Source organism: Rosa chinensis, chromosome 4 (genome assembly GCF_002994745.2).
Source record: "Rosa chinensis cultivar Old Blush chromosome 4, RchiOBHm-V2, whole genome shotgun sequence".
Taxonomy (NCBI): Eukaryota; Viridiplantae; Streptophyta; class Magnoliopsida; order Rosales; family Rosaceae; genus Rosa; species Rosa chinensis.
Genome location: NC_037091.1, coordinates 48138365 through 48281177, shown reverse-complemented (window position 1 = coordinate 48281177; position 142813 = coordinate 48138365). Strand labels below are relative to the sequence as shown.

General features: G+C 39.5%; 4 protein-coding genes, 1 long non-coding RNA gene, 4 other non-coding genes and 4 pseudogenes across 12 annotated transcripts; 5 read left to right on the top strand and 8 right to left on the bottom strand.

The window, feature by feature from the left end:
* The first annotated feature begins 22806 nt into the window (after positions 1–22806).
* On the top strand, positions 22807–24729 carry LOC112195749 (translationally-controlled tumor protein homolog). Its single transcript, XM_024335939.2, has 5 exons — positions 22807–22962; positions 23586–23659; positions 23878–24006; positions 24116–24273; positions 24385–24729. The coding sequence occupies exons 1-5, from the start codon at positions 22935–22937 to the stop codon at positions 24500–24502; spliced, it is 507 nt and encodes a 168-aa protein (XP_024191707.1). The 5' UTR covers positions 22807–22934; the 3' UTR covers positions 24503–24729.
* A 10616-nt stretch (positions 24730–35345) lies between these two features.
* LOC112201266 lies at positions 35346–35452 on the bottom strand (annotated as a pseudogene).
* A 1191-nt stretch (positions 35453–36643) lies between these two features.
* LOC112201251 lies at positions 36644–36757 on the bottom strand (annotated as a pseudogene).
* A 21301-nt stretch (positions 36758–58058) lies between these two features.
* On the top strand, positions 58059–58631 carry LOC112199455 (putative disease resistance protein RGA1). Its single transcript, XM_024340473.1, has one exon. It carries the CDS (start codon positions 58059–58061, stop codon positions 58629–58631), a length of 573 nt encoding a protein of 190 aa, XP_024196241.1.
* Positions 58632–79176: 20545 nt separating this feature from the next.
* LOC112196363 lies at positions 79177–124563 on the top strand (annotated as a pseudogene).
* On the top strand, positions 87388–88547 carry LOC112199453 (probable carboxylesterase 18). The gene has a single exon (XM_024340472.2). The coding sequence runs from the start codon at positions 87616–87618 to the stop codon at positions 88540–88542; it is 927 nt and encodes a 308-aa protein (XP_024196240.2). The 5' UTR covers positions 87388–87615; the 3' UTR covers positions 88543–88547.
* Positions 89980–90145, bottom strand: LOC112201250 (annotated as a pseudogene).
* LOC112201258 lies at positions 92615–92732 on the bottom strand. The gene has a single exon (XR_002936702.1). It is a non-coding gene; the product is annotated as a U5 spliceosomal RNA (small nuclear RNA).
* Positions 96840–105339, top strand: LOC112199452 (putative disease resistance protein RGA3). 4 transcript variants are annotated; one of them, XM_024340471.2, is made up of 9 exons: positions 96840–98121; positions 98888–99164; positions 99279–101591; positions 102450–102677; positions 103483–103605; positions 103779–103828; positions 104008–104103; positions 104473–104635; positions 104720–105339. In XM_024340471.2, exons 1-4 carry the CDS (start codon positions 96982–96984, stop codon positions 102479–102481), a joined length of 3762 nt encoding a protein of 1253 aa, XP_024196239.2. In that variant the 5' UTR covers positions 96840–96981; the 3' UTR covers positions 102482–102677; positions 103483–103605; positions 103779–103828; positions 104008–104103; positions 104473–104635; positions 104720–105339. The 4 variants fall into 4 exon arrangements, with proteins under 4 accessions (XP_024196239.2, XP_040373887.1, XP_040373889.1 ...); XM_040517953.1 differs by lacking the exon at positions 103483–103605 and having other exon boundaries at positions 98888–101591; positions 104720–105338; XM_040517955.1 differs by lacking the exons at positions 103779–103828; positions 104008–104103; positions 104473–104635; positions 104720–105339 and having other exon boundaries at positions 98888–101591; positions 103540–103596.
* On the bottom strand, positions 105959–106079 carry LOC112201267. Its single transcript, XR_002936709.1, has one exon. It is a non-coding gene; the product is annotated as a U5 spliceosomal RNA (small nuclear RNA).
* Positions 108408–108607, bottom strand: LOC112201247. Its single transcript, XR_002936699.1, has one exon. It is a non-coding gene; the product is annotated as a U2 spliceosomal RNA (small nuclear RNA).
* On the bottom strand, positions 116233–116722 carry LOC121052611. Its single transcript, XR_005809623.1, has 3 exons — positions 116685–116722; positions 116488–116531; positions 116233–116364 (listed from the first exon to the last, which is right to left on the bottom strand). It is a non-coding gene; the product is annotated as an uncharacterized LOC121052611 (long non-coding RNA).
* A 2302-nt stretch (positions 124564–126865) lies between the features above and the next one.
* Positions 126866–127060, bottom strand: LOC112201238. The gene has a single exon (XR_002936690.1). It is a non-coding gene; the product is annotated as a U2 spliceosomal RNA (small nuclear RNA).
* Positions 127061–142813: the final 15753 nt, after the last annotated feature.

Here is a 142813-nt window from a genome sequence, read left to right as displayed (position 1 = left end):
GATAATGACTGGATTAGTGCTATGCAGGAAGAATTAAATCAATTCACTAGGAATGATGTGTGGTACTTGGTACCAAGACCTAGAAACGGTAATGTAATAGGCACTAAGTGGATCTTCAGAAATAAAAGTGATGAAAAAGGGAATGTAATCAGAAACAAAGCTAGGTTAGTGGCACAGGGTTATTCATAGGTTGAAGGTCTTGATTTTGATGAAACTTTTGCCCCTGTTGCAAGATTAGAATCAATGAGATTACTTTTTTTTGTTGCTTGTCACCTAAGGTTCAAACTGTTTCAAATGGATGTCAAAATTGCCTTTCTGAATAGGGTGTTGCAGGAAGAAGTCCATGTGGAACAACCTCAAGGTTTCAAAGATCCACATAATCTGAATCATGTTTATAGACTCAAGAAAGCCTTGTATGGATTGAAGCAGGCTCCACAAGCCTGGTATGAAAGGCTTTCCACTCATCTGGTGGGAAAATGGTACCCAAGAGGATCAATTGATAAAACATTATTTGTAAAACATGTGACAAATGATCTTATCATAGCTCAGGTGTATGTTGATGACATTGTCTTTGGCTCTACATCTAAATATCTTGTCAATGAATTTCAATCTGTCATGGAAAGTGAATTTGAAATGAGCATGTGTGGTGAGCTAACCTTTTTCCTTGGACTGCAAATAAAGCAACTTGATTCAAGTATTTTTCTCTCTCAAACCAAATATGCTGAGAATCTCATCAAGAAATTTGGCCTTGAATCCAAGAAAGTGGTTAACAATCCCATGAGCACCACTGCAAAGCTGAGCGAGGATCTAAATGGAAAATCAATCGATTCCACTTTCTATAGAAGCATGATTGGAAGCTTGTTGTATCTAACTGCCAGTCGACCTGATATTTCATACAGTGTGGGAGTGTGTGCTCGATTTCAAGCAAATCCCAAAGAATCACACTTGGAAGCTGTCAAAAGAATCATCCGATATATCTCAGGTACAATTAACTGTGGCATTTTCTATATCTTTGACACTAACGTGGAAATTGCAGGGTATTCTGATGCTGACTGGGGAGGAAACTTAAAGGATAGAAAAAACACTTCTGGAGGCTGTTTCTTCATCGGGAACAATCTTGTTGCTTGGCACAGCAAGAAACAAAATTGCATTTCTCTATCTACTGCTGAAGCTGAATATGTCGCTGCTGGGAGCTGCTGCACTCAAATGCTCTGGATGAAACAAATGCTCAAGGATTATGGTATTCCTCAAGGTAAGTTGTCCATGTTTTGTGACAACACAAGTGCTATTAACATCACCAAAAATCCTGTTCAACACTCTAGAACTAAGCACTTAGATCTACGATATCATTTCATTCGGGATTTAGTAGAACAAGATTTACTTGAGTTAAGCTTTGTGCCCACTGAAAATCAACTTGCTGATTTGTTCACTAAGCCTCTTGACACTGCTAGGTTTGAGATGTTGAGAAATGCATTAGGAATATGTTCTAAGCATTAAGGCACAAGAATGATTGTCCACTGTTGATTGAGAAAATTGTGATCCTAGTATCCTTTGACCACAGTCACTAGTGAAATGCACATATATTCAGCTATGTATCCTTTATTGCCATGCCTTATTCTGGACAAATAAATTGTGTACTCATATTTAGTCACTGAATCATGTAACTTTGCTATGCACTTCACCTATAGCTTTATGTGGTGGCACGTTTCGTGTTCCTTGTCAAGGGAGAATCTGTGAAGTAGGAGTCTTGCTTAATATGCTTAGATGGTTCATTCCCTCTTCTCAAAGTAATCAGGTCCTTGTTGTGGTGAACTTTCAAGGATTTGTAAGAAACGAGAATGGATATATGTATCCCTTTACTCAAAGTAATCAGGTCTTGGTTGTGGTGAACTTTCCAAGATTTGCAAGAAACAAGTTGGTAGGTGACTTTTGTACGTAAATTGTGAAAATTCAAACAACAACTCGAGACCCTCTTCTTGGAGCATCCTTGTTATGCTTAGTACCCTAAGATCATCTGGTCTGGGAGTTACTGAGACCGGTCTTGTTACATGAGTTCTTGTTTACAAAATAAAGAAGTCTATGACACAACTAAAATAAGTATCTGGGACCAATGTTTCCTACTTCTCCTAGGAGATCTCCTGAACTCAGTCTATATGTGAAGTTCTTGTTCTTCACTTCTTCTCCCTATCACTGAACATGTTTCTAAACCCCATGTACTGCTCATACTCACTTTGTTCACCAATTTACTCTTTCATGTTTATAATGACTACCAATTCTATTTGTTGATGGAATACACCGTGGATGATACCTTGACATATGTTCCTTTTATTAATTGATTAGTGTTCTTTGGGTTTCCACTATGCTATATTTTCTCTTTTCGATATGACAACTACATTCATTGCCTTGATACTTAGCCAAGGAAACGATTGTGTGTTTTAATTGCTGATTATGGGAATCTATTGTCCCTTCGTTTCTTTCTTTGATTACCATCTGGTTCCATTTACCTTCCTTACTGCTTAAGCCTAAGTTGAGGGGGAGACGTTACTTACATGCGGGTATCTCGGTAACATATATTGTCATAATTGCTCTTCTTGGAAACGATATCTCCAACCAATATGTCTCTTGATTTTCTCTAACCCTACTGGTTTGCTATATATAACCTATGATCTCTCTTTCGGATTTCACTCTGGTTTGTCTAAGTTACTAGGGTTGTTCACATATTGTTTCTCTCACCATGGTTCGCACGAAACAAACTACTCGTCTTGGTGGACATCGACGCCTTCCTCCTCCAGAGGAGGGCCTTCAGGCCGCTGCCAGAGCAAGCATTCTCCATCCCGGCATGCCCCATGAATGAAGTCGGAGTCCTCCTCTTCGCCCATCTTCTTCTGGTGTACCTTCTGATGTTCCTCATCCTCTTGTTTCTTTGGATAGTCTCCTTGACCAGATCCTGGTGGTTGATTGGCGGATTGCATGCCTCACTACCGACATGGACGACATGCACTCTCTTTTGGTTCGTACTCATCATGCCCTGACCAACCTCACCAAGGAGATCCGGAACATGCAGTGCCACCCTCTTGGGTTTGACGCTCCCGGTCCATCCACTGTAGTCCAGGAGGCAGCCGCACCAGAGGAGAGCACGGATTCAATGGACAGCAAGGAGTATCAGGACACTGTGATCAAGCTTATGGAGGAGTTCGATGTGCCTTCCCATTCAAAGGGGGAGAAGTAAACAATTTTTTTTTTTTGTTATTTCTGTTTCTGCATTTTAATTTCTGTTGGACAATATTTGTTTTTGCTTTTGGGGTTGTAAGTGCATAAGCACAAACTATTTGGGATGCTTATTATTATTATATCATGTGAAATTTATTTTTTGGCAACTTGGATCTGGAAAAGGATGGAAACTGATTCCTAATCCCAGAAGCAAATCTTTGCTATCTGTTGTTATCAGTAAAATCTAACATGCGGGGGTTCAAACGTGAAAAAGTCCAGTGTTGAATGGGAATGCCCAAAGGGGGAGATTGTAAGTACATTGGACTATCCCTATTCAACACATGACTTTCCCAAAACCACAAGGAAATCAGAAAATACAAAGCACTAGGAGAGTATCTCTCCTACTTGTTCGGAGGCTTAAAGAAAATCAAAGAAGTCTGCAAGATCAGATCATCAAGAGGAAATCAAGGAGGATCACTGTCACTGATCTTGAGTATAAGTGGTATTCATTTCATATCATGCTAGATGATTTAAATTGATATGCATCTCGATTAAAGTGATTTGGTATACACATTTGCATTAAAGATTTTTGACATGCATGGCAGATAAATAGGAAGTGTTGATTTTAGTTTTAACATCTTTCCATATTTATCTTATTGTTAATTAAGAAAAGATTTGATTGAGGGGAAGTTTTCCTCCCTTATAAAAGGTTTCGAAACTGAAGTTAGGTGTAGGTTTTTCATGCATAAAATCGTCCTCTCTTGAACTGCTCGTTTTTGTCTCTGAAAAAAACTCTCTCTGCTTGTTTCATGTATTCTATTGCATAATCTCTCACGTTCATAATTCATTCTCAAGATCAGTGAGACGTTGAGGTCAAGGACGATTGGTTGATTGGCTCTTGTTCAAAGAGTGATGATTAAGTAAAAGTTAGATCAGTTATAAATCAAGTTAGAATTTGTTGCTAAGTGAATGTGTTTGTTATGAACAACACTACTTGTATACTGTAAACTCATTTGATTCATATTGGAATGATTTTTCGTGTTGGCTACGTTAAAAGCCACGCAGTAAAGTTTCCTCAGTGGAGAGGTTTATACTGTGTTAGCAATTTCTATGTCCTCTTTGATATAGTGATTTCATTGTTAAGCTATTCTATTGATTATAGTACAATATTGTTCTGTTTGGTATTTTCATAAATTTATACACACCTTGTAAACATAAGCATATAGATTGTGAAACAAATCATAAATTTCACTAATTATTCGTATCAATCAATACACATACTTATCAATATGCAACACGCATTTTTACTATTTACTCACCCAGATGAAAAGTATGCGAGCATTGAAGCTTCACGACCGTCCGACCACAGCCGCTTGAGAGGTCGTTGAGACATATAGAGCACTCTGAAGTGGTAGAGGCAGAGGAAGACGAGGCCATTTGAAATGGAGAAAAAGAGTGACTGAGAGTAAGAGTGAGAGTGAGGAGTACAGAGACGGCGGCAGAGGGAAGGGCAAAGAGAAAGGGAGGGGTTCACATTTATAGTGTCCGCGAACCATTGTGCTCGTCCTTATCTGAGATGAGTGCATCTGCTACTTTTGGGAATTTTAAACCCAGGAAGCACCCAAATTCTATAGATGGTATTACACTGAAAATTCCATTTATGAGCTTGGTTAATTCGTATCTAACGCAAATGGCCAAAACTGTTCCAGTGCGGTCAAGTCTATGTTAGGGGATTTGGAGTGTCCAGTGAATGTTGAACGCGTGGAGGAGCTTTTCCATAAGCTTGCATGGGATATAAGACTCTGGTGGGAGGTTTATTTTTATTTTTATTATTATTATTTTTTATATCAAATAGCGGCCATCACACCACCTATTAAAGTTCCTCATCTATATGAGAAAATTAGATATAAACCCAAAAAATAAAAAACTTATATTAGGAAAAACCCACTCGTATATATATATTTTTTATATCAAATAGCGGCCATCACACCACCTATTAAAGTTCCTCATCTATATGAGAAAATTAGATATAAACCCAAAAAATAAAAAACTTATATTAGGAAAAACCCACTCATATATATATTTTTTTGGGAAAAATTATGTTTAATCTCTGTACTATGTCTCTCTCATCTTTTGGTCCCTGACATTCTAATTTAATCTGAAAAGTCCCTGAGGTCTTGTTGGAGGTGAAAAATTTCGTAGAGGAGTTTGACCCAACAATTAATGCAGACTGGAGCGGGATCTGACCTGGGAATAATCGAGAAGCTTCCTCCGAGCGTTGACCTGGAGTTTGATCATCGGCTTGAGGAGAAGGGGGGGTACCTGCAGAAAACTCTCCGATGCCTAAGTCAGATTGTTTCTTAGTTGTGGAGTACAACAAGTTGGAATTCGATGCATTACCTGGACGTCGAGCCTCCTTTATATAGGCGATGACTTACTTCGAGAACAAGCCGCCATTATTTCTGCTTTGATGGCTGCATTTATTTACACACTTATAATGACAATTATTGCTGCACTAATAACAGCTAATCATTGCGTACTTACTACCATCATTCATTGCGTATTTATGATAGTCATTCATTACGCACTTATAATCATAATCATTGTGCGTAGTTATTGTGGTAATAATCGCCGCATTCATGACTGAAATTTAACGCCATACTAACTACAGAATTAATCGCTTTAATTGCGGGCCCAGCAGAATTTGACCACTCCCACAATGCCCCCAAATTTTCTCTTTGGACACTTGTCCTAAGAGGAAATTTCCATTCTCTGGCTGTTTCGAATCTTGCCTCGATTATTTCCTCGAGCCCTGGCCGTCCCGATTCTTTCCTCGAGCCCTGGCCGCCCCGATTCTTTCCTCAGGCCCTGGCTGCCCTAATTCTTTCCTCGGGCCCTGGCCGTCTTGGCCTCCCTGAATCTTTCCTCGGGCCCTGGCCGCCTCGATTCTTTCCTCGGGCCCTAACCGCCTCAATTCTTTCCTCAAGGCGAAGATTCATTTTCAGCATGAGATATGGAATTGCCCCCATTTCCCTTTGAATCTGATCAACAACATTTTATTCTCCTTGGCCACCGGCCTTGGGTATTTACTCTGGCCACCAGCCTTACACATACATTTCAACAACACTAACCACAAATATATTTTAAATATAAAAGGAAAAAATCAGAATATGATTACTAAAGGAAAGAACGCTAGTTTACGTTACCCAGACTTTTATCACTTCGGGGCTTGTATTCCATCACTCCCAGTCCTTAGTGACAGGAATAAGATTTCTAATGGTGCAGCTCCCGCCATCACTTTTTAGGGAAAAGTGCTTCCCACAGACGGCGCCACTTGTTGGAGGTGAAAAATTCCGTAGAGGAGTTTGACCCAACAATTAATGCAGACTGGAGCGGGAGCTGACCTGGGAATAATCGAGAAGCTTCCTTCGAGCGTTGACCTGGAGTTTGATCATCGGCTTGAGGAGAAGGGGGGGTACCTGCAGAAAACTCTTCGATGCCTAAGTCAGATTGTTTCTTAGTTGTGGAGTACAACAAGTTGGAATTCGATGCATTACCTGGACGTCGAGCCTCCTTTATATAGGCGATGACTTACTTTGAGAACAAGCCGCCATTATTTCTGCTTTGATGGCTGCATTTATTTACACACTTATAATGACAATTATTGCTGCACTAATAACAGCTAATCATTGCGTACTTACTACCGTCATTCATTGCGTATTTATGACAATCATTCATTACGCACTTATAATCATAATCATTGTGCGTAGTTATTGTCGTAATAATCGCCGCATTCATGACTGAAATTTAACGCCATACTAACTACGGAATTAATCGCTTTAATTGCGGGCCCAACAGAATTTGACCACTCCCACAGGTCTCAATTTCCATCTAATAGGTCCTCACCGTTAACATTCCGTCAAATTCGGCTGTTAACTTGTAGATGTGGCAATCCAAGCTACACCACCTCAGCAAGTTGCATGTCATGTAACCTGTAAATTGTCCAATATACCCCCCTTTACATTTTCCCCCATTCTTCATGAAAACTCCCTCCAAATTGATTGAATTTTTCACTCCATACCCCCAATTGCAGCAGCAACAGATAAAGTATTTATTGAAACTCTAGTAAGAAACATAATTAAACACAATCAGATAAGACTCATACTTGGCCATGACCAGAAAAATCAAGCTCCATATTGAAATGCACGCACAACCATTCAAACATAATTAAACACAATAGTCACCATATCATTCTCATTGAGTTCTTTCGATCTCATGGCATACAACATTACCACTACAAGTAGAAATCCATATCTTTCATCAAAACATTGCCTTCTTCATAATCATTCCAATTCCTCCCTTCTAGGAGGTAGTCTCAACTAATTTTCCCAACAAAATCAATTTCACAGTTAAAGGCTTGGGTTTCTTACCATATTTCAATGTTTTGTCAAGGCCAAAACTCCACGACGTATTGGAACTCGCTGTTTTCATCAAATCTTCATCATTCCCTTAAGGCTTTATAATAATCAAGACCAGAAGCTCTCCTTCCAATTTGAAGTCCATTGTTTCCTCCAAACCCAATATTCAAATATTGCAAATCGAAGAACTAAACATCAGAAATCCACCAATTTCAAGGATGGAACTCAATCAGATAATGAAAGAGGCTTCAGGGCTAGCTTACCAGAACGATTGGACTACGCTAGCATACACAGCGTAGCTATGGTAGTCCACGTGCCAGTGGTGGTGCGTGTGGCAGCTCTGATCGAAACCGAAAGGCAGCGTCTTGGAAGCGTGTGGGTGTTAAGGTGCTTATTTTAATTATGGAAGTGGTTTAACTAGATTCGAGCTGGAGTTTGGAGAATGGAGAAGCACAGATCAGGCAAATCCGGAGACGGCGCGTACCACGTTCCAACCAATGGTGCCACTACTAACCTGATCTACAGAAAGGCTGGATTGGCGGTCTCCTCGACAAGATATGGCAGGCCCAAAGTAATAGCTTCAAGTATGGCTCCGGCCGCTTCGAGAATCGTGGCTCCTTCGAAGACAACATTGCAACCGTAATGCCCACCCACATCTTCAACTCCGCCAATCACGTACCCCAACGTCGACTTGTGCGAATCGAATTGATTTAAATCTGGGTTTGGGTAACAAACAGATTGATTTGGATTTAGGTAATCTGAATCCAAATCCTCAACCCCAAATCACCACATCCGAAAAAGACCTTAGGGCTTTCGGCAAATCCGAGGATGTTTTTGGATGGTAAGCTTGGTAGTGGTGGTGGAGAGCTCGGTGGTGGTGGATTTTGCTCAACGCATGGCTCCATTCGGTGGTGGCCGGTGGACTTTGGGTGTAAACAAAAGAAAGAAAAGAGACAGGAAGAATTAAAAAGAAAGAAAGAAGGAAGAATAGGGGCATAGTGGACATTTTACCATCCACCTCGCTTACATGGCACTGACGTGGCATCTAATTGTGTGCCACGTCAGCTAGTTAGCAGACTTATTAGACGGAAATTGACACCTCAGAGACTTTTCAGATTAAATTAGAATGTCAGGAACTGAAACGATGAGAGAGACATAGTACAAGGACTAAACAGAATTTTTCCTTTTTTTTTTTTTTCTTATCTACACCAAATTCACATAATTGAACATTCCTTGTAGGGTATATGTCTATGATTAAAAAATTTCTCCTTTTTTAACTTGACTATTTTGTTCTTCTGATTAAATAGGGGATTCAAATTTGCTCACTATATTTATTTTGTGGTGATATCACTAACCTATTAAAAATTGTCACGTTATATAGAGTTAATTGAATACTTAAAATATAATTTTTTAATAAAACATCATGATAAACTATAATTATGTTTTATAACACATGGAAGTTTTGTATTGAGTGGTCACCACCAATACTTTGGTGGTGAGCAAATTTGAATCCTTAAATAGGATGTAATCTAAATAAAATATTCCTTAATTGTAGCAAAATGTTTACTATTTATTGAATTTGAATTATGACCACAAATTTAAAATTCATTACAATCAATTTAATCCTTGATTTCACAAATGCCTATTGAGGAGGAATTAACCTATACTATACTGAATCATATATGCATACATATACCTCCTATCAAAATATCAAATTCACATAATTGAACCTTCCTTATAGGATATATGTCTATAATTAAGATTTTTCTCATTTTTTAACTTGACTATTTTGTCCTTCTGATTAAATAGGATGTAATCTAAATAAAATCTTCCTTAATTGTAGCTGGATATTCACTATTTATTGAATTTGAATTATGACCACAGATTTGAAATTGGATTAAATTCTGCTTACTACCTTGTACTTTCAAGGGTTCATCAGTTTAGTCCCTACACTTCTAATTTAATCGGAATAGTCATTGCACTCTCCAATTTCATCTAATCGATCCAATCCGTCACTATTCCGTCAATTTTTGCTGTTAAAATGTTGACGTAGGACCTTCTCATAGGAAAATTCCCAAGCTACCAATTGCTAGGTAGCCCGCCGACGAGTTAGTGTTGTGAATGCAGATGGATAGTTTGGAAATTTTCCTCGAAAATTGACGGAGTGGTTACAGATTGGATTGATTTGATGAAATTGGAGAGTGCAAAGACTTTTCTGATTAAATTAGAAGTGCAGAGACTGAACTGATAAACCCTTGAAAGTATGGTGTAGTAAGCAGAATTTAGTCCTTTGAAATTTATTACAATCAATTTAATCCTTGATTTTGTTTCTTTCTTATTTAAAACGACGAATTGTCCTTTATTTCTTAATTTTTGATGTGAGACATATTTTTGCTCTTTTTTTTTTTTTTGGTTAGTTTATATGTGTGTTTATCATCAGAGAGTGTTATATTCCTTTTATGTAGATATTTATCTTTTTTGACGTAGTTAGATATTCTCTCACTAAGATTGCACCTAAACTCTAGGTGGGAGTACTCTTTAGCCATTTAAGGACTTGTAGAATCTATTGAGAATGAACAAAAAATTTAAAAACGCCAACCATGTTGGAACCCATTTCATTAGCATAAGCCCTGAAGAAAACAAAATATGAATCATAAATACCTATTGAGGAGGAATTAACCTACACTAAATTAGATATGCATACTTATTTGGATGCCTATAATTTGGGTATCTACATAACAATTGAGTATTATAAATAACATAATATCTAGCATAAACCCTAAAAAATAAAACACAAATCACAAATACCTATTGAGGATGAATTAACCTACACTAAATCATATATGCATACATATTCAGATACCTATAATTTAGGTATCTACCTAACCTAACAATTAGGCATTACAATTGGATATTATAAATAACCTCTTATGTGGGTATTGATTCATACTGCTTAAATCAGAGGTCTATTGTCTAATTATGTGGGCGTCAATATATATTTGGGGCATGTGACATCTTTCGTAATTTTTAACAAAAACAAGTTTTATTATTTATTCTAATTAATGGGTTTTTTTATTTTGAGATGAACCTAATTAATTGGTTTGGGTGTATTTTAAAAGAATCTTATAGGTGGCTTTAATCTAATATGTGAGTAGGAAATTGGGTGTATAATAAAATTCCTCTATTTTGACAAAATATCAACAAACTAAAGTTATAAATGTTTGATTCAAAGATGAGAGAATGATATGTCAATGAATCTAATAACAATACTAAGATTGGGTTTCTAAAGTAAAATCAAATTGACCAGAACCTGCTAAAATGTATTGGTGCTTTATAGATCTTTAGACACAACGTTGTTATTGACAAACAACAAGAGGAACATTCGATCATTCTCAGCTAAGGTTAATCGGACTTTTAAAATTTTGTGCACTTCAAATACATAAAGTATGAAATTCAAGACTACTTTTCTTTAACATATATGATTTGTGAAAATTTCAATCAAATCGGAAACCATTTGACGATTTAATTATTCATTTTTATAATTTTAATTCTATTAGACGTTTGGTGTTTTTCTATAATATTTCACTATTTCTTTTTTTTTAGAAGGGAAAGACTTTTATTCCTTAATTGACAAGAGTACAACCATTGGAATGAATATATGTACTCCCAAGAGCCTCCCTAACAGGAGGAGAAGTACTAGAGTCCCTAATAGAAACACTGGCTAAAGGCATATCGCTACTGATAATGGACATGAGCCAATGAGGCCCATCCTCTAACCAAATAATACGCCCCCGCTCTCGGGCTACATGATTCGCTACTGCATGAGCAGCCTTGTTACCTTCACGATGAACATGGTGAATGGTTGGGATGTTAAGTAGAGCCATAAGACGTTGGGTGTCCTCAATGATTCCACCCTCTGCACCCAATTAAGCATCTATCTTTAGAATTAAGCAATTGAATTGCCTCCAAATAATCAGACTCAACCACCACATATAATGTTTCACTATTTGGATGACAAAACATTTGAAATTTTGTAAATTTTCTTACCAGAGATGAAAATAAAATTATCAGTGATACTAGTTGTTAAAATTCATTGTGTTATTATCAAATTAAGGACGTCCGCAATATTTTAAACATGCAATTAACCGTGGATAAGGGCATAAGGCTTATATAGACACTATCAACGAAATTTAAAATGCTTGAGTAGAAGAGCAAGGATACCATACCTTCTTTTTAAACATCTCTCGAGCTGCTTTTTCTCATGATCAATCTTTATGATATTTCTGGGCCATAGCCATCGGAGATGTCTTTGAGGCATATTGAGCCTAAATTTTTCTTAAAACTTAACTTCGGAGAAGACATGTATAAACACTATTTCTTGAACTTAAGAATCATATATCTGGGCCACTACTTCTCATTGGATCGTGGAGGAAGAAGAAGAAGCCATTAAAATGAAATAAACAATACTAAAGAGACACTAATTGTGAGTGCAGAGACGGTGATTTAGCGTAGAAGGTGATGAAGACAGACAGGGACGCGTTCTCATTTATAGCATTATGGATTCATTCTCATCGAGCGTTTCTCTCATATTTTGATAATTACTCACTGAGGATGCGCTCAAATTCTACAAATGGTAGCTCATTTATACGGCTCGTGAACCATGGTGGTCGTCCTTATCTAGAGATTAGTTTCTACTACTTTTGGAAATTTAATTCAAACCCAAGAAACGCTCAAATTCTATAGATGGTATTACACCGGCCTCCAGTTATGAGGCGAATCTGGCGCAAATGGTGATAGGTGTTCCAGTGTGGTCGAGTCTATGTTAGGGGGTTTGGGGTGGCAGGTGAACGCTGAACGTGTGGAGGAGATTTTTCATGAGCTTGCCTTGGATTTGGGCCTTTAGTCATAAGTTTTTTTTTTTTTTTTTTTTTTTTAATATATCAAATAGAAATTCATTTCAATAAAATGCAAAATATAAATTCATTTCTATTTGATACATTGACTCTCTGCAATCATTCTCGTTAAGGGATTACATACACAACGATAAAATATCAACAAACTAAAGTTACAAATGTTCACTTGAAAGATGAATGAATGACATGTCTAGATTCTCTAATAACAATACTAAGATTGGGTTATTGACACAAAATAAAATTTACCAGGGACTGCTAAAATGTATTGATCTTTAGAGATGCTAATTTAGACACGAGGTTGAAGTGTCTACAAAACTGTACAAATTTAAGATATTATTGACAAATAACAATAAGTACATTCGGTCTTTCAACGAAGGTTATATGCACTCTTATAATTTTGTGGACACCCTCACTCAAAATACATAAAGGGTAGAAATATCACTTTGGTCATCGAATTATGTTTCATTCGATGCTGTGGTCATCCAACTTTAAAAACTTCACTTTGGTCACTCAACTATATCATCATATATCACTTTAGTCTTTCCATTTATTTTCTCCGTTTAAATGTGGCAATTGTACCTCACATACCTAATAAACAGGGCTATATTTGTCAATCTAGTTAAAAAAGAGTTGTCATGGAGATTGCGGATCAAACGTATACTTTACTCTCTCTCTTTCTCTCTCTAAGCTAAAAGGTTTTCACTCTCTCTCTCTCTCTTCGTCTCTATGTTTATTAGATTTTAAGTCACAAAAAGAAAGAAGCAGAGAGGAATGAAGGAGCAGTAGAGAGAAGGGCGTGCGAGAGTTAGGGGAAACTGCAAAGGGCTCTTTGTTTATGGTTTCTGGGTTTGTATCAGTTAATGATAGAGAGAAATTAAGTAATGATTAAAAGGTCCATGGTTTCTGGTTTCCTTCATGGTTTTTGGGTTCTTCGTTCATGATTAAAAGGTCTGGAGAATTTGGAAATTGGAATTGGGGGAGTTTGATTGGAATGTTGGGTTACTTATATGGTGGTGGGTGAGGGGGATTGAATATTGATGATGGATATGGGTTTGGTGGTAGTGTGATTTGAGTTGTCGAATTTTTACCCATAATCTAGGTTCTTTACCTTTTGAATCTTTTTAGAATTTTGAGGCTCAATTTGGACTTGGATTCGGAAACAACACTCTTTGGAAGCAAAAAATTAGAAGGGATCGAGATGAAGTGAAGAAATGGGTTTTGAAGAAAAGATCACTCAGAAAGAGAGAAAGTTAAAGGTTCAGTTTTTTTTTTTTTTCTTTTTCACCCTGGTCTTGAATCAAATTTGAAGAATGGGGAAGAATAAATCCCCAACAAATAAATGCTTGCTAGTGACAGCTGTTTGCACCTAAATTTTTTGAGCGAACAACAGCATATAAATACTTTGTTCTTATTTGTCTAAAGTACAATTTTACTCTTACTGAATCATAGTGAAAGAGGATATCATGTCTTATTGCTACTGCACAACATCTTTCTCAAAATAACATCAATCTATACAAATTTTACTTTTATCTGGGAAAACAAGAAGGTGAGCCAATTAGAGTTTCAGATGACCTGGAGAAACTAGAACTGTAAACTGCAGTTTTCCTGTTTGTCACAGCTCCTTGGTCGAGAAAATTTGGTTTTTCACAATCTTCATTTCATGCTTGATCTCATTGAGCATTTCTATTACATCTTTCATTGTTGGCCTTTCCTCAGGGCAGGGATTAACACAGAGAAGAGCTACCCCAAAAAACTTGAAGCATTTCTTGAATTTGTGTCCCTGATCTTAGTATTAGCTGATGATCAACAATTGTTGTGAATGTGCAAGTCTAAAAAAAGTGTAAATCAACATATAACTCTATGTTTAGATGGGAAAAATTGGATTAAGTTGTAAAAATGGGAGGGCAAAACTTTTTATCTTTTTTTTTTTTTTGAATAATCTTTTTATCTTCTAAATACCCTTGAATTTAATAGAGAAAACGGAGAAAACAGACGGAAAGACCAAAGTGATATACGGTGATATAGTTGAGTGACTAAAGTGAAGTTTTTAAAAGTTGGATGACCAAAATGTCGAACGCAACATAGTTCGATGACCAAAGTGATATTTCTGCCTACATAAAATATGAGGCTTAAGACCGCTTATTTTTAACATACATGATTTCTACAAAATTTCAATCAAATCGGAAACCATTTGACTATTATATTATTCATTTTTACTATTTTAAATTTTTTTTTTTTTAGGGAAACGGAATCTGGTTCCATTAATAACAACGACCTCCTCGGTCAATCTAGAAGGATCCGAAAATCCTTCATAGTACAACTCAAAGCGCAATACAGAATCTAAACAAAGCAAAAACCGAACAAAAAGTCCAAAAGCAAAATCCAAACTAAGAAAACAAACTAGGGAAAGCAAGGAAAAAGCATAGACCTACACAATACCATGCAAACAACCATCATGCCGCTTCACTACACCAATTTCGAAATCAGACAACACATATCAGACGACAGCAAACATTTTAACTATCGTCTGAAATAATCAGACGACAGCAAGAAATATTCTGTCGTCTAAGTTTTCAAATCCAACAATAGCTTTTTCTTGGCTCTTGTGCAATAGCATTTTAGACAATGGTTGAATTTTTTGATGTTGTCTGAATTAATTAATTCAGATAACAGTTATTATGTTATGTTGTCCAAGGTTCATTTATACAATGATTGATTTTTGCTGTTGTCTGATTATTTTCAATCACACAACTGTTATTAGGTGTCTGTTGTCTGATATCTTTTAAGTCAATGCCTGTTGAAAGATGTTGTCTGATTGCTTTGATTCACACAACAGTTTTTAGTTTTCTGTTGTGCCACTCTCTTTCAGACAATGCACTTGAGTTTATGTTGTGTGAGTTTTAGGGTTCAATATATATGTTGGTGCCCAAGAATTGGCTTTTAACACTTCATTAAATTTCAAATTTCACTTCCCTCCATTCGACCAAATTTTGGTGAATGTTAGAGCAGTATATAAGGGAAAGGTAAACCTAGCCTTTCCTCCTTTGCTCTTTCTTCCTCGCTCGGGCCGCAGACCTCTCTCTCTCTTTCTCTCTCTCTCCCCTTTCCTCTCATCTTCTCTCTGTCACACCAGAAAGCTCGACTTTCGTATGTCGTTTTCTGACACCGCCACCACCAAAAGATAGCCTAGGCAACGGAGAACAAAACCCAGCCACCCCTCCGTCGATCGAGATGACCAGACCACAGCACGCAACCCTTAAAACTATGGCGTCACTGTTCCTTAACCGATACCTCTTCGATCTTCGACCATCTTTTCAACACACCGCCACCACTAACATGCAGACCGATCTTCTCTCCAGGTTCGTAGCCCTTCTAGCCTGTCACTGTGCCCTTCGACCTTAGCCTGTGCGCCGACGCCGTCGACTTGCCTGACACTGATCCCAGGGTAGTCCACCGCGTTAAGGGATTTGAGCCCGAGCAGATCTCTGTCACTCTCTCCGGCAGTTACAATTTCTGAGGATCTTCTGGATTACAGGTAATCGATTTTTGCTTTCAAGTTTATGGGTTTCGTGAAATTTAGGAATTTTGAATGTTTGGGCGAGGTGGATTGGTAAAGTGGGTTCTTTGATGGATTGATGTTGCAGAAAAATCGCAAATTGGATACAAGATAACGCCATTAGCTTCCAAAAGTGTACAAGATTCAGTTAACCAACTGCCCATGAGACCCATTTCGGCTAATAATTCATCGAAGCTAGAATCGACAATATGGGGCAGAACAGTGACCAAGAACAAGTAGAGAAGCTATGCTCAGCTTCATTTAGATTTGGGTTAGTCTGATTTCTACTACTGTAGGTAAGTTCATCTGCAACTGTGGGTAAGTTCATCTATGTAAATTGTTTAGTTGTTTAATTTGGAGGTGTTGAGGCTTCAGGAATCTAGAAAATAGAAGTTGGAGAAATGAAAGTTGCTGGGTCAGTTTGAAATCGGAAATTGAAGCGGAAAATCTACAGAACTATTTCATTTAGTGAAGTTCACAATGAATCGTTGAGCTCAAGGTATCTTTCACTATTATTGTTTACTTGGTTGTATTGATTGAATGCCTCTATTGATTGAACACTTTAATTGCTAGTAACTAAAATGATTGCTTGCTTAGGTTATTTCAGAAACTGCTTATAAGTACAGAAGTCAATAGTTCAAGCTTTCAAATAGCTTAGACTCCATAAATGAAATAACTTCTCTGAATAGATTGGAATCGTGCTATTACATTTGTTGAAATTATTGTTTACTTGTAAATGAAGAGGAGTAAATGGCCTTTCATGGGTACAGAGTGTTGGATATGGTTGGACTTGATCTACTAATTAATGCAAATTAAGTATCCTAATCATGAAATTATTAGGTGTATTGGAGTTTTTTATGGGATGGCATTTTAGCAAGTTCAGTTTGCAATTAGATTAGTACAAAAGTGGCTCTTGCAGTTGGATATTTGACATTCTTATTTTGATGCTATAATCAGTGCTGACCTGCCCTTTACAATTGCAACATTTGACTTTCCTATTGGTCATTCTACATGAAAGTGCTGTCTTTTCTTATGTATCAGCCAAAAATTCATACTAGGGAATTAGGTCCTTTTATTAGCCTAAACTGGAGAAGACAACTTTGAATAGCTTTACGTACACTCTAAAAGGAAATATGGTTTGAACTTTTTGCAATCAAATCAGTCATGGTCTAAAGATTAGATCATATCTGTTCCTGTCAGCGTGCCTAGGATCCAACCTTTGATTTCTTAGTTCTCTAGCTAAATGGTCATTTGATTTGGTTGTCATTTGGAGGATGTCAAAGGCTACTGCAATGACTGTTAGCTAACCTAGTGATGGGAGCTTGTACATTGTAAAAGAGATTTTATAGGAATTTAGCAATGGTTTTGATGGTATTTTTGCTATATATAGAAATGTAAACAACTTGGTCAAGTGAATTGGTACATCAAATTGTATCTGCTGCATTTGTACGCTTAGAACTATTATAAACTAGTGCATATTTGCAACTATTACATCTCTTCTACATGATAACAGTTGGCAAGAGGTGGAAATTGTAATCAGCTACATTTGTAACATGTCGCGTGATTGAAGTGTGTTGTCGCAAACAAAAGCAGGAGGTGCCATAAAGGAGTTTGTTAACCCAAAGTAAATATTCTCTTTATTATAACCTTAAATATTTTCAGCCATCGGGGCATGTATTTTGGTTTATTAAATTCGGTTTATTTGCATGCTATCAAGAAATTAGGGATTCTGTAACTTAAAATTCCTGCTTATTTCAGTTTTTTTCTCATTTACTTCTCCAAATCATTTAATCACTTTAGTTTATAATGTTGACTCAGAGTACTTGTGCTACCTACTCTTCATTCTTTTATTCTTAGTGCATGCTAGACTGGTGGTAGATGAGATAATGGGCTTGGGATTTCCTTTGCTTTTTATTATACATCACTTGACCTAGTATTTTTCATCTTACTGCAGATACAAAGATGCTAGTAAGACTTCATTCAAGTCCACAACTCGGTTAGTATATGATGCAAGACTACCCAAAAACTTGGGAAGATCAGAGATGCTCAAGCTTCAGTCAAATTTTGTACAAGTACTTTCACTTTTTGTTAGACTAGTCTGTAGCACTTAAATGCAGATATGAAATTATCTAAACAATGGATATGTTAATTCCTGTGTTGGAATGAAATAGTTTTTGGAATTAATGGATGCGTTTCTGTAATCAAGGATGTGTTTGTGGATATGTTGTTTTTATTGTGCAGAATGTATGTTTTTCTCTTCTATAGCTGACACTTTAATACCAACAGCAAACCATTGTCTAACAAATGAACATAACAAAAAGAGAAACAAAAAACTGTTGTGTGAACCATCCATCTACAATAGTTTTCAAACCTATTCAATTGTCCAACTAGATATAACACAACCAAAAATTAAAATAATTTGTTGTCTGAAGTTAAGGAAGACCACAGAGAATAGGAAAGCTATTATTGTTTGATTTGATTTCAGACAACAGTTTATTACAAGATGCTATATTATGAAACGATGATATACAATGGCTACACGCTTATTCTATCGTCTTGTTTGAATTCAATCAAAAGTAACCAGCTAGTCAGATGATGTACAACCTTCATTCAGACAATAGTTTATTTACAAGCCAATGTTTTCTGATTGTTCTTCACAAGTTTCTCTCTTCTAGCATCTGTTGTCTGAAATTGATTTGCACAAGAGTTAAGATACTCATCGCTATTATTCTTTCTGGTGTTCAGATAATAGTCATGTAAGTCGTTGTTGTTGTGTAAAATTTCCTTAGACAACAGTTACCTCTTATTGTCTGATTCACCCATCAGATGGCATTGAGATAGACAACAGCAACGTGCCTTATCAGACGAAAATGAAAAACTGTCGTTTGATTCATTTTTTGGCCTAGTGCTTTGACGCCTAAGACCATTATGGTGTACACCGCAGCAAGCATCACCGCAAAAGCTTCTACAATGCCAATATAGGTCAACAAACCTAACCCTCCAGGAGAGGGGTATCTTCCTCCACGATAGCCACCTCCAGAGCTGGTATAGGCTTGAGCTAGCTTGTCCCGATGACCACGAGGACGACCCTTCTTCTTTGGCACCTTCCCCACAGCAACATGAACCTCCACCAATCCGTCACCAAAATCCATCGGCCCAACTGCCAACTTCATCCGCTTCCTAGCCTCAGGCCAATCATCCTCACGTGATTTGCGCAAGCCCAAAATCTTTTGTTGAAACCCCATAATTTCATTGAGCCGACCAGTCTGTCCCACAGGCCCACACGGCCCATTGCCTCTTACTCTCTTAGCCCCACAGTCGACCCTAATTTGAAACTAGGATTGCCCGCGTTTCCCTCCAAGAAGATTAGAGCACCAGCTCCCTGAGCCTCCTCCTCCACCAGCCCAGAGCCGCCATCAGCCAGCCTGGGAGGATCCAAACCAGTTCCAGTCGACCTGGGAACCACGAGCGTCGCCATCTCTGACGACGAAGAGCCAACAGTCACCTGCACCGGCCCAGGAACCGCCAGCGACACCAAACCCTTGTTGCAATCCGCACCACCATGATAAAAGAAACCACAGTCCTTACAGATCCCATGACATCTCTCATACTGAAACTCCAGCTCTACAGACAACTCCGGTGAGAACTGAAACTCCCTCCGAGCCTAAGCCCGTCGCCTCACATCGTGAATCAGACGGATTTGTTGCGCAAAGTCCTTCCTCTGTAATGCCACCAGATCGGCCCTAACAAAGCTCCCCAGCACTTTTCCGATCCGGGTCAGAGCTCTTATGTTGCGTAGATCAACACGCAGGCCCTTCATCACCACCCAGACTTCGAGGGATTGCAACGAGATCTCAAACAACGAACCTACGCCATCGTAGTCCCACCAGCAAGAGCATTGAATCGCTATAATACCATGGTTCACCATAAAGGATACGATGATTCTCCTCCTGTTCCTTGAATTGAAACACAAAGATCCCACTTCCTCTTGACAGATCAAGACCTTCTCCTTCAGCCGCCACACCCCGGAGATCGCTGTCGTGAATGACGGCACAACCACCTGCTTCTTGGACAGCAGCCGGCCGCATAGATAAAAAAAAGGGTCATGGAGTGCTTCTCCGGCCCCCTCCAGGCTCACAACAGCCTCCTTCGATAGGGCGAGAGTAGCTGCCGCTCCCTCCTCCGCCATTGCTCCAGTAACTCTCGATTAGTTTTTCGGCTAGGGAGGAAACCCTAGCAGAGCAAAAGTCGACTTCCCAGAAAATTTGATATTGATTTTCTTTTTCTTTGAGATTTTTAATTTTATTGGACGCTCTATGTTTTTCTATAATGATTCATTATCCGGATGACCAAACATTACCAAAATTGTTGAAATTTTGTAAATTTACTTAGCAAAGATGAAACTAAAATGATCAATGATTCAAATTGTTGAAATTCTTCGTGTGATTATCAAATTAAGGATGTTCGCAATATTCTAAACGTGCAATTATCCTTGAAATTTCAAGTGCAGTTAACTTTGGTGGAGAAGACATGTATAAACACTATTTCAACTTAAGAATCATCTTAGCGTTACTTGTTTCTTCTCAAATTGCTACTTCTCATTGTACCATGGAGGAAGAAATAGCCATCGAAATGAAACAAACAATACTAAAGAGACAGTAATTGTGAGTACAAAATGGTAAAGAGATAGGGACGCGCTCAAATTTATAGCATTAGGGATTTATTGTCTTCCTTATCTGGATGAGAGTTTCTCTCCTCTTTTAGTAATTACTCACTCATGATGCACCCAAATCCTACAAATGGTAGCTCATTTATGAGTATGGTAATTAGTATCTTGTGCAAACATAGTACATATGTTAGAGCGTGGTCGATTCAATGTTAAGAATTTAGGGTGACAACTAAATGGTGAACGCGCAGAAATTTCTTAACCTTTCTTTTTTTGGTATACTGATTTGAGCCATTAACAAAATTGGGTTCGTTTGAGTTTTTGTGTTTGGGTTTTGGCCTAGATCTTAGTTTGTCTTTTCTTAATTTTTATTATTTTCTCAAAATGAAAAAATCGGTTTTGGCCTCTTTCGTGTAGGGAGATGTCGCAAATTAGTATTTAGATTCCAAACTTGAATTTTTAAAAATTTATATTAGTGAAATGCAGATCAAATTGTTTCTTTTGTGGTGTTGTGATCGTGAGTTAACACCAGTTGCGGTGGTGCATGATGTAGCACAGCACAAGTGGTTTGGCGGGAGGTTCACTATAGTCTTGTTATGAGAGGTCATCTCAATCATTGACAGGTGCTTTCCCTTTTAGTGGAGGTTCCATGGCTGGCACTTGCACTCTAGTGGTGGTGACCTAAAACAAAGGTAGGAGAAGATGGGGTGCTTGATTTGGGCGTCTGGGCCTGAATTTAAGTATAATCATACTTTATGCTACTTTTACTCATGGAGCTCAAGACATGATAGTCTCATTTATTGGAACTAGGGTTGCACATGGATTGGGTTGGATCGGTTTTGACTCCAAACCGTCTCTATGCCAAAGTGAGCGGTTTAGGCATTTTGGAAAACCGGTCATAAAAAAAAAAAACTCAATCCGACCCAATCCAATCCAATCCAATTAAAGATGGTTTGGTTTGGTCGGTTTGGCGGTTTTCACCTATATAATATTAACATGCTATTTATGAAAAAATTCATAGTAAAAATTCAATCTCAAGAATTGAAATTATGTAAAATTATCTAAATTTAAAATTTAATAATTAAAATCCAAAACATATAGTCCAAAACTAAAACCTAAATTAGATTTAAAATGATTCACTTATTTAATGACTTAGCCATCAATACTAGCTTAATATGATAGTATTAAAGGTTAAAGAATGAGAGATTGAGAGATCAGAGATGTGATATGAAATGATCAAAAAAATTGTAGCGATTATATACTAAGGTTTTAGGCCTTTGAGCCTTGAATTCAATATGATAGTATATCATTTGAGAATAAAGTTATAACTGGCGATTTAGAACTTACTTAGAACAAACCGGACAAATGAATATATATTTACTATGTGTGTATATATATATATAAAAACTTTTTCTCTTATGTTTTAAACATACCGGTTGGTTCGGGTTCCGCGGTTTAAGTACAAGATAAACCAAACCAACCCAGTTCATAAATGGTTTGGTTCAGAATTGAACCAATTTTCAATTTTTAAAGTTAAAAAACCTTAACCAAATCATATTTATCGGTCAGTTTTGGCCGGTTTAGCCGGTTTGTACCATGTTTTGCACACCTCTGATTGGAACTTCTAGCGATTTATTATCATATGCTTCACAGTAAGCTCTCTCAGAATTCAATTGATATATCATACCAAAACTGCGTTTAAAATGGTTGAAATGTTAGAGATAATTTCAAATTTAAAATGGATGTTGTTGTCATAATATGTTACAATTTCTTATCATATGGGTCAATTCGTTAAAGTTAGCCGAAACATTATTATCATTCAAGCAAATTCGTTACATAATATGGGCCTGGATTTTTTTTTTTCTTTTTTTCTTAAGCCCGCCAACCAGGCCTACACCAACATGAATTCGGAAATCTTGGTATATATCACGAATCTGGAAGAATAATCAGAAGGGTTTTTATTGGGAAATTCAAAGAAAAAGTTAGTCCTTTCTCGTAATTACATAGCTGCAGAGTTCCTTAGTTCCAAGCCAAAACCCTCGCCTATATATTCCAGCTGTCCACGACCACCGAATCCCTCTCTCGCTCTCTCGTCCTTGCGTCGCTAGCTCTCTCTCTCCTCCTCAAACCCCTAATAATCCTTTTTGGGCGATCCGAGAGCCACTGCAATCATGTTGGTTTACCAGGACCTTCTCACCGGTATGTCTTATCCGATTCTTCCCTTAATTCCTGATTCATAGTTTTCAATTAGGGTTTTAGATGTGGTTTGAGGCCGAAGTTGTAGAGTTATAGGGCAAATAGAGTTAGATCCATGTGTTATGTTTGGGTGAGGATCTGGCGCCTAATATTCAAGCATAACTGTGTTTAATTTCAATGGTTTTCGGTGATTTGATCTGTTTCTGCTGTGTTTATTTTGATTTACTTGATGCATGATTGTAGTTATATGTTTTTTGATGTAGTTTTGTAGTGAATATTTTGTTATCGATTCGGTGAGGTTGGTGGACTATCCGTATGAGACTAGAGAAGACGAATTTGTAGGATAATTTGTATGTGATGCGTAATACTGTGTCTCGAAACTGGCTTCATGTAATTGGTAGAATTCTTTTGGACTGAGTTTTTGTTTTTAATCGTGACGGAACTGAATCGTAATATTGAACTTTATCATGATGGAACTGTATCCCGATGTGTTAGCTAATCAATGAATGTATCGAGCTATAGGAAGTTCTTATTCATGTTCTGTTTAGATCTGCTTAGATATTTAACTTTCTTGTATTTGAGTTACTCTTTCTGAGTTATTGACCAAATTTTTGTGATTATACTAGGTGATGAGCTTCTCTCGGACTCGTTTCCATACAAAGAGATCCACAATGGAGTATTGTGGGAAGTTGACGGAAAGGTATGTGGTTAATTCTCATACTATGTATGTAGTTTGATTGCTTCTTCTCATATGATTTCGCTGTATATTCCTAGCTTGAAGTTTATTGTTTAATGTACAAAATTGTGTGAAAATAGAAGAAGAAAATTATTGGGGTTTTGTTCGGGTATTTGATGGTAGTTGTGTGTTCTTTTGAATAATAATGATTGATGGTGTGGTTCGAATTATTTGGCTTGCAGTGGGTTGTTCAAGGAGCAGTTGATGTAGACATCGGTGCAAATCCTTCTGCTGAAGGTGCAGATGCTGATGAGGGTGTTGATGATCAAACTGCTAAGGTTGTTGACATTGTTGACACTTTCAGACTTCAGGTATGTGGTGCCCAAAGTCACTATTAGTTTTCATCTATATCTTCGAAAAAAAAAAAATTATCGTTCTTTGATTTGAAAGATTTTAATAGTCATTCATTGATTCTTCCAGGAGCAACCTCCTTTTGATAAGAAGCAGTTTGTCACATGGGTGAAGAGGTACATCAAATTGTTGACCCCAAAGCTTGAGGGAGAGCATCAGGAGACATTTAAGAAGAACATTGAGGGAGCAACCAAGTTTCTGCTTTCCAAGCTCAGTGACCTCCAATTGTAAGTTTTGTTGAATCCTCTAGTCCTTGTGGTGTACTTTACTCACGCGGTATCTACCATACTTTATAATCTGTCCTGTCAAGTATCTGACATGAGACTGTTGTTTTGCAGCTTCGTGGGGGAGAGCATGGGTGATGATGCAGCTTTGGTCTTTGCCTACTACAAAGAGGGTGCCACTGACCCAACCTTTATTTACTTCGCCCATGGTTTGAAGGAGGTCAAGTGCTAAGAAGTAGCAACTGGCTTCAAGCAGTGTGTGCTTGGTGTAATATTAGTCTATAATTATTGCTTTTTGGATCAGGAGTCTATTTTTGCTTGTTTTCTTTTGAGTATGTTCTGAATTGGTTTTAAGCCCTTCTATCTTGTTGCAAATTTCGAATTCAGTTTCTAATTTGTTGGGTCCTATATTTTGGTTGGAGATATAATAAGATTGTGCTCTAGTTTTAGCAGTTTTAACAGAGAAGCATGACTACTAGATAACTTGGCAGAAACCAGAATTTGTAAAAGGCATTCAACAATACTTGTTGAAATCCCATAAAAATATCATTTTCAGTTCTTGTTATCATTCCAATTCTATGGTGGAAACAGTGGAAGCCTTTCTTGGCAGCTCTGTTTTACAGATCATATTTTGAAAACATGATGGGTCGGTTGTACCGAATCTTAACATGTCGGGTGCTTTGGAATATTCCAAGGATAAAACCATCATGTTTGAAATGGTCACCTCCCTCTGCCCTGCTCTGGTACTTGATTATGCTCACTTGTTTTTGTACGATAACTCTTCTACATGATCTGGAGAATCTGGTATAGACCTAGAAGATGACGTAGCAAGTAGGTTATTAGAATTGACTCATTTTGAGTAGTTGGTTGGAGGAACGATGTTGTTCATGTTATGGATGATGAGGTACCCGTCTTGGTACAGCTCAATCTTCAATCTCCTTATCAAGTGAGTCTTCTAGTTTCTGTGGCGAAGTGCGAATGATGGCTAATAAGCACAAACAAGACCAAAACAAAATTCGAAGCGCAATGTTCTTGATCTCCTAGTATCCATATTGGCATTCTAATGTCATCAAATCTACCAAATTAGAACAATTTCTTCCACATATACGGACATCTTTAATTCAATGCCATTATGACTGCCATTGAATTTTGGTTCTTACATTTCTCTTAACCATCCATTAGGTAGGTGACTGAATGCTTGTAACAAAATTAGCTTTGTGAACCCTAGCATCGACATACTACAAGCTTATTATTAGTTTATTACCATGTTAACAGGGCATTTGGATTGTTTCCCTCCCCTTGCTGTTTAGGGGCTTGGGGACTTTGACAAGGATAAAGAACCTTTGAAATATAATCTTTTTGATCCTCCTCTGCGGAACACTATTGCTGTCCCTGTAAATGGGTGGACTGCCATTAGATTCCAGGCTGACAATCCTGGAGTTTGGTTTATGCATTACCATTTAGATAGGCATACGTCATGTAGCATGGAAGTGAATTCATACTGAAAAGTGGAACAGAGCCCCGAAGCACATATCTTACCTCCACCACCAGATATGCCAGTCTGCCACCATTCTGAGGCCCAAGGTGAGATGCTGGCCTCCACAATAATTTGATTCTATGGAATAAACTTTTGGACAACACACATGTAGTCCATTTACTATAAGGATTTAGTTTTTGATCTAGCCCTATACGTTCCATTAAGTAAGCAGATAGTTATTGCTAGCTATACTTGTAATGTTGTTTGAAAAATGAGCTATCATGACGATTGAAGAAGATTGCTACCCTTAGTACTAATTGGTTTGTCTCAATGGGTTTCCCAACATACTGTGTCCAGGAAAAGAAGTTTGCATAACAAATTCAAATTAAAGAATTTGAAAGGAGAATAACAAGAAGGAAAATGACAATTATAGTAGCTAGCTATCTTTGACCAAAAAATAATAGTGGCTAGCTATCGATTGGACCATTGCCCTGTTTTCTTATTTACTATCAACTACTACTCTCAGTGTCAAGATGATTGTCAATCAACATGAACTGTAGTTTATGTGTTCGACAGCGTCTTTAACTCTCCAGCCACTTCTTCCATTGTTGGTCTTTCTGCACCACTCACCTTGATGCATCGCTTTGCAAGTTCTGCGATGCTGCGACTTGTTCTTTGTTTTCCTCCTTAACTTGTGGTGCAAGAATCTGAAGAATGCCATTTTGTAATTCCATGGAGAACAAGAAATGAGAAGTTATGATTCTTTGACTTTCTGGTCTATTAAAATTTATTGGCTTCTCCCCAGTTAAAATTTCTACTAAATCGACTCCAAAGCTGTAGACATCACACTTGTCTGTCTATTGGCCTGTAAATAGATACTCTGGGTCCAGATAATCCAACGTCCTTTGAAGCAATGTACTTGTCTGGGCCTCATTACTAGGGATTAACCATGGAGGTCCAAAACCAGCAACCTTGGCCAAACAATCAGTTAATAATATATTGGAAGACTTGACAAATCCATGAGTGATTGATAAAGAATGCCGCAGATTCTGCTGCCATCTCTATAAGGATATCCCAATGAGGCATTGCATTTTCCCCAATTTTCCGATCTTGAATGTAATGAAAAAGGGTCCCATTAGAGGCGAATTCATAAACCAAAATGGGAACTTTAATTTTCTTCTCCCTCTTAAGGCACCACAGTCAGAAAACTATCTTTTTTGTTTTCAGAAGTTAATGCAGATCCCAGTCACTCATCGTATGAGGCATTAAGATTTGTTTCTGGTGTCACAACCACATTCGCTCCCAAACTACGTAGTAAACATTGTCCATTTTTGTTGAGCAAATGTATGGCTATCAGTGGTGCTTATGGAGATCTGAGGATTTCCTTAGAGCAATAAGGGATTCTCATATAAGTTGCTTTCACCACATTCCAGGCAGGTCTCAAAATAACAAAATTGTACATGGAGGGTTATCGACAAGACTGGACGCTTTCCTTTGAACAGGACACCGTGAGCAGATGCGGCTAGTATATCAATATAAAAGTTACTTGGCTAAAGTTTGGAAACAGGCTCAGTGTGCTCGCGGATACTTCTGCCCAAGCAGGACAACCGATCAGGAGTGGACACGTGGGCAACATGCTCCACGCCAGCTCGGAGAACTTATCAAGTAGCCTCTGTTTTTTGGGTCTGATATCAAGGAGCCTCCCATTCACACATGGTGAGACGTCTGCTCATGCCTTGGGCAACTCACACATTAAAGGATCTTCAATTCCATGCCTTATGGGACAATGTTTCATCACTCTCCATTCAGTTGCGTTCTGTATACAGCTAAATCATCATATAGTGTAATACTGTAATTGACCATATTTATTCGATCATAGTGAAACCACTAGCAAACAACCGTGATGTAGCCTTAAACTCTGGCTGAGTTTTGGGTGAACACGTAAATCTCCTGTGTTATTAGGTGTGATTGTGTTTTACGTTTAGGGTTTAGGGGCTAAACCCTACAATTTATATTTCGGGGACCTTTCTTTAACACCAATGTAGTAATTCTTCATTGGCACAATGACCATTGCACGTACTATCTATATCACACATATATCGCCAAGCATGAGCAACGACCTCTTAGTTTAACAGTATGTAGCAATTCTGATGTTGTTGAAGATGAAAGCAATTGCATCAATTTCATTGGACTGCATCAACTACAACGACCTCAACCGTTGAAAAAACCTCTTATCAGTTATGGCCTAGCTTCGATCCCCTAACAATTGCCATCAGCTTTGCAATCAATCTACTTAATTCATCAAATTTCAAAATCTGCTTTACATATCCTATTGATATTGAATTTTTTTGTTTTTGGTTTTGTGGATGTTCAGTTGTACCGTTTTACATTGACGGAGTCTTTCATCAAATGTGTGGATGCAGTTTGATGTAGGCCTCATCAAAAAGCCCGCGGATCAAGTGGGCCGATGGAGGCCCGCCGGCCCGCAGGGCTTTTGGCCCGGCCCTGCCCGTCAAAAAACCCGCAAAAGCCCGCCTTGGTGGGCCGATGGAGGCCCGCAAAAACCCGGCCCGGCCCGCCAAAAGCCCGCTAGGCCCGGCCCGTAAAATCCCGCAAAATATTTTATATATATATATATGTGTGTGTGTGTGTGTGTGTGTGTGTGTTATATATATAGATATATCTATATATGTGTGTGTGTGTTTATAAATATATATATATATATATATATATATATAATATGTAGACACATATAGATATATATTTAATATTTGTGTGTGTGTTTATATAAATATATATATATATATAGACGACCGCGTTCTGAAGAGGACGTCCGCACTTTCGTTAAAGTGCGGACGGCGCTGCTGCAGCTCGGCTCGGGGTGCGACGGAGCTGCGGAGCTTGCCGGACGGACGCCACGGGTCAGACGGACGGGTCTGCAGTCGGTGGAGTCGCCGGCGACGTGGTTGCTGCCTTGCCCAGAAACCTGCAGTTGCAGGTGAGCTCGCTGCCCAGAAACCTGCAACTCCGACCTCCTTCGACCTCGAACGCTGCCCAGAACCGTCCGCCAAGCCTCCGGCCTCCGTCCGCCAAGCCCCGAGCCGCCGGCCAAGCCTGGAACGCCGCCGCTGCGTCGCCGTCCGCACTTTAGCCAAGTGCGGACGTCCGCTTCAGAACCCGCCCGTATATATAGATATACAGATATATATATATATATATAGAGATATATATATATATATATAGAGATATATATATATATATATATATATCAATATATCATATATGTGTGTGTGTGTGTTTATATATATATATATATATATAGAGATATCTCTATATATGTGTGTGTGTGTGTGTGTTTATATATATATATATATATATATATATATATATATATAGAGAGAGAGAGAGAGAGAGAGAGAGAGAGAGAGAGAGAGAGAGAGAGAGAGAGAGAGAGAGAGAGAGAGAGAGAGAGAGAGAGAGAGAGAGAGAGAGAGAAGAGAGAGAGAGAGAGAGAGAGAGAGAGAGAGAGAGAGAGAGATATAGATATATATATATATATCAATATATCATATATGTGTGTGTGTTTATATATATATATATATATATATATAGAGATATATATGTGTGTGTGTGTGTGTGTATAGAGAGATATATATATATATATATATATGTGTGTGTGTGTGTGTGTGTTTATATATATATGTGTGTGTGTGTGTGTGGAAGTTCTTATACTATTATACTTCTATATAAAATATGTGCATATATATATTCTAAATATCGGTTGACCAATCCGATCGGATTCGAAAATATGGTGAAATTGGCTAAATTTTTAATCACACTCATAATTTATTGCAATAAACTAATCCAACGGTCGGTTTTTCCATTTTCTTTGAATTGATAGGGGTTGCTCTTTGGAGTGTTTGATATATAAATATAGGTTTATAAGAGTAACTACGTTTGACCTAGTTGATCGAATTCGAAACGAGAACCAAATTGGCTGGATTTTCTACAACCGCCATAAAACATTACAATCTCTCCATCGAGCGGTTGGTTTGTCTGAATTCATTTTCCACTTCATGGTTGCTTTAGAATGAACTTAAACAATTTAAATGCAATGTATAAGTCATACAACTTTATGAATAAAATTGGTATAGTCCAATGTGTTTGTAATTAAAATTAATTTTTTTTTATCTTATGTCCACCCACATCCATCGATGGAATATATACAAATGTGATGTGAAAAAATAAGCACGTTTTGCTGTTGTCACGCCATCGGTCAACCAATAAAACATATAAGTGACTACGGTTTACCAATCCGATCGGATTCGAAAATATGGTGAAATTGGCTAAATTTTTTACCACACTCATAATTTATTGTAATAAACTCATCCAACGGTCGGTTTTTCCATTTTCTTTGAATTGATAGGGGTTGCTCTTTGGAGTGTTTGATATATAAATATAGGTTTATAAGAGTAACTACGTTTGACCTAGTTGATCGAATTCGAAACGAGAACCAAATTGGCTGGATTTTCTACAACCACCATAAAACATTACAATCTCTCCATCGAGTGGTTGGTTTGTCTGAATTCATTTTCCACTTCATGGTTGCTTTAGAATAAACTTAAACAATTTAAATGCAATGTATAAGTCATACAACTTTAGGAATAAAATTGGTATAGTCCAATGTGTTTGTAATTAAAATTAATTTTTTTTATCTTATGTCCACGCACATCCATCGATGGAATATATACAAATGTGATGTGAAAAAATAAGCACGTTTTGCTGTTGTCACGCCATCGGTCAACCAATAAAACATATAAGTGACTACGGTTTACCAATCCGATCGGATTCGAAAATATGGTGAAATTGACTAAATTTTTTACCACACTCATAATTTATTGTAATAAACTCATCCAACGGTCGGTTTTTACATTTTCTTTGAATTGATATGGGTTGATCTTTGAAATGTATGATATATAAATATATATTTATATTTAAATTATGTAAAATTATATATATGTTTTTAGAAAACTATCCGTTGGTTTTCTAATCCTGCCGTTGGATCCGTCCGTTTTCTAATCCTACCGTTGGATACTAGCTGTGAGAGTGAGACAGCTCCTAAATGACCTAAAGTCCTAAACCTAAAGCCACAGCCTCACTCAGAATCTCAGATCTAAATCTATCACTTTCTCTGTTTCTCAAGCCTTAGCCTCAGCCTCCTCTTGTCTTAGCCTCACTCTCTCCATGTTTTATCGCTTTCTCTGTTTCTCAAGCCTCAGCCTCCTCTCGTCTCTTGACGACTCTGTTCCTCCATAGCTCCTCAGCCTCCTCTCGACCTAAACCTCCATACCTCCTCAGCCTCCTCCTCGACCTAAACCTCCATACCTCCTCAGCCTCCTCTCCACCTAAACCTCCATAGATCCATCGACTCACTTTCTCAGCCACGACTCAGGACAGTGAACGGGATCTGATCCGGCGAGTTGGACACGGCGGCTTCACGGCGAGTTGGATCTACTGTAGCAAAGCCGGTCACGACGAGCTACTCTCTTTCTCATTGTCCATCGCTATTTTCTTCCTCTTCCTCATCTCACGGGCTGCAGGAGGGGATAATCTGAGAGCAAAGATTTGATCGAGCAGGTACTGAAACGGAGTGATCTGAACCAGTTTGAGTTTGAGTTTGAGTTTCATTTTCAGTTTCTGTTTTGTTTTGTTTCGTTTTCATTTTCATTTTCAGTTTCAGTTTCATTTTCACATGCGTGCAACATGATTCTTTGAAGTGGTTTTTGTTTTGTGTTGTTAAGTTAAGAGTGAAGTTAACTTATATGTGTGAAGTTACCAGTTCTTGATGCAGCTGGGTCTGATGTATACCACAAAAAAATAAGAGACATGAACTTGATCTGAAATCTTATTATTACTGGCTTATCTTCGAGTTAACGGGTTCAACATGATCTGAAATCTTTCTCTTATGATTGAAAAATCAAAACTTTGTTTTTTGAGGTGTTAAGATGATAAAGTTCAAAACCAGTAGTTGGATCTTTTATTCTTCTGTTTCCTTGATATGTATCTTTTTGTCTGTTGATTAGATTCTGATATTGTCTAATATTGTCAGTTGCCACTTTCGGTAATCGATACTAATAGTGATGCACTTATGAATAAAGAATTTGATTGTGCAATTTGTTTTTACTCTGTGCAATTTAATTGGATATATACATAGATATCCTGTACTATGTACATAGTTTTTTTTTTCTTGTTTTCATTGTGATCTCTTACATTGCAGGATGAGTAAGAGCAAACAAAGGAATGGACAGTAGCATCTCTGCGAATAAGTTTTAGCTTGCTCATTCAAAACTTTCAAGTAATATCTTAACCTTGTTTCTTTCCCGCTAGAAATGGATGATATAAATGCTGATAACTTGACAGAAGCTGGAGCTTCATCTATTTCTGCATCTTCTAAGAAAACTAGATTCACTAGTAATGTTTGGGAGTTTTTTGGAAGGGTTCAAGTTAATTTAGATCATGGAACTATGGTACCAAAAAATAAATGTGGGGTTTGTATAACATTGCTTAGAGGTGGTGCGAGTGCTGGTACTAGTCATTTAAGAAGGCATTTACAAATTCATGAAAAAGGGCAGAAAAGATTAGGTGTAGATAGTTCTGGAAATATCAATAGTTTTGCTTACGATAAGAATGTTGCACGTAGAGAACTTGTTGATTATGTTATTAGAGCTGAACTGCCTTTTACTTTTGTTGAAAAACATGATTTTAAAGGAATGATTCGTCGAGGATGTTGTCCTCAATATGTAGGAATTTCAGCCTCAACATGTAAAAGAGATGTGATGAAGAAATTTACTAAGGGCAAAAAAGAGCTTTTGAGTTTTTTTTGAAAAGTTTAAAGGAAAAGTTTGTTTGACATCCAATGTTTGGTCATCGCGTCAAAAAATGGGTTACATGTCACTTACTGCACATTTTATTGATAACACTTGGTCTTTAAATAAAAGAATAATATGCTTTAAGATGATTGAGTACCCTCACACGGGAGAGTCACTTGCAAATCATATATATGAAGAATTGTTGTCTTGGCGCATTCATGATAAAATATTTTCCATTTCTTTAGACAATGCTTCAAATAATGATGTGGCTGCATTTGTTCTTCCCACTTATCTTATGCTTGAGGAAGTGCCTAAAAGATTGTTTCATGTACGTTGTTGTGCGCATATTTTGAATTTGATTGTGCAAGATGGTTTACATATTTTAGGTCCATCTATTGATAAAATAATCAATGTTGTTCGAAGCATGAATTCTTCTAATAAGAGACATGAACTGTGGGTGCGTTGTTGTAAGGATTTTGATTTGCCAAAAAATTTTTTGACAATGATGTGCCTCATAGATGGAATTCTACTTATGAACTTTTAGACCTAGCTATAAAGTATAAGGGGCCGTTGAATAGGTATGCTCAAAAGGTGAATGAAAATAGGTCTTGCAATTTAGATGTTCCATTGGAACAAGATTGGTCAATTGCATTTCTAGTTAATGGCTTTTTGGGGATTTTTGCATCCTCAACTAAGATATTTTCTAGTGTCTATTATCCTACATCATGTCGTGTTATTAATTGCTTGATAGATATCCATGCAGCATTTGTGGCATATTCTGATTTTTCTGTCTTTAAAGATGCATTGGCTGCAATGAAGGACAAATTTGATAAGTATTGGGGTACATTTCCCAAAGCTTTATGTTTTGCTACAATTTTTGATCCTAGATTTAAGTTATTTGCTCTTGGAGAATGGCTAAAATGCATGGGTATGGATCAGCTTGATGTTGATACAAAATTGTTAGAGTTAAGAACCGAATTGCATGCTTTTTATGAAACATATAAGAAGAATATTGTGTCTAATGTAGCACCTAGGCAATCTGAAAATTTAGCTTCTTCGACCTCGAGTTTATCTCCGGGTTCTATAGCATTGCCTATTGTTGGTAATTTCTCAATGCAAAGTTTGAAAAGGGCAAAGGTATCATCTTCTCATACTTCAACTACGAGTTCTAATGATTTACAAATGTATTATGATTTACCAACTATTGAAGTTGATGATGATAATCAATTTAGTGTCTTGTCTTGGTGGAAATCAAATCAATCATTATACCCTGTGGTTTCTCTCATGGCTAGAGATTTACTAACAATTCCAGCTTCTACTGTAGCTTCAGAGTCATGTTTTAGTGCAGGAGGTAGGATTGTGTCCGAGAGAAGGGCTAGCTTGAGTCCAAATACAATAGAGGCATTGATTTGCTTGAAGGATTGGAGTTTAGCAAAATCAAGGATGCAAGAGGCTCATCGTGAAATGCAGCTAGCTGAAGAAAGGAGGCTCATTAGGGAAGGACGACCAAATTGGATGGAAAATAGTGAAGATGAAGCTGGAAATGAAGCTGAAAATGAATCTGATAATGATTCTGAAAATGAGTCCCATGAACAGGTATATTGTTTTGGTTACTTCATTGCTTCTATTTTTTTATTTTCAATTTACCAAAACATGTTTTCTTGTTTTTTAATTCTTTATTTAAATGGGTAGGTACCAAGATCAGTTGAATCCCATGAGTTATCAACCAATCTGCAGTCTTAAATTTTCAAGGTCAGTAAGCTGCCGTTTGCAGACTTGTAGTTTATGTGGAAAATAGTAATTGGATCCTTAACAATTCTTAGATGCTTTTACATGCAAACTTCATCTGAAGTTAGACTATAGTGGGTAGTTTTAAAGCTTGAATTGGTTCATTTGAAACTTTGAGTTGCTTGCTTTTACTAAAACTTGCAGATTAGATATTTGGCTCATTTGAAGAAATTTTTGCAGGGCTTTACCAACTATGCAGGGCTGCTGGCAGATTCTAAGTGAGCCTCAATGATACAAAGTCTGAATGGAAGAGAATATGCCTAATTAGATAAACTCAAAGAAATTGTATTAATAATTTGCTTTCGTTCTAAGTTGTAAATTGGGACACTTTGTATTCTGTATTTTTATTTCAGTACATTAAAACGGGCGTGGGGATGAGCGTCCTAGTTCGGCTAGGTTCCAAACCCCTTAAAACTTTAAAAGGAAAAAAATAGCATCCTCAATATGACCTGTGAGATGATCTAGATTCTAGAAGCAAGATATAGGATATCCATTTTAGCCGAAGACTTTATCAATTAGTTGCATGAGGTTGAGTGAAATTAGTTGTTGTGGATGACGCTAAATATTGCACAATAAAACTCGCATAATACAAAAGCCCGGCCCGGCCCGAAAAAAGGTGGGTTACCCGGCCCGGCCCGAAAAAGCCCGCAAGACCCGCCTTATATGGACGGGCTTGGATCCGTTGATTTACAATGAAGCCCGGCCCGGCCCGACCCGTCACTATTTAAAAATTTCATTAGGCCCGGCCCGGGCCCGCTATGAATGGACCGGGCTGGGCCCGGCCCGTTGATGAGGCCTAGTTTGATGATTAGTAAAATGAATCAGTTTCCCATATGAAGCATGAATTTGCGCTTAAGATTCTTTTAGAATATCAACCTACTAACCAGGACAATAACTGAAAATTGGACAACAATTGAGTGAAATCTGAGGGGCACCCACTGAGGTTCACCCTTACAAAATTAGACATGTGTCATTTATAGCACCGCGCACATGGTATTCTTTTACTAAAAGGCGAAAGAATAGTTTGCTTTATGCTCAACGCATGTCTCCGTGACTTTAATGAGGCTGAGCAGCTTTTTTTTATAACTCCATATTAGATAACTCTTGCTCTTGCGTTGATGTGGGACTCGTAGTGCCTGCACTTGTTATTACTCATGGCATGCATGGTCTCATTATTTTCATCCATCGAAGAGATCAGCTTCACCTAATTAGTCTGAAACAGTGTATAAACTTGTTTTACAAATAGAACCGAGTCTGTAATTGGATTGCTGATAGATGCAGGACCAGAAGGAAGTTTTTGGATAATATTTGCTAGTATGATTAACCATCAAACTCCCATTTTCAGCTAAAGAGTCAATTTAGAACTTCCAAAGCATGGAGGCTGCCCAGTACAATGAAGTTGCACGTCCAAGCTCCACAGAAAACTGGAGAGCAGACCTGATCCTGATGTCATTTTGTGAAAGCAATGAGTCTCGAATAACGGCTCATATAACGGTTATATAACAATGAGTCTCAAATACATTTTGTGAAAGCAAGTTATCTATAACCGCCACTCTGATAAATTTTCATAAGTTTTGGTATTGGCTTCACAAAAATTGACTGAAAAAAGAAATTGTAGAAACAACTTCTATAAGTCAACTGAGTTTAGCATCACTGCCTTAGCTTAATACATTGATGAATGTTTGAGGTAGGGGTTTCTTTCAAGTAATTAAGCACTAACCATTCTTATAACTTTGCTCATTACTTCTTCTAGATAACTCGTAACTGCTTCTGTTAGCAATACCGATCCTAATATTGGCGCTTGCTTAACTAGTGTTTGAATGCAATAATGTCCACTGCTAACGTGATACTGTGCTGCTGCTTCCTTGATTTCCGGGTTATTAACCATCTCTCCATCTTAGCAAGAACAACTGGAAGAAAGAGCTAGATTCGTAACTTTGAGAAGTGAGAATCCCACATGCACTGATCTATTGCTGCTCATGTAATAATCAAAAGATGAAATGTACAAGCGATCATATATTCAACCTCTTCATCCTATCACAAATCAAATGTCAGAAGGCCAACTTCATAAACTGACATATTAACCAAAAGGGCAAACTTTTAATATTACCAAGGTACAAAAACTAGGAGGATGTATATGCTAGTTATGTACTGCCAATCATGAAACCAATTTAACAACTAAATCTGCATATGCCCAGATCTTCACACCAGAAGAAACCCGGGTGTATTCTGATGGTGATTAAGGTGAAAGGAGAGCCGCAATATCATGTGATCCATTGGTCCACGTATCAAATATTAAACTGATAAGAACATATACTACACTTAATCTTAGCAAAAAGGTTGAGAGATGTATGCTTTGTTTAGTCTTGCTCTTCGCTTTTTATACTCTATTCCCTTCCGTGCTTCTTTCATCCAGTGATGTGGGAATCTCACCTTCAGAAACAGCAAGGGGCTGCTCCCAGGTTCTTTACCGATGAACTTGTGCCTGCCTCATATTACCACCAACACAAATCCAAGGTATTACATTGAACTCAACTAGTAGTCTTCCCCATCTTACACATTATTTGGCTCCAAAACCAGTTGGCTTGCAAACTGTCTCTTTTGAGCGTGTGCGCAGGCGTGCCAGTACCTTGGGGTGCAGTAGTCGGGGAGTCCCTTGACCTGACTTCTTGAATCAAGCGCTGTGGACGAGGAGAGCACCAACCTCGTCACAAGGTTCTTTTCTCTGCCTTCTGGAAAAGGACTTCGTTGTAGGTTGAGCAGAGCAATCACTGGGAAGTTTGGAGAAAGCAAGGGTTTGCTAAAGCATATCTTTAGCTTCGCTGGGTTGCGAGGGAGTTACCCTTGCTTCGCTGGGCTGCAACTGGGTTGCAGGTAGGTTTGCTCCGGAGAGGCTTTGATAATCTGTATGATTAGTTGATTGAAGAGTTGTCTCTAATTCGTCCTTGAAACCTGGTATTTATACCTAGGGTTTCGACTGTTCCTTGCCATAGAAGGATTATTTATTGAAGTTTCCTATTCAATCTCCGCTACTTGATTCCAATTAGAGCTCGTTTTCCTTATGGATCACGGAATAGGTGAAGCTGTAACCCAAACCCAAGTAGGCTTATTTTTGGGCCGCAGGTATCGGCCCGATATGCTAAATCCACTAAAGGATCTTGCCAAAATTACTTTTGGGCTCAAACATTCCCCCCCAAGCCCCGAAATAAGGCTCGCGAAAATGTAACTAATTGAAGGGGGTTAAAACGACACGTCTTACTGACCGAAACGAGGTCATTAATGAGGGTTGCGTCCATTCGCCTTGCAAAACGTCTTTTCGTCGCCTCGTTTCCCTCACAAAATCTCTTATTTAAATCCCACAGCCATTTCAAACCTGTCACATCAGAAACTCTTTTAGTCTCCTAAACCGAGAAACCCTCTTGTTCCGAACATCTTCCTCAGAAACCCAGAAATGGCTCCCCTAAAGAAAATAGTCATCGATCAATAGGAGGAACTCAATGAGCAGATCGCCCATACTTGGGGAACCAGCATCGGTGCCCGCTATCACATCCACACTACTATCCAGCGACCTCTGCTTCTCAGGCTCCCAAATCACCACGTCGGACTGGGTCCGGCGTCGCGAGATTCCATCCCTGACGACGCTATTGCCCTCTACAGCTTACCCATTCGTTGACCCATTCCGGTCCTCCGAAGGACCCCTGGAGATTTCAGCAGTTGGGGTGCACAAAAACATCAAGCGAAAATAGCGCACTGGCCATCCTCCATCAGCGCGTAGGGATGACAAAAATCCTCAGCGGGGCGAAGCTCCATTGGATACCCGCCCCTGATAGGGGGAGAATTCGAGGACAAATGGGGAATGAGGATGGGGATCCCCAATCCCCGCTATCTAAGATTGAGGATGGGGCGGGGATGATATTGTGATCCTCATCCCCAAACCCGCCCCAATAATATATACATATATTTAATTTATTTTTTATAATATAAATCATAAATATATACATTTACTACTTTACTTTAATGGCTACACTTTTACTTTAATGGTGTTTTGACTTTTGCACTCACTAAATTATGATTTATGAATTTAATCATGTTTTAAATTTATTTGTTGTAGATTTTGATTTTAAAAAAGGCAATATGAGAAAAAATTATTTTATTAATTAAATTCTTATTGGGGATTTGGGGCGGGTTTGGAGGCTTAGTCCCCAGTGGAGATGGGGACGGGGAATCCCCAATATATTTTTATTGGGGATTGGGGCGGGGATGGGGGTAGAGAATGACCCCGGGGATGGGGATGGTATTGTGATCCCCATCCCCAACCCGCCCCATTGCCATCCCTATCAGCGCGGCGGAGCTTTCCTGGTATCGCGAAGCACGAGCGAGAGATCTAGCTCGCTGGAACGCGGCAGGTATTACCCATACTATTGATCTATGCTTTCCCCTCCCGCGCGGTGGTAATCGCTCACCGCTCGCCGCCTTTCTCTGCTTTTGGAATACTGCCACCAACACCTTCGATTTTCGATTTGGCCAAATGAGCATCACCTTGCTGGATATCCTCACCATCACTAGATTGCCCATCGATGGCGAGCCCTATCTGCATGGCCAATTCGACTCCGTCACCTTTACCTCAACCATGGCCCAAACCGGTCGCAGTGCTCACATCAGCTCCTATCCGCGGTGGCTGGCCTATTACCGCAGAGAGCACAATGCGACAGGTGGAATTGCTTTTCTAGAGTACTGGCTCTGCAAGTTCATCTGCTGCACCTCTGCCAATAAACCCACTGGTCCTTGGACTTTTCTGGCAATGGTCCTCTATAATGGCCGCCGCGTAGGACTCGGACAACCAGTGTTGGGTGCCCTCTACCACACTCTATACCAGGCCACCATGCATCCTTTTGAGACTAGCATTTCTGGCCCTTTTTGGATCCTCGATTTCTGGATTCAAACCTACTTTCCATATTTTTGCCGTGACGATATTTCACTACTTCCACCGACTGATCAACTTTTGGGTCAATGGCTTAGCCGCGAGGAAAGGTACACATCCCCTCCCTATTCTGAGTGCTTCACATATCTGTACCTTCTGCACGAAATGCCCTACTACGACCTAGTGCTTGGTAGAAGATTCCTACTTCCACTTGAAAATGGGTTCCTTCCTGGGGCTCCTGACTACAGTGATCGCGCGCGCATGGCTTTTCGCCGCGCGATCTCCTGTTCAGATATTAGGCTTGCTGCTGATGAACTTAGTTATGAGCTTTACACGCCCAACCATTTTGCTTGCCAATTTGGCCTCGCCCAATTAGTACCATTCCCCCTCTATGATGCCTGGAACTACAACACTTCTTGGCGCAGAATTGGCCTCGCTACTGGGCCTCCACCAGCGCAAAGCATGCTTGCACTGGTTGATCTCCCTGAATGGGCCCATGACATCGTTCCTGTGGATGGGAACGCTGAAGGGTACGAGCAATGGTGGTCAGAAGTCTCTGTCAACTGCTGGGGACAAAGAGATGACGAACTCTTCGCGACCATCTTTGCAGAACTGAGATATCCCTACGATGATGATACTGAGTTGCTTGCTCGCTTTCCTGAAGACGAGGCACTACCCCCGCCACATGAACTGGCTCCGCGACCTACGAGAAATCCTCGCCCGGTCCAGGCTGGGATTGTATTCCGTGAGCCCCCTCAAGAGGTAATTGCCTTAGATTGTTCTTCATTCTCTTTGTCTGCTTTTCCCTTTTAACTCAAACTTTGTTGCATCAGGGAAGTGTGCCACCTTCTGGCAGTCAAGCGGTTAATGCTTCTCCGACCACTGGACAGGCCGCCAAGCATAAAGCATTAGTGACGGAACCTGAAGTCGAAGATTCCTCTTCTGATGATGCTGACCCACAAACAGTAAGGATCTCCCCCTTATAAGGTCTTTACATTTTCTTTCCAAGTCTAATCTTTAAATCCTGACAGATTGCCGCCGCTTTGGCCCGAAAACGCAGTTGCTCTGATCCGCGAACTGATCCATCGGCAGAAGATGAACCAATCGCTGATCGACTGGTAATACACATTTAAAGCAAGCACTGTAATCTTTGTTTCATTATGTACGACCGTATAACACTCCTCATTTACAGGTTCATCGTAGGTCCTCCAGACAAGCTGGGGAAGGATCTTCCGCTGCTGGTGAAGATGCGTCTGCTTCACACGCCTAAGCGCCGACTGGTTCTAACAATCCTCCACCTCCCATCAGTGCTGCAAACAATATGCAGTTGGCTCTAGTGCCCGTTCAAGTCATAGACGATAGCTCACCTAAGGTTGAGGAAAGAATACCGCTCTCAGACACACCTCGTGAGCAACCAACTGCAGTACTTATCATGGAACAAGTAGTACCTGATTCGATTCCAGTTTCTGGCGAGGTTGATCAAGAACCAATGCCAACCGCCATCCTTCACGAGTTACCTATTCCAGAGGTACACCTTTTTGCTCATCCTATATTCTGATTCCTGCCTTAATCTTTTGACGTTTTGACCATCCACTGGAAAATAGAACCCTGCCCCTATCGAGGAAGTGGCTGTTGCTGCCATAGAGGTGCTTGGCGAAAATCCCGCTGAACCAGATGGCGCGGACGCTGATAACCAAGAACCCGTCCCTAATGCCCCCCAAGCACCTGAAGCAGGAGATGAAGTGAACCCTGAGCCGGTGTTGGAAGCGGTTCCTATCGCGGAGCCTCTCGAGGCTCCTGTTGCTGCTGCTCCAAATCCGCCTCCTGCGCCTCCTTCCAGACTGGAAAGGCTGGCCCGCGTACTTGAAGTGACTCCTCCTAGAGTCATAGATGATGCTAGAGAAGGTCTACGTCGCCTCCTGGGACCCGATATTCTGACGCTTGGCGCGCCCGCGAGAGCTTTGGAGTATATGAGGGTACTTCTTTGCGAAGGAGCCATCACTGAAGCCCAGTTCCTCGATATCGATCAACTGCTGCAGGATCTCCCCCAATGGCTCAATGAGAAGGCGGCCGCGACCGCGCAGGCCAGGCAGACCCAAGCTCACTATCTGACCCTCACTCAACAGACGGACACTTCGCGCGATTTCTTAGGCGACTGGGGTACTCTCATCAGGGATTTGACAGTTACGAGGAACCATCTCAGGACCCAGATTCAAGATCTTCAAGCCCAATTAACTGCTGTAACGACCAGGCTCGCCTATGAGGAAACCCAACTGGAACAACCCTTAGCCGCTTTCGAGGCGCTGTCTCAAGAACTGGCCCAAGCTCGCCTGGTGGCCCAACAAGCCGCTCAAGCTGCTGCTGATGCCAGCTTTCGCCTGGATGAACATTTCCTCCGCCTAACCTATGCAGGCCGAGGGCTTTAGGCCTCTACTATTAGGCCCATTATTTTGTATGAACAATATTAATATTAATATCATTATTTATGGTTTGGTGAAATATTCAGCCCACATTACCTGGCCCAAATATTTTTGGAGTTACAACCCGTTAAGCGCTCAACTTTGCCTTTATTGCATATTAAAACCGTTTGAAAAGATAACCTCGAAATAGAGCGGTTACCTCCTCGAAGACTGCTTCGCTTTCCACGCGTCTTCATACTCCTTTCCTTTCCGAGATTATAGCATTCAATTCTATTGATACTCCTATTGATAACGTTTGAAATTGCTTCAACTGCCCATCAAAAGGTTGAAGCCACTGAGGTTGGCCCTATAAATATCTATACTTTGGAGAAGTGAACACACAAACATGGCTAACCCAAAAATAACTCTACAAGCCCTGCTCCTTTTCCTTCTGTTTCTGAAATCTTCTCCTTACGTTCTCACCCTTAGGCTCTAAATCTTAGGCTTTATGGCTTAATCTCAATGCCTGGGTAGGCCTTATGGCCTAATCTCAGGTTCAACCTCCTGTCTTTGGTCTCTGGAACTCCGAATGGGATTCACCGGTTCCACTTAGACTGAAGAACACGAGGGGCTCCTAGTGCAAGATACCATATTCTGGGAATTCCTTCTCCTCAGATTTCCCTGCGCGAAGCAAAACGAAGAAGGGCGGAAGGCCATTCGAGGCCGACCGTTCTTCTTCCGCAGTTTACCTCCGGGGTCTGACGCACCGACTTCTGTTTTTCCCCTGGAGGTAGATAAGGCAACTGGGTTGTGCTAACGCGCTGGCTCCATCTCCATCCCAGAGGATAGCCAACTGGAAGGGCTGCGATGGATTATTTCCTTCCCTCTTCTTCCAGTACAGACGATAGCAGCTGCAGCCCGGAGTCAAGAGATGTGGGTGAAGAGAGGAAGAGTAAGAATGATCATCTCACTGCCTCTTCTTGCCGCAAGGTCCAGAAGCTCTTAGAAGATCTGAACTCCTTATGATGTTTAGCCACTTTTGGCTTTGTAAACCGCAAATGTAATTTTCTTGAACACATTGTACTGCTTTTGGCCGCAAAACCATTTTACGTATGAAATTTTCTGAGTTTTGTCATTTTCTGAGAAATTACGATATAATATGGCCTCTGGTATAGGCCCTTACATATATGCCTAACACATATTGTCAACAAAATTGAAAGAAAAGTCTCAAAAGAAAAGAATTTGAAAATTTTACAGCACAATGTAATGGCCGCACTCAAATGGCCTAGATGCATAGAGTGTTGCCCCCCTAGTGTTCTTAGGTGGAGTGAATACATGAGGATGAAGCCACAGATTGGCCTAAATGGAAAGGATGGAGCAAGCCAAAGAACACTAGGTTTGCCCCCCTGTCCCAGGAACAGCTGGATCCGGTGGGTCTTCAAACTCCCAAACACTGGGGTAATACTTCTTCAGGATCCTGCCGTTAATGGGGTTACAGTGGAGGTCGCCGTCTAAATCTTTGAGGTGAAAAGCCCCGCGTTCCAGAATTCGGTGAATAATAAAAGGTCCTTCCCAGCGAGGAGTCCATTTACTGTGGACAGTCAACTTTTCGCCAAATGGAAGGACTTCATGCTCTTGCCACATAGCCTGGACATAATCTTCACCAATCAGATGATGTTGATCCTGGACGCGCAGAGATTGAACATTGAGTTCCAACGGCAAAATTGCATCGTGACCAAACATGAACGCATAGGGCGTTGTGGCGGTAGGATTCCTCTTGAAAGTGCGATAAGCCCATAATATTTCATACAAAGTTTCGTGCCATTGGCGAGGATTTTCAACAAGCATCTTCTTCAAGAGGGTGATAATAATCTTATTGCTGGCCTCCGCTTGACCGTTGGATTGAGCGTAGTAGGGTGTGCTATGGATAAATTGGATGCCAAAGTCGTTGAAAAGCTGCTCTACGTCGCCACCCGTAAATGCTGCCCCCCCAATCTGATACCAACACTTCAGGAATGCCAAACCTGCAAATAATATTTTGAAAGATGAATTGGCGAATGGTCGCGCTAGAGGCCACTTTCAAAGGCTCCGCTTCCACCCACTTAGTGAAGAAGTCAGTAGCAACGATGATGAACTTGTGTTGGAGTGAGGAATGAGGGTGAATCATTCCAATCAAGTCCAATGCCCAGCCTCGCGCAGGCCAAGGTTTTATAATAGGTTGCATGGGAATATTGGGGATGTGCTGGACTGGTCCATGAGCCTGACAATCTTGGCAGCCTTTCGCAAACTCGATACAGTCCCTCAAAATGCTGGGCCAATAATACCCATGTCTCCGCATGAGCCATCGCATCTTTGGACCCACTTGGTGGGCTCCACAGACGCTTGTATGTACTTCACGCATTAATCGTTTAGCTTCGCGGCCATAGATACACCTGAAGACAACTCCATCTTCGCCACGTCGTCGCAGCTCATCACCTCTAAGGAAGTAATTTAAAGCAAGAAAACGGATTTTCCTATCTGTCGTGGGGTCTGGTTGCTTGAGGTAATCTATCAAAGGGATGCGCCAGTCTACGTCAATAGGCTCTAAGACCGCGATGACCGGATCGTCAGGCGGGTCAGGTCGCACAAGCCACGAAGGCAGCGTGCGTCGCTCAACCTTCAGAATGCGCTTGTGAACCCCATATTTCAATGTAATTCCTGTAGCCAGTTGGGCGAGTTCATTGGCCGCAAAGTTGCGCTCGCGAGGAATGTACTCCAAACCCACGTCATCAAATTGGTCCAGGAGTTCAATGGAGCGATTCAAATATGGTACGAGCAAGCAGCTGACACACCTGTACTTCTCTTGAAGTTGATTGATCACGAGCAAAGAGTCACCGCGAACCTGGACGTCTCTCACTCCTAGCTCCAGTAATACCTCTAGGCCGATAATGAGGGCCTCATACTCTGCTTGGTTATTGGTGCACTTAAACTCCAACTGGAAAGAATATGAAAAACGATCGCCTGCTGGGTTTTCCAGAACCACCCCTGCCCTGCTAGTGTTTCTGTTCTTGAGCCGTCAAAAAACAATACCCAGGGTTGAAGGGAAACTGTGGCTTGATACCATACAGCATATTCTGGAATGCGCGCCAAATTTGGTCGAGTTGTGGTGGCGGTCGCTATCTCTAACTCTTTCACTGTGGGGACATCCAACATAGGGTGATGTGCTAAGAAGTCTGCAATGGCCTATCCCTTTACTGCTTTCTGTGGAATGTATTGTAGTGAGAATTTGGATAAGGCCAGCACCCACTTGCCAATGCGACCTCTCAGAATAGGTCGCGACAACATATACTTAACTAGGTCGGTTTGAGCAATGATGCAAGTAGTAAAGGATAACATGTAGTGCCGTAACTTGCATGCTGAGAAATATAGTGTAAGACACAGCTTCTCCATTGGAGTATACCTTATTTTGCAATCTGTAAGTGTCCTACTGAGGTAAAAGATGGCATGTTCGATGCCTTCCTAGTCATCTTGAGCGAGTAGGCTGCCAATGGAAGCCTCAGCTGCTGAAATATACAGTTTCAATGGAAATCCAGCTCTAGGTGGAACAAGTACTGGTGGGCTCGCTAAATAGGCCTTAATTTTGTCAAAAGCCTCTTGATGTTTAGGTTCCCATACAAACTCGTTTTGTCCCTGGAACTTCAGCAGTGGGGAAAAGGTCTGGATTTTACCTGCAGAGTTAGAGATGAAACATCTAAGAAAATTGATCTTACCCAGCAATCGTTGTAGCTCCTTCTTTGTTCGCGGGGAAGACACGTTGATAATTGCACTTGCTTTATCCTCAGGGACCTCAATTCCTCTCTGGTGAACTATAAATCCCAGAAAGTCACCTGCCTGAACTCCGAAAACGCATTTGGCGGGATTCATCTTGAGCTTGTGTTGCCACATGCGCTCGAAGACCTTTCTAAGATCTACGATATGGTCCCCTCTCTTCTTAGACTTCACGATCACGTCATCAATGTAAACCTCTCAAATCTTCCCAATGATGTCATGGAAGATCAGGTTCATGGCTCTCTGATACGTTGCCCCAGCATTCTTCAGTCCAAAAGGCATGACCACATATTCAAAAACACCTGCGAACCCTGGGCAACGGAACTCGGTCTTGTGTCTGTCTTCCTCCGCGACCGGAATCTGGTGATACCCTGTAGTTCCGTCCATGAAGGACAATAGTTCATGTCCCGCTACTGCGTCTACCAGCATATCCGCGACCGGCATGGGGTAGACGTCTTTAGGCGTAGCGACATTAAGGTCTCTGTAGTCAACGCAGACCCTCATCTTGCCATTCTTCTTGCGGACTAGCACTATGTTGGATAGCCACTGATTGTATTTGGCTACCCTGATGATGCCTGACTTGTGCATCTTTTCAACTTCCTCTTTGACCAGGACTTGGGTCTCAGAGTTCATTCTTCGTGGATCTTGCTTCACAGGCCTCTTGTCAAAGAGTGTGAGCAGCTGATGGCATACCAAATCCGATGACAGGCCTGACATATCCTCATATTTCTCCGCGAAGCAGTCTTTGAATTCTAGTAATAAATCAATGAGCCTCTGTTTTTCGTCAGGCTCTAAATAAGCGCTAATAGCCACTTCCATAGGCTCATCTACTGTTCCATGATCGACCTTCTTGGTAGGGTCCCTGACCTTAGGCGGGGTATCATCCATTGCTGCCGGAGCCAGCTGAATCTCTTCTTCGTCTTCTTGTTCTTGGTCAGAGAACTCCTTGTTGACAATTTCCAAGGTCGCAATCCGATCATAGGCCTCTTTTTCCACCAGGTACGAGAATAGTCTTTCGCACAGCGAGTGGAAGGCCTCTATGCCTTCCTCTGGAAGGTCGTAATCCATTAATCGTTTAAGAGTTTGGGCACAGCGTGACCAGGCCTTCCTTTGCGAGCGTGAGCCCCCACTGTGCCAATTCAGAGGCCGTCACCCCTGTGGGGCGGCCTTTGTCGTCGATGCCACTGACCTGTAATGGAGTAATTATATTGCTTTATGCTTTGTCAATTGCTGGAATAGTTTTGCAATTTGTCTTATTCATAGTGATTTAATTGATATCTTCATGTCCAAACCTGGAGCCACCGCCAAAAGATCATTGCATAGCTTTGATAATTATTTCAAAGCTTTTAGTATTACTGCATCCTTGCCCTTTTGTCTTATGCCCCTTAATGGCTCCAAGTAGTACCTGGCATCTACATAATTTGAGGAAACAGAGAATGGGCGAGGATCCGCTTTGACCACCTCAGCTTTATCTGTTACCTTGTTCCACATAATCAGTTCCTGATGAAGAGTTGACGGAACACAGTAACTTCGGTGGATCCAGTCCCTGCCTAGAATGGCACTGTAAGCCGCGTAGCAGTCTGTTACGAAGAAAGCATAAACTCCCTCTGCGGGCCTACCTTGACACGCAGGAATAATAAGCCCAATGTTTTCGTTACAGTCCCCGCGAAGTTCTTGAGCATGAGGGACGTAGACTGGATATTCTCTTTCTTGATCCCAAGCAAATGCATGGTCCTTGTTGTGATGACATTGACCGCGGCTCCAGTATCAACCATGATTTTGCTAACCTTGGTACCACCAATCTCCGTCGTGATATACAGAGGCCTCATGTGTTGGACCATAGTCGGGGTTGGCCTTGTAAAGCTCATGAAAAACTCCTTGCTGTTGGCATCCTCTGTTTCTAGAAACATAGCCTCCTCGACAGGTGTCGTTGCCGCTGAAGTAATCTGTAGCGGTTGTTCACTGTTTTCCTCAGTTTCAATACATTCTTGCGTGGCGACTGGCAGTGCGTACTTCGCCGGAAGCACGTAAACCATGTTGCAAGAGGTATCAACTGTATCTGTCTCATCCATGTCCTCCTCAAGGTTAAGCTTGGGCTCATCCAGCGGGGTGTCAGTGTTGAACTGCTTAGCCAACCAGTCTACCAATGACTCTTCCGTAAGGCCTTTTACCTCACACTGCTTGTGTTCCTGCACCGCCTGCCCTGTTTTACTCTGTTTTGGGGGCGCGACCACTACACTTTGGGCTTTTTTAGGTCTCCACTGTAAAGCTTCTGCAGTGTTGTCCTTGCCCCCCAGTCTCTCAAAGACCGAGGATTTGGTGTTTGGTTCCTCGCGAAACAACCTGCGCCTGACATGTGGCCGCTTAGTTGGTGAGCTTTCCTTCCTAGCTGGCGGAGGTGTTCTTTCTGTAGTGATTCTGCAGAAAACATTAGGCTTAGAAGCCCCTAACTCCGAGCGTGCTTGCTTTTGAAAACTGCGGGGAGCCACCAATGGCTTAGCGGCTAATGCCTCCATCTCCTTCTGATATTGCTTAGGAGATTTGACCAGTTGCGAGGGTTTGATCAGACCCTGATCCAAAGCCTCCAGCGTTCGCTTGGCTTCTCCAAACCTGTGTTGCAGCTTTCTTTTCTTGGAAGGACTGATTTCCACTGCTTTCCTCTTTTCCCTGGTGTACGGGGCACTTGCCTTCCTTGATGGTGGAGTTTGAAGCAGGTGGGATGTAGGGTTTCGTCAAAACATCTTTGTCCTCATCATCCTATTTTTGTTCGGCCGTGGCTGCTTTCAGTTTCTTAAATAAGTTTGAGTCCTTTGGGGATGGCGGTGATTTCCCCTTGTCTCTTGCTCTGGGGCTCGACGGTTGATAGTTTCGCGACGGTGAGGCCCACTTGATTGGCGGGAAAGAGCCAATGCAAAATGTTTGCTCGACTTCTTCGTGTGACACTTGGATGCCACATTCCTCTTTGCATCGCGAACAAAGGACGATTAGTGAGGCTTCGCTGACAGGTCTGGCCTTCCTTTTTCCCTGGACCTTGTTCTTATTTTCTTCTTTTCCCCTAGTGGTCAAGTCTAGGGTTGGTTTCCTCTGGTTCTGCTTGGTCCAGTTCACTTCGACCATGTTGACTCCGGTATCAGGAAAAGGGTTCAGATCTACAAGTGCTGCCGCGATCACTGGAGCTTCCACCTGCAAACTACAATTATTGAGCCGTACCTGAATTTGATCCTTCAGCTTCACACAATCAGCTGTATTATGGTTCCACAGGTTGTGGAATTTGCAGTACCTTTTACCCTTTAGCTGATCTGACCGAGGGAAGGACCCGAAATCTGTCTTCACTATCTTCGCAGCGATCATCTCATCTAAAATCTCATGTGCCTTATTGGCGTCATATGTATACGTCGCGAATTCAGGTTTGGTGAAGGCCACAGATTTGAGTTTGACAGGTTCCTTGGATATCTTTAGTTACTTCAAGGCTGTGTTCTTCCTTCCTGTCAGCTCGAAAGCAGAAACATCATTCTCCTCTTCCTCCTCTTCATCCTGGAAAATTTCTTCACTGTGACGGTGGTAGTAAGGATCATAAGTAGTCGGCTGGTAACTCAGTGCCGCTATTGTGCGGTGCTTTCCTGGCACATATGTCCCTTTGGACACATTATTCCTCGCGTCAGTCTCTCTGAGAAGATGTTCAAAGCTGCCCACCTAGGTGATGAGTTCTCCCATTGACTGGATCATGCTGCCATGTTGCTTCTTTTGCTGGCGAGGCTCCAAGCCTTTGATGACCAACTTAAATAGCTCTTTCTCTGGTAATACCATATTCAATTTGGCCTTCTGAATCTGGAAGCGTTGGAGATACGCTACGGCAGATTCGATGGGCTGCTGAGCCATCTGAGTGAGAGAAGCCAAGTCAACTTCAGGCTCTATGGCCCCAAAAGTCTCTCAGAAGAGCTTTTCCATTGCTGGCCAATCAGCCACTGATCCTGGGCGGAGCTTAGAAAACCATCTGAAAGCAGCTCCTGAAAGAGAAGTGCCAAAGATCCTGCAAGTGAGGATTTCATCATTCTGATACTGGCCGCATTGTACCCTAAACCTGGCCAGATGAGTTGTCGCATTCTCAGTGTCTTCCCTTGAAAAAGTAGAAAATATGATATTTTTGTAGCCTCTAGGAAAAGGCGCGAGCATAATATGCGGTGGGAAAGGCCCCTCATAAACTCCATCGAGTTGGGCCCTAGGATTAGCCAGCCTGATCATCTTCTCAACCTCTTCGCATCTCAAATAATCTGGCCAGGGAGGAGGAGGAGGTATCGCCACAGTCTGGCGGGCAGTTTGCAATGGTATAGCCTGGCTGGCAGTCGCTATTCCTTCTCCATGGCGAATAGTCCGAGGATTAGCAAATTGCTGAATAGTTACCGCTGGCACGGGTACATCCTTTACCAGAACTATTATCTTGACCGGGTTGCCTGTCTGGTCAATGCCATAGTAATTGTCTGGGAGTTCATGATAGACATTCTCCGCCCCGTCGCTGCCGCACTGAGTAAACACAACAGAATCAGCAAAAGTACCTTCACCAGTTTTCCGAATCTTATCCTTTTGCGGGGCCGATGGAGTGGCCTTGTTACCACCGATCACCAAGGCTCTTTCCTTATTCTTGGTTGACGCGGCAATGGCCATACTGCTGCTCGCCTTCTCCCGAGCGTTTGGTGGTATATATTTACCAGAACCGGTGCGCTGGCCAAGTGAACCGAGGATTGCGTTAGGATCCCCTAAAGCTTTGTTCAATACCTCTTTAGCCTAGTTCTACTCGGTTCTCTGCATGGCGACCTCTGTTGCAAGGTTAGAACCATCCTTACGAAGACCCGCCAAATCTGATGCAGTCTGCTTGGCCTGGCTCGCGATAGCTTCCATGACTTCCTTTTGGCGCTGACTATGCTCATCGGCGATACCTCTGGCATGGGCCCTTACTGCATTCTCTGATCGTGCGATTTGTTGCTTAGTATCCTCAGCACGTTGGGCAATGCGTTGATCTAGTTCGCGTATGAGCTGGTCTGTCCTCGGGATTTCCCTGTCAAAGTCAGCAGCTTCCTTTTTACGGTGTTTCTCGTTATTCTCCATGATGATTGTGAGCTTTTCCTCGAAAGTCGCTCCCTCTGGAATAGGCTTTGGAACGAAAGCCTCTCTTTCTTGACTCTCCGCAACATTGGAGACGACGGTAGTGTTAACAGGCTCACTTGCCTGGTTAATAGTGACATTCTGACCCTCAGTAGTGGGTGGGTGATTCTCTCCCTGTTAAGTCGACATGTCGGATGATTGGGGGTGAGAAAACCTTTGAGTCACTTGTTCTTCAGAAAGACCACGACAGTCCGCGTGAGAATGCGGTCTGTAACTGGAGGTCTTATGCTTTGAGTAGTTAGCATAAACCTTTTGGTAAGAGTTTTCGCTTGACTTCCCAATGGTTACGTTCACGGAGAAACGCTATGCACAGGTCCCACTGGGCGTGCCAAAATGTTTAGCTCCAAAACCAGTTGGCTTGCAAACTGTCTCTTTTGAGGGTGTGCGTAGGCGTGCCAGCACCGTGGGTGCAGTCGTCGGGGAGTCCCTTGACCTGACTTCTTGAATCAAGCCCTGTGGACGAGGAGAGCACCAACCTCGTCACAAGGTTCTTTTCTCTGCCTTCCGGAAAAGGACTTCTTGCCTTACAGGTAAGGGCTTTGGTTGTGATCTCTTCACGTCATCGAATTGATACTCAACGTTGTAGGTTGAGCAGAGCAATCACTGGGAAGTTTGGAGAAAGCACGGGTTTGCTAAAGCGTATCTTTAGCTTCGCTGGGTTGCGAGGGCATTACCCTTGCTTCGCTGGGCTGTAACTGGGTTGCAGGTAGGTTTGCTCCGGAGAGGCTTTGATAATCTGTATGATTAGTTGATTGAAGAGTTGTCTCTAATTCGTCCTTGAAACCTGGTATTTATACCTAGGGTTTCGACTGTTCCTTGCCATAGAAGGATTATTGATTGAAGTTTCCTATTCAATCTCCGCTACTTGATTCCAATTAGGGCTCGTTTTCCTTATGGATCACGGAATGGGTGAAGCTGTAACCCAAACCCAAGTAGGCTTATTTTTGGGCCGCAGGTATCGGCCCGCTATGCTAAATCCACTAAAGGATCTTGCCAAAATTACTTTTCGGCTCAAACACACATAATTAAAAGTTTAAAATCCGAGCTTATGAGCCATATCTGCCATCTGCAAAGTACAACTGAAAAGGACATCTGTGACCATGAGAATGAAACGCCAATGAAGGCCTGAACAAATTAAATGCATGGAGTGCTGCATTTTATGACAGGAAAGGACATTGACATTATCATTAGATCACATCAACCTACAAAAAGATGAACAGGGATTATTGTTGCAGGTTGCTGGTAAACATTGATTTGGATGTGCTATATATATGATCTGCATAAACTGGGAAGGTGGTAACTAACATGACATAAACCATTGATTAATTATTTCATGACACCGAGTGTTAACTTGCGGTAAACTAGAGCTTGGCACCGACTTAGTGTTGCTACATACGGCTCCTAAATCACTGACCTAGGCCTCTGGGTGGGAGTTGAAATGCTTTCTGATAGCTGGATGATAATTCTGAAAATGCTGCTGTTGTTTGATTATTCATTGGGGGATATGTTGTGCTTTTTAGTATGTAAAGTTGCTGCAGTAGGAGATTGCTTGGTGCTTTTTTCCAACATGGGACTACGATGATGTGCAGACCCCAGTTTGCTTGCTGAGAAGGAGCTTTATGGTTTTCTTCCACTTTCCTTGTTAGGAGTATTGTGGCATGGCTTTAACTTTCTAGTTATTCAGTTCGATTGTCTTGATTTTCAATACTGGTATGTATTGAGCAGGCTTATTGAACCCTTGTTGGTTTAGTTATGACATTTGATCAGTTGGTTATCAGTGTCTGATTTACGCATTTTTATCTGTCTGTAGAGCAAGGTTATTGTGATGGATCGTACTGAATGGCTAGCATTTCTTTGTTCTGTGCATACTACATAGCATATATTAATGGTAGTCACTTGTCAATAAATGTCGCAGCTGCTCCGGTATTCAAATGCTAATTCACCCGGATGATTTGCATTCCTTTGCAACAATTTATGCAGGTTGGAGATGAAGAAGATGAAGAGGCTTCGGTCTTCAAAATGCTAACTAAGAATAAAGAACCATTAATTAGCAGGGAGAGGCGTTGACGAACTTGACACACTGATTGAATAGCACAGAACTAAGTCTTCCCATCAGGAGTCTATTTTTGCTTGTTTTCTTCTAAGTATGTTCTGAATTGGTTCAAGCCCTTCTGCCTTTGTTGCAAATTTCGAATTCAGTTTCTAATTTATTGGGTCCTATATTTTGGTCGAGATATAATAAGATTGTGCTCTAGTTTTAGCAGTTTTAAGTTTTTAACAGAGAAGCATGACTGCTTGATAACTTTAGCAGAATCCAGCATTTGTTAAGATAAGGCATTCAGCAAAATATACTTGTTGAAATCCCATAAAAGCATTATATTCAATTCATGTTGTCATTCCAATTCTATGGTGGAAACAGTGGAAGCCTTTCTTGGCAGCTCTGTTTTACAGAAATCATTTTTTGAAAACATGATGGGTCGGTTGTACCGAATCTCAATCTGACGGGTGCTTTGGAATATTCCAAGGATAAAACTATCATGTTTGACATGGTCACCTCCCTCTTCTCTGCCCTGGTACTTAATTATGCTTACTTGTTTTTGTACGAGAACTCTTTTACATGTTCTGGAGAATCTGGTTTAGACCTATTTTTTTTTACTAATCAGAAGATAACCTAGCAAGTAGGTTATTAGACTCGACTCATTTTGAGTAATTGGTTGGTGGAACGATGTTTTTCATATTATGGAGGATGAGGTACCCGTCTTGGTACAGCTCAATCTTCAATCTCCTTATCAAGTGACTGTGCTAGTTTCTGTAATGAAGTGCGAATGATGGCTAATAAGCACAAAAAGGACCAAACAAAATTCCTAATCTGATAACAAGATCGAAATATGAATCCTACTGGTTGAAAACAAAACTTACAACCTTTATACTAGTGAAAGTATCTTGATCTCCTATTATCCATATTGGCATTCTAATGTCATCATATCAACGGGCATCTTTAATCCAATGCCATTATGACTGCGATTGAATTTAGGTTCTCTGATGCCATATCTTCAGTTGACAAGAGCTGCATGATGACCTCTGTTATGAAGGTATAACAGGAACCTTTGAAAAGGATAAGGAACTGTTCCTTATCCTTGCTGTTTAATTTTACAGCGCAGGACTTGCTACTGTGCCTTCAGACCATCCAATGCATCTGCATGGTTTCAGTTTCTATGTTGTTGGATAGGGGCTTGGAGACTTTGACAAGGATAAGGAACCTTTGAAATATAATCCTTTTGATCCTCCTCTGCGGAACATTATTGCTGTCCCTGTAAATGGGTGGACTGCCATTAGATTCCAGGTTGACAATCCTGGAGTTTGGCTTATGCATTACCATTTAGATAGGCATACGTCATGGAGCATGGAAGTAAAATCATGCTGAAAAGTGGAACAGAGCCCCAAAGCACATATCTTACCTCCACCACCAGATATGCCACCATTCTGAGGCCTACGGCTAGATGCTGGCTCTCCACAATTATTTGACTCTATGGAATAAACTTTTGGACAACACGCATGTAGTCCATTTACTATATGGATATAGTAAATGATTTAAACATATATGTTTCATTAAGTAAGCAGATAGTTATTGCTAGCTATACTTGTAATGTTGTTAAAAAAAGGAGTTACATGAACATTGAAGAAGATTGCTACCCTTAGGACTAATTGGTTTGTCTCATGAAGATTGCTACCCTCATGAATCTAAGATTGATGGCCACTTCCATGAAAAAATATGGGTGTGTGTATCCACCCCTTTTGAAGTCAAGACAATCTTAAGGGGGATCTTAGAAACTCTGAAACCAGAGAAAGCAGCAATACAAAGCAAGGACGCGATTTGTAAATTCATTCGAGAAGTGGTAAAAGGGAAAAGATACCTTCTTGTATTGGATGATGTTTGGAGCGAAGATCCTGAAAAATGGAAGGAGTTGAGGAGTTGTTTGTTAACAATTAATGATACTCAAGGAAGCAGCATCATTGTCACTACCCGTAGTGACAGAGTTGCAAAAGTCATGGAAACTCTTCCTAGATGTGATTTAAGAAAACTTTCAGATGATGAATGCTGGCTCATTTTGAAGGATAAAGCCATTCTAGTCGGGAGTCCTCTTATGTCTAAAGAGCAGGAGACAATTGGTAGAGAGATCGCTAAAAGATGTGGAGGTCTACCACTAGTGTCAAAGGTATGTTAATTATATAAATCATTGTTAACCTTAATACTTTAATCTTTGTTGAGAAAAATCATATGTATTTTCAATATCCTTTTCATTTGTTAGAAATGCAATTTCAAGAACTCATAACTTATAAAACTTAATGGACATAAGATACATAATATGGTAGCATTCTATGTCATTTAAAGTAATCACAAAGCTCGATCTAATACAACCATATAGCACGTCTAGCTGAAAAGGTTGAGCCCTTAAAATGAGAAACAGGAACAGAAGATATTCAAAACTGATAATAAGGTGACAAGCTCAATGTCTGTTTGGACTAAGAGTTCAGTGAACATATATAGGATGCAAACTTACTATGTGTGTGTTGTCCTAATGTGTTCTTAAGCAAAATAAGAAACCAATTTACCACCAAGTCCCAAAACAAAATGAACGCACGACAACCTGCAAAAAAAAAAATTAGATACCAATTACCAAATGTACTTCAAACCAAAATCAAACTTACTATGTGTGTGTTTTCCTAATATATTCTTAAGCAAAGGAAGAAACAAATATACCTCTAAGTCCCATGAACAAAATTAAAGCAACGGCAACCTGCAAAAAAGAAGAAGAGAGCAATTAGATACCAGTTACCAAATGTACTCCAAACCAATACCAACCTCTGCGACCTAAAAACTTTCTTCGCTGATGATCTTTGACTCACATAATCAAGCTTTTGTACCTCATTTGGACATAAGATTTAGAGAGTTTCTGAAATACTATAACGGAAATACATAAGGTAACTTGCCAGAAGTAAAAAAAAAAAAAAAAAGATGAAAGGAGAAACTTGAGGAATTATTCTGCCGTCCAAGCAATAATATCACTCGAATTAGATGGTAGCTATTAGATGATCTTGTAAAAAGTAGCTATTAGATGGTCATTTTATAAGATGGTCTTTAGTGTATGTTAAGTAGCTATTATTGTATTCACGCTACTATCTAATATAAATCTAACACATGATCAACTGATAATAGGTTTTGGGAGATGTGATGCGCTCTAAAACAAGTGATGAATGGCGATCAATTTTGAAAAGTAAAGCATGGGATTCACTAGAAGGAGAAAAGAGAATTTTTTCAATTTTGAAGAACTGAAACCTCCATCCTTGAAACAATGTTTTGCATATTGCTCAATGTTCATCAAAGATTTTGATATTGAAAAGGATGACTTGATCCAACTTTGGATGGCTCAGGGATGGCTTCACCCTTGTTCTGACAAAAGCCAAGAGATGGAGGAGAGAGGTAATGAATATTTTAAAATCCTATTGGCGAAGTCTTTTTTTCAAGACGTTACAAAGGGTTATGGTGGTAATGTTACCAAATGTAAGATGCACGATCTTGTGCATGATCTTGCAGAACATGTATCAAAATCTAGGAACTTACGCTCATTTTTTTCAAATGGAGAAGTCCTTGGGAGCAACTTACTAAACTTCAAATCTTTACGTGTGTTAAATTTATACAAAGCAGACATTATGGAGTTGCCAATTTCAATTGGGGAGTTGAAACACTTGAGGTATTTGAATGTTTTGAAAACAAGAATCAAAACATTTCCCAAATCAATTGGTCAACTTTATAACCTGCAAACATTGAAAATACCTTATCAGCTTGAAGAATTTCCAAGGGAAATTGCAAATTTGATCAACTTGCGGCATATTTATTTTGGTAGATATATGAAAGTTCCAGGTGGGATATTGAGATGGTTGACTAATCTCCGGTCATTACCTTTTCTCAAGGTGAGTAACGAGACAGGTCTTGGAATTGAGGAATTGGGTTGTTTAAACCAGTTGCATGACACCTTGTCTATATATGGATTGGAAAATGTAAGAGATGGAGAAGAAGTTTCAAAAGCAAACTTGGTCGAGAAGAAACATATACGCAAGTTAATCCTTGATTGGAAGCTTAGTAGGCCAAGCCACAATGTGGAGAATGACGATGCTGTACTAGAAGGCCTCCGACCACATTCTAATTTGAAATTTTTGGAGATTCAGAGATTCATGGGTGTTAAACTTCCATCATGGTTATTGCTAGCCCACAATTTGAAAGAGATTGAATTATTGGGCTGCAACAAATGTGAAGGAGTCCCAGTACTTGGCCATTTACCCAATCTTAATTGTGTTAAGATTATGAGAATGGAGAACCTAACTCGTATAGGATCTGAGTTCTATGGTGATAACCATGTCAACTGTGGAAATGGATCGAGTAAGGAGGCGCGGCCTTTGTTTCCTGCTTTGAAAACATTGCATATTGAGGGGGCCCAGAACCTGATCGAGTGGATGGAAGCGCCAACAGGAAGAGCAAGTGTGGTGTTTCCATGTCTCGAGGAGCTGACCTTAATTAAATGTGACAAACTGACAAGTGCTCCCAGTCATTTCCCATCTCTCAAGAAGTTAGAGTTACAATTCATGGATAGTGGAGGCATGCCAATAGCAAGTATTCTAAGCAATCAACTCACCACCCTCACTTATCTCAGCTTATTGGAAGTGGGGGACTTACTTCTCTGCCGGAAGGGATGTTAGAAAACAACAAGAATCTTGCACATTTAGACATAGCTCAGTGTTCAGAGTTAACTTTTATTTCTCCCCAATCACAAGGACTTGAGTACTGCTGCGCATCTCTTTCATATTTGTGGATATGGATTTGTAAGAATCTCAGATATTTACCTGATGGGCTACTCACTCCTTTTCTTAAAGAGATGACGTTGTATTATTGTCCCAATCTAGAGTACATCCCAGATGCTACACACGGTGGTCTCACATCCCTTGAAACGTTGGAAGTGACGTGTTGTTATAAAATAACTTACATTCCATTTTCACAAGGCCTGCCATCTCTTGGTGAATTACATATAGAGGAGTGTCCGGAATTATCAAGCCTACCGGGTGGACTAGAATACTGTACCTCCATTCGGAGTTTGTCAATAACAGTTTGCCCCAAGGTACCATCCATTTCAATCGAAAGTCTGAGTGCATCCCTTGAAGATTTGTGTGTAAGTAATCTAGACTCCCTTCCAATTTCACGAGGAGGCTTCACATCACTCCGTGAACTGAGAATCGAGCGCTGCAAAAGTGCACACATTGGGCCAAAATTTAGTGCCTTTCTTCAAACCCTCGTCTCTCTTCAAAAATTGATGATGGGGTTTTGCAAAAATCTAGAGACTATTCCAAGTTCAGACAAGCTCACATCCCTCCGCAGCTTGGAGATTATTGGGTGTAACAAATTAACATGTCTACCGATTGGGTTAGCAGCATCGTCACAGTCCTGCAGCCTCACCGGTTTGAAGGAATTGACAATTGGTCGTTTCTGCGAGGAGCTCGATGCATTCCCAGCTTTTCAGGCTATACCACAACTTGAATCATTAACCATCTGGGGGTGGCGTAAGCTCAAGTCTCTCCCTGAGCAAATTCAAAACTTGTCTTGTTTAAGACATTTGAAAATTATATACTTTGACGGAGTGGAGGCTATTCCAGAGTGGTTGGGAAACCTTGCATCTCTTGAGGACCTGACTGTTCAGTCTTGCGAGAGTCTAATGTATCTACCATCTATGGAAGCAATGCTACGCCTCACCAAATTGAAAGAGATAGTCATCGACGACTGTCCCCTTCTAGAAGAAAGATGCAGGGAGGAGAGCGGCCCAGAGTGGCCTAAGATTCGTCATCTTCCATTCATCAAGAGTAACACTTTTTTTCATCTATTAATAAATTAGTTGTTAAATTGCTCCATTTGATTCTTCTCTTCTCTTCTAATTTTAGTTAATCTATCTACTAGTCTGCAAAGGAAAACTGAATTGAAGTTTTCCACACATTTAACTGGACAATTAGTGTGTGATTGTTGTTGTGAAAATCCCTATTTCTTCTTTTAATATAGCACTGACCAAACTTGTTTTCTATTAGTTGAGGATACAATAATCGAGAATAATTGACCAACGCAGAGTACACATGATTCCTTATTGCTTAAAGTACCCACATTGAGGCAAATAAGGTATGCTACCACCAGCCTTTCAATGCATTAAACCCTTCCCTTTCCTCTGCTCTGTCTTTTCTATATCTACGTACTCACTATATATTAACAAGCAAGATAAATAAATCCATTCAGTATGTTGTTTCTGCAGGGGCATCTAATTTGTTTTAGGCAAACAATTCTGAAGGTTTTTGTTAAATTGGAAGAAAACTGTTGTAACATCAGACTCGTGGTATTTCTGCTGATCCATTATTTCCCTTACTTTGTTATTATTTACTCATTCCTATGGAGACATATGTCAACACTGCTTTTGTAAACACTGCTTCATGCGTTTGCGGACTCTTCATGTGACTAGAGCGTGTATATTATAAGTATCAAGCATTGATAGAGATCAGAGAATACAAAAAATTGTGTTAATTGGCATGGGAAAATTTATTGCTGGGTGAAGTTTATAGAAGTCTGTGTAATTGGGGTTGAGATTATAGGAAGATACAGAATTCCTACAAGTTGGTGAAGTCTTTGGTATTTGACATTATTACTTGAAAGCACTAGAGTATCATTGGGATAGTTTTCCATATTACTATAGCATTATTCAAAATGAGACTTGTTTGATTTGCAGGCTTTCCGAAACACCAGATGAGGAGTGGTTGATTTGGCTAACTGGTAGACCTTTCATGCCATCTCCCAAGGTTCCCTTTCATCAAAAGAACCTTTTAGTTTGTTCCTCTGAATTGTTCGCCAAACCAGTTGTGTAACATTAGTTGGCCAAGTCTGTTTTTCTTAGAGAAATCATTGTTATCGTGGAAGCTGTTGCATGGAAAATCGCTTAATAGATTGCAGCATACAGGTGAACTCTTCTGACCCTTCTTTTGTGTTGCTCTATTTGTCCAGATAGAACTGAATATGTGTTGCTCTTCTGACCCTTCTTTTGTGTTGCTCTTCTTATCCTAGCCTTTTGCAGCAAGATTTGGGCACAAGGTTTTAGTCATTTTTGTCTCTGTTGTACTAAAAGCAATTTATAGCCATCAATTCGGACATCTTTGCCTAGCAAAAGTGTGTGATGTCTAATGGATGACAGAAACAAGCTAATTGGTGACGCAGGTATTTTCTTTGTCTTCAGATTTCAAGAGTTGGCGCTCTGCAATCCTCCTTTTCTGTTTGTGAAATTTCACAAAAATGACTGAGATTTTAAGAATTTTTAGGATTGTACCTTTCCAGATGCTCTGTTGTACTTGAGATTATGGCTGTCATGTAACCAAAAGCAGTCATTTGGTGCAGGCAAAAGCATTCTCAGAGCCAAAAAAATTCAGAGGTGAATTATGACAGAGCTTTTACCGCTATCTGTAAGTTACAAGTTATTTCTCATTCTTAAGATATCTAAGTCACGAAGCTGCCATCTTCAATTTCTGAAGCCTAAGCAGATCCATGTTTCCTTATCAACTTACTTACTCTGTTGTCTAATTGCTTGAAGGAAAATACATACAACTCAGTGACATTTCTATGTCATTCAATATTGTTGTCAAATTTGAAACATTTATAGATCTTTTCCACCAAAAAATTAAAGACCTTATGTAACTTGAGAGTAAAAAAAAATTAGTGGAAAGCATATACTGTGAACAAATCCATGACTTAATGACTCGTCGGCTCACCCACAGGTTTCCCGTCAGCAAAAGAAGCTTTCAATTTGTGCCTCTGAATTTTCCTCCAAAGTGGTTGTGTTAGATTATTGGGGCTAACTCTGTTTTCCTAAACCCTTTTAAAATCATTACTAGCTTGGAAGGTGCTCAATTGAAAACTCTTAATAGCTTTCACAATACAGGTATTACCCTCAGTCTAGTGTTGCACTCTTTGTAAAGATATCCATGAATATGTATACCAACTCTTCCTATCTTTTTGGCTTTCTGCAGCAAGCCAAGATTTTCTCCTTTTATTGTCAATATTGGGGATTTGGTTTCTCCAAAGCAACTGTTAGCCATCTAATCTGAGATCTTTGGATGATAATCATGATATGAGATGGAAAAAAACAATCGAAGATGGTGTTGGTCTCTTCAGTGTCAGCCAAGCTGAGATGTTCCCTAGAGTTGGGAGTACGTACGGATGCCATTGTTGTTTGAGTTACTTGGCTAAAGTTTGGAAACAGGCTCATTGCTCTCGTGGATACTCCTGCCCAAGCAGAACAACCAATGAGTGGACATTGGGCAACATATTCCACATCAGCTCGGAGAACTTATCAAGAAGCCCTTTTTTTTTTCGTCTCATATCAAGGAGCCTCACATTCACACATGATGAGACCTCTGCCCATGCCTTGAGCTACTCACACATTAAAGGACCTTCAATTCCATGCCTTATGAGACAATGTTTCATCACTCTCTATTCAGTTGCATTCTTTAATTATACAGCTAAACCATCATATAGTGTAATTAAACATATTTATTCGATCATAGTGAAACCACTAGCAAACAATCATGATGTAGCCCTAAACTCTGATTGAGTTTTGGGTGAACACGTAAAATCTCTTGCGTTATTAGCTGTGATTGTCTTTTAATTTTGGGGATACCAATATAGTAATTCTTCATTGTCATAATGACCATTGCACATACTATCTATATCAAATACTGCCAAGCATGAGCAACGACCTCTTAGAGCAGTGCATAGTAATTCTCATGTTGTTGAACGTGAAAGCAATTGCATCAATTTCATTGGACTTCATCAACTACAACGACCTCAACAGTTAAAAAACCTCTTATCAGTTATGTCCCAGCTTGCATCCCTTAACAATTGCTATCAGCTTTGCAATCAATCTACTTAATTCATCAAATTTCAAAATCTGCTTGACACATCCTATTATATATATATTCTGGTTTTGTGGATGTTCAGTAGTACATATACATATATATATATGTATATGTACTCTGGTTTTGTGGATGTTCAGTAGTACCATTTTACAGTAACGGAATTTTTCATATATATATATATATATATATATATATGTATTCTGGTTTTGTGGATGTTCAGTAGTACCATTTTACAGTAACGGAGTTTTTCAGCAATGTGTGGATGAAGTTTGATGATTAGTGAGGATGAATCAGGTTTTTACATGAAGCCATTGTTCAAGTAAATCCAGAATATGTGTCTGGCTCAAACTCGAGGTTACTTGCTCTAGTTGAAATAGGTTTTATATTAGAGATATTCTCGGAGAATCTTAGGAGATATCCAATCAATGTACGATTATGTTTCCATGTACAACTCTATCTCTATGCTTGTAATCCTCTATATAAAGAGGCCCTATTATCAATGAAAGCACAACTAAATTCTCACCCAATTCAGTTTTCCTTAAACACGTTATCAGCACGACGTCCTAACCTTGAAACAAATAGATAAACCCTAAATCCGAATACAAAACCTTGAAATCCTTTCCGCCCCCGCCACATATCTTGAAACCCTCCTTCCCAGGAGTCCAGAACCTGTGGCGCCACCCCAAGACCCGGCCGGAAACCTACTGAACCGGCCACCGGAATCTCCAAACCATCTGCAGCAAATATTCCACCGGTTCACCAACTTCCGGACCTCCAATTGCTACCAAACTTTTCCAGAAGTAGCCATTCCACCCCCAGATCTTGGAACAGGAAGAAAAATTACAAAAATCGGTGTAAAACTTGCTGAACCGACCGACTCAAAGTATGGCAGAAAAACCGGCAGAAGGAAAAGAAAGAAAAAAGAAAGGAGAAGAAAGATAGGCCCAAGCCCAAGCCGCAGCTCAGCCCTAGCCGCAGCCCAGAAGCCAGAAGGATAGGCCCAAGCCGCAACCCAAGCCCAAGCCACTACCTCGTTAGCAAGCCAGTCAGCAGTGGCACTGCCACGTCAGCAACCGAACGAATGCCACGTCAGCACCGGTCAATAACTGTCAACGCCCGTTGACCGTTTCAGGTAAACTTTTAGGCTACTATTCCAGCTGCAGCCGGTGAATTTTCCGAGCACTTTCCGGCTATTTTTCCGGGCACTTTTCCGACCATTTTCTTGTGACTTTTTCCTTCCAAATTTTCCCGCGACCTATTTCAAGGTATTTTTTACTAAACGTTCCCGTTTTTTAATTCAATTTCTCTTCTTTTTTGGGGACTTGCAAACTCCCTTCTTTTACCCCCCTTTCTTCATCATAGGGGAGACCTAATTAAGCCGAACTGTGGGGGTTCGTGCTCACTCCAAGCTTGGAGCTTGTTGAGATCTCCAAACTTAGAGTTTGTAGAAAATTTATGATCGACCACTTACGTCATTGTTTTGATCTAATCCAATACCTCTTGGAATTGAATTTCTTGGAAGCGATTACGCTAAGAAATTCCTAATTTCTTGGAAGCGACTACGCTCAGAAATTTTATATGTTTTCGTGGTAGCTTTTTCCGCTCCGAAACTAACTTTTTTTCTTGTTCTCTTTCAAGATGAGTAACCTGAACAAATTGGACTTTGCTCTATTGGGAACAACTGGCTATGAATATCACAGGTGGGTTCGTGATGTTCGCCAACATCTCAAGGCCGATGGAATCCTAGATACGATTCTCGAGCCTAGCCAGGACGTGCTAACTGTTGAGCAACCTCAAGCTTTGGAAGCAAATAGAGCAGCCTTAGAGGCAAATAAGGCGAAAGCCATCATCCTAATGACTCGTCATATGGATGATTCACTCCAATACGAGTGTATGAATGAAGAAGACCCCAGAAGGCTGTGGGTGTCACACGAAGAAAGATTTGGCAACGTCCATGACTCCCTACTTCCTGACCTAGAAGTGAGATGGCATAGCCTCCGCTTCTGTGATTTCAAGTCAGTTCTTGACCACAACTCGGAAGCAATTCACATTAAATCCTTAATGGAATTCTGTGGTAAAGAGATCACAAATGCGATGTTGATTGAGAAGACTCTATCTACCTTCCCTGTCTCTACATTGATGGTTGCTAAGAACTATCGAATTGATGTTACTGCAGGACGGATTACAAGGTTTCATGAGCTCATTGGAGCTATGAATGTCACTGAAAAGCATGACAACATCCTTGTGAAGAACTATAATTCGAGATCCGTGGAAATAGAGCATATTCCGGAATCCAATTATAGTCGCGCCCCTAAGAGAAGGCGCCAAGAGCGAAACCCTAACCTTAGGGATACTTCTGGACTTTCTGGTCCATATAATCGCTCTACTTGGGAAGGTAATCGCCAAAATAGGCGAACACAGAACCGAAGAGGTCAACGTGGAAAGAGAGAGGGAGGCAACGCCTCTGACCATGTTGGTGGCGCCACCAACACTAAGAGCCATCTAAATGACGCTTTCAAAGTGCCTCAATCAATGGAGTTTGAGCAAAGAGATGTATGTTCCCGATGTGGAGTGTCTGATCATTGGGCACACATTTGTAGAGCTCGTGAAGAAATTGTCACCGCCTACAAAGCATATTGTGAAGCAAGAGAAGCTTGCTATGTGGAACAAGAAGATCAAAAAGATGATCTAGAGTGAAGGGTTGAAGACTACAAATCTGGCTGGGATCAATAGATCGCCAATTCTGTCTAAGTCTTTATTTTTCTAAGAGATGTAATAGGCAATTGCCATATATTTTTGTAGTAAATGCCAATGGTTTGGTCTTTCTTCAAAGTAGGCTCACCCAAAGTAAGTGTGATGTCTACGAAGGTTCTGAGATTAGTGGTACTTAAGCGAGCCTTGCTCCACCAACATCTCTCTACTCACCTGGTCCCATTTATTTTGGAATTATCGAAAGAAGTTAGACGACTACCATTGTTTTGCATTAGCTAGCATTTTGGATTAGATTTTCTTTGGTCAAAGAGACAATGATGTAACTCCATTGGCTTATGAATAAAATTTTGAGTTCTTTTCATTATGACTCCATTTTGATTCTAAGCATATGACTTTGTGACTACGGTGGCTGGGTCATCAGTATTAATTCAAGGACATGGAATAACCCAAGTTCCCCTTACCAAAAGGCACCTTGATTACTGTCGCAAAAACTCTCTACGCTCCTAGGGAAAATCGTACATATGAGTATCCAACGGATTTCATGCAAAAAGGCATGTAGAGAACGGAAATGAGTTCCTTTGCAATACCTCTAATGATTGCGAACAAAGGAGCATCTTAGAGAAGTTTATGTGTCTCTCTAGTGGACTCTATGTCACTATTCGAGCTATTAATCCAATAAAAGTTATGAGAGAAGATCTCTTGGATTTAGACACATATTGGCTTTGTCACGACATGATAGATCATCATAGTCATGATATGATGATCCGTCTACTAAAGACTTCACATGGACATCATTTCTTTCGAGCGAAATGAAGCATGAATCAAAAATTGATTTCTGGACTAAGTGTGACCGACGCAGTTGCCTAGGGCACCGCATCCGTCCACCACCAGTAGACTTGTAAATGGATCAGATTTGGATCGGATTGACCTAAATCCAAATCCGTTTACTTAAAAAAATTTTGATCCAAACCCACTCCGTTAACCCGGCGGATCATTCATAGCTCGATCCAAATTCGTATCCTCCGGATTAACGGATACATGATCCGCTAATCCGACCCGTTTGTAATTTCAAATATTTTAAAATTTTAAATAGTAATATTAAATTTATATCATGATACATCATAATATACTAATAAAATATTAAAACAACATGAAAAGTATCACCAAAAGTAGAATTACATTATTAAAATTCTGAATGCTTCTTGAAATCTTGGGTGATGGACTGTCCCTTAGATTTCTGCAAAAAATTTGTATTAGAAATTCTTCATATTTTATATTTTTTAAAAATATTATTATATTAATAAAAATAATATTTTATTATTATAAAACGGGCCTAATCATTAACTGATCAGATCGACGTAAATCCGTATTTGATCAGTTAAATAAACAGGTTAACAGATTCGGATCATTAACGGATCAACAGATCAAAATTTTCGATCCAAACCAGTCCAATAGCCACGGATCTGGAGCGGGTCCGGATCAAAATCCGATCCATTTACAGGTCTAACCACCAGCCTAGGGCTAGCGCAGCCCCTATCCATGACGCCATGGATGGCGTCCATCATGGTGATGGCGCCCTAGGTGATGCTGCAATCACCAATTGCTTCAAATAGCGTTTCAGACGCTCAGGCCTAACCAAAATTCTCATTGGTTGCTTCTAAAGCCTCTCGCTCGTTTTACAAAGCCCGTTCCTTAGGGAAATTAGGACTGAGACCGTCCTGTGCAAAGGATATGAAAATACTCATTATGTTCTTACATGGAACCCATGGGGATTCTATGGACTGATTCAACCAACTTGCGGACGTTTAAAATATCTCATGATGATTGGTTGACACGCAAACACGCTGGTCACGTGTTGTGCTATTGTCCACTTGTAATGTTGCTTATGCTACACTCCTAGCAAATATCATATGACAACGGGCTCACTCTCCAGATCATCCTATTCTTTCAATTGGACTTGACGATGCTAGAGAATTTATATCGAAGACTTTCGATGGATATTGCAATGGGATTGATGTTGGACATCATATTCTCATGAACACACCCAAATGGTCTCGCGAAAACTACTACGATAGTAGTCCAGACATTGGTAATGCACACCAATCTCCTAATATCCGCTTGGGGTGATACAATATCGCATGCAGCTATGCTAATTCATCTACGACCCACTGCCACTCAACCTACCTATGCGTTACAGCTAGTGACTAGGTACAAAAATCGTACTTACGCATATTTGAGTGTGCCATTTATGTGCCAATTGCGCTGCCACAGTGCTCTATGATGGGTCCTCACAAACGAATGGGAAACTATGTTGGATTTGAGAATCCAACAATCGTCCGTCACTTCATGCCCTTGCTAGGCGATCTCCTTACCGCTCGATTTGCTGATGTCACTTTGATGAGACAGTCTTCCCATCGTTAGGGGGAGATAAGAACACAGATGTTCAGCAGGAACGACAGGAACTGTCGTGGTCTGTCCCCACTATGTCTCATCTCGATCCCTACTAAAGTGACGAGATCACACAAATATACTGCAAACATGCCTGCAAGGAAGGACGTCCCTACGAGAGGACGTAGCGCCACCCTACACGAAGGTAGGCATGGCGCCAATGCCAAAGAGAGTGGCACTCTGGCTTTACAGGCCATGGCCCCAGCTAGGATGCATGGGAGGCCTGTGGGTTTGAATGATACTTTGGCACACTCCAATCATTTGATCATCGACACTCAAAATCCGTCTCATGAGTATCTTCCGGGTTATGGTTATCGTTGGCGGACGCCTCAACGTCAGAACCTTTTCCTGAGAATATAGAGCTCTATGAAACTTACACTAGTATACATGAGACGTGGGATAGAAACTCCATCATAATTGATGATGTAGTTGCGCATTTCGTTGCTCATGAGTTTGTTGAGTCCGATGATATCGAACCACGCTCCGTTGATGAATGAATGCCAACGTAGAGAGATTTGGCCTAAATGGAAAAATGCGATCCAAGTTAAGTTGGATTCTCTAACGAAGAGGAAGGTTTTCGAGCCAGTGATGCCAACACCTCCTAACATAAAACCTATTGACTAATGGGTCTTCGTTAGAAAGTGTGATGAGAAAAAGATATGGCAATCTAGCCTTATGGTGCAAGGCTTCTCACAAAACGTCCTGGAATCGACTACGATGAGACATATTCTCTCGTAATGGATGTCATTGCACTCCACTACCCTGTCAGTTTGGTAGTTTCCAAAGAACTGAACATGTAGCTTACAAATGTGGTCACTACGTATCTAGATATGAAATATACATGAAGGTTCATGGTGAACTTCATTTACCCAAGTCAAGTGGCTCTAGACCACGGAGCGCGTTTACAAAAAGGTTGAAACGCTCACTAAAATGACTACTTGATTGGGAAGGGATATGCCCACGCGTTTCCATAACAAGTTTCGGATTCTATCGCGGTTCATGTTGGACATGATCTTCATTAGAAGCCCTTAAAGAGTTAAGGGAAACCGCTGAACACTTGAAATCCGAGTTTGAGATGAAGGATTTTGGGAGAACACGATTATGTCTCCGTTTGGAACTTAAGCATCGTGTTGATAGATGCTTAGGCATTTTGACAAGGTCAAACCTTCAAGCACCCCCATGATCGTTTGTAGTCTTGATCCTGAAAATGATCCTCTTCGTTCGAATGATGATAATGAAGATGTGCTAGAGGCAGGAGTGCCTTACTTGAGTACAATAGGCGCATTATTGTACTTAGCTCAATGCACAAGACCGGACATCTCATTTGCCATGAACTTGTTAGCTAGATATAGCTCTGCGCCAACGCGACGCCATTGGATTGGTGTAAAAGATATCTTTCGATACTTGAGATGTATGATTGATATGGGCTTGTTCTATCCCTACAAAGAGATGATGGATTCGAACCCATCACACACCAGGAATGCCGCCAACACTGGCCTGCGTCTACTATCCCCATCCCAAAACGATATGTGTTTTGGAAGGTTTTGCTGATGTTGGGTATCTCTCTTACCCACACAAAGGTCATTCCCAAAATGGTTAAGTATTCACCATGGGTAAAGACCGTGATATCTTGGAGGTCTATAGAAATAGACCCTAGCTAGTCGCTATATCTTCGAACAATGCAGAGATTATTGCTCTTCACAAAGTGGTTCGTGAATTGGATCCATAATTACGCATGTTCGAACAATTGTGGTTTGAAGTCTACCACAGATGAGCCTACGAGCATTTAAGATAATGCTGCTTGTTTTGAATAAAGAAGCAAAGGCTACATCAAAAGCGACAACACCAAGCATAATCAGCAACAACAGACTCTCCTCAAGATCAAAGTGAACTAGATTCGATCTGAGGACAGTGTGGCAGACTTGCTCACTAAGTCATTGCCTAAATTCCACTTTCGAGAAACATGTTGGTAGCATCTTTTGCTAAAGTTATCCGAACTCCCATGACCGTAGTCATCAGGGGGAGATGTCTACATGTATGGTCTCGAAACGTGAAGGGTGTGTTGTGCTCTTTTTCCCCTTCGACCGAGGTTATTTTTGTCCCACTGGGTTTTTGTTACTCGGCAAGGTTTTTAATGAGGCAACAAGAGGAGCACCACGTTTGGGCGACACAAGGGGGAGTGTTCAAGTAAATCCAGAATATGTGTCCGGCCCAAACTCGAGGTTACTTGCTCTAGTTGAAATGGGGTTTATATTAGAGATATTCTCGGATAATCTTAGGAGATATCCAATCAATGTACAATTATGTTTCCATGTACAACTCTATCTCTATGCTTGTAATCCTCTATATAAAGAGGCCCCTATTATCAATGAAAGTACAACTAAATTCTCACCCAATTCAGTTTTCCTTAAACAGCCATGAATTTGTGCGTTGGACATCAATCTACTAACCATGACAACAATTGAAACTTAAATTTTAGAGACACCCCTTAAAAAAATAGGCGTATGCTACTTAAAACGCCGTGAACACAGTATTCTTTACTATGCATTCACTATGTGCTCAAGGCATGACTCCGTGACATTTACAATGCTGAGGAAGCAACAAAAGCAAATTGTTGAAACCCACTCATCTTAAAATATCTTACGTTGCAATTTTCTTTCCTTAAATATATAATTGAGAGATTTTCTCTAGTTGTGAATAAATTTGAACTTAAGACTTGAAGTGTGGAGACTAAAACGATTAAAATATCTTACATTGCACTTATACTCAATTTCATCAATACACTCATATAAATACTTTTAACCACTATAGTTGCAAATTAACCCTTGTACTAAAAAGGCTCACTTTATAAAAAAAGACTCATTTCTAAACTTACATTACCGCGCCAACGCTGGGGTTGTGGTTGGTATTGTTGGTGGTTTGCCACTGTTGAGTATGCTGTGCACATCTGTACGAGGACCAAATCAACGCCTCTTGAATTAGCTTTCTAGTTTCACCTTCCGGCCAAGTTAAGTTTCTAGAATTACAATTGTCAAAGACATCATGCATGACTGCATGTGAGATTAAATAAGGACTTACCAGTTGCCAGGTTTGGGAAGCCAAAAATATGATACAAATTCCGGATCTGAAACTTACCAGAGAAGACAAGGAATCTGAACAATAATGACAATATAATACAGGTCTTTTTATAACAAATATTGCTTGTCGGCCATATGATTCCAAAACTTGTAATGAAAATAATGGGATAATGACCACTTACCCATAGAATACCAAATACTACCCCATACACTCCACCAACTTATTTTCAACCCCAATCACCCAAAAGTTTTCTCTTTTTCTCCCAACTATTCCTTTCACTTAATGTTTATCCTATTAATACCCCTCTCTCTTGCTTTTACTATTCTTTTGCTTCCTTTTATTTTCTTTTGATGAAACGTGGTGGGCCCATCTCAAAATTATTTGTCTAAATATAATTGCAGCTGAATTGCATCCTCTATTCGACGGTAAACAGTTAAATCTTAATATCCATAATTTCGATTGTTGATAGACTTGAGTTGATTGCTATCTGTAAAATTACTACTAAGGAACTGCAAAAGGAGAGAGAGAAATTGAGAAAGTTAAAAACCTATAGAGATAATCTTAGTAGAGATTCTCCCAATTACTGGGATATTATCTATAGACTACAGACTAGAATCTATAGAATAGAAGGAGAGATAGATAATCTCTTAGATGTTCTGGAAGAGGAACAAAAACCTCTTGATTATTTGAGCATTGGTTAGATCCGCACATCACTGGTATCAGAGCTTGTAAAATAGCTCAAGGGAGTCTCCCCCTCCTTAATGGGGACTATGTCCGAATTATTATTAGAGAAAATAAATTCTCTACTGAAAACTTCTGATGAGAAATATCAGAAGATGTTACTAGAAATATCTAGATGTCAGTCGACTCTAGAAACACTACCTGCTATAATCTACCAATTGGAAAGATTGGAAAACAAACTAGATTATATCAAGGAACTTCCAAAAACGGAAGAAGAAAAGCTGACGAGTGTCAGTAGAAAAATCAATGAACAGCAAAAAACGCTGGAAAAAATACTGAAGGACAAGAAATTGCCTACAGTAAAAAAGAAGACGAATGGGTTCAAACCATTAGAGAAACCATACTCAAATCGTGTTCCAAACATGATTTTTCTGGAACCATCTACTAGTCAAACTAGTATCCGGTATGAAAACCCGGAAAAGAGAGAAATGAAGATGTTAAGCATCTTTGGAAAGAAGAAAGGAGTACAACTCCTGAATTCTGAAGAATATGAATACAATGAAATCGAGCACGAGGTAAAAAACGCCTCAATTCCAAAGCTAGATTTCAAACAGATCTACAGATGGGGAACATTTGACCTGATGGACAGCCATCACTTCAAAGTACTTGAATTCACAACCCCCTCAACATCTGGAGAGACAGATCTCTTGATGATCACTCCAGCTGAAGTTGCCAGAGCACAAGCAAAAAAGTACCAATTTATGCACATTGGAGCAGTCCAAGTCGGCATAAAGCTTTTGGCAAGAGAAGGCATCAACAGTTCAGTCTTATGTGTCCTGCAAGACAACAGACTGACAGACTTCCAAGCTAGTCTGTTGGGAACTCTAGAAGCAGCATTGTGCAACCAAGTAGCATATTTCAACTGCTTCCCCAACTTCACCACCAGCTTGAAGGATGCAGCCCACTGTCTCCGACTGAGAGTCAAGACAGATGGCATATCAATGAAAGAAGATATGCAAGAATTGGCAATAGTATACAGAGTGTACTATAAACTGATGAGCACCACAGTAGAACCAAAGACACGGATTTCCAACATCCCTGGTCTCACTACTGGATTCCTCACCAGCCAGAAGAACCATTCACAGCAGATTCACAAAGTTGCTTGGAATGAAGTAACTTTTCCTATTGAATGGAAATTATCCGGTCCAAAGCTACCAGCAGAAAGTGCAAAAGCAAAGATCTACGAGAGTAGAAGAACTGGAGAAATCAGCCTCAACTTCGACAACCACAGAAAAAGTGATGTCGGTCCTGAGAAGCTCAGGATAAACAACAACCTTCTGAGAAGAAGCTACAGCACCAGAGAAGCCGGTGTCAGTGGAACAAAATCCACCATAGAAGAGCCAATATCAGAAGAAGATCTGGAAGCCGATCTGAACAGACCAGTCCACATGCTCAGAGCTGAGAGGCTCTATGATCTTTATCAAGAAGCTGAGAATTGCGAAAGTCCTGAACGATTAGAAAAGCTAATCGAAGCAATGAAAGAGTTCAAATTCAGAAAGACAAGAAAAGTCTTTCCTTACCAAGATCTTGAAATGGAAGATGGAGAAAGCTCCAGAACTTTCATAAAGAAAGAAACAAGGGAAATAAAACTCCCAGTTCAGAAAGCCCCCACGGGTAAAAAAGGGGAAAGAAATTCCCAAAGATTTGTCCCCGAGGACAATCTGCCAAGAGTGCCGATCACAAACTATGGCATCTGGTTAAATCTAGACAAGAGTCTAGACAAAAGAAAAACCATCGACCAATGGGTAGATAGCCTGATGATGGCTTCTGCACTTACCCTTGGCAAGTTTGAAGCACCAGATTTGCAGGTGTACTATGAGACTACTCTCACTGGAGTGGCAAAAAAGTATTACCTATCCTTCAAAGAAACCACCAGAGGAAGAGACTGGCTTGAAGAGATCAAGAATTCAAAGTCTCCGTATGATTTTGCAGTACCCCTGTACGATCAATTCTGTGGAGATCTTTCAAATCTGAGTAAGAAAGACAAAGAAACGGCAAAGTCGAATATCTATGCGCTCAAGATCTGCGACATGAGATACTTCGAAGAATACCTGAATGAATTTCAGGAATATTACTGTACAATTGGTGAACTAGAGAATACTGATCTAGTTAATCTGTTGCACAGAAAGCTCCCGGAACCATGGAGAACAGCTATGAGAGAAAGCATAGCTGAAAAACCAATTGAAAGATTTTCAGTTGGAGGAATTGCCGACAGAATCCGGCAATTACTGAAAGAGCAATGCAAAGCCAATCTTAGAGCTAAGATGGCCAAGAAACAACTCAAAGGAGTTGAAAATTTCTGTTATGGAATATTAGATATGCCCACAAACTGGGGATGTCATGAATCTAATTTCCGCAGAAAGAAGAAAAAAAATTATTACTCTAAAGAATTCAAAAAGAGTAATCAGAAGAAGAATTGGAAATTCAAGAGAAGTTCCAATTACAAGAAGCAGCAGGATGAAGATCCTAAGAAGAAATTCTTCAAGAAGAAGAAGAATTCCCATCAGCATAAACAACAACCGAGCAAGAAAGCCTGCAGATGTTGGTTATGCAAAGCTGAAGGGCACTATGCCAATGAATGCCCGGAAAAGGGTAAAAGATCTACTAAAGCTCTCTTTGAAGAATATGAGCAAATAGTAGAATCAGCAAACATGAAAGGCTATGAGATAGTCTATTCAGATGATGAAGAAGACGACAGGTCAGTTTACTCTGCCTGGTCTGAAGAAGAAAGTTCATCAGAAGAAGAGTCAGATTCTGAAGTAGAGTACTTCGAGTCTAGACAAATGAACGTGCTGAGAATCAAAAACTGGGAAGAAAGCAAGACAGAAACTTTCATGTCTTCTTATCAGGTGAAACCTGGTTCATTCGTTTGTGACTACTGCCTATGTCATGAAAAGAATGGTCTCCCTATGTTTTGTGAAGAGTCTAAGAAGACTTATCACAAAGAATGCTTCATAGCTGAAGCAAGAAGAAAAACCAAGAAAGGTGTTGTCAGCCAACTGGTTGAACAAGAATATGAAGAGTATTTCGCTGAGCAAAAGGCGAAAGAAGCAGCAAAAGAAGCTGAAGAAGCAGCAAAAGAAGCTGAAGAAGCAGCAAAAGAAGCTGAAGCTCAAACAGCTCAAATTCAAATTCCGTTCCAGGAAACCGTGGAACCTTCTTCCTCGAAAAAGGAAGAAATCATCGATGAAGAAGAAGTCGATGAAGATGTTGAACTGGTTGAAATACCAGAAAAGGAAGATCTGGTGAAACCACCAGAAACTGTTAATCTCTTAGAACGACAAGAGATAGCTGTGGCTGCAGATACTGAAACATGGGATCTACTTGGCCAACCATCCGGCAAGTTTGATTATAAAGTCAGATACGACCCTCCGTCATGGTTTAGTGATCCAGACAGCAAAAAGATAATTCCTACAGGTTGGGATGATAGTGCAGACGCATCACCCACTCAGGAAAATGTTCCGGAAGAATGTAAACCATTCATCCCAACGGAACAAGCTCAAGAAAATGAGCTTCATCAATCGAAGGTCGTCTCTACCAGTAGATACAGCAACTACATAGAGATTGGACTAAAATTCCCTGATCACAGAAAATATCATCTACATGCCTTCGTAGATAATGGATCAGGATTTACTGTTGCAAAGAGATTTGCAATTCCAGATGAACTCTGGAAAGAAGATAAAAAGAAGTCAGCTATTGGTGTTACATTTGATGGAAGCCATCTCACCATGAAGAAAGTAGCAAAAAATGTTCATATCACCGTCGGTGGAGGAACATTCATCATCCAGAATGTTTGGCAGTCTGAAGGCCAAGGATCTGATTTCTTGTTGGGAAATGATTTCATTCTCCAACAACGATTCATTCAGGATGAAGAAGCGATAGGCTTCAGGAAAGGAGAACGGGTGTTCTGGGCAGACCGACTCACACAAGCAAAAAGTGTGGTAGGTCTCGGTTTTACTACTCAGTATCAGAGATCACAACAGAATAGTGGTGATCTTACCCCCTACAAACCCAAATTTCAACCCATACTCCAAATCAAGCAACAAGAAGAATTGCTTGTTGAAGAATCTTCGGAAGAAAAAGAAGAAGAAGAAACTAGTGAAGATGAAGAAGCTAGTTTCATCCATGAGCACAACCTCAAGCACTTTCAGAACAAGCTTGAGTCTCAGCAAATTCCCACTCTTGAAAAAATCAAGAAATTACTCGAGCAGAATGTGGATACAAATCCTCAGAAGTTTTGGGAAAAAGACCCAGTGGTCTGTGAATTGAGATTGCATGACATGAACGCTATCTACCATGTCAAAGCCATTCCTCAGTACAAAGAGGAAGATCAGAAAGAATTCAGAAGTGATATTGAAGATCTCCTGAAGAAGAGATTAATACAACCTTCCACTAGCCCTCATCATGCTCCAGCATTCTACGTGAGAAATCATGCAGAAAACCTACGAGGAAAAGCTAGAATGGTTATTGACTACAGAGATGTCAATAAGAAAACTGTCAAAGACGGGTATCAGATCGCTCAAGTCAGGGTACTGATCAACCAGCTCAGAGGAGCTAAAGTATTTTCGAAATTCGATGCAAAGTCGGGTTTCTGGCAGGTCAAGATGCATCCTGAGAGCATACCTCTCACTGCATTTGGAACACCACAAGGTCATTACGACTGGCTAGTAATGCCTTTTGGTCTGAAGCAAGCTCCCTCAATCTTCCAGAGAAAGATGGACAACATCTTCAAGCATGTAGCGGAGTTCTGCGTCGTCTACATGGATGACATCCTGGTCTTCTCCAAAAACAGAGAAGAACACATGAAACACCTCCATGAGGTAGTAAAGCTGATAGTTCAGCATGGAATTATCCTAGGTGAGAAGAAAATCTTCTTTATCCTTGATGAAGTTGATTTCCTAGGGATAAACATCAAGAATGGAGTCATAAAGCTCCAACCACATATCCTTGAAAAGATCTGGAAGTTCCCAGACAGGATTCCTGATGCTAAGAGTCTAGAGAGATTCCTTGGCGTCATAAATTATGGGAGAGATTTTATCCCCAAGATCTCAGGGTTAACAGCAATGTTATCTCCTAAGACAAGTTCCAAAAGAAAATGGAGCTTTACTGAAGATGATGAAAAGATCGTGAAGCAGATAAAAAATCTCTGCAGGAACCTCCCTCCTCTTCAACAACCAGAAGAGAATGATGAAATTATCCTCCAGACAGATGCGAGTGATAATTACTGGTCCGGTGTTGTTCTGGCGAGAGCGCCTGGAACTAACATTGAAAAGATCTGCAAATTTTGTAGTGGCAAGTTCAGCCCTGCAGAATTGAATTATCCCACAGGGGAAAAAGAAATTCTAGCTGTCAAGAAAACGATTTTAAATTCTCCAGCATATCTTGGAAAAACCTTTACTGTCCGCACCGATTGTGCCAGAGTAAAGAATTTTAAAAATTTTAAACTTGACAAAGCTGCTGATAGAGGAAGATTAGCCAACTGGCAATTGTTTCTTAACCAATATGATTATAATGTTGAATTAATTGTAGGAAACAAGAATTATCTTCCAGACGCATTGACCAGGGAAATGGCAATGTTCAGCCAAAGAGAAGACGACGAAGGTCGTAATCCCAGAAGCAGAAGAGCTGGGAAAGAACAGGAACCTGAAGAGGATCCGACAGAAACCAAAGAAAAAATCCTTAAAAGGTTTCTGCTAAGCTCAAAAGGCTTGGCCTCAACTGATCAATCCCAGGGTAAAGGATTGGCTAGCCCGTCTCAAACGGCAGACGGTAAAGGCTCATCAAGACCGTTGACGGCTGCTGCTTTGCCAAAAAGCAGACCAACTCCCAGTGGAGTTATAAATGTTTTTAATTATGAATTAAGAACTTTTGATACTCCTGTGTTCAGAACTGGCAGGAGATTAGCTTATCACCAGAAGGCAATCCTGGACAATCTCTTATTTGCCTTTCAGGAAAGAAGCAGTGGTCTAATGTTCCCGGCACTCTTTGCTCTAGCTGAAGAGCTTTATGAAAATGCCAGACCACAGACTGAAGAAATCCATATGCAGCAGAGTGCTGTAAGAAAAGAAAAAATTTCCTTTCTTGAAAGTCCAGAAAGTGCTAGGGTCCCTATCATGGCACTTAATGAATCAGATCGGCATGAATTCCACAATCTGATAGGAAGGCACAATTCAGAAGACCTGGTTCCTCCAACCCTCTTCATTGTCTCAGGACCATATGTTGGAAGATACCTGGTAAATGTTCAGAGTGAACATCCCCAAGAACACAAGCTTTGGCTTGTTGAAAATAGTTTTGTCCATAATCTGTGGACTAAAACTAATGATGATCTGAAAGGTTTGCCACCCATTATTGTTAACACAGTCAAAAACATCAGGAAGAATGACTGTACACTTCGTCTGAAGTTCAGATCCACTCCTCCAGAATGGATCCAGAAGGCAAACGGTGAAGTTGAATACATTCCTCCTTATCATTATGTAAGAATCATTCAAAGGAAATATCTTCAACCAGCCTGTGTAGGGTACAATGGCCAACCAAACTCAAGCATCCCATGGATGAAGGCCATGACTAGAATATATCAGAAAAATCATCTCTGAAGATACCTACAATACCTTCCTGGCAGCAGGAGAGAAAATTATCATCACTGCTTACGATCATCCTGACGTAGTCAGTAGTGACTTATTCCTATCACTTACCAGAAAGGAGATAGATTCGACACTGGCATGCTTAAGATGGGTGGAAAAGCTTGAAACTGACAACCACTACAAGATGTATGTTGATACAGATGTCGAAGACAATGCAACAACAGCAAGGATGGCCCAGGCAGATAACGACTCGTTTGTCCTTGGTCACAATTCAGAAACCGACGAGAACATGTGAAGCAGCAGGTGTAGAAAACACCGAAAGTCCTTTTGGATTTTTCCCAAAAGTGACTTTTGCTTTTCAAAAAGCAGGTGAAAAACATTTCACCTAAAGGAATCTGCTTTTTCCCCGGCCGACCTCCACCAGCAGGAGCACTAAGGAAAGCAGGAAATCACGGAGTCGTTCTGTACATTTTGTTGTTTTGAATTGTAATTTGAATTCCGCTCCCTATATAAGGAGCTTTAGCTTCCCTTAGAAGGCATTCGAAGTGGAAAACATCAGTCTAATATTCGAAAATTTCCATATCAGTTCATATTAGTTCTAGTAGCAGAGTGATTTTCCTTCCTATCTGTGTGAAGAAGTGTGCTTTCATTCCAAGTAAGTACTGTAATCATTCTTATGGATAGCTAAACAGCTTCTTAGCTGTTTACCTGAGAATGAGGCTCTGAAATTTTAGCTTTGTAATTATGTTTATATAAATAATTTCAGTGTGTTCACCCACTTCATCAGTTTTTAAGTTAGCAAGTCAAGTTTTCTGTTGTGTTCTTATCTTTAATCTTGTTCAGCCAGTATCTTATACTTTCTTTAAGTTCAGAATTCCTGGTTTTTTAGAAAAAACTTGCCACAGCTTAGGATAGAAACAAGCAGCAGTGATTCCGCCTGTTAAAGTAACCGTTAGGCAGGAGGCCGTTAGGTGAAAAACTTGGGCATGTTGAAGGCTAGTTTTGTTTTTCTCAGAAGTTGGAACATGATTTTCTAAGAAAAAATGAGTTTTGGACCCAAAAGTCAGCATAGGATACACTAGGCACTACTTAGAAAGGACTACCCTTATGAGTCTTTTCACCTAAAGTTGTGTAAATGGGCAAAATACAAGGATGATGGATTGAATGGGCAAAATACCATGAGTTTTTGGGCAAACGGGCACAACCCCGAAAATAATATTACCTATGTAACTACGTAAGCCGTGAAAGAGAATCTATACATGTGCATTTCCGAGTTTCATGCAGTCATTGCAGTGTCATCAAAAAAAAAATGCAACTTGCAGGTCATCGTTAATATAAAAATATTAAAAATAATATTACCTATGTAAGCAGTGAAAGAGAAATGTGTATTTCCGAGCTTCAAGTTGCAACTTGAAGCTCATCGTCAATATACGAATTGTCTACCCGCCGGTCTTTGTCACTGTGTACCCATCTTCTGCAATTTTCCAGTCGTATAAAGATTGTAGTAAACTCCCAGTTATGTATATCATAAACGTTAATTAATATAATATTTGCGTCTACCTAACGCGTTGGTGTCAGCCACGTGACATTCACAATTAGCCTCGTTTAACTCTATCCCATTCCCATATTGCTCCACCTCTGCCTAGCTATAAATTCGCAATAAAACTTCAGGAGAGATACATCTCAAATCTACATCTCGTTTCTAAAACACTCTTCGTTGCCTTGAACTCAGAAGATATGGCAGAATTTCTGCTCACTTTTGCTGCTGAGGGAATACTGACCAAGGTGACTTCGCTCGCTGCTCAAGAACTCAGTCTTGTATCGGGTTTCAAAGAAGATCTAGCACAGCTGCGTGACTCATTCCTCAAGATTCAAGCTATGCTAAGAGATGTCGACCATTCACAAGTTCGAGGGGAGGTTGTGGAAATGTGGGTGAAGGATCTTGAAGACATAGCCAACGAAGCCGATGATGTCTTGGATGAAATTGGGTATGAAGCTCTCCGACGCAAAGTAGAACTCCGAGACCAGATGAAGAAAAAGGTGAAAAATTTCTTGTCCCACTCCAATCCCATAGCCTTTCGCTTACAAATGGCACATAAAATCAAGAAAATCAACACATCTTTGGTGAAATTATTCAATCAGGCAGCTGGCCCTGTTGGGTTAGTTGCTAGGACATTAGCAGATGCAACCTCTCAAGATATTGAAGTACTTGACAGGGAGACCGTCTCCAGCTTTGATAGCGATGAGAAGCTCATAATTGGAAGAGAGGAGGTCGTGTCAGATATAGTCAAAACCTTACTCAAGTCACACTATAATGAAGAAAATTATCTTCCAGTTTTGGCTATTGTGGGAATGCCAGGTCTAGGCAAGACAACTTTGGCTAAATCAATCTATCATGAATCTAAGATTGATAGCCACTTCCATGAAAAAATATGGGTGTGTGTATCCACCCCTTTTGATGTCAAGACGATCTTAAGGGGATCTTGGAAGCTCTGAAACCAGAGAAAGCAGCAGTACAAAGCAAGGACGCGATTTGTAAATTCATTCGAGAAGAGGTAAAAGGGAAAAGATACCTTCTCATACTGGATGATGTTTGGAACGAAGATTCTGAAAAATGGAAGGAGTTGAGGAGTTGTTTGTTAACAATTAAAGATACTCAAGGAAGCAGCATCATTGTCACTACCCGTAGTGACCGAGTTGCAAAAGTCATGGAAACTCTTCCCAGATGTGATTTAAGAAAACTATCAGATGATGAATGCTGGCTCATAATGAAGGATAAAGCCATTCCAGTTGGGAGTCCTCCTATGTCTAAAGAGCAGGAGACAATTGGTAGAGAGATCGCTAAAAGATGTGGAGGTGTACCTCTAGTGTCAAAGGTACGTTAATTATATAAATCATTGTTATCCTTATTGCTTTAATCTTTAATCTTTGTTGAGAAAAATCATATGTATTTTCAATATCCTTTTCATTTGTTAGAAAGGCAATTTCAAGGACTCATAACATCAAACACTTATGGACGTAAGATACATAATATGGTAGCATTCTATGTCATTTAAAGTAATCACAAAGCTCTTCATCTAATACAACCACATAGCACTTCTAGCTGAAAAGGTTGAGCCCTGAAAATGACAAACAGGAAGAGAAGATATTCAAAACTGATAATAAGGCGACAAGCTTAATGTCTGTTTGGACTAAGAGATCAGCGAACTAATATAGGATGCAAACTTACTATAAGTGTGTGTTCTTGAGCAAAAAAAGAAACAAATATACTTCTAAGTCTCAAAACAAAATGAAAGCACCGGCAACCTGCAAAAAAGAAGAAGAGAAGAAAATTAGATACCAATTCCCAAATGTACTCCAAACCAAAATAAAACTTACCATGAGTGTGTTTTTCTAATGTGTTCTTAAGCAAAAAGAAACAAATATATCTCTAAGTCCCATAAACAAGATTAAAGCAACGGCAACCTGCAAAAAAGAATAGAGCAATTGCTTTAATTTTGGTTTGTTTTTGGTAACTAGATACCAGAGTTGCTTTAATTTTGGTTTATTAGATGGTCTTGTAAAAAGTAGCTATTAGATGGTCTTTTTATAAGATGGTCTTGTAAAGAGTAGCTTTTTGTGTATGTTGTAGCTATTATTGTATTCACACTACTATCTAATATAAATCTAACACATGATCAACTGATAATAGGTTTTGGGAGATGTGATGCGCTCTAAAACAAGTGATGAATGGCGATTAATTTTAAAAAGTAAAACATGGGATTCACCAGAAGGAGAAAAGAGAATTTTTTCAATTTTGAAGTTGAGTTTTGATGAATTGAAACCTCCATCCTTGAAACAATGTTTTGCATATTGCTCGATGTTCTTCAAAGATTTTGATATTGAAAAGGATGACTTGATCCAACTTTGGATGGCTCAGGGATGGCTTCACCCTTGTTCTGGCAAAAGCCTAGAGATGGAGGAGAGAGGTAATGAATATTTTAAAATCCTATTGGCGAAGTCTTTTTTTCAAGATGTTACAAAGGATTATAGTGGTAATGTTACCAAATGTAAGATGCACGATCTTGTGCATGATCTTGCAGAGCATGTATCAAAATCAAGGAACTTACGCTCACTTTTTTCAAATGGAGAAGTCCTTGGGAGCAACTTACTTAGCTTCAAATCTTTACGTGTGTTAAATTTATACAAAGCAGATATTGTGGAGTTGCCAATTTCAATTGGGAAGTTGAAACACTTGAGGTATTTGAATGTTTTGAAAACAAGAATCAAAACATTTCCCAAGTCAATTGGTCAGCTTTATAACTTGCAAACATTGAAAATACCTTATCAGCTTGAAGAATTTCCAGGGGAAGTTGCAAATTTGATCAACTTGCGGCACATTTATTTTGGTAGATATATGAAAGTTCCAGGTGGGATATTGAGACGGTTGACTAATCTCCGGTCATTACCTTTTCTCAAGGTGGGTAACAAGACAGGTCCTGGAATTGAGGAATTGGGTTGTTTAAACCAGTTGCACGACACCTTGTCTATATATCGATTGGAAAATGTAGGAGATGGAGAAGAAGCTTCGAAAGCAAACTTGGTCGGGAAGAAACATATAAGCAAGTTAATCCTTGATTGGAAGCCTAGTAGGCCAAGCCACAATATGGAGAATGACGATGATGTACTAGAAGGCCTCCGACCACATTCTAGTTTGGAATTTTTGGAGATTCAGGGATTCATGGGTGTTAAACTTCCATCATGGTTATTGCTAGCCCACAATTTGAAAGAGATTGAATTATCGGGCCGCAACAAATGTGAAGGAGTCCCAGTACTCGGGCATTTACCCAATCTTAGTTGTGTTAAGATTATGAGAATGGAGAACCTAACTCGTATAGGATCTGAGTTTTATGGTGATGATCATGTTAACCGTGGAAATGGATCGAGTAAGGAGGCGCGGCCTTTGTTCCCTGCTTTGAAAACATTGCATATTAAGTGGGCCCAGAACTTGATCGAGTGGATGGAAGCGCCAACAGAAGGAGCAACTACAGTGTTTCCATGTCTCGAGGAGTTGACCTTGATTTGCTGTAACAAACTGACAAGTGCTCCCAGTCATTTTCCATCTCTCAAGAAGGTGGTGATAAAATGGATGGATAGCGGACGCATGCCACTAGCAAGTATTCTAAGCAATAAACTCACCACCCTCACTTATCTCAGCTTATTGGAAGTGGGGGGGCTTACGTGTTTGCCGGAAGGGATGTTAGAAAACAACAAGAATCTTGCACATTTGGAAATAACTCAGTGTTCAGAGTTGACTTGTATTTCTCCCCAGTCACAAGGATTTGAGTACTGCTGCGCATCTCTTTCATATTTGCGGATATGGGTTTGTCACAATCTCAGACATTTACCTGATGGGCTACTCACTCCTTCTCTTAAAGAGATGACGTTGTATGCTTGTGACAATCTAGAGTACATCCCAGATGCTACACACGGTGGTCTCACATCCCTTGAAACATTGTCTTTGTCAATGTGCTATAAAATAACTTCCATTCCATTTTCACAAGGCCTCCCATCTCTTGGTGAATTAAGTATAGACCAGTGTCCGGAATTATCAAGCCTACCGGGTGGACTAGAATACTGTACCTCTATTCGGAGTTTAACAATAGCGATGTGCCCTAAGGTACCATCTATTTCAATCAAAAGTCTGAGTGCATCCCTCGAAGAGTTGTGGGTCAGTAATCTAGACTCTCTTCCAATTGCACAAGGGGGCTTCACATCACTCCGTGAATTGTCAATCTTATATTGCGAGAGTGCCGAAATTGGGCTAGAATTTAGTGCCTGTCTTCAAACCCTCGTCTCTCTTCAAAAATTGACAGTGAGGTTTTGCGAAAATCTGGAGACTATTCCAAGTTTAGACAGGCTCACATCCCTCCGCAGCTTAGAGATTAGAGGGTGTAATAAATTAACATGTCTACCGAATGGGTTAGCAGCATCGTCACAGTCCTGCAGCCTCACCCGTTTGAAGGAATTGACAATTGGTTGTTTCAGCGAGGAGCTCGATGAATTCCCAGCTTTTCAGGCTATACCACAACTTGAATCATTAACCATCTGGGGGTGGCCTAAGCTCAAGTCTCTCCCTGAACAAATTCAACACTTGCCTTCTTTAAGGCATTTGGAAATAACATGGTTTCACGGAGTGGAGGCTATTCCAGAGTGGTTGGGAAACCTTGCATCTCTTGAGGACCTGACTATTGAGTGTTTCCCGAGTCTAAAGTATCTACCTTCTGTGGAAGCAATGCAACGCCTCACCAAATTGAAAGAGATAGACATCTCCCGCTGTCCCCTTCTAGAAGAAAGATGCACGGAGGAGAGCGGCCCAGAGTGGCCAAAGATTCGTCATCTTCCATTCATCCGATGTACGTCTTTTCTTCATCTATTACTAACTGGATAATTAGTGTGTGATTGTTGTTGTGAAAAACCCTATTTCATCTTCCTAATATAGAACTGACCAAACTTGTTTTCTATTAGTTGGGGCTACAAGAATCGAGAATTGACCAACGCAGAGCACAAATAATTCCGAATTGCTTAAAGTGCCCACATTGAGGCAAATAAGGTATGTTCTTCAAACATGGTACCATCAGCCTTTCAATGCATTAAACCCTTTTCCTTTCCTGTGCTCTGTCTCATCTATATCAATGTTACGAGCAAAATAAATAAATCCATTCAGTATGTTGTTTCTGCAGGAGCATCTAATTTGTTTTCGGCAAGCAATTTCTAGAGGTTTTCACTAAATTGGAGGAATACATGTTGTGCCATCAGAGTCCTGGTACTTCTGCTGATTCATGATTTCCCTTACTTTCTATATTATTTACTCATTCCTATGGAGACATGTGTCGACACTGTTTTTATACACACTGCTACATGCATGTTTGCGGACACTTCATCTCTAATCGAGCATTGATAGAGATCAGAGAATACAAAAAAATTGTGTTAATTGGCCCTGGAAAAATTTATTACTGGGTGAAGTTTATGGAATAGTTTTAAGTCTGGGTAATTGGGGATTGAGATTATAGGAAGATACAGACTTCCTACAAGTTGGTGAAGTCTTTGGTATTCAACATTATTACTTGAAAGGAATGGAGTATGTTTGGGATAGTTTTCCATATTACTATAGCATCATTCAAAATAAGACTTGTTTCATTTGCAGGCTTTCTCAAACACCAGATGAGGAGTAGTTGAGTTGGCTAACTGGTAGGCCTTTCATGCCATGTCCCAAGGTTCCCTTTCATCAAAAGAATCTTTCAGTTTGCTCCTCTGAATTGTTCTCCAAACCAGTGGTGAAACATTATTTGGCGAACTCTGTTTCTTAGGGAAATCATTGTTACCATGGAAGCTGTTGCATGGAAAATCTCTTAACAGATTGCAGCGTACAGGTGAACTCTTCTTACCCTTCTTTTGTGTTGCTCTATTTGTCCAGATAGAACTGAATATGTAAACCAACTCTTTTTATCCTAGCCCTTTGCAGCAAGATTTGGGGCACAAGGTTTTAGTCATTTTTGTCTCTGTTGTACTAAAAGTAATTTATGGCAATCAAATCTGTAATCTTTGCCTAGCAACAGTGTGTGATGTCTGATGGATGACAGAAACACGCAAATGGTGAAGCAGGTATCTTTCTTTGTCTTCGGATTTCAAGAGTTAACGCTCTGCAATCCTCCTTCACTGTTTGTGAAACTTCACAAAAATACTGAGATTTTAAGAAATTTTAGGATTGTACTTTGCCAGGTGCTCATTTGTACTTGAGATTATGGCTGTCATGTAACCATAAGCAGTCATTTGGTGCAAGCAAAGCATTCTCAGAGCCAAAAGAATTCAGAGGTGAATTTTGAAAGAGCTTTTACAGCTGTCTGTAAGTTATAAGTTATTTCTGATTCTTAAGATATCTAAGTCACGAAGCTGCCATCTTCAATTTCTGAAGCTTATGCAGATCCAGATCCCTGTCACTTGTCATATTAGGCATCATTGATTAGTTCATTGACACACACAGAAGGAGTGTCTCTGCGGAGGGTTACATGGATTTACATTATTAAGCACTTTGCTATCCTTTAACTTCATGAAGTTCCGCACCAAGGCAAGGTAAGCTTTTCAAATTTTTGGTTATTCATATGTGATATGTGAGAGAGAGAAAAAACTGTTGTTGGTTCTCATTGCTTTGTTGTCCAATTGTTAAAGAACATGCATTCCTCTGTTTATACCTAAAGCTAAGAGAAAACTAAAACCTACAGCAAGATTCTACCTCCATCGTTTCCTTATCAACTTACTTATTGTGCTGTCTAATTGCTTGAAGGAAAATACATACAATTTAGTGACGTTTCTATGTCATTCAATATTGTTGTCAAATTTGAAACATTTATAGATCTTTTCTACCAAATAAAGACCTTATGTAAGTCAAGAGTCAAAAAAATTTATTGGAAAGCATACACTGTGAGCAAATCGACTTAATGACTCGTCAGCTCACCCACAGGTTTCTTGTCAGCAAAAGAAGCTTTCAGTTTGTGCCTCCAAACTGTCCTCCAAATTGGTGGTGTAAGATTATTGGGTTTAACTCTGTTTTCCTAAACCCTTTTAAAATCATTACTAGCTTGCAAGGTGCTGAATTGAAAACTCTTAATGGCTTTCACAATACAGGTATTACCCTTTGTTTAGTGTTGCAATCTTTGTAAAGATATCCATGAATATGTATACTAACTCTTCCTATCCTTTTGCAGCAAGCCAGGATTTTCTCCTTTTATTGTCAATATTGGGGATTTGGTTCCAAAGCAACTGTTAGCCATCTAATCTGTGATCTTTGGATGATAATCATGATATGAGATGGCTTTGAAATTTTAGTCTCAGATGGTGTTGGTGTCTTCAGTGCCAGCCAAGCTGAGATGTTCCACTGGAGTTGGGAGTACGTACGGATGCCATTGTTGTTGGATACTTCGGCCCGAGCAGAACAACCGATCAGGAGTGGACACGTGGGCAACATCCTGGACGCCAGCTCGGAGAACTTATCAAGGAGCCTCACATTCAATTCAATCATGATGAGACGTCTGCCCATGCCTTGAGCTACTCACATTAAAGTATCTTCAATTCCATGCCTTATGGCCTATGGGACAATGTTTCATCATTCTCCATTCAGTTGCATTCTTTATACAGCTAAACCATCATATGGTGTAATTAACCATATTTATTCGATCATAGTGAAACCACCAGCAAACATCCATGATGTAGCCCTAAACTCTGATTGAGTTTGGGTGAACACGTAAATCTCCTGCGTTATTGGGTGTGATTGTCTTACAATTTATATTTTGGGGACCCTTCTTTTAACATCAACGTAGTAACTCTTCATTGGCATAATGACCATTGCACATACTATCTATATGACATATTCACATACTGCCAAACATGAGCAACAACCCCTCTTAGTTGTAATTCTCATGGGTTGTTGATAGATGAAGGCCCAGAATGAAGTTTCCTGGATAAAATTTGCTAGTATGATTAACCATCAAACTCCCATTTTCAGCTAAAGAGTCAATTTAGAACTTCCAAAGCATATATGGAGGCTGCCCAGTACAATGAAGTTGCACGTCCAGGTTCCACAGGGAACTGCGGAGCAGACGTGATGTCATAAAGTGCCGCCCATGTTCTTCATGTAGCTTCGCTAGAGATGGTTAACAAGCACAAACAACAAACCATCAGTAGAAGTATCGGCAATAGATCAGAAAATGTATTTAGAAATATCAGATTTAGATATTTGTAGCTTGTCGAAATAAGGAACCATAGTCCAAAACAAAATTATTTGCAACCTTTAATTTGATCAGATAGATTATCCATTAGTATGGTATTTGAGGCATTCACCATCAAAATGTTGTCAGAGACCAAACCCCGAAGAATCATTAATTGCTTGCTGTAGATCCAGACCATGTATCCCTGATTAATAACCACATCACAAGTGCCATTTGATCAGCATTTTAAGGAAATTCTAGCACTGACCCCCTTCATATATATGCATGACTAAATGCAAAATTCTTCTCTACATCGGCATTTTATGGATTTTTTATATGAACCATGTTATATAACAATGAGTCTCAAATACATTTTGTGGAAGCAATTTATCTATAACCGCCACTCTGATAAATCTTCATAAGTTTTGGTATTGGCTTCACAAAAATTGACTGTGAAAAAAATGGGAAAATCGTCCTTACAGTACCTGACCTTTGCCCCATTCTAAACTTCAGTACCTCACGTTCAGATAATATCAAAACCGTACCTCAGGTTCTAACCCCGACCGAAGAATGGTACCTGGAGCCGTTAGTTCCGTTACGGAAGCTGACAGCTGTCATATTTTGATCATTAAATGACCAATTTACCCTTATTTTTTATTTTCCTTAATTTTCTTCATATAATAAAAAAAAAAACAATTTGTTTTTTTTTTTTCTGGGAAATCCCAGCCACAAAACCCAGAAACCTGCTTTCTCTCCATGACGACGTCGTCTCAGTCCAACAATCCACTCCCTCCTCCAGGGCTTTGCTCCCTTGGAGGACCCGGATCTCGTTATCGCTTCTGTCAAAGTTAACGGACGCCGCTCGCCGACCAAACGGCACCATCAACCGCGGTCTCATGAGCTTCCTCGACTTACGCTCCTCCGCCACTCCCTCAGCTCCCTACAAAGGCGTCACCACCTCCAACGTCACCGTCCACCAAACCCGCAACCTCTGGTTCCGCTTCTTCGTCCCCTCTACGACGTCGTCTTCCCCCGCCTCTTTACCCGTCGTCGTTTTCTTCCACGACGGCGGCTTCAGCTTTCTCAGCCCCGACTCCTATGCCTACGACGCCGTCTGCAGCAAATTCCCCCGCGAAATCCCCGCCGTCGTAGTCTCCGTCAACTACCGCCTCTCCCCGGAGCACGGCTACCCCTGCCAGTACGATGACGGCCTCAACGTCCTCAAATTCCTCGACCAAAACCCCGACTCCCTCCCCGACCTCGCTGACTGCTCCCGCTGCTTCCTCGCAGGAGACAGCGCCGACGCGAACATTGCCCACCACGTGGCGGTGCGAGCCTGCCGCGAGCCGTTTCGGGTCGTGAAACCAATCAGGTTGATATCGATCCAACCGTTCTTCGGCGGCGAGGAACGGACCGAGTCCGAGATCCGACTAGAGGGCGCGCCGCTGGTGTCGGTGACGCGAACCGATTGGCTGTGGAAGGCATTCTTGCCACAAAACCCAGAATCCTGCCACAAAACCCAGAAACCCGGTGGCTTCGTTGAGACTGAGGAGATTTGAAAGAGAGAGAGAGAGAGAGAGAGAGAGAGAGAGAATAACAGTAGGGAGAAAGAAAAAGAAATAGAAAAAAGGAATTAGATAAAAAAAATTTAGATTAAGACATGAAAAGACAAATATATCCTTCAACTATCAACTTCCGTAACGGAGCTAACGGCTCCAGGTACCATTCTTCAGTCGGGGTCAGAACCTGAGGTATCGTTTTGATATTATCTGAACGTGAGGTACTGAAGTTTAGAATTGGGCAAAGGTCAGGTACTGTACGGACGATTTTCCCGAAAAAAATTGTATAAACATCTCCTATAAGTCAACTGAGTTTAGCATTACTGCACTAGCTTAATACATTGCTGAATGTTTGAGGTAGGGGCTTCTTTCAAGTAATTAATTACGCATTAACCATTCTTATAACTTACTCATTTCTTCTTCTAGGTAAGTCATAGCTGCTTCTGTTCACAATACCGATCCTCATATTGGCGCTTGCTTAACTAGTGTTTGAATGCAACAATGTCCACTGCTAGCGTCATATTGTGCTGCTGCTTCATTGATTTCCGGGTAATTATAAACCATCTCTCCATCTCAGCAAGAACAACTGGAAGAAAGGAGATTTGTAACTTTGAGAAGTGAGAATCCCACATGCACTGATCTTGTGCTGCTGATGTTATAATGAGAAGATGAAATATACAAGCGACCATACAACCTCTTCATCCTATCAAATCAATATTGTCAGAAGGCCAACTTCATAAACTGACATATTAACCAAGAGGGCAAAGCCTTTAATACTACCAAGATACAAAAACTAGGAGGAAATATATCTATATCTAGTTTTGTACTGCCACTCATGTAACCAATGTAACAACTAAATCTGCATATGCTCAGATCTCTTCACACCAGAAGAAACCTGGTTTATTCTGATGGTGAATAAGGTGAAAGGAGAAGAAAACAGGCTGTGTAACGCATTGCAATGACTTTCTTAAAATTTCCATGCAAGACCAGCACATCCTACCAGCATTTATGATGCTTTATTCCTAGTTGTAGTGGAAGAAACAATTCGTATAGCATCTTGGTTGCTGATAACATACCACACCTTACCTGACGCAAAAACAAAGCAATCAAATGAAATTCAATCAAACTTTCGTGACTACAAATTATGAATTTTCTGTTGTTAAATTAATTGAAGATTGGTTGAATCCGTTCTGGTACTAATTACAGAGACCATTGAGTCCTTTTTCTTGTTACTTCAGAATAATGAGAACAGTAGTACACCTGGTTCTGGGAATGTGGCTTTTGTATCTGGTATTTTGGAGTATGGAGGCTAAAACAGCTGAAGTTGATCATTGGTGACATTGCAGTTGAGAATAAATAGTAACAAACCTCTGATTACAGACAACGAATAACAAAGTAAGAACAGAAGTGTGCTGTTGGAACTTGAACTAAGATTTGGTAGGGTGCACCAAACCTTGCAGTAGTGCAACACAAGGATAACACATGTGAGCCCCAATAGCAAGCTATTGTTATAAACATGTAAACCATTGATCCACGTATCAGATATTAAACTGATAAAAACAGATACTACACTTGATCTTAGCCAAAAGGCCGAGAAAGGTATTCATTGTTCAGCCTAGCTCTTCTCGTTTTATACTCCTATTCACTTACGTGTTTCTATCAACCCGGGATGTGGGACTCTCACTCTCTCAGCTTCACGAACAGCAAGGGGCTGCTTCCAGGGTCTTTACCGATCAACCTGTGCCTGCCTCGTATTTACACCAACACAAATCTAAAATATTACATTAGATTCAACTAGTTGTCTTTTCCATCTTACACTTAAAATTAAAAGCCATCTCTGCCATCTGCGAAGAACAACTCAAAAGGACATCTGTGACCAAGAGAATGAGAAGCCAATGAAGGCCTGAACAAATTAAATACAAGGAAATCTGTATTGTATGATAGGAAAGGACATTGTTGTAGATCAGATCAACCTACAAAAATATTAGCAGGGATTATTGTTGCAGGTGGCTGGTTAACATCGCTTTGGATGTTCTATATAACTAATATGACATAAAACATTGATTGTTTCATGACACCTAATGTTAACTTGGGATAATCTTCTCGGCTGGCACCTACCTAGCGTTGCTACCTAGGGGCCTAAATCATTCAACTAGGCCTCTAGGTGTAGCTGAAGTGCTTTATGACAGCTAGCTAGATGATAATTCTGAAAATGCTGCTGGTATTTGATTATTTATTGGAGGATATGTTACAGTTTAGTCTGTACAGTTGCTGCAGTAGGAGATATTGTTTGGTGCTTTTTTCAGGCATGGGACTACGATGACGTGCAGACCGAAGTTTGGTTGGTGTCCGGCCTTGCTTTCTGAGAATGAGCTTAATTTACCTCCACTTTCCTTGTTGGGAATATTGTGGCATGGCTTTAATTACATAGCTTTCTATATATTTATTCAGCTTGATTGTTTTGATTTTCAATACTGGTATGTATTGAGCAGGGTTGTTGAACCCTTGTTGGTCCAGTTATGACATTCGATCAGTTGGTTGTCTGTGTCTGATTTACGCATTTTGATATGTCTGTAGTACTGCATGGTTATTGACTTATTGTGATGGAACATACTGAATGGCTGGCATTTGTTTGTTCTGTGCATACTGTATAGCACATTTTTTTTTTAGACACATTGTTCATCTTCAATTATCGTATCATCTAAAATTTTATTCCTCCACTCTTGGTCCTTGTAGCATATATATGGTGTTCCGTCAGCTTAGCTACTTCTAGGAAAGAAAAAAAAAATTGTGAACCTTTTCTGCTTTATATATATAATTATTAAGAACTTGACAAGAATGACCGATCTTGTACTTTTTTAACATAATTAATGATTGTCACTTGTCAGTGAATGTCGCAGCTGCTGATCCGGTATTCAAATGCTGATTATTTGGATGCTAATTCACATAGATCATTCGCATTCCTTTTTGCAACCACATATGCAGGTTGGAGATGAACAAGATGAAGACGCTTCGGTCTTCAAAATGCTAAAAAAGAATAAAGAGCCATTAATTAGTTCGGAGAGGTGTTGATGAAATTGACTAGCATAGATCTAAGTCCTCCCAACAGACAATTCCCTCCAAATTGATGATGGTGAAAAGCAATTAGAGGTTCCGATCGGGCAGCTTAGAAAAATGGTTCAAGTTATAACAACGTACGTGTTGATTAGCAAAGGAGTAAGAAGAAAAAAGAATATATATAGGCATGAGAGCTTCTGACAGATATGGTGATCGGATTGATGATTGATGATTCTATGTATGCAGTATCATAGACGAAGGTGAAAGATAAATCAAAGATGCGAATCAGTTTGAAACAAGATTATTGCAAGAATGCAATCCATTCCATTACCCTGAATATTCCAAATTAAAAAATTAAAACCGACATAGAAAATCAAGTTCCTAATTGGTAAGAAAACCAGGCTATAGGCAAACCCCTCCCATCTGCAAAGAAGGAGATTTGTTAAAATGATAATCCCACCGACACAAACTTTGGGCATCCACTTATGAAGGCCTGAACAAATGAAAGAGATGTACGTAATGCAGTTTTATAATAGAACAGTGCCAATTCTCATGGTGTTGAAGCTGGGGGGGCAGCTGGTCTACAAATGATGAAAGCCACTGCCGCGATTTTAGAAAAGTACCTAAGCCATACCTCTCTGGTGTAGGCTTAAAAGCAAACTGGACAAGCCTATCAGTTGCCAGGTAAAATTCAAGGATCGTGTACCTATAAAGAAAAAAAGAAAAAAAAAAACTCAACTCGTAGCAACAAAAGTCACCATCCACACTCACATTCATACATTCTATCAATTATGGCCTAGCATGCAGCCCTAACTTAATTTCCCGTGTGATATCCGGTATGACGTCAACATAAACCCTCTATCAATTATGGCCTAGCTTGCAGCCCTAACTTAATTCCCCGTGTGATATGTGGGGATCTCTTCTGTTGCAGTTCAATATAGTAAGCAACCATACACAAGGGCGTCACTTGAATTGTATGGAGTTGGCTGATAAATCTTGGAAACTATAATTTGAGAGGCACCTGGAGAGGTGCACCCTTTCAAAAATAAGCGTATGCCATTTAAAGCGCCGCGCACACGGTATTCTTTAGTAAAAGGCGAAAGAATAGTTCGCTCTGTGCTCAACGCATGGCTCCGTGAGTTTTGCTCTGCCGAGCTGCTTTCTTGTATAACCCTCGCATTAAATGTCTCTTGCTCTTACTTGTGATGTGGGACTTGTAGTGCCTATCACTTATTACCACTCAGATTTCAAAATTTTCATCCATCGAGGAGTGCAAATTATGCAGAACATCTGTATACGCTCTTTTAGCACAACCATAAGGTCCATAATGACAAAACCCTGTGTACAAGGAGTAGAAGTTGCATAGCAAGTTCAACTTCTACAATACTGCTAGAAAGAAAATCTAAGTGATTCTATATTAAATTTTGTATATGCTTTCACTGATCGGACTACTTGGTAATTTTACAGTTTCATTCAGCATTTGTTTATATAGAAGATCTACAATCCAGACTTAATACTAGATGAACATAGCCACTAACCAAATGACTATATAGCTCAACCCACACAATTGCAGCCTGCAAAGATCTAAAGTCCTTCCTTTAAATGCACTACTGGTGAGCAGCAGTCCACCATTACAAAAGAAATATAGCCGACGAAGACTAGGACCAGGCTCAAGCTGACCATAAGCAATTCATTGGTAGCAAAACCAAATTCTTACTCGAGGCAGCCATAACTCATAAGCACAGCCTTGTGGACATGATACAACTTGATACTCTCCACTCACCAGTCTCACTAAAGAAGACCTGAATGTTATATTGATAATGCTTTTGGAAACAATCTTGTATCCGGCTATCAGGATTCAGGAGGAGAAAACTTCTCACAACCTTGCTTTCTTTTTCTCTCTGTTGATCATCTTCTTCCCTATAGTAAGGCTCATAGAGATACAGTAGTGGCGTTTAAGGATCCAAGTAATAATAACCAGTTCAATGGTCCATGGATACGGTGGATTGCAGAATGCAGATGTAGTAATCAGTCAATCACCATGTTCTGCTTTGTGGGTGCATTCAGCTCAGAGCCAAGTCTTTCCATGTAGCCAGCACTAGTGAATAATCTTTTTCTCACTGAAGAAACTCCTCAGTTTTTCAAACATGTCTGAGGTAAGGAGTTTAAGATATTGGCCGTTCTAATGTCATCATGTTGAAATCAATCTCTTCTCTTTACAAGACCTGTGTGATGACCTTTGTTAACATGATTTTAGTCTACCTAGTCTAGCATGTTATATCACCAAGATGTGAATCAAAATCATTATGTCTGAATGTATGAAAAAGATTTTAATCTAGCTAGCAACATAACAGGTCAAACATGAAGCAAAAGAACATGCCCTCTATCTGTATATAAATCGTCCCTAGCTGAAAAACTACTCAAATCATACATAATGCAGAATGGCTACCTCAAGTCCTCAACCCTAGCCTTGTCCAATTGAAACAAAATCATCACGGGAATGGGGGAAGAAGTATTAATAGTATCAATGTGCTGGACAGACTAGAAGTATGGATGCAATCAGTATTGCGTCATTGCGTGGGTATTCATGCCGTTAGGATTTTGATATGTAATATTCCTGCCACTGCCACTGCCACAGTGCAGCCCCCTTGCCCATTGTTATCCCTAATTTGATTATGCATGTTGGACACAATTTTCATTCATTTAGTTGTTGTTTTCCTAATTTTATAGTAGGGGATGTCATTCATGTTTCCACTTAAACTCTGTCCTCGCACCGTTATCTGTTACTGTTCTCAACAAATTGTGGTGGATTCCAAAACGCTTACTGTAGAATTGAAAAAAATTGATACAAGGGTACTGGCTTTCTAGCTTGCAAAAATAAGGAGATTGTTGAGCAGAGTCCTTTTTTCAAGAAGTATCTCTATGGTAGTACAGTTAAGTCGTAATTCCTAACCATACTGCATCCCCTTGCCATTGTGAATGTTGTCTTGCAAATACCGTGTTTTGGAGCATAATGTAATGATTCGAATTTTCTTACTTTGAGCCTGTCATCTATGTTTCCACGTTAATTCTGTCCCTCTATTTATTCTTATAATAGTTAGAAGAGATTTTGTAGGTTCAACAAGGCATGGAATTGAGTTAATAGTTAATACAAGGTTACTGGTTCTCTATCTTGCCTCCCTTGGGAGAATGTTCGGCAGACACTTGTTTTGATTACATAGTATTTTGGTAACACAGTTCTAACACATGTTATATGTTGGCAGGATATATATATATAGTGGATGAATCTGGTGTGGCTCTTGTTTTGATTGGACATGGTAGCATTGATCAGGTTTGCCAAAAGAAATGATGCATATACAATTATTATACTTTTTGGTTTGAAAAGCTTTGTGCAGTAAGATTTAGCAAGGGTCGTGAGTCTAGACTCTAGACTTTGCCAACTATTTCATATTTTGATCTACTATTTTATGTAAATGCAATCAATCTTTATTATTACTATAAGCAGTAATTTTTTTTGGCATTCTATAAGCAGTAATTTGGTGCATGCAAAATCATTCTCTGAGCAAACCGAATTCAAAGGAGGTAAAAGAGTTCTTATCAGCTGTAGGGGGTTTAATTTTCTCCTCCCTCTTAAGTCACCACAGTCACAAAACTATCTTTTTTGTTTTCAGAAGTTAATGCAGATCCCAGTCACTCATCGTATGAGGCATTAAGATTTGTTTCTGGTGTCACAACCACAGTCACTCTCAAAGTACATAGCAAACATTGTCCAATGGTGCTTATGGAGATCTGAGGATTTCCTTACAGCAAGTAGGGATTCTCATATAAGTTGCTTCCACCACGTTCCAGATAGGAGGGTTATGGACAAGACTGGAAGCTTTCCTTTGAACAGGACATCATGAGCAGAGGCGGCTGGTATATCAATATAAAAGTTTTGCGAATTGTCACGTTATGTTACCGTTTTTAGTAGTAATAGCACCAATTTTACTGAAGTGAAATTGTTTGTTTGGCAGGCCGCAGGGTGCTAGTTGCAAGTCCTGGACTCCTGGTAAAAGTAACATCTTGTACATTCACAAGGTAAGTCTCCTATCCTCAATGGGAAACAATAACCTTGTTAATTAAATGGTCCATCTCATGTGGAAGTAATGAGTTCAACTTCAGATACACTGAAACTTAAGACATTGTCTTCCTCAAAACACAGGACACTAATTTTGATTAGGAGAAGCACATAGATATGGATTAAAGCATACAAACTGACTCCATTTGTACACGTAGAGCCATTTGAAAGATTTCCGTATTTGCATTTAGACATGAACTTAATGACTTTTGTTATTCTTCTTCATAGGACAAAGAAGCTGGGGATGATCCAGATATCAAAGGTATCCTCAAAGCATGTTGTGGGGTTTAAGTTCTGTGCGGTCTGACCTTTTCTAATTCACGTCTGTGTATCTAGTAATACAACTATGCGGGGTGAAAGGATTTTTTTTTTTTTTCTTTTTCCAATTATACACCGTGCTGTGTTAGTTCTGTGTATTTATTTACGTATATTTCAACTTATGGGCTGTAAGTTCTTTGTACTCTGACTCTGACCTTTGCTGCTCTTTTGGTCTAGGTGAAACATAGGAAAATCCCATTATATGAAGCTCATTCAATTTCGGATGTGGTACACGTTTCAGCAACATTGCAACATATATAAAAGTCAGTACATGGCTATATGCTTGTTCTCCTAACGCAAGAAGTTCTTGAAGAATGAAGATTACAAGAAAAAGAAAAGTCTTTCACTTTTTTTCAAGGGGTTTGGAACCCAGCTTGGTTGGAAGTGAGGTTAGGCCTCACGCCTGAGTGGGAAAATGACGACTATACTGAAACCTCTCCTCTGAAAAAAGAAACAAAATCAATTCTAGAGTAAGAGAGAACTAACATAAGAAAAAATAGAACACTTATCTTTTTCAGGTCACTTATCTTAAGATATCATGCGTGAGTGACTCCATGTGAGATTAAATAAGAGGGACACACCAGTCGGCAGATGAGACCTGAATAAATAATGACAGGATGATACAGAGTCTTTTTATAACAAATATTTCTCGTCGGCCACTCGGCCGTATGATTCCAAAAAATCAATAATGGAAGTAACGAAAATAATATAATATTACCTATGTAAGCCGTGAAAGAGAACGCTTAAACGTTAATTAATATAATGAATGTATTATTTGCCTCTACCTAACTTGCAATTAGCCTAGTTTAAGTGTTTAACTTTAGCCCATTCCCATGTTGCTCCAGCTCTGCTGATAAATTAGCAATAAAACTTCAGGAGAGACACACTGCAAATTACTTCCTGTTTCTAATTAAAACACTCTTTTAGTTGCCTTGAGTCCTGAAGACATGGCAGAATTTCTGTTCACTTTTGCTGCTGAGGGAATACTGACCAAGGTGACTTCACTCGCTGCTCAAGAATTCAATCTCGCATTGGGTTTCAAAGAAGATCTGGCACAGCTGCGTGACTCATTCCTCAAGATTCAAGCTATGCTAAGAGATGTCGACCATTCACAAGTTCGAGGGGAGGCTGTGGAAATGTGGGTGAAGGATCTTGAAGACATAGCTAACGAAGCCGATGATGTCTTGGATGAAATTGGGTATGAAGCTCTCCGACGCAAAGTAGAACTCCGAGACCAGATGAAGAAAAAGGTGAAAAATTTCTTGTCCCACTCCAATCCCATTGCCTTCCGCTTACAAATGGCACATAAAATCAAGAAAATCAACACATCTTTGGTGAAATTATTCAATCAGGCAGCTGGCCCTGTTGGGTTAGTTGCTAGGACATTAGCAGATGCAACCTCTCAAGATATTGAAGTACTTGATAGGGAGACCGTCTCCAGCTTTGATAGCGATGAGAAGCTCATAATTGGAAGAGAGGAGGTCGTGTCAGATATAGTCAAAACCTTACTCAAGTCACACTATAATGAAGAAAATTATCTTCCAGTTTTGGCTATTGTGGGAATGCCAGGTCTAGGCAAGACAACTTTGGCTAAATCAATCTATCATGAATCTAAGATTGATAGCCACTTCCATGAAAAAATATGGGTGTGTGTATCCACCCCTTTTGATGTCAAGACGATCTTAAGGGGGATCTTGGAAGCTCTGAAACCAGAGAAAGCAGCAGTACAAAGCAAGGACGCGATTTGTAAATTCATTCGAGAAGAGGTAAAAGGGAAAAGATACCTTCTCATACTGGATGATGTTTGGAACGAAGATTCTGAAAAATGGAAGGAGTTGAGGAGTTGTTTGTTAACAATTAAAGATACTCAAGGAAGCAGCATCATTGTCACTACCCGTAGTGACCGAGTTGCAAAAGTCATGGAAACTCTTCCCAGATGTGATTTAAGAAAACTATCAGATGATGAATGCTGGCTCATAATGAAGGATAAAGCCATTCCAGTTGGGAGTCCTCCTATGTCTAAAGAGCAGGAGACAATTGGTAGAGAGATCGCTAAAAGATGTGGAGGTGTACCTCTAGTGTCAAAGGTATGTTAATTATATAAATCATTGTTATCCTTATTGCTTTAATCTTTGTTGAGAAAAATCATATGTATTTTCAATATCCTTTTCATTTGTTAGAAAGGCAATTTCAAGGACTCATAACATCTAACACTTATGGACGTAAGATACATAATATGGTAGCATTCTATGTCATTTAAAGTTATCACAAAGCTCTTCATCTAATACAACCACATAGCACTTCTAGCTGAAAAGGTTGAGCCCTGAAAATGACAAACAGGAAGAGATGATATTCAAAACTGATAATAAGGTGACAAGCTCAATGTCTGTTTGGACTAAGAGATCAGCAGACTAATATAGGATGCAAACTTACTATATGTGTGTGTTCTTGAGCAAAAAAAGAAACAAATATATTTCTAAGTCTCAAAACAAAATGAAAGCACTGGCAACCTGCAAAAAAGAAGAAGAGAAGAAAATTAGATACCAATTCCCAAATGTACTCCAAACCAAAATAAAACTTACCATGTGCGTGTTTTTCTAATGTGTTCTTAAGCAAAAAGAAACAAATATATCTCTAAGTCCCATAAACAAGATTAAAGCAACGGCAACCTGCAAAAAAGAAGAGAGCAATTGCTTTAATTTTGGTTTGTTTTTGGTAACTAGATACCAGAGTTGCTTTAATTTTTGTTTATTAGATGGTCTTGTAAAGAGTAGCTTTTTGTGTATGTTGTAGCTATTATTGTATTCACACTACTATCTAATATAAATCTAACACATGATCAACTGATAATAGGTTTTGGGAGATGTGATGCGCTCTAAAACAAGTGATGAATGGCGATTAATTTTAAAAAGTAAAACATGGGATTCACCAGAAGGAGAAAAGAGAATTTTTTCAATTTTGAAGTTGAGTTTTGATGAACTGAAACCTCCATCCTTGAAACAATGTTTTGCATATTGCTCGATGTTCTTCAAAGATTTTGATATTGAAAAGGATGACTTGATCCAACTTTGGATGGCTCAGGGATGGCTTCACCCTTGTTCTGACAAAAGCCTAGAGATGGAGGAGAGAGGTAATGAATATTTTAAAATCCTATTGGCGAAGTCTTTTTTTCAAGATGTTACAAAGGATTATAGTGGTAATGTTACCAAATGTAAGATGCACGATCTTGTGCATGATCTTGCAGAGCATGTATCAAAATCAAGGAACTTACGCTCACTTTTTTCAAATGGAGAAGTCCTTGGGAGCAACTTACTTACCTTCAAATCTTTACGTGTGTTAAATTTATACAAAGCAGATATTGTGGAGTTGCCAATTTCAATTGGGAAGTTGAAACACTTGAGGTATTTGAATGTTTTGAAAACAAGAATCAAAACATTTCCCAAATCAATTGGTCAGCTTTATAACTTGCAAACATTGAAAATACCTTATCAGCTTGAAGAATTTCCAGGGGAAGTTGCAAATTTGATCAACTTGCGGCACATTTATTTTGGTAGATATATGAAAGTTCCAGGTGGGATATTGAGACGGTTGACTAATCTCCGGTCATTACCTTTTCTCAAGGTGGGTAACAAGACAGGTCCTGGAATTGAGGAATTGGGTTGTTTAAACCAGTTGCACGACACCTTGTCTATATATGGATTGGAAAATGTAGGAGATGGAGAAGAAGCCTCGAAAGCAAACTTGGTCGAGAAGAAACATATATGCAAGTTAATCCTTGATTGGAAGCTTAGTAGGCCAAGCCACAATGTGGAGAATGACGATGATGTACTAGAAGGCCTCCGACCACATTCTAGTTTGGAATTTTTGGAGATTCAGGGATTCTTGGGTGTTAAATTTCCATCATGGTTATTCCTAGCCAACCATTTGAAAAAGATTGAATTATCGGGCTGCAACAAATGTGAAGGAGTCCCAGTACTCGGGCATTTACCCAATCTTAGTTGTGTTAAGATTATGAGAATGGAGAACCTAACTCGTATAGGATCTGAGTTTTATGGTGATGACCATGTTAACAGTGGAAATGGATCGAGTAAGGAGGCGCGGCCTTTGTTCCCTGCTTTGAAAACATTGCATATTGAGTGGGCCCAGAACCTGATCGACTGGATGGAAGCGCCAACAGAAGGAGCAACTACAGTGTTTCCATTGCTCGAGGAGCTGACCTTGATTGGCTGTGACAAATTGACAAGTGCTCCCAGTCATTTTCCATCTCTCAAGAAGTTGGTGATAGAATGGCTGGATAGCGGAGGCATGCCAATAGCAAGTATTCTAAGCAATAAACTCACCACTCTCACTCATCTCAGGTTATTGGAAGTGGGGGGACTTACTTGTCTGCCGGAAGGGATGTTAGAAAACAACAAGAATCTTGCACATTTAGAAATAACTCAGTGTTCAGAGTTGACTTGTATTTCTCCCCAATCACAAGGATTAGAGTACTGCTGCGCATCTCTTTCATATTTGCGGTTATATATTTGTGAGAATCTCAGATATTTACCAGATGGGCTACTCACTCCTTCTCTTAAAGTGATGACGTTGTATTCTTGCCGCAATCTAGAGTACATCCCAGATGCTACATACGGTGGTCTCACATCCCTTGAAACATTGTCATTGTCAATGTGCTATAAAATAACTTCCATTCCATTTTCACAAGGCCTGCCATCTCTTGGTCAATTACATATAGACCAGTGTCCGGAATTATCAAGCCTACCGGGTGGACTAGAATACTGTACCTCCATTCGGAGTTTGAGAATATCAATGTGCCCTAAGGTACCGTCCATTTCAATCGAAAGTCTGAGTACATCCCTCGAAGATTTGAGGGTAAGTAATGTAGACTCTCTTCCAATTTTACGAGGAGGCTTCACATCACTCCGTGAATTAACAATCATATATTGCGAAAGCCCACAAATTGGGCCAGAATTTAGTGCCTTTCTTCAAACCCTTGTGTCTCTTGAAAAATTGAAGATATGCTGTTGCCAAAATCTTGAGACTGTTCCAAGTTCAGACAAGCTCACATCACTCCGTAGCTTGGCGATTGCTCGTTGTGATAAATTAACATGTCTACCGGAATGGTTAGCAACATCGTCACAGTCCTGCAGCCTCACCCGTTTGAAGGAATTGACAATTGGTTATTTCTGGGAGGAGCTCGATGAATTCCCAGCTTTTCAGGCTATACCACAGCTTGAATCATTAAATATCGAGGGGTGGCCTAAGCTCAAGTCTCTCCCTGAACAAATTCAACACTTGCCTTCTTTAAGGCATTTGGAAATACACTCCTTTCACGGAGTGGAGGCTATTCCAGACTGGTTGGGAAACCTTACATCTCTTGAGGACCTGACTATTGAGTGGTGCGAGAGTCTAAAGTATCTACCTTCTGTGGAAGCTATGCAATGCCTCACCAAATTGAAAGAGATAGACATCTCCCGCTGTCCCCTTCTAGAAGAAAGATGCACGGAGGAGAACGGCCCAGAGTGGCCAAAGATTCGTCATCTTCCATTCATCTGCTGTACGTCTTTTCTTCATCTATTACTAAACTAGTTGTTAAATTGTGCCATTTGATTATTCTCTTATCTTCTATTTTAGTTAATCTGTCTACTAGTCTGAAAAGGCAAACTAATGTGTGATAATAAGTGTGTGATTGTTGTTGTGAAAATCCCTATTTCTTCTCTCCAATATAGAACTGACCGAACTTGTTTTCTATCAGTTGGGGATACAAAAATCGAGAATTGACCAACGTAGAGCATAAATAATTCCTAATTGCCTAAAGCCTTAAACTGCCCAGAATAAGGCAAATAAGGTATGCTACCACCAGCCTTTCAATGCATTAAACCCTTCCCTTTCCTCTGCTCTGTCTTTTCTATATCTATGTTTCGAGCAAAATAAAGAAATCCATTCAGTACGATGTTTCTGTAGGGGCATCTAGTTTGTTTTCGACATACAATATCTGGAAGTTCTCACTAAATTGGAGGAATACGTGTTGTGCCATCAGAGTCCTGGTACTTTTGCTGATCGATTATTTCCCTTACTTGGTTATTAATTATTTACTCATTCCTATGGAGAAATATGTCAACATTGCTTTTGTAAACACTGCTCATGCTAGGCAGATGAGTATCGAGCATTGATAGAACATTAATACTGAAAATTGTGTTAATTGGCCTGGAAAAATTTATTACTGGGTGAAGTTTATAGAATAGTTTAAAGTCTGGGTAATTGGGGATTGAGATTATAGGAAGATACAGACTTCCTATAAGTTGGTGAAGTCTTTGGTATTCCACATTATTACTTGAAAGCAATAGAATATGGTTGGGATAGTTTTCCATATTACTATAGCATCATTCAAAATGAGACTTTGTTTGATTTGCAGGCTTTCTCAAACACCAGATGAGGAGTAGTTGAGTTGGCTAACTGGTAGGCCTTTCACACCATCTCCCAAGGTTCCCTTTCATCAAAAGAACCTTTCAGTTTGTTCCTCTGAATTGTTCTCCAAACCAGTGGTGCAACATTATTTGGCCAACTTTGTTTTTCTTGGAGAAATCATTGTTACTGTAGAGGCTGTTGCAAGGGAAATCTCTTAACAGATCGCAGCGTACAGGTGAACTCTTCTGAGCCTTCTTTTGTGTTGCTCTATTAGTCCAGATACAACTGAATATGTAAAGGGTAAAATCCTCATATAGTACCCGAACTATCACGAAATGCACTTTTTGGTACCTACAAATTTTCAGGGAGTCCAGTGGTACCTGTACTATCCTTCCGTTAGCCCTTATAGTACCTCCGTCCATTATTCAGTTAAAAATGCCTATGTGGCGATCATGTGACACTCATGTGAGTAAAATAGTAAGGGTAAAATAGTCTTTTCATTTATAATTAGAATTATACAATTTAATATATTGAATATCTATAATTAAAAAAATATTTTGACACATAAAAAAAGATAAATAATACCAAATTTATTCTTCACTGTTATCGGGACACTTGGGTCAATTAAATTAAGTACTTTATTTTTGTTTAGTTTTTTTTTTTATTTTATGAAAATTTAATATATACTAATTTAGAGATAACTTTTTTCTCGAACAATTAATAAGATTAATCAATAGAGATGATAGGTAAATCTAGATATTCACTAAATTCAATTCTAGGTCTTTCTTTTAACCTAGTCTAATTTATTTTAATTTAGTTTAATAAAAAATTTGTAAAATAAATATGAAAAATAGGTGTTTTTACGATTATACCCATACTTTAACGGAATAATTGACGGAAGTACTAAAATGGGTAACAGAGAATAATACATGTATCACTAGACTCCCTAAAAATTTGTAGGTACCAAAAAGTGTATTTCATAATAGTTCAGGTACCATATAAAGATTTTACCCATATGTAAACCTTCTCTCTTATCCTAGCCCTTTGCAGCAAGATTGGGCATAAGGTTTTCGTCATTTTTGTCTCTGCAATTGTAGCCATCAAATCAGACATCTTTTCCTAGCAATAGTGTGTGATGTTTGATGGATGACAGAAACAAGCAGGTATCTTTCTTTGTCTTCGGATTTCAAGAGTTAGCGCTCTGCAATCCTCCTTTTCTGTTTGTGAAACTTCACAAAAATGCTTAGATTTTAAGAGTTTTTAGGATTGTACCTTGCCAGATGCTTTGTTGTACTTGAGGTTATGGCTGTCATGTAACCACAGTAATTTGGTGCAGGCAAAAGCATTCTCAGATGCTCTGTTGTACTTGAGCTTTTACAGCTGTCTGTAAGTACTAATTTATAAGTTATTTCTCATTTTTAAGATATCTAAGTCACGAAGCTAGAATCTTCAATTTCTGAAGCTTATGCAAATCCTTGTTACTTGTCATATGAGGCATCAATTAGATAAAAATTTGTTTTTCTTTTTCTTGTTTCTCTTGCGTTGATTAGTTCATTCACACACAGAAGGCGGCGTGTCCCTGGGGAGAGTTACTTCTATGCATTTACGTTATTAAGAACTTACGAAGCCCTTTACTTCATCAAGTTCCGCAACAAGGCAAGGTAAACTTTTCAAATTATTGGTTATTCATGTGTGATGTGAAAGAAAAAAAACTGTTGTTGGTTCTCATTCCTTTGTTGACCAATCGTTCAAGAACATACATTCCTCTCTGTTTATACTTAAAGCTACTACAGCAAGATTCTACCTCCATTCGTTATCAACTTACTTACTGTATTGTCTAATTGCTTGAAGATACATACAACTTGGTGACGTTTCTCTGTCATTCAATATTGTTGTCAAATTTGAAACATTTATAGATCTTTTCCACCAAAAAATTAAAGACCTTATGTAAGTCAGAGTAAAAAAGATTTAGTAGAAAGCATATACTATAAGCAAATCCATGACTTAATAACTGGTCAGCTCACCCACAGGTTTCCTGTCAGCAAAAGAAGGTTTCAGTTTGTGCCTCCGAATTGTCCTCCGAAGTGGTGGTGTAAGATTATTGGGGCTAACTCTGTTTTCCTAAACCCTTTTAAAATCATTACTAGCTGGAAGTTGCTGAATTGAAAACTCTTAATGGCTTTCACAATACAGGTATATATTACCCTCTGTTTAGTGTTGCACTCTTTATAAAGATATCCATGAATATGTATACCAACTCTTCCTATCCTTTTGCAGCAAGCCAAGATTTTCTCCTTTTATTGTCAATATTGGGGATTTGGTTTCTCCAAAGAAACTGTTAGCCATCTGATCTCATATGAAGATGAAGATATTTGGATGATAATCGAAGATGAAGCCAGTGTTCAATTGAACTTTCAAATTTTAGTGTCAGATGGTGTTGGTCTCTTCAGTGCCAGCCAAGCTGAGATGTTCCACTAGAGTTGGGCGTACGTACGGATGCCATTGTTATGAGTTGCTTGGCTAAAGTTTGGAAACAGGCTCAGTGTGCTCGCGGATACTTCTGCCCAAGCAGGACAACCGATCAAGAGTGGACACGTGGGCAACATGCTCCATGCCAGCTCGGAGAACTTATCAAGTAGCCTCTTTTTTTTTGGTCTGATATCAAGGAGCCTCACATTCACACATGGTGAGACGTCTGTCCGTGCCTCGGGCAACTCACACATTAAAGGATCTTCAATTCCATGCCTTATCGGACAATGTTTCATCACTCTCCATTCAGTTGCATTCTGTATACAGCTAAATCATCATATAGTGTAATACTGTAATTAACCATATTTAATCAATCATAGTGATGAAACCACTAGCAAACAACCGTGATGTAGCCCTAAACTCTGGCTGAATTTTGGGTGAACAAGTAAATCTCCTGTGTTATTAGGTGTGATTGTCTTTTACGTACAATTTATATTTTGGGGACCTTTCTTTAACACCAATGTAGTAATTCTTCATTGGCATAATGACCATTACACATACTATCTATATCACATATATATCGCCAAGCATGAGCAATGACCTCTTAGTTTAAGAACAGTACGTAGCAATTCTCATGTTGCTGAAGATGAAAGGAATTGCATTAATTTCTTTGGACTGCATCAACTACAACGACCTCAACCGTTAAAAAAAAACTCTTATCAATTATGGCCTAGCTTGCATCCCCTAACAATTGCCATCAGCTTTGCAATTAATTCATCAAATTTCAAAATCTGCTTTACATATCCTATTGATATTGAATTTTTTTTCTTTTTTTTTTGGGTTTTGTGGATGTTCAGTTGTACCTTTATATTAACGGAGTCTTTCATCAAATGTGTGGGGATGCCGTCTGATGATTAGTAAGATGAATCAGTTTCCCATATGAAGCATGAATTTGTGCGTAGGATTCTTTCAGAATATCAACCTACGAACCATGACAATAACTGAAACTTGGACAACAACTGAGAGTGAAATCTGAGGGGCACCCACAGATTTTCACCCTTACAAACTTATAAAAACAGACGTATGCCATTTATAACACCACGCACATGGTATTCTTTAGTAAATTAAAAGGTGAAAGAATAGTTCTCTTTGTGCTCAACGCATGTCTCCGTGACTTTTATAAGGCTGAGCAGCTTTTTTTTATAACTCCATATTAGATAACTCTTGCTCTTGCTTTGATGTGGGACTCGTAGTGCCTGCACTTGTTATTACTCATGGTCTCATTATTTTCATCCATCGAAGAGATCAGCTTCCCTAATTAGTCTGAAACAGTGTATAAACTTGTCTTACAAATAGTACCGAGTCTGTAATTGGATTATTGATATATGAAGGCCCAGAAGGAAGTTTCCTGGATAACATTTGCTAGTATGATTAACCATCAAACTCCCATTTTCAGCTAAAGAGTCGATTTAGAACTTCCAAAGCATGGAGGCTACCCATTACAATGAAGCTGCACGTCCAAGTTCCACAGGGAACTGGAGATCAGCAGACCTGATCCTGATGTCATTTTGTGTACGCAATTGACGCAGTCGGAAAGATCACCTAAGGTTTACAAGCAATAAACCTAAAACAAAGGTTCTGGAGTCCACCAGAGATAATAGAGAAAAATCTCAATTTGATTGATAATATGATAAAAGATAGTTCTGCAGCCGTTTAAGGTTGCTTATATATGAGGAAAGAAACCCTAGGACGACTAACAATGAAACCCTAAAGCTCACGGGTAAAAAAAAAATAAACCCAAAACAAACTAGGAAACCGAAAATTCTGGAAAATAGTAAATTGCATTTTTGAGGCCCTAAACGACCCCAAAAGCCCGAAAAAGCCCACACGGTGAGGCATAGCGACGAGTTTTGTTCCTGGCGCGATTCCCTTTCCGGAAAGCTATGGCACGATCGAATCGGACACCAAATGCAAAAATTGCTATAGTAACTTTCGTTTTAATTTGATCAGAAAGATTCTCCATTAATATGGTATTTGACGCATCCACCATCAAAATGTTGTCAAACACCAAACCCCAAAGAATTAATATTGCTTGCTGTAGATCCAGATCATGTGTCCCTGATTAATAACCACATCACTAGTGCCATTTGATGATCAGCATTTTAAGGAATTTCTAGCACTGACCTCCTTCATATATATGCATGACTAAATGTAGAATTCTTCTCTACATCAGCATTTTGAGGAATTTTTATATGAACCATGTTATAACAATGAGTCTCAAATACATTTTGTGGAAGCAAATTATCTATAACCGCCACTCTGATAAATCTTCATAAGTTTTGGTATTGGCTTCACAAAAATTGACTGAAAAAAAATTGTATAAATATCTCCTATAGGTCAACTGAGTTTAGCATCACTGCACTAGCTTTATACATTGCTGAATGTTTGAGGTAGGGGTTTCTTTCAAGTAATTAAGCATTAACCATTCTTTTAACTTTGCTCATTTCTTCTTTCTGGTAACTCTAAACTGCTTCTGTTCACAGTACCGATCCTGATATTGGCGCTTGCTTAACTAGTGTTTGAATGCAACAATTAACGTCCACTGCTAGCGTCATACTGTGCTGCTTCTTCATTGATTTCCGGGTTATTAACCATCTCTCCATCTCAGCAAGAACAACTGGGAGAAAGGAGATTTGTAGCTTTGAGAAGTGAGAATCCCACATGCACTGATCTTGTGCTGCTGATGTTATAATCAGAAGATGAAATATACAACCGACCATACAACCTCTTCATCCTGTCAAATCAATATTGTCATAAACTGACATATCAACCAAGAGGGCAGAGCCTTTAATACTACCGAGATACAAAAAACTAGGAGGAAATATATCCATATATATCTAGTTTTGTACTGCCACAGTGCCACTCATGCAACCAATGTAACAACTAAATCTGCATATGCCCAGATCTCCACACCAGATGAAACCTGGTTTATTCTGATAGTGAATAAGGTGAAAGGAGGGGAAAGAAGGTGTAACGCATTGCAATGACTTTCTTAAAATTTCCATGCAAGACCAGCACATCCTACCAGCATTTATGCTGCTTTATTCCTAGTTGTAGTGGAAAAAACAATTCGTATAGCATCTTGGTTGCTGATAACATACCATACCTTACCTGACGTGAAAAGCAAAGCAATCAAATGAAATTCGATCATACTATCGTGACTACAAATTATGAATATTCTGTTGTGAAGTTAATTGAATGGAATTAGAGACCATTGAGTCCTTTTTCTTGTTACTTCAAGCAGTTGAGAACAGGTGCACCTGGCTCTGGGAATGTGGCTTCTGTATCTGGTATTTTGGAGTCTGGAGGCTAAAACCGCTGAAGATCATTGGTGACATTGCGGTTGAGAATAAATAGTAACAAACCCCTCTGAACATAGACAACTAAGAACAAAGTAAGAACCAAAGCGTGCTGTTGAAACTTGAACTGAGATTTGGTAGGGTGCACCAAACCTTGCGGTAGTGCAAGACAAGAATGACACATGTGAGCCCTAATAATAGCTCGCTATTGTGGTGGACTCACCCTTTTAAAAAAAATTAATTTAATATCGTGTGAACCATTAGTCCACATATCAGATATTAAACTGATAAAAACAGATACTACACTTGATTTTAGCCAAAAGGCCGAGAAAAGTATGCTTTATTCAGCCTAGCTCTTCGCTTTTTATACTTCTATTCACTTCCGTGCTTCTATCAACCAGGGATGTGGGAATCCCACTCTCTCAGCTTCACGAACAGCAAGGGGCTGCTTCCAGGGTCTTTACCGATCAACTTGTGCCTGCCTCGTATTTACACCAACACAAATCCAAAAAATTACATTAAATTCAACTAGTAGTCTTCCCCATCTTACACTTGTAATTAAAAGTTTAAAATCCGAGCTTATGAGCCATCTCTGCCATCTGCAAAGAACAACTCAAAAGGGCATCTGTGACCATGAGAATAAGAAGCCAATGAAGGCTTGAACAAATTAAATACAAGGAGTTATGTATTGTATGATAGGAAAGGACATTGTCATAACCATTAGATCAGATCAATCTACAAAAATATGAGCAGGGATTATTGTTGCAGGTGGCTGGTTAACATCGATTTGGATGTTCTATGATATGCACAAACTGGGAAGGTGGTAACTAATATGACATAAAACATTGATTGTTTCATCACTTATTTCATGACACCTAATGTCAACTTGGGATAATCTCTGCAGTTGGCACCTACCTAGCGTTGCTACCTAGGGGCCTAAATCTTTCAACTAGGCCTCTAGGTGGAGCTGAAGTGCTTTATGACAGCTAGCTCACTACTAGAATAAAGTTTATAGACATCAGTGATGTCTAATAAAAAAAATTCCGATGTCTTAGTGGGTGATGTTAAAAATCAACCCAGACATCGGTTGTTAGCCGATATTAAAAATGCATCTACACATCGCTTCCCGTTAAGCAACCGATGTTAAAAATTACTCCACACATCGTTTCCTTTTAAGAAACCGATGTTAAAAATAACTCCAGACATCGCTTCTTTTTAAGCAACTGATGTTAAAAATGACTCCAGACATCGCTTCTTTTTAAGCAACCAATGTTTAAAATTACTCCACACATCGCTTCCTTTTAAACAACCGATGTTTAAAATGCTTCTAGACATCGCTTCCTTTTAAGGAACCGATGTACATTTTCTTTACTAACATCAGTTTACAATCTACTATTATAGAACTGATGTTCTTTGTCATTTATAACATCAGTTTTTTTTTTTCATGTAGTTGTCTTTTCATTCTTCTTGCTTCAATTTCTAGTTTAAAGGTGATTTTCTCCCTATGTGCATAAATCAGTTTCTTCACCTAGAAAAATATCACAAAGAGAATACAAGTTGTTAACAAACAAAGAAAATTCTCATTAATACTATTTTTGATAAAAACAAGTACAAAGAGTAGGGAGAAGGGGACATATGGCCTAAACTTCTCCATATACATCCTTATATACAATCCCTCATACTTGTAAGGATATCCTTCCCCATTCTGTAAGTTAGTCACTTAACAATTTTCTGTCAGTCACCGCACCATTCTAGGCATTCTCTTAACACTCAAAGCATAACTGCATTAAAATGTATTCTATATAGATCTATCTATCTATATATATGCGCATGTTATATAAACCCTTCAGATGTAAATGAGATCCAGAATGACCAGAAATAAGGGATTATCAACTCTAACCATCTGGGCCTTGATCTCTGCTTGTAACGTTTCCAAGTCAGATTTTAGTTGGTCAACAACGCTTCTCTGAAGGACAAGCAAACAGAAGAAAGTTAGATTGAAGCAATGACATGTTTAATGACCTTTCTAGCGGAGGTCATAACTATTGTCCAACAAAACATATAATGATATTTTTACTAGAAAGCAGACATAAAATAATACCACGCTGTATATCCATGCGTCATATATTACATGCTGCTACTAATGCACAGACAAACTAAACAGATACACAAATATAATACCCCGAAATATCATGTTATGCAGCCAAACCTGTTGGTTATAAGTCTCTGTCAAAGAAGAATTTTCAGAAGCCAATGACTCAGCTAAAGCACGTGAAGCCTCGAGTGCTCGTTTAGTGAGATGATTTCATCTTTCTAAATCATTATGTGCTAAGTTTCTTTAGTCATCTAGTTAATTAAGTTTCATTACCATTCTGTGTTTGAATTATAGTTTGTGAGCAATTATTCTGTCTTTTTGTGGAAGATCTTAGGTTGGAATACTGGCAAAGAGAAAGCTTTAATTAACACTTTTGCTTTCTTTACATTTAAATTTAATGGTAAATTTGCTCTGCTGAGCTCATTTGGTTGGAATAATTTGTTGATAATGTATGTTCTGCATTTATCGTTTCATGTTATGCAGCACATTGAAGATTTGACACAAGAAAAGTTAAGTGGTTAACTATAGTTAACTTACATACAAGGACAATTCCTTGCATTTGGTAGATGCAAGGCCGTTTTTAGCAATTAACATGTTTTCCTAGAGTTTAGTTACATTTAATTAATTATTAATTTCTTATCCAATAAAATTCTTTGAGCTAGGCTTTGAGTAAATCAATACTTTAGTAATAATTACATATGGAAAATTTCACAAAGATTAATAACTCAAATATTCACTAAAATCTCTCTCAAGACATCTCTTATATGTCAAAGGCTGGAGATAATCACAGAGCTCTTCATCTAATACAACCACATAACACTTCTAGCTGAAAAGGTTGAGCCCTGAAAATGACAAACGAGAAGAGAATATATTCAAAACTGATAATAAGGTGACAAGCTCAATGTCTGTTTGGACTAAGAGTTCACTGAACAAATATAGGACGTAAACTTACTATGTGCGTGTTGTCCTAATGTGTTCTTAAGCAAAAAAAGAAACAAATATACCTCTAAGTCCCAAAACAAAATGAAAGCACCGGCAACCTGCAAAAAAGAAGAGGAGAAGAAAATTAGATACCAATTACCAAATGTACTCCAAACCAAAATAAATCTTACTATGTGTGTGTTTTCCTAATGTGTTCTTAAGCAAAAGAAGAAACAAATATACCTCTAAGTCCCATAAACAAAATGAAAGCAACAGCAACCTAAAAAAAAGAAGAAGAGAGCAATTGGATACAAGTTACCAAATGTACTCCAAACCAATACCAACCTCTGCAACTTGAAAACTTTCTTTACTGATGATCTTTGACTCACATAATCAAGCTTTTGTACCCCATTTGGACATAAGATTCAGAGAGTTTCTGAAATGCTATAACTGAAATACATAAGGTAACTTGCCAGAAGTAAACAAAAAGAAAAACAAGAAGCTAGGAGAAACCTGAGGAATTATTCTGCGGTCCAAGTCAATAATATCACTCGAATTAGATGGTAGCTATTAGATGGTCTCTTTATAAGATGGTCTTGTAAAAAGTAGCTATTAGTGTATGTTAAGTAGCTATTATTGTATTCACGCTACTATCTAATATAAATCTAACACATGATCAACTGATAATAGGTTTAGGGAGATGTGATGCGCTCTAAAACAAGTGATGAATGGCGATCAATTTTAATAAGTAAAACATGGGATTCACCAGAAGGAGAAAATAGACTTTTTTTCAATTTTGAAGTTGAGTTTTGATGAACTGAAACCTCCATCCTTGAAACAATGTTTTGCATATTGCTCGATGTTTGTCAAAGATTTTGATATTGAAAAGGATGACCTTATCCAACTTTGGATGGCTCAGGGATGGCTTCACCCTTGTTCTGACAAAAGCCTAGAGATGGAGGAGAGAGGTAATGAATATTTTAAAATCCTATTGGCGAAGTCTTTTTTTCAAGATGTTACAAAGGATTATAGTGGTAATGTTACCAAATGTAAGATGCACGATCTTGTGCATGATCTTGCAGAGCATGTATCAAAATCAAGGAACTTACGCTCACTTTTTTCAAATGGAGAAGTCCTTGGGAGCAACTTACTTACCTTCAAATCTTTACGTGTGTTAAATTTATACAAAGCAGATATTGTGGAGTTGCCAATTTCAATTGGGAAGTTGAAACACTTGAGGTATTTGAATGTTTTGAAAACAAGAATCAAAACATTTCCCAAATCAATTGGTCAACTTGATAACCTGCGGACATTGAAAATACCTTATCAGCTTGAAGAATTTCTTAGGGAAATTACAAATTTGATCAACTTGCGGCACATTTATTTTGGTAGATATATGAAAGTTCCAGGTGGGATATTGAGACAGTTGACTAATCTCCGATCATTACCTTTTCTGAAGGTGGGTAACAAGACAGGTCTTGGAATTGAGGAATTGGGTTGTTTAAACCAGTTGCACGACACCTTGTCTATATATGGATTGGAAAATGTAGAAGATGGAGAAGAAGCTTCGAAAGCAAACTTGGTCGAGAAGAAACATATACGCAAGTTAATCCTTGATTGGAAGCCTAGTAGGCCAAGCCACAATGTGGAGAATGACGATGATGTACTAGAAGGCCTCCGCCCACATTCTAGTTTGGAATTTTTGGAGATCAAGGGATTCATGGGTGTTAAACTTCCATCATGGTTATTGTTAGCCCACAAATTAAAAGAGATTGAATTATTGGGCTGCAACAAATGTGAAGGAGTCCCAGTACTTGGGCATTTACCGTACCCCATCTTAGTTGTGTTAAGATTAAGAGAATGGAGAACCTAACTCGTATAGGATCTGAGTTCTATGGTGATGACCATGTCAACTGTGGAAATGGATCAAGTAAGGAGGCGCGGCCTCTGTTCCCTGCTTTGAAAACATTGCATATTGAGGGAGCCCAGAACCTAATCGAGTGGATGGAAGCACCAACAGAAAGAGCAAATGTGGTGTTTCCATGTCTCGAGGAGTTGACCTTGATTTGCTTTAACAAACTGACAAGTGCTCCCAGTCATTTTCCATCTCTCAAGAAGTTGGTGATGGAATGGATGGATAGCGGAGGCATGCCAATAGCACGTATTCTAAGCAGTCAACTCACCACTCTCACTTATCTTAGCTTACTGAGTGTGAGGGGCCTTACTTGTCTTCCGGGAGGGATGTTAGAAAACAACAAGAATCTTGCACATTTAGAAATAACTCAGTGTTCAGAGTTGACTTGTATTTCTCCCCAATCACAAGGATTAGAGTACTGTTGCGCATCTCTTTCATATTTGCCACTATGCCAAAAAACTTATCAGACGACAGACAGAAACTGTTGTCTGATTTGGAGTGCCACCGATGTAGAGCGAGCCGCTGTCTGTTGAAAATTCAGACAACGGTGGAACACAGTTGTCTGATAAACACACAGACAACGGGTATGTGTTATAACTATTGTGTGATGGCTCGGCAGATGCCATGCGCAGCAGCTGCGGTGCTGCCTTCAGACAACAGAACTTGTTTAAGTCCGTTGTTTGTTAAGCTTTTCAGACAACGGAGCTCTAGTGTTTTCTGTTGTGTGAGAGTTAATTAGAAGACTTTATTTTTTCAAAGAACCATTGTCTGATGTATGAGAATCTGTTGTATGATCATTTAAACATCCATTTACCTAATGAACAATAGTGATCAAATGGAAATAAAATTTGATGCAAACCATCAAATGAACTAGCAATACTTTAACCCATACTTTAAACTTCAAAATACATTGGATCCACCAAGATATATACATTCGTATTAGTCATTATTCCACAAAGTCATGAATCAGTGACAATTTATTGTCTTACATTGCATCAGAGACAAAAACATAAGTGTGCTAGAAATGGATACAGTGATGATTGGACTATTTATGATTGCTTGCCCACTTCGCCCACTACTAATGCTTGCTCCTGTTGCCCCTCTTTTCTTTCTTCTACTTCTGCCACCACTGATGTAATATGCCTGTTCCTGCTGCTCCTCTCTTCTTTCTTCTATTTCTGCCACCACTAATGTAATGTTAGTTAACAAGCCAAGGGAAGGAAACCTTTAAAAAATTGACTTGAGAGAATAAATTAACTTCTCTGCAATTGAATAATCTACAACCACAAACAAAAAACAACAACTCATTTCAAGAGGCAGCATGCAATATTCCCACATCAAAAGCCACACTACACATGAGTTGCTACATGCAAGAAGTTGCAGAAAAAGAAAAAAGAAAAAGACTTGCATCTACATCGATTCACCACAGCACAAATAATTTTCAACATTTGATTCACCACAGCACAAATGAAAGACCAAATCTGCCACTTATTCCACAGATTTCTATAGCATATCTGAAAACAACTACACACCACACAGTTGCAAGTTTTCAGATCCTTTCTACCCTTGTAAATTTGTGATGCATAGAGGATTTAAATAGTTTAACCAAAACTGTCAAAACCTAGTAACCTACTACTTTGAATTTGAAATGTAATGAAGTAATTGTTAGAGAGGGAAGTTTTACTCTGGTGTCGTTGTCACAGACGATGACTTTGCGGTTGTTCATGTGAGCAATCTCAGGTACCAGTGGATCATATTTGTTTGGACATTTTAGCAGTGATCATATGGATAGAAGGACCTGCAAGCGAGATAACCAACGCATGCAACAAGATGACACTAAACAAAAAAAAAAAACAAAAAATTCATATAAATTAAGTCAGATTATTGCCTTGGAAATGGTTAAGGACTCGGAGGATAATTTGACCTCAAGGCAACTTGACAACTGCTCTGAAAGCCAATCTAAGCAGAATACAATGTTTGAACAAGGGCAAGTTGGGCCACAAAGAGATGCAATCTTAACAGTTCTACATCTACAGAAGGAAAAGATGGGTCCTTTATTTGGCATAATTAACATAAATTGCAACTTTTTTCACGTGGATTCAATCATGGTTCTCTCTAATGCCTTCTAATCAAATCAAATAAAGAAATGAGCTGCACCTAGCAAAGATGAATAACAAAAATTTTCTTCAAAGACACAAGTAAAAAAAAAGAGAATGACCCCACCTTCAATCTCCTCCAATGCAGATAGCATCTGAACCATGTTAGACACTAGCATCCTTGAAACATCCAAACCAGAATCATAGGCCTTCATGAAATGGTCCTTAACATCTCTCAAAAGCTCCAACAACTCCCTCCCCACTATCTTTTCCTCACTTATTACTCCTTCACCCACATCTTCCAACACAGGAATCCCTTCTTTATCTCTCACTGCCTTCAAGATTCACAGAAGGAAATGTAGTTAGAAATGGTGAAGATGGTGAGGAATGTCTTGCTACAAACAACCTTATGCCAGCTGCTACTGAGTAGAGTAAGTGAAAAACAGAACACTAGTGAATACTAAAGTTATAACTTCAGAAGATTGAAAAGAAAGTGAAACTAAATGAGAAGATAAAACCATATATATAAAAAAAAAAAAAACCAAATCAATCCATTTGAGAATCATAAAACCATAAGTACACATTCTATGTATATCTACATTTAGAGAGAGAGAGAGAGAGAGAGAGAGAGAGAGAGAGAGAGAGAGAGAGAGAGAGAGACTGAGTAATTGACATTACTTTCTGTAATTTTCTATTTACAAGAAAAAAAAAGGGAATTATATATGTACCTGGAGCTGCTAACTTTGAACTGGTGAACATGGGCACCAATTTTTCTGAAGTCTACACTTGGTTGCACTTTGTGCAATGAAAAAAAAAAGGGAAAACCTCATGAACAACAAAATCAAAGTATCCAAAAGCAAAGCATCAGCACAAAACAAAGCAACCCAATCCAAAAGATATAAAGACAGATTGAAAAAGAAAATCTTGGGGCCTCACAGAGCTCTGGTGATATAATTCAGAAGCTTCTCAGAATCATCAAAGAACAGATACACCGCTTCCACAACAAAATCTGGGTTGCTCTCATCTTAAAGCTGTTAAAGCTGCAAAACCTGGCCATTCAAAAGCCCCTTCTCTCCCAAAACCCACCAGGAAACAAAAATTACCAAATAAAATCAAGAACACAACAAAAATCAAAACAAACCCATCTGAAAATTATTCATAAATCTCAACATTAATTTTTTGTTCCTTACCTCCAGAATTGACAGAAGCTTGTAGCTTCAACATACTCTTGTATCTGCAAAGATCCAAGCATAACTTGATAAGCGAAATAACTAGGACTCAACATCCAAACCAATTGGAACTGACATAATGAAATCAAACCAACAGCAAGGCAGCAAGAGCAATTAGAACATTCATTCAGTTAATCAAGAGTAAAGCAGCAACTTACCCGAGCTTGAAAATTTCTGAATCGAACCAAGTCTCCAACAGCAAGATCAGTTGACCACGAGCCCGATACTTCAACTGAAAACCAAGAAATTAATGAAAGAGTGAGACACAGATCGATTGTAAACCCAGAAATTCAATTCAACCCAAAAATTCATGAGACAGAGAGAGTAAGTCAAGGAGAGAGGTCGTGCAAAGTAAGAATAGCCAATCTTGCCCAATTACAAGACCGACCACAAATCCAAAACCCTAATGCAAAGTAGAACATGTAAAGAAATCTTCAATCAAATAGACTCAATCACAGAAAATACTCAATTTGAGTAAAACCCAAGAGAAATTTCAGACTTAACCTGTGAAATTTCCATAGAGAGCAACTCAGCCTCTTCTTCTTCTTGTTGCAAAAGAACGTTGACTTGATATGGGGATCGGCCTTGCCGTAGCATGTTCAGGAAGAAACAGACGATAGATTGAATGGAAAAGACCGAGGTTGAAAATCGAGTTGTTTCTGCTTCTTGCTTCAGATAGAGAAGAAAAGGGATAGAGGGTGGGTGGGAGCGAAAGAGAGAGAGAGAGAGAACGAGAAGAAAATAGAAGAAAAAGAAAATTAAAGTTAATTGGGATGTGTGAAACTGAACAGAAAAAAAGGCCAGGCGCGGGCGGGCAAATTGAAAATTCCCGCCTATGTGCAATCAAAGTAGCAGTTTTGACGTTAGGGACATACATTTCCCATTCAGACAACACAAATAAGCCATTCCGTTGTAGGAGCTTAAATCGTGTACCAGCATTTCACTCAAATATTGGCCTTTTTGGGGCTACTCACTCACATTTTGGGGTACATGTGATTTTCTTCCAAACTTGCACAACGGAAACAAAAAAATGTGTTGTATGTTATTTTGCAACTTACTCTCATACAACATATACAACAATACTGTTGTGCAAGGTGAGTCAAAATTTCGACCCAAATTTGAGCAAGGTGAGGTGGAATTTTTTTTTACATTCAGACAACAGACAAATCCTTAAAACTGTTGTACAATAATCTTGGACCCAAAAAAATTGATGTATGACCTCCTTATACAACGCCAATCTCATTAAACCTGTTGTGTGAAGCAGTTTCAGTGATCACACAACGGAAATTTTTTTTTCGTTGTCTAAAAAGTGTAGTGTGATGCAGTTTTTGGCATAGTGTGCGGTTATATATTTGTGAGAATCTCAGATATTTACCCGATGGGCTACTCACTCCTTCTCTTAAAGTGATGACGTTGTATTCTTGTCGCAATCTAGGGTTCCCAGATGCTACACACGGTGGTCTCACATCCCTTGAAACATTGTCTTTGTCAATGTGCTATAAAATAACTTCCATTCCATTTTCACAAGGCCTGCCATCTCTTGGTCAATTACATATAGACCAGTGTCCGGAATTATCAAGCCTACCGGGTGGACTAGAATACTGTACCTCTGTTCGGAGTTTGAGAATATCAATGTGCCCTAAGGAACCATCCATTTCAATCGAAAGTCTGAGTACATCCCTCGAAGATTTGAGGGTAAGTAATGTAGACTCTCTTCCAATTTTACGAGGAGGCTTCACATCACTCCGTGAATTGACAATCATATATTGCGAAAGCCCACAAATTGGGCCATAATTTAGTGCCTTTCTTCAAACCCTTGTGTCTCTTGAAAAATTGAAGATATGCTGTTGCAAAAATCTTGAGACTGTTCCAAGTTCAGACAAGCTCACATCACTCCGTAGCTTGGAGATTGCTCGTTGTGGTAAATTAACATGTCTACCGGAATGGTTAGCAGCATCGTCACAGTCCTGCAGCCTCACCCGTTTGAAGGAATTGACAATTGGTTGTTTCTGCGAGGAGCTCGATGAATTCCCAGCTTTTCAGGCTATACCACAGCTTGAATCATTAAATATCGAGGGGTGGCCTAAGCTCAAGTCTCTCCCCGACCAAATTCAACACTTGCCTTCTTTAAGACATTTGGAGATATTATCCAGAGTGGTTGGGAAACCTTGCATCTCTTGAGGACCTGACTATTTTGCTTTGCAAGAGTCTGAAGTATCTACCTTCTGTGGAAGCAATGCAACGCCTCACCAAATTGAAAGAGATAGACATCTCCCGCTGTCCGCTTCTAGAAGAAAGATGCACGGAGGAGAGCGGCCCAGAGTGGCCTAAGATTTGTCATCTTCCATTCATCAAGAGTAAGACTTTTTTTCATCTATTACTAAACTAGTTGTTAAATTGTGCCATTTGATTCTTCTCTTCTCTTCTAATTTTAGTTAATCTGTCTGAAAAGGCAGACTAATGTGTGATAATAAGTGTGTGATTGTTGTTGTGAAAATCCCTATTTCTTCTTTCTAATATAGAACTGACCGAACTTGTTTTCTATCAGTTGGGGGTAGAAAAATCGAGAATTGACCAACGCAGAGCACAAATAATTCCTAATTGCTTAAGCTGCCCACAATGAGGCAAATAAGGTATGCTACCACCAGCCTTTCAATGCATTAAACCCTTCCCTTTCCTCTGCTCTGTCTTTTATGTAACTATGTTACAAGCAAAATAAATAAATCCATTCAGTATGATGTTTCTGCAGGGGCATCTAGTTTGTTTTCGGCAAACAATTTCTGGAGGTTTTCACTAAATTGGAGGAATACGTGTTGTGCCATCAGAGTCCTGGTACTTCTGCTGATCCATTATTTCCCATACTTAGTTATTATTTACTCATTCCTATGGATAAATATGTCAACATTGCTTTTCTAAACACCGCTACATGCATGTTTGCCGACACTTCATCTGATAGCATGAGTATCGAGCATTGATAGAACATTAATACTGAAAATTGTGTTAATTGGCCTGGAAAAATTTATTACTGGGTGAAGTTTATAGAATAGTTTAAAGTCTGAGTAATTGGGGATTGAGATTATAGGAAGATACAGACTTCCTACAAAGTTGGTGAAGTCTTTGGTATTCAACGTTATTACTTGAAAGCAATAGAGTATGGCTGGGATAGTTTTCCATATTACTATAGCATCATTCAAAATGAGATTTGTTTGATTTGCAGGCTTTCTCAAACACCAGATGAGGAGTAGTTGAGTTGGCTAACTGGTAGGCCTTTCATGCCATCTCCCAAGGTTCCCTTTCATCAAAAGAACCTTTCAGTATGTTCCTCTGAATTGAGTTCCAAACCAGTGGTGCAACATTATTTGGCCAACTTTGTTTTTCTTGGAGAAATCATTGTTACTGTGGAAGCTGTTGCAAGGGAAATCTCTTAACAGATCGCAGCGTACAGGTGAACTCTTCTGAGCCATCTTTTGTGTTGCTCTATTAGTCCAGATAGAACTGAATATGTAAACCAACTCTCTTATCCTAGCCCTTTGCAGCAAGATTGGGCACAAGGTTTTCGTCATTTTTGTCTCTGCAATTTATAGCCGACATCTTTTCCTAGCAACAGTGTGTGATGTCTGATGGATGACAGAAACAAGCAGGTATCTTTCTTTGTCTTCGGATTTCAAGAATTGGCACTCTGCAATCCTCCTTTTCTGTTTGTGAAACTTCACAAAAAATGGTTAGATTTTAAGAATTTTTAGGATTGTACCTTGCCAGATGCTCTGTTGTACTTGAGGTTATGGCTGTCATGTAACCGCAGTAATTTGGTGCAGGCAAAAGCATTCTCAGAGAATTAATAGCCATCAAATCAGACATCTTTTCCTAGCAACAGTGTGTGATGTCTGATGGATGACAGAAACAAGCTAATTGGTGAAGCAGGTATCTTTCTTTGTCTTCGGATTTCGAGAGTTGGCACTCTGCAATCCTCCTTTTCTATTTGTGAAACTTCACAAAAATGCTTAGAGTTTAAGAGTTTTTAGGATTGTACCTTGCCAGATGCTTTGTTGTACTTGAGGTTATGGCTGTCATGTAACCACAGTAATTTGGTGCAGGCAAAAGCATTCTCAGAGCCAAAAATAAATAAATTCAGAGATGAATTTTGAAAGAGCTTTTACAGCTGTCTGTAAGTACTAATTTATAAGTTATTTTTCATTTTTAAGATATCCAAGTCACGAAGCTAGAATCTTCAATTTCTGAAGCTTATGCAGATCCTTGTTACTTGTCATATGAGGCATTAATTAGATAAAAATTTGTTTTTCATTTTCTTCTTTCTCTTGCATTGATTAGTTCATTGACACACAGAAGGCGGCGTGTCCCTGGGGAGAGTTACTTACATGCATTTGCGTTATTAAGAACTTAGCAAGCCCTTTACTTCATCAAGTTCCGCAACAAGGCAAGGTAAGCTTTTCAAATTATTGGTACCATCCATTCCAATCGAAAGTCTGAGTGCAACCCTCGAAGATCTGTGTGTAAGTAATCTAGACTCTCTTCCAATTTCACGAGGAGGCTTCACATCACTCCGTGAATTGTCAATCATTCGCTGCGAAAGAGCACAAATTGGGCCAGAATTTAGTGTCTTTCTTCAAACCCACGTCTCTCTTCAAAAATTGAAGACAAGGGATTGCCAAAATCTAGAGACTATTCCAAGTTCAGACAAGCTCACATCCCTCCGCAGCTTGGACATTAGTTGGTGTCATAAATTAACATGTCTACTGAATGGGATAGCAGCATCGTCAGAGTCGTGCAGCCTCACCCGTTTGAAGGAATTGAGAATTGGTGGTTTCTGCGAGGAGCTCGATGCATTCCCAGCTTTTCAGGCTATACCACAACTTGAATCATTAAACATCTCTGGGTGGCGTAAGCTCAAGTCTCTCCCTGAACAAATTCGACACTTGCCTTCTTTAAGACATTTGCGGATTTCATCCTTTCATGGAGTGGAGGCTTTTCCGGAGTGGTTGGGAAACCTTGCATCTCTGGAGGACCTGACTATTGAGACTTGCGAGAGTCTAAAGTATCTACCTTATGTGGAAGCAATGCAACGGCTCACCAAATTGAAAGAGATAGTCATCTTCCGCTCATGTCCCCTTCTAGCAGAAAGATGCAAGAAGGAGAGCGCCCAGAGTGGCCTATGATTAGTCATCTTCCATTCATCACGAGTAAGACTTTTTTTCATCTATTACTAAACTAGTTGTTAAATTGTGCCATTTCATTCTTCTCATCTCTTATAATTTTAGTTAATCCAAAGTTTTCCACACATTTAACTGGATAATTACTGTGCGATTGTTGTTGTGAAAATCTCAATTAGCACTGACCAAACTTGTTTTCTATTAGTTGGGGGTACAAAAATGGAGAATTGACCAAGGCAGAGAACAAATAATTCCTAATTGCTTAAACTGCCCACAATGAGGCAAATAAGGTATGCTACCACCAGCCTTTCAATGCATTAAACCCTTCCCTTTCCTCTGCTCTGTCTTTCAATGCATTAAACCCTTCACTTGTATTTGCGTACACTTCATCTGACTGGAGTGTGTATAGCATGAGTATCGAGCATTGATAGAATATGAATACAAAAAATTGTGTTAATTGGCCTGGAAAAATTTATTACTGGTGAAGTTTATAGAATGGTTTGTCTGTGTAATTGGGGATTGAGATTATAGGAAGATACAGACTTCCTACAAGTTGGTGAAGTCTTTGTTATTCGACATTATTACTTGAAAGCAATGGAGTGTGGTTGGGATAGTTTTCCATATTACTATAGCATCATTCAAAATGAGACTTGTTTGATTTGCAGGCTTTCCGAAACACCTGATGAGGAGTAGTTGAGTTGGCCAACTGGTAGGCCTTTCATGCCATCTCCCAAGGTTCCCTTTCATGAAAAGAACCTTTCAGTTTGTTCCTCTGAATTGTTCTCCAAACCAGTGGTATAACATTATTTGGCCAACTCTGTTTTTCTTAGAGAAATCATTGTTACCGTGGAAGCTGTTGCATGGAAAATCTCTTAACAGATTGCAGGGTACAGGTGAACTCTTCTGACCCTTCTTTTGTGTTGCTCTATTTGTCCAGATAGAACTGAATATGTAAACCAACTCTTTTTATCTTTGCCCTTTGCAGCAAGATTTGGGGCACAAGGTTTTCGTCATTATTGTCTCTGTTGTACTAAAAGCAATTTATAGCAATCAAATCTGACATCTTTGCCGAGCAACAGTGTGTGATGTCTGATGGATGACAGAAACACGCAAATGGTGAAGCAGGTATCTATCTTTGTCTTCGGATTTCAATTTGGCGCTCTGCAATCCTCCTTTAATGTTTGTGAAACTTCACAAAAATGCTGAGATTTTAAGAATTTTTAGGATTGTACCTTGCCAGGTGCTCGGTTGTCCTTGATCATGTAACTATAAGCAGTCATTTGGTGCAACCAAAGCATTCTCAGAGCCAAAAAAAATTCAGAGGTGAATTTTGAAAGAGCTTTTACAGCTGTCTGTAAGTTATAAGTTATTTCTGATTCTTAAGATATCTAAGTCACGGAGCTGCCATCTTCAATTTCTGAAGTTTATGCAGATCCCTGTCACTTGTCATATGAGGCATCAATTACTTAAAAATTTGTTTTTCTTTCTTTTCTTTCTGTTGCATTGATTAGTTCATTGACACACACAGAAGGAGCGTCTCTGCAGAGGGTTACATGGATTTACATTATTAAGCACTTTGCAATCCTTTAACTTCATGGAGTTCCGCACCAAGGCAAGGTAAGCTTTTCAAATTATTGGTTATTCATATGTGATATTTGAGAGAGAGAGAGAGAGAACTGTTGTTGGTTCTTATTGCTTTGTTGTCCAATTGTTAAAGAACATGAATTCCTCTGTTTATACTTAAAGCTAAGAAAAAACTAAAACCTACAGCAAGATTCTTCCTCCATCGTTTCCTTATCAACTTACTTATTGTGTTGTCTGCTGCTTGAAGGAAAACACATACAATTTAATGACGTTTCTATGTCATTCAATATTGTTGTCAAATTTGAAACATTTATAGATCTTTTCCACCAAATAAAGACCTTATGTAAGTCAAGAGTCAAAAAAATTTAGTGGACAGCAGACTGTGAGCAAATCCATGACCTAATGACTCGTCGGCTCTCCCACAGGTTTCCTGTCAGCAAAAGAATCTTTCAGTCTGTGCCTCCGAATTGTCCTCCAAAGTGGTGGCATAAGATTATTGGGGTTAACTCTGTTTTCCTAAACCCTTTTAAAATCATTACTAGCTTGGAAGGTGCTGAATTGAAAACTCTTAATGGCTTTCACAATACAGGTATTACCCTTTGTTTAGTGTTGCACACTTTGTTAAGATATCCATGAATATGTATACCAACTCTTCCTATCCTATTGCAGCAAGCCAAGATTTTCTCCTTTTATTGGGGATTTGGTTCCAAAGCAACTGTTAGCCATCTACTCTGAGATCTTTGGATGATAATCGTGATATGAGATGGCTTTCAAATTTTAGTCTCAGATGGTGTTGGTCTCCAGTGCCAGCCAAGCTGAGATGTTCCACTAGAGTTGGGAGTACGTACGGATGCCATTGTTGTTCGAATTACTTGGCTAAGTTTGGAAACAGGCTCATTGTGCTCGTGGATACTTCTGCCCAAGCAGAACAACCAATCAGGAGTGGACACGTGGGCAACATGCTCCACGTCAGCTCGGAGAACTTATCAAGGAGCCTCTTTTTTTTGGTCTGATATCAAGGAGCCTCACATTCACTCATGATGAGACGTCTGCACATGCCTTGAGCTTCTCACACATTAAAGGATCTTCAATTCCATGCCTTATGGGACAATGTTTCATCATTCTCCATTCAGTTGCATTCTATATACAGCTAAACCATCATATGGTGTAATTAACCATATTTATTCGACCCTAGTGAAACCACCAGCAAACAACCGTGATGTAGCCCTAAACTCTGATTGAGTAACGTAGTAATTCTTCATTGACATGATGACCATTGCACATACTATCTATCTCACATATTCACATACTGCCAAGCATCAGCAACGACCCCTCTATGTTTGAGAACGGTACATAGTAATTCTCATGTTGATGAGGGTGAAAGCAATTGCGTCAATTTCATTGGACTTCACCAACTACAAGGACCTCAACAACAACCTCTATCAGCTCTGACCTAGCTTGCATCCCCTAACAATTGCTATCAGCTTTGCAATCAATCTACCTAATTAATCAGATTTGAAATCTGCTTTACATACCAACCTCTATCAGTTCTGGCCTAGCTGGCCTCTATCAGTTATGGCGTAGCTTGCATGATATGAATTTCAGTAGGATTCTTTTAGAACATCAATTTTCGCTCAACGCATGGCTCCGGGTCTTTTACAGTCCGAGCAGCTATTTTTATAACCCCATATTAGATAACTCTTGCTCTTACTTTGATGTGGGACTCGTAGTGCTGTCACTTGTCATTACTCATGCTTTCATTATTTTCATCCATCGAAGAGATTCTTCGCCTAATTAGACTGAAAAAGTGTATAAACTTGTTTTACAAAAAGTGTATAAACTTGTTTTGCAATGAAGGCCCAGAAGGAAGTTTCCTGGATAAAAGATGCTAGTATGATTAACCATCGAACTCCCATTTTCAGCTAAAGAGTCAATTTAGAACTTCCAAAGCATGGAGGCTGCCCTTTAAAATGAAGCTGCACGTCCAAGTTCCACAGGGAACTACGGAGCAGACCTGATGTCATAAAGTGCCACTCATGTTCTTCATGTAGCTTCGCTAAAGATTGGCTGACAAGCACAAACAACAAACCCTCAGTAGAAGTATCGGCAATAGATCAGAAAAAGTATCTATAAATATCAGATTTAGATATTTGTATCTTGTCGAAATAAGGAACCATAAGTCCAAAACAAAATTATTTGCAACCTTTAATTTGATCAGATAGATTATCCATTAGTATGGTATTTGAGGCATTCAACATCAAAATGTTGTCAAACACCAAACCCCAAAGAATTATTGCTTGCTGTAGTTCCAGACCATGTGTCCCTGATTAGTAACCACATCACAAATGCCATTTGATCAGCATTTTAAGGAATTTCTAGCACTGATCCCCTTCATATATATGCATGACTAAATGCAGAATCTTCTCTACATCAGCATTTTAAGGAATTTTTATATGAACTATGTTATAACAATGAGTCTCAAATACATTTTGTGAAAGCAAGTTATCTATGACCGCCACTCTGATAAATTTTCATAAGTTTTGGTATTGGCTTCACAAAAAATTGACTGAAAAAAAAAATTGTATAAACAACTATAAGTCAACTGAGTTTAGCATCACAGCCCTAGCTTAATACATTGCTGAATATTCGAGGTAGGGGTTTCTTTCAAGTAACTAAGCATTAACCATTCTTATAACTTTGCTCATTTCTTCTAGGTAACTCGTAAGTCGTGTTTGCAATACCGATCTTGATATTGGCGCTTGCTTAACTAGTGTTTGAATGCAACAATGTCCACTGCTAACGTCATACTGTGCTCTGCTGCTTCATTGATTTCCGGGTTATTAACCATCTCTCCATCTCAGCAAGAAAACTGGAAGAAAGGGGATTTGTAACCTTGAGAAGTGAGAATCCCACATGCACTGATCTACTGTTGCTCATGTAATAATCAGAAGATGAAATATATAAGCGATTATACAACCTCTAGATCCTATCAAATCAATGTCAGAAGGCCAACTTCATAAACTGACATATTAACAAAAAGGGCAAAGCCTTTAATACTACCAAGATACAAAAACTAGGAGGAAATATATGCTAGTCATGTACTGCCACACATGAAACCAATTTAACAACTAAATCTGCATATGCCCAGATCTTCACACCAGAAGAAACCCGGCGTATTCTGATGGTGGTCAAGGTAAAAGGAGAGGAAACAAGAAGAGGTGGTGCTTATTGCAATCACTATTTCTTAAAATTTGCATGCAAGACCAGCACTTCCTACCAGTATTTATGCTGGCCTTTGTTCATAGTTGGATGTAGTAGAAGAAACAATTTGTACAGCTTCTTGGTTGCTGATAACAAACCATACATGAAAAGCAAAAGCGATCAAATGACAATCATACTTCCCTAGTCTGGTGTCACAAGTTAATCGAACGTCAAAAATCCATTCCTACACCTTCAATTTCCTCACGAAATAGAAGAGACCATTTCTAATGAGTTCCTCTTCGGGTCACTACAATCGGTGAAGAACAGTGACAAACCACCTCAACTTTACTGAACACACAAGAACAAATAAACTTGAACTCGATTTGGTAGGGTGCGCCAAGCTTTGCTATAGTGCAACGCAAAGATGACACGTGTGGGTTCCAGTAGCAAGCTACTGTGATGAACCCACCCCTTAAAAAAATTAATTTAATATCGTGTGGACCATTGGTCCACGTATCAGATATTAAACTGATAAGAACAGATACTACACTTGATCTTAGCCAAAAGGCCGAGAAAGGTATGCTTTGTTTAGTCTAGCTCTTCGCATTTTAAACTCTATTCCCTTCCGTGCTTCTTTCATCCAGTGATGTGGGACAATCACCTTCAGAAACAGCAAGGGGCTGCTTCCAGGGTCTTTACTGATGAACTTGTGCCTCGTATTAACACCAACACAAATCCAAAATATTACATCAAACTCAACTAGTAGTCTTCCCCATCTTACACTTGCAAATAAATAAATAAAAATCCGGGCTTATGAGCCATGGTCTTCCCCATCTGCAAAGAGCAACTCAAGAGGACATCCGTGACATTGAGAATGAGAAGCCAATGAAGGCCTGAACAAATTAAATACATGGAGCGCTGTACTTTATGATATTACATAATCATTAGATCAGATCAAGCTACAAAAATATGAGCAGGGATTATTGTTCCAGGTGGCTGGTAAACATTGATTTGGACATGCTATATATATGATCTGCATAAACTGGGAAGGTGGTAACTAAAATGACATAAAACATTGATTAAATATTTCATGACACCGACTGTTAACTTGGGGTTAAACTTAGCACTTGGCACCTACCTAGTGTTGCTACGTAGGAGGCCTGAATCACTGACCTAGGCCTCTAGGTGGGAGTTGATATGCTTTGTGATAGTTAGCTAGGTGTTTGATTATTCATTGGAGGATATGTTGTGCTTTTCAGTCTGTGCAGTTGCTGCAGTAGGAGATTGTTTGGTACTTTCTTCCAACATGGGACTACAACGATGTGCAGACCCCAGTTTGGTTGGTGTCCCGGCCTTGCTTGCTGAGAATGAGCTTAATATAATTTGCTTCCACTTTCCTTGTTGGGAATATTGTGGCATGGCTTTACCTTTCTAGTTTTTCAGTTTGATTGTCTTGATTTTCAATAATGTTATGTATTGAGCAGGCTTGTTGAACCCTTGTTGGTTTAGTTATGACATTTGATCAGTTGGTTATCTGTGTGATTTACGAATTTTGATATTGTGATGGATCGTTCTGAATGGCTAGCATTTCTTTGTTCTGTGCATACTGCATCGTTCGTGTGTGTGTGTGTGTGTATTTTAATGGTTGTTACTTGTCAATAAATGTCACAGCTGCTCCGGTATTCAAATGCTGATTATTTGGTTGCTACTTCACCCTGATGATTCGCATTCCTTTGCAACAATTTATGCAGGTTGGAGATGAAGAAGATGAAGAGGCTTCGGTCTTCAAAATGCTAACTAAGAATAAAGAACCATTAATTAGCAGGGAGAGGCGTTGATAAACTTTACACACTGATTGACTAGAATAGATCTTCTCATCAGGAGTCTATTTTTGCTTGTTTTCTTCTAAGTATGTTCTGAATTGGCTTCAAGCCCTTCTATCTTTGTTGCAAATTTCAAATTCAGTTTCTAATTTATTGGGTCTTATATCTTTAGCAGAAACCAGAATTTGTCAAGATAAGGCATTCAGCAAAATATACTTGTTCAAATCCCATAAATGCATCATATTCTATTCTTGTTATCATTCCAATTCTATGGTGGAAACAGTGGAAGCCTTTCTTGGCAGCTCTGTTTTACAGAAATTATATTTTGAAAACATGATGGGTCGGTTGTACTGTCGGGTGCTTTGGAATATTCCAAGGATAAAACTATCATGTTTGAAATGGTCACCTCCCTCTTCTCTGCCTTAGTACTTGATTATGCTCACTTGTTTTTGTACGAGAACTCTTTTACATGTTCTGGATAATCTGGTTTAGACCTATTTTTTTCACTAAATCAGAAGATAACCTAGCAAGTAGGTTATTAGACTCAACTCATTTTGAGTAATTGGTTGGGGGAACGATGTTTTTCATGTTATGGAGGATGAGGTACCTGTCTTGGTACAGCTCAATCTTCAATCTCCTTATCAAGGGACTGTGCTAGTTTCTGTGGGGAAGTGTGAACCATGGCTAATAAGCACAAAAAGAACCAAAAACAAAATTCCTAATCTGATAACAAGATCGAAATATGAATCTTACTGGTTGAAAACAAAACTTACAACAAGTATCTTGATCTCCTATTATCCATATTGGCATTCTAATGTCATCATATCTACCAAATTAGAACAGTTTCTGCCACATATACGGACATCTTTAATCCAATGCCATTATGACTGCGATTGAATTTAGGTTCTTACACTGATGCCATTTCTTCAGTTGACAAGAGCTGCATGATGACCTCTTCTATGAAGGTATAACAAGAATTAATTTCTCTTGACCATCCATTAGGTAGGTGACAGAATGCTTGTAACAACATTAGCTTTGTGAACCACAGCATCGACATACTACAAGCTTATTATTACCATGTTAACAGGGCATTTGGATGGTTTCCCTGCCCTTGCTGTTTAATTTTACATCGCAGGACTTGCTGCTGTGCCTTCAGACCATCGAATGCATCTGCATGGTTTCAGTTTCTATGTTGTTGGATAGGGGCTTGGGGACTTTGACAAGGATAAGGAACCTTTGAAATATAATCATTTTGATCCTCCTCTGCGAACACTATTGCCGTCCCTGTAAATGGGTGGACTGCCATTAGATTCCAGGCTGACAGTCCTGGAGTTTGGTTTATGCAATGCCATTTAGATAGGCATACGTCCATGGGGAAGTAAATTCATACTGAAAAGTGGAACAGAGCCCCAAAGCACATATCTTACCTCCACCACCAGATATGCCACCATTCTGAGGCCTGAGGCTAGATGCTGGCTCTCCACAATTATTTGATTATATGGAATAAACTTTTGGACAACACACATGTAGTCCATTTACTATATGGATTTAGTTTTTTATTTAACCCTATATGTTCCATTAAGTAAGAAGATAGTTATTGCTAGCTATACTAGTAATGTTGTTTGAAGAATGAGTTATCATGAAGATTGCTACCCTTGGTACTAATTGTTTGTCTCAATGGGTTTTCCAACATACTGTGTCCAGGAAAAGAAAGGAAGTTTGCATAACAAATTCATAATAGAAGCAAAATAATTTGAAAGGAGAAAAACAAGAAGGAAAATGACAATTATAGTAGCTAGCTATCAATTGGACCATTACCTGTTTTCTTATTTACCATCAACTACTACTCTCAGTATCATGATGGTTGTCAATTAACATGAACTTTAATATATGTGTTCGACAGCGTCTTTAACTCTCCGGCCACTTCTTCCATTTTTGGTCTTTCTGCACTACTCAAGTTGATGATCGCTTTGTGAGTTCTGCTACTGCTGTGACTTTTTCTTTGTTTTCCTCCTTAACTTGTGGTGCAAGACTCTGAAGAAGGCCATTTTGTAATTCCATGGAGAAAAGAAAATGAGAAGTTATGATTCTCTCACTTTCTGGTCTATTAAAATTTATTGGTTTCTCCCCAGTTAAAATTTCTACAAAAACGACTCCAAAGCTGTAGACATCACTCTTGTCTGTCAATTGGCCTGTAAGTAGATACTCTGGGTCCAGATAACCCAGTGTCCTTTGAAGCAATGTACTTGTCTGGGCCTCATTACTAGGGATTAACCATGAAGGTCCAAAACCAGCAACCTTGGCCAAACAATCAGTTAATAATATATCGGAAAACTTGACAAATCCATGAATGATTGATAAAGAGTACTGCAGATTCTGCTGCTATCTCTATAAGGATATCCCAATGAGGCATTGCATTTTGCGCACTTTTCCGATCATGAAATATATCAAAAAGGGTCCCATTAGGCGAATTCATAAACCAAAACGGGAGCTTCAGTCTCTAAACAGCAGCGCAACAACTTGATCACATTTTGATGGTTCACTTGGGCAAGAGTGATAATCTCATTCATAAAACGCTTGATTTGGCCCTCCTCCACTAGTACGTAGCTTTTCTTTTACAAAAACTTCCCCATTACACTGTCTGGAGGTGAAAGTTTACTGTAAACTGTTCCATTAGTAATTAAGCTGGCTCCTGGTACTTGATTGTACTCGGTAGCCATCTCAAGCTCGGCTGAAAAAAAATTTGTGCCACCAGCTGCAGGTCCATGAGAAGCAAGAAGCTGCTTTAACAACAACCCTCCATTTTTCTTGAACAACTTGGATTTAAGATTAATGGACCTGAGGACTTTCACACTAGAATAAACACCAAAGATCGTGACAAAATATAACCAAAAGAAGATTGAAGACCTCCAAGATTGGTTAAATTTAAATAAATTCTCAATTAATTTAAGTTTTAATTAGAAGTACGTAGAAAAGTAATGATTAATAACATGAAGTGAGCATATGGAAAACTATACCAAAAGGATTTCAAAGAATACTACAGCTGCTTTCTACAGAATCTGAGGAACTAAGCAGCTTATTTGGAATTGGACAAACACCTCAATCATACTTTGATCTCTCTGACCTCTGCTGCTCCTCGACATCTTAAGGAGACAAATGTACTAGAGTGGTAAAATTAATTGCAAGTCAAGTGAAGTAAGAACATAAAATCTAATCAAATAGGAAGTAGTAGCGCATGTAAAAAAGGAGTACAGCTCAGTATGAGGCTTACCTATTTCGATCTATTCTATGAAAAAAGAAATTAGCAGTTTTTTCTGGGGTAATAATGAAGAAAAAATTAAATAAACCTGCAATATATACACCTCCATTAAAAGTTCAGAAGTCTATAATCAGTAATGAGTTATAGTATGCAGGCAGGGGACTGCCTAAGTGCCTAGCTACGCATCTAGAGTAAAATTTTCGAGAAAGAATTTGATGTGTGGACTGTAACATCTGCCCCTTTTAGATCCATGGAATTCCCTCTCTGAAATGGAATTAAAGGTTGGCCATAGAGTGTGTTGAGCTGACATTTTCATCGCGGTGCCGCCTGGTGTTGTGCTGCTGATGTTCCCTGAGGAACTGTTGCTACATTTTGGGTCAAACCAGTACTTGCCACTAGAAAAGCATTATATTTGTTGGCCATGAGTTATACTTGTTGAAATCCCATAAAAGCATTATATTCTATTCTTGTTGTCATTCCAATTCTATGGTGGAAACAGTGGAAGCCTTTCTTGGCAGCTCTGTTTTACAGAAATCATATTTTGAAAACATGATGGGTCGGTTGTACCGAATCTTAATCTGTCGGGTGCTTTGGAATATTCCAAGGATAAAACTATCATGTTTGAAATGGTCACCTCTCTCTTCTCTGCCCTGGTACTTAGTTATGCTCACTTGTTTTTGTACGAGAACTCTTTTACATGTTCTGGAGAATCTGGTTTAGACCTATTTTTTTTCACTAATCAGAAGATAACCTAGCAAGTAGGTTATTAGACTTGACTCATTTTGAGTAATTGGTTGGTGGAACGATGTTTTTCATATTATGGAGGATGAGGTACCCGTCTTGGTACAGCACAATCTTCAATCTCCTTATCAAGTGACTGTGCTAGTTTCTGTGCTGAGGTGCGAATGATGGCTAATAAGCACAAAAAGACCAAACAAAATTCCTAATCTGATAACAAGATCGAAATATGAATCCTACTGGTTGAAAACAAAACTTACAACCTTTGTACTAGTGAAAGTATCTTGATCTCCTATTATCCATATTGGCATTCTAATGTCATCATATCTACCAAATTAGAAGAGTTTCTGCCACATATACGCGCATCTTTAATCCAATGCCATTATGACTGCGATTGAATTTAGGTTCTTACACTGATGCCATTTCTTCAGTTGACAAGAGCTGCATGATGACCTCTGTTATGAAGGTATAACAGGAATTAATTTTTCTTGACCATCCATTAGGTAGGTGACTGAATGCTTGTAACAACATTAGCTTTGTGAACCCTAGCATCGACATACCAAGCGTATTATTACCATGTTAACAGGGCATTTGGATGGTTTCCCTCCCCTTGCTGTTTTATTTTACAGCGCAGGACTTGCTACTGTGCCTTCAGACCATCCAATGCATCTGCATGGTTTCAGTTTCTATGTTGTTGGATAGGGGCTTGGAGACTTTGACAAGGATAAGGAACCTTTGAAATATAATCTTTTTGATCCTTGTCTGCGGAACATTATTGCTGTCCCTGTAAATGGGTGGACTGCCATTAGATTCCAGGTTGACAATCCTGGAGTTTGGTTTATGCATTGCCATTTAGATAGGCATACGTCATGGAGCATGGAAGTAAAATCATGCTGAAAAGTGGAACAGAGCCCCGAAGCACATATCTTACCTCCACCACCAGATATGCCACCATTCTGAGGCCTAAGGCTAGATGCTGGCTCTCCACAATTATTTGACTCTATGGAATAAACTTTTGGACAACACACATGTAGTCCATTTACTATATGGATTTAGTTTTTGATTTAAACCTATATGTTTCATTAAGTAAGAAGATAGTTATTGCTAGCTATATTTGTAATGTTGTTAAGAAAAAAAAAGAGTACATGAACATTGAAGAAGATTGCTACCCTTAGGACTAATTGGTTTGTCTCAATGGGTTTCCCAACATACTGTGTCCAGGAAAAGAAAGGGAGTCTGCATAAAAAATTCATATTAGAAGCAAAAGAATTTGAAAGGAGAAAAACAAGAAGGAAAATGACAATTATAGTAGCTAGCTAACAATTGGACTATTGCCCTGTTTTCTTATTTACCATCAACCACTACACTCAGTGTCATGATGATTGTCAATTAACATGAACTGTAATATGTGTTCGACAGTGTCTTTAACTCTCCAGCCACTTCTTCCATTGTTGGTCTTTCTGCACTACTCAACTTGATGCATCGCTTTGCAAGTTCTGCGACTGCTGTGACTTATTCTTTGTTTTCCTCCTTAACTAGTGGTGCAAGACTCTAAAGAAGGCCATTCCGTAATTCCATGGAGAAAAGAAAATGAGAAGTTATGATTCTCTGACTTTCTGGTCTATTAAAATTTATTGGTTTCTCCCCAGTTAAAATTTCTACTAAAACGATTCCAAAGCTGTAGACATCACTTTTGTCTGTCAATTGGCCTGTATGTAGATACTAGATACTCTGGGTCTAGATAATCCAGTGTCCTTTGAAGCAATGTACTTGTCTGGGCCCCACTACTAGGGATTAACCATGGAGGTTCAAAACCAGCAACCTTGGCCAACCAATCAGTTAATAATATATTGGAAGACTTGACATTTCCATGTATGGTTGATAAAGAATGCAGATAAGCAAGACCTGCTGCAGATTCTGCTGCTATAGAGAATGTCCCAATGAGGCATTGCATTTTCCCCATTTTTCCGATCATGAATGTAAAAAAGGGTCCCTCTTATGTCTGTCAATTATACTTTTTGTTTCGAAAAGCTTGGCGCACTAAGAATTGCCAAGCAGGCTCGTTAGTCTAGACTTTGCCAACTATTTCATATTTTGATCTACTATTTTATGTAAATGTAATCAATCTTTACTATTACTATAAGCAGTAATTTGGTGCAGGCAAAATCGTTCTTTTTTTTTTCCTTTTTTTTTTGGGCAAAATCGTTCTTTGAGCAAACCAAATTCAAAGGAGGTAAAAGAGCTCTTACCAGATGTAGGGTTTAATTTTCTCGTCCCTCTTAAGGCACCACAGTCACAAAACTATCTTTTTTGTTTTCAGAAGTCTATGCAGATCCCAGTCACTCTTCGGATGAGGCATTAAGATTTGTTTCTGTTGTTGTCACAACCACATTCACTCCCAAAGTACGTAGTAAACATTGTACCTTTTTGTTGAATGTAGCCAATGTATGGGGCTATCAGTGGTACGGTGCTTATGGAGATCTGAGGATTTCCTTAGAGCAAGTAGGGCTTCTCATATAAGTTGCTTCCACCACATTCTAGGTAGGTCTCAAGATAATACAATTGTACATGGAGGGTTATCGACAAGACTGGAAGCTTTCCTTTGAACAGGACACCGTGAGCAGAGGCGGTTGGTATATCATTATAAAAGTTTTGCAAATTGTGACGTTATGTTACCGTTGTTAGTAGTAATTAGCTCCAATTTTACTGAAGTGAAATTGTTTGTTTGGCAGGTAGCAGGGTGGAATTAAAGTTGCAGGTCCTGGTAAAAGTAACAACTTGTGCATTCACAAAGTAAGTATCTATCCTCAAGTAATAACCTTGTTAATTAAATGGTTCATCTCATGTGGGAGTAATGAGTTCAACTTCAGATACTCTGAAACTTAAGACATTGTCTTCCTCAAAACACTTGACACTAATTTTGATTAGGAGAAGCACATGGATATGGTTTAAACTTTAAAGCATACAAACCGACTCCATTTATACACATAGAGCCATTTGTAAGAATTTCCGTCCTTGCATTTAGACATGAACTTAATGACTTGCGTTATTCTTCTTCATAGGACAAAGAAGCTGGGAATCCAGATATCAAAAATATCCACAAAGCATGTTGGGGGTTTTAAGTTCTGTGCAGTCTGACCTTTTCCGATTCACGTACTTCTTTGTATCTAGTAATACAACTATGTGGGGTGAAAGGTTTTTTCCAATTACAGTGTGCTGTAAGTCCCTGGTACTCTTGACTCTGACCTTTGCTGCTTTTTTTTTTTTTTTGAAAAGAAAGGCCGGTGCAGCTGTCCTCAAGTCTTCATTAATGAAACTGCTGAATACAAAGGGGGGACGTAAAGCCTAAACCCCGAACAATTAGTACCACGAGAACTTCCTGAATAGCACCGATACAAATATGAGTGAAAGTGAAAGACTCTAAGTAGCACCGATACAGATGCGAGTATCCGGATACGATACGGTGCGATACGTGGATACGGAAAATTTTAAATGTTCTAGGATACGGGTACGAGAAGGATACGTCGATTAAATATTTTTTTAATTAATTAATTATATATATATAATTATAAAATAACCGTTGCTTTGCTGCCTCCCATTCATAGCCCCATTGTTTTCATCTACCGGAGCTTCTCCTCTAGGACCAATTCTTTACTCATGGATACACCCACTGTTTTCATCCATAACCCCACTGTTTTCATCTATAAGAGCTTCTCCTCTATCACTCATGTTCCTGGACAACACAATTCTTTACTCAACCAATTCAATTTTCGATTATATTGAAAATTGAATGAACAATACATTATCCCCAACCCAGAAATCATATACCCAATCAAGAATACCATACCCAAAGATTGAATTCAAAAGAGAAGGAGAATGAGAAGGATATAATAGTCAAAATACCTCTGTGTTTGGGCGAAGTAGAAGAGCAGAAGAAAAACAGATCGACGAAGCCTAGAGAATCACAATGGGTTTGGATTCTCTTTTATTTTTTAATTTTTTTCTTCTATTCTTTAGGGTTAAAAAGTCTATTATGCCCCCGCGTATCCAATTTATTTACAAAAACACGTATCCAAAACAGATACCATCGTATCCAGTGCGTATCTAAACCTGAGTACGTTGGATACGCGTATCCAGGAGTATCCAACCCGTGTCCCGTATCGGTACGGGATTCGCGACCATTTTCCCTTATCCGTGCATCCTAGGGTGAAACATATATGAAGCTCATTCAATTTCTGATGTGGTACATGTTTCAGTGACATTGCAATATATATAAAAGTCAGTTCATGGCTATATTGCTTGTTCTCATAACGCAAAAAGTTCTTGAAGATTATAAGAAATGTTGAAGGATGTCGACATAATGTGTGCCTCTTCAAACTAGGGTTTAGTCATTGAGTTGTAATAGGAGAAGGTTCTAGATTACCTAGTTATGTTTGGATTCTATTACCTTTTATGTACTCTATAATTCCCTATTTAAAGGGCTCCTATTATTAATGATAAACACATAATTCTCTCATCAATCTCTCTGTAATCCCATTTTTACTTCAACACGTTATCAGCACGAACCATAACCCTAGCCTAAAAGAAAAGAAAAACCAAAAACCTAAAACGAAAACCCTAAACTCTTCTCACCAAAAAAAATATGCCGCATGTCTGTTACGCTCCCTAGCGTCCCCGCAGCAGCACCGTCCCTGCAGCAGCCAGCCTTCGCTGCTACCCTTGCACAGCAGCCTCACAGCCCAGCAGCCTCGCAGCGGTAGCCAGCTTGCCTAGCCACACCACTAGCTGCAGCCCAGTGCCTGCTGCCCCCACAGCCCTACGCAAACCCTGCTAGCCCACGCTAGCTTCTACCTTCAGCAATCTGCAACCCTGCCTCCCGCAATCTGCAGCCCTGCCTCCCGCAACCTGTAGCCCTCGCCTGCTGCCTTAGCTGCCCCTGCAGCATCACCGCAGCCCTGCTGCGCCTCCTAGCCCGTGCTAGCCTTGCTACCATCGATGCACGAGCACCAAGCCACGCTCTGCACAAGCCAACCCGCAAGCAGCACACCGACAGCCAGCGCACAAAGTACGCCAGCCACCTTGCACATCCTGCCAGTAGTTCCTTCACCGCCTCCGTGCAGCCACGCAATAACCCTTCACTCAATAGCCTCCTGCTGCCCCTCTGTTACCCAGCGACTGCCTTCTGCCAGCGAAAGAAAAGAAAACCCAGAAAACGGAAGGAAGAAGAAGAAGACGCGTAGAGAATGGAAGACACTAGATCTTAAAAGTGGTTACCACCAGATTCGAATAAAGCCAGGGGATGAATGGAAGACAGCCTTTAAGAGCAAGGATGGGTTATATGAGTGGATGGTGATGCCATTCGGGTTGTCTAATGCACCCAGCACCTTTATGAGGCTTATGAAATAGGTTCTTTGACCTTTTATTGGTTTTTTTGTCATAGTGTATTTTGATGATATATTGATATATAGCAGGACCAAAGAAGAACATTTGGTACATTTGAGGCAGGTTTTGGGAGCTTTATAGGAAAATAAATTGTACATTAACCTGAAAAAGTGCACTTTCTGTACTAGCAAGCTGTTGTTTCTGAGTTTTGTGGTTGGAGAAGAAGGGATTCAGGTTGATGAAGAGAAGGTACGAGCTATAAGAGAATGGCCAGCTCCAAAAACAGTTTCTGAGGTGCGGAGTTTCCATGGTTTGGCTACTTTCTACAGGAGATTTATAAGAAATTTCAGTACCATTATTGCTCCTATTACGGAATGTTTGAAGAAAGGCAAGTTCTAGTGGGGAGAAGAACAAGAGAAGAGCTTTGCTTTAATCAAGGAGAAACTTTGTACTGTACTAGTTCTTGCTTTTCCCAATTTTGACAAGGTGTTCGACGTTGAATGTGATGCTAGTGGTGTGGGAGTAGGTGCTGTGTTGTCATAAGAAAAGAGGCCAGTAGCATTCTTTAGTGAAAAGTTGAGTGGGGCTCGTCAAAAGTAGAGTACTTATGATCAGGAATTTTATGCAGTGTTCCGGGCATTGAAGCAATAGGAGCACTACTTTATTCAGAGAGAGTTCATATTGTTCACTGATCATCAGGCCTTGAAATACCTTAACAGTCAGAAAACTGTAAACAAGATGCATGCAAGGTGGGTGAGTTTTCTGTAGAAATTTCCTTTTGTGATTTAGCATAAATCTAGTACTTTTAACAGGATGGCAGATGCTTTGAGTAGGAGGGCTTCCTTGCTGATCACTTTAGCTCAGGAGATTGTGGGTTTTGATCTCTTGAAAGAACTGTATGAGGAAGACGTTGATTTTAAGGAGATTTGGGCCAAGTGCAGTAGCAATCATGTAGTTGTAGATTTCTATGTGAATGATGATTATTTATTCAAGGATGTTGACACCCAAATTTCCACGAGTTCAAATTCTATGAGTGATAAGCGAAGAGGGCAAGTCATCAACCTCGTAACCTAATTGGGCCTTCACGCAAGCCCATTTCAAGTCAAAAGGAAGCTGTCTATTTAGCAAGCGATACGAGAAGCCCAAATTCTCAAACGATTGACATGCATTTTCAAAGGAGCTAACACGCTTATTTACCATGAGATATGCGTAGACCCAAGCTACGTTTGGGGCTTATACGGAAGGGTGTGGTGTGGAAGGTAACGGATTCTGTGAGGCCTATTGTTAAGTTAAGGCCCATCGACAATTTTGGGCTTGAGGGCCAAAATTCATGCTTGAGGGGCTAAAATCTTAACAAAGGCTAGTAGAGAGATGAAAGCAGGCCCAGCAAAACTCAAAGCCCATTAGAATTATCTCCTTACCAAAAGCCCATTACAACAGCCTCTGGCCCAAGCCCGTTGAAACCATCTTCTTCCCCAAACCAGAATATCGTTCTATCAAAATTGCTGTTGGGATTAATGCTTCACCATTTCTGGCAAGAACCCAGAATCTATAGAGAAGCTTTGATTCATATACCCAGCAATCCCGTTTCAATTTCCAATAGCCCTCAAACTTTGTGATTACAATAGCATAAAATAAGGGATTAGAATCCCTCAAAGATATCAGCAGCACAAAATATGGGATCTTCACCACCGACCTTCACTTTCATAGCCAGACCCAGCTTTCACCCTTTTGGTTTCATGGGGAAAACAAAAACTGAAGGCTTTAGAATGATCCCACCAAAATTGAGAATACCCCTTCAAAACCCCGGGTTCTCAGCACGAATATTCCCCGCCTATCTCCGCTATAAAAAGCGGGTTCACTGTCATTGGAAACCAAGCATCAACAACCCAGAAACATCAAGCAAGAGATCAAGCTCTATCTCTGAATCCCTAGCCATCAATTTCTCCCAATCAACCTTAACCCTAAACCCAGAAATCATGCCATTGCTAGAACTCTCTCTCTCTCTACTAAACTCCAGGCATCTAGCTCCCACACCATATCTACCTATAAGTTCTGTTCTCGTGAAATTAACTCTAATCGCTGCTGTTATCATCTAGCGGGTTGCAACGAAGTTGTTCTCTGGTCCAACCTTGGAACAATTTTGGGCCTAGTCTCACTTAATCAAGAGGGTCTTCCTGCAAAAGGTCCAAAACACAAAATCACCCTCACATTTTTGGCAACTCTGCTGGGGACTATGCTGTGACCTGCGAGATGGCTCCACCACGAAGGAAGAGGAATAGCAGCAGCATGCCTTCCCAAGAGGAAGAAGAGCACGCTGATTCTGTTTCCAGGCATGAAGAGCAACAAGATCTAGAAGAAAGGCAAGAGGAGGAGGAAATCACTCCTGCAAACTTGGCACACATCCTCATCGCTTTCGGTAGGACTCAAAGAGAGATGGTTGACACCATGAAACAATTGGTCAGCTCAATCTCAACAACAAAACAGCCTAAGCAATCAAATAATGCAGAGCAGCCACAGAAGGTTTCCCATGAGGACTCTGCCGCAAAAGTATCTGACAATCAGAAAGCACCTTCTTTTGTTACCCAAGTTGATGTTGTTGCCATCTTGGAAAAAGAATTGCGCCATAGCTCTGAAGATTGGAAGTATGCTTCTCAGCCCTCTTATCCTTCAAGCATAATGCATTTGTCTTATCCCAAAAATTATGAAACACCCACCTTTACTCTTTTTGATGGGAGAAAGGGCAGCCCAAAAGACATATTAGTCGATTTATCGACGCTCTCAGCCCTCATGCTAGCAATCATGATCTCAGGTTGAGGGAATTTTCTAAAACCCTCACTGATCATGCATATACTTGGTACACCACTGTAGCTCCTGGTTCCATTCGAAGCTGGGACGAAATGGCAGGCAAGTTTTGTAGAAAATATTTCCAATATGAGGAAAGGGTGACCATTGCACAGCTGAACAACACTCGTCAAAAGATGGGAGAAAACCTGGTATATTTTGTTCATCACTTTCGTGACTTAGCTTTGGATTGCTATGATGAGAAGGATGAGGAGTCCTTGGTGGAAATCTGCATTAGCAATATTTTGCCTGAATACAGGGTCTATTTGGAGAACATTGGCATTTCCCAATTCTCCATATTAATTGAAGCTGTGAGGAAAACAAGCATGTCAATTAAAACCACCACAAGTAAAAGGAATTGGAGATCAGACAAGGAGGACACAACTTAAAGAGATATACACCAAGCTCTAGTGGTAGATGAAAGGTATTTGAAGAGGAAGGAAAGGTTTGGAACTATCTCGGCAGCACCAATGGATATGTAGACGCTTTAGCCACCCTTGGCTCCAAACTTTTGTTCACAAAGGAGCAACCCAACATCACTGTTGTGATCCGAAACAATAAGCCATGTGTAGAAATTGTGATTCTCTCAAGCTCGACTACTGCTAGACCTTAATACATGAAGGTCCCTGTCTTATCATTTAGTTTCCTTTTCAAGAAAAATACCTCTATAGTCACTTGCAAAGACACATCTTCTATTTTATCACTTAGAAGTACCTAAATCTGTACTGAGAAGTTTGCAATGCAAAATGAAGAGGTGTTTTCGAATAAAATAACCATTGTCTTACTCCATTTGCTGAATCATCAAAATAAATCAAGATGCTTTAACTGAAGATTTTGTGAATCTATACAAGGGGGCTAGCGCGACCAAAAGAAAAAAGGGGGGTTGACACTAGTTTGAAATCCTAGCGGCAAGATTCAAGGCAATAATACAATTCTGACGGTAAACAAAACACTATTCGAGATTTAGCCCCAACCTCCCTGAAATTAAAAAAAAAAAAAAAAAAAAAAAAAGACAAGTAGGACAAGAACAATCTTCGACAATAGATAAAGATAAGCATTCATACATGCTGCTGCATTCAAAGTATAGGCTTACTAAACAAGCTTCCATATACAAGTGCGCGATTAAAGCAAAAGTTGCATTGCACTCATGCTACAAAGCAGTATGAACCCTAGTACAAATAATGAAAGAAGCAACCGTCATCCTTCCAAGAAGACTCTAGTACGTACTTCATAGCAGGAATAGGAACATAGCGCAAATTGGAATTCAAATCATCCTGAGCCTTGCGCAATTCTCCCTCAAGACGTGCAAGCTCCGTCTTGGTTTGTAAAACCATCTCCTGCAGACCACGAATTTTAACACACTGGTTCTTTGATCCTTCAGGTCTCATCATATAACCAAACCTTGTTTTAAGGAATCCAACAGGAAGCCAACATTAAGACTTGCCCCCATGAAATCACGACAAGCATCTCTCCAAATAAGGAACACTTTTCCATCTTTTATCTGACAAACTTCCCTGCTGTACAACATCATGCCAAGTTCCTTAATCAACTCGCACTTCTTTCTTGAAGTATAGTCTCGATCAATTAAGTTGAAGATATCTCCCCCACTATATCTCTCAGCAAAACTAGCCAAAGGACCTGCTAACTCTGAAGGAATTTTCAGGCCCGCAAAATCAGCAGTGTCTCCATTCAATGCTAGTGCAATGTCAGCCATGCTTAGAGCGGACTCCTGTTTAGAAGCAAATTGAATCATGAAGTTGTTCATATGGGTCGCCCACTCACTAGTTAATCCTTTAGCAGGCAAGCTTGGGTTAAGGCCTTGAGTCTCAATGATAGTCATCTTATCAACCTCTAGAGCATGCTTATCAGACTTAACCAATAAAGCACGTATTGATGTGTCATGACCAACCCCGTCATTACTCTCATCGACATCCGAAGGATGATTCTGCTTCTAAAAAAAGGGGAAGGAAATCATAAGAAAAGGAAAATATGCGATTCTGCAAACTATTACATGCCTTTCACATTATCAAAGGGGAAAAACTCATGTAATAGCGGCAGCATCAAATGCAGTATTATCACAAACTATGGCGGCTGGGAAAGCATAAAGTCAGTACATATAAATATTTCAATATCATGCTGCATGATTGTAAAAAAAAAAATCTCTGTTCGCGATGCTTAAACAAACTTTGCAAGTAAGACCAAGAAATCAGAGCAGACACAAAAACAGACGCATGAGTAATGCAACATACCTCAACAGAAGAAAGCGATTCCTTAATATGTTATTCCAA

Bases quoted from the DNA above. Each gene is read 5' to 3' on its own strand.
- LOC112199453 (XM_024340472.2), top strand. From the start codon at position 87,616: ATGACCAATTTACCCTTATTTTTTATTTTCCTTAATTTTCTTCATATA.
- LOC112199452 (XM_040517953.1), top strand. From the start codon at position 96,982: ATGGCAGAATTTCTGTTCACTTTTGCTGCTGAGGGAATACTGACCAAG. The intron at 98,122-98,887 runs GTATGTTAATTA...AACTGATAATAG, and splicing joins GTGTACCTCTAGTGTCAAAG to GTTTTGGGAGATGTGATGCG. The intron at 101,592-102,449 runs GTACGTCTTTTC...TTTGATTTGCAG, and splicing joins TCATCTTCCATTCATCTGCT to GCTTTCTCAAACACCAGATG.
- LOC112199455 (XM_024340473.1), top strand. From the start codon at position 58,059: ATGGGGTTTTGCAAAAATCTAGAGACTATTCCAAGTTCAGACAAGCTC.
- LOC112195749 (XM_024335939.2), top strand. From the start codon at position 22,935: ATGTTGGTTTACCAGGACCTTCTCACCG. The intron at 22,963-23,585 runs GTATGTCTTATC...TGATTATACTAG, and splicing joins TTACCAGGACCTTCTCACCG to GTGATGAGCTTCTCTCGGAC. The intron at 24,274-24,384 runs GTAAGTTTTGTT...GTTGTTTTGCAG, and splicing joins AAGCTCAGTGACCTCCAATT to CTTCGTGGGGGAGAGCATGG.